Raw genomic sequence first — 144,179 nt, 5'->3', positions numbered from 1 at the left:
TAACTTCTGATTTTTTAAATGAAAGCATAAGTAGAATTTCTATTTGACAGTAGTAATTACATTGGATTTGGAAATAATGCAAAATGAGAGGACAAATAAAACTAAGAGAAAACTAATAAAGGTTAGTATAAAGCAAACCAAAACAAAAAAAGAACAAATATGGTTCCACCTAAAATCTGAACAGATTAAGAAAAAAATACCGAACAGACTAAGAAACAGAAATACAAAATCAAAATAATGGTCTGATTTTAGAATTTACGGTTTAGAAAAGGAATCCCTCTCCCCACATGCCCCTTTCTCTTTCTCTCTCTCTTTTACACATACTCTGTCTCTCTCACTATTCCCTCCTCAAGTTGGGACACACTAGGTTCATTATGTCTCCCTTATGGGAGACACTGAGATTTGGAAATTTAATCCTTTAAAGATTTTGCCATACTAGAGATTCAAATAGGATCATTCAGTTGATTATACTGAGTTCCTAGTATGCTAACTTTTATAATGGCCTTTATTTCCATGCAGATGAATGAAAAATGCTGTGCATTCTGTGTGTGAGGGGCCAGGAGGATTCTGAAGATGTTATTAAAAAAAAAAAACAACAACTGATATTTATTTGGCACCTATTATGAGCTAAACACTATGTTAGTCATTTTGTATGTGAGGCAGTTCACTGAATCAGAAATTAAGGCCTGAAGATGACCTTTATCAAGGAGAGCATCTAGGCATCATCCCCCACCTTCAGGTTTAATATATCATCTCTGTACTAGACTCATTCCCTAAAATATGGTCACAGTCTATGAATTGCTTATCAGCTGGTTGTTTTCTCAGTATAGTAGACAGAGGAATATAATACTGCTGGGCATGGTTATTGATATTAGGGAAGTATGAAATGTAGGAGGAGGAGGAGGAGATCGGAATAGGGAATGAATATATTTATTTAATGAAGCAACAAGAAAATCTTCATGGGAAAGGCTGTGTTTGAAATTGGTTTCTAAGAAATGAAACAATTTTGACAGGTAGGAATAGGGCTGGGAACATTCCAGAAGAAAGGAAGAACTCAGACAGAATCACCTGTGCAAAAAGGAAATCAGACAGTTTTATGGGAATCTTTAAGTAGAAAGCCAAGAAGTTCTAAAATGTTAGATGAGATTGCAAAAGGAGAGCTCAATTAGGAGGCAGTAATAACAGACTAAATCCATGTGGGTCTGGGCAATCAATTGGATGGGGAGAGTGTAAGGGAAAGTAAAGACTACAGTGAGTCAGCAAATAGTTGATTTTATTGCTATTATTATTACCAATAGGAAAAGGAAACCAGAACTAGTAAAAATCTTCCTGTGTGAACCTATTTACATTGCTTTTCTTCTTGAACCCTTTCTTCTTGATACTTATCCTAAGCAGAAAATTAACAACAGCAACCGGCTCTCCATGCCAGATGTGGACACACCAAATGGGATCAATCCTTGGACTGGAAACCTGGGTTCCCACGCTGTGGCCACAGTACTAAGGGAGAGTGGATGCCAGCAGTGCATTATCACATTTCCAAGTTAGTCAAGAGATCAATTTTTCCCAAGACATTACACTCTCTTCATTGGGATAATTTATGTATCTATTCAGTTAGCCCAAATATTATTTTCTCTTTTAATTTATGGGTATTTTTTCAAACAAATACTAAGTTGTTAAGACTTAAATATTTATTGGGGCTCCTGGGTGGCTCAGTCAGTTAAGCAACCGACTTCAGCTCATGTCACGATCTCATGGTTCATGAGTTCGAGCCCCACGTCGGGGTCTGTGCAGCCTGGAGCCTGCTTCAGATTCTGTGTCTCCCTCTCTCTCCGCTCCTCCCCTGCTCACACTCCATCTGTCTCTCAAAAAATAAATAAACATTAAAAAAATTTTTTAAAAATTAAAAAAAGACTTAAACATTTATTAAGTTATTTGGACCTAACTACTTAATAAACAGAACAGTTAGATAATTTATTTACCTTTAATTTTTAATTTTTTGACCCCTGAGTGATGTGAGAAAAATTACTGATACATTAAGGTGCTATAAACTTAAATTTTGGAAAATATGCATGTATACCTGTCTCTCTAGGACTGGGCAGTATTTAATGCCATTAGATAGGATAAAATTTCTTTAACCCCCAGTCTCAAGAATCTTTTTCACCATCCCATTCCAGCTACCCAATTCCACCATTGTATTTTACACCTTGTTGTCAGGAATAACCGTACCATTCCAGTGTCCTGTTTTAATCCATTCTTTGACCCCGCTGGGAGTTCTATTACTGAGTAGCTTTTACATTACTCATTCCTTTCCTCATGTACTCTCTTCCCTGATCATCTAGATCAGAACACATGCTCCATTACACTAAATATTCCCTTAAATATATCTTCAACTCCTTTCCCTTCCCTTTTCCTGTCATACTTACTTTACAATATCTCTATATTGATTAAACACAACTCTCCAGATACCTCACCTCTGCACTCAAGCATCAGAGTGTAGTTGGAGAAAAAGACAACCACGCTGCCTAGTCAATGTTAAATTCTCAAATACATCAGCAACGCCTCATGGCCAGCCGAGCAAATTCACCTTATTTTCTGAGATGACCCGTTTATACCTCCTTGTCTTCCAAACTCTAACAACGCTCCCCCAAATTTTATTCCTTACTTCCCTGAAAAACTAGAATCTATCAGAATAGACTTCTTTTCCCTCCCCAAATCTCTTTCTATGCTTGCATCCTTATCTCCTCTCTTTTTCTTCTTGTTTCATGATTAAACTAGCACCATTCTAACCTACAGTTTCTGTAGTTGCCTATTAGATATATTACTTCTTTAAGGGCTTCTCTTTGCATCTTACTAGTTTTTCTCTTGTAGATCTCTTCTGTAAATATAAAATCATGCTATAAAGTCTTTCCCCTTAAAAATATAGGAAAGCATTCACCTTAGATCAAGCAGTCATCCCATTTGCTCCCTCTTACAGCAAAACAAAAACTGTCTCTACCCACTGACTGTCTCTTCCTCATCTCTCATTGTCTCTTTGATCCACTCTAATTAGGCTTTTGTTTTCACTATTCTGCCAAAATAACTCTTATAAAGGATACTTCCATTTTTCCAGGCTCAGTGGTCTCTTTTCAGTTTTTATATTATCAAATTTCTCAGTAGCATTTGGCATTGATGATCATTCCTTCTATTTTGCAGTTTCTCACTGGCTTCTGGGGTAATACTGTCTGAGTTTTTATCCTATTTCTTTCATTATTGTCTGTTTCATCCACTTCCAGTGAATCCGTATATGGAGGGTTTTGTCTTAATCAACTATATACCGAGCACCTATAACAGAACCTGGCACATGGTACCATGGGCCCCAGAATAGAGATAAAAGTTTCAGATGGAAAATTTAAGGCAGACAGTGAAGGCTGTGACTTTGAACCAGACCTTAAATAATAGGTAGCATTTCATCAAATCTTTTATTTTGAAGGGTTGGAGAAAAAAGCATTAGCAAAGATACACATTTAGAAATCATGGGACAAACCCTGGAAATAATGACGTGCTTTTGTGTCACACTACAGCATGGAGGTTAGAGGGTTCAACATATTAATTTTAGGGCCAAACACACAGTGGATAACAGACATCTACACTAAGTCCAGAGGAGAGTGTACATTCAGAGCTTAGGGGTAGTTCTTGGCATATGGGGGATATTAAGGTACATGAATGGATTTTTACTAGAATATAGTATATTGATTAATTAATGCTTTTGCAGGCCATATTTGTGAATTGCAATTTTTTTTCATGTCAATCATCAATTATTAACTTTTAGCTTAGAATCCATTTTTCCTTGCCTTGCTTTGTGATACATGAGCTGAACTCTATAATACATTCATCACCTTGCACAATGCTAGGCCTTGTCAGTAGAGGGCGCTGGAGGGACATCTCTTCCAATTTCAGCACCTTGCCTTTTCTCTTGCTCCTAGGGCATAGTGGCCAGCTGGTGGCTTCCTAGGTCATTTCTCCAGGATCCTAGTGGGTGGTTCCTGAGTGAATCTGCAGGTATCTCACTGGGGAGCTTCCTAGCAAGTCCTGTGGGTACCCCAGTGGGTGCCTTCCATGAAAATCTTGGCACCTCAGTGAGTGGTTGGTTTTTTGCTTGCCAGTCCCAGCCTGCAGGCACTCAACAAACCAGTCATCCGGTGGGCCACAGCCATACCCTCCAAGGAAATCTGAATCTCAGCCCTCGTGGAGCCCCGTTGTGAGTGGTTTCTTCCCTGGGTACTCTCCTTTAGCCCCATTGGTAGTGGCTGCTCCTGTGTCTACTTTTACTGTATTCTTTAGTATTCTCTTATGTTTTACTAGTAAAATATTCATTCCCTGCATACTCGTTAATAATTCCTGATATTCAAGTTTCCCTGATCAAATTACCACTGTGGTTTCTGTGATTGGATTATTACTAGTAACTTATTATTCCACATAAAATGGATATCACTCAAGATGTAGCAATGGGTGCATTCAGAGTGTGCCTACTAAATGGTCATTTATTTTCCTTTCCAACTGCCAGCAATAGGTCATCATGTGGTAGACTCTACATCCAAACTCAAATAACCCAATTTACCCAAGTATATGTTGAAACAAAACAAAATAAAACAAAACATCATAAAATGTCTCCGGTCAAATGAGTATGAGAAGTGTATGAAAATGATGTTTTCTTTTCTTGGCAACACATACTAATTAAACAAATATTTGAATGAGAATAAAATGAACTTGAGATTTAATTGTGATATGTTGAAATTGTATTTCCGAGAGAGATAAGTCATCAAATGGAGAAACCAAAACAAATAAAATATGTTTTGTCAAACTTCTGTGTCTATACTAGTAGAGAGAAAGAAAATACTGAGCCAGCATTGGTTAGTTCTTGAGGGAAATTATTACTGCATTTTCTAGAGACATAAACCAGAGATACTCTATGGTATAGACTAGGGAGTAACAAATTATGGCTGCAGGTTGACCTCCTGCTTTTGTAAATAAAATTACATTGGAATACAGCCATGGCCATTTATTTACACATTGTCTATGGTTGCTTTTACTCTTTTATGCAGACTAGAGTAGTTCTGACACCAACTGAATGGTCCCAGAAAGCCTCAAATGTTTACTGTCTGTTTAGGAAAGTTTCCTGACTTTGCAAGACATGAGATTTCTGTCATTGGGGCGTAAAAGCAGCTAAACAAATGGATTTGGCTGTGTTCCAATAAAACTTTATTTATAAAAACAGCCTAGAGGAGGTCACATTTGGCTCGTGGGCTTTAGTTTGATGACGCTGCTCTAGAGCATAGTGATAAATATTATCTGAATAAATGAAAAAAAAAAGAATTTTAAAAGATTCTAAGACTGCCTCCACATTCTGTTCTTTTTCAGTATGTGTGGTGTCTGTTTGATGGCCATGTGACAACTGAAGACTGGCTCTGATGGATGACTTAAGTAACCTCTGGAGGGTACCCACACTGTGACCATAAACCACTATGCCCGTGTGGAAAACACTGCAGTCCTGGGGCAAAAGACAAACTTCATGCTTGATAAAAAACAACTAAAAGGTAAGGTTTCTCTCTGGTGTGCTGCAGTCTTCAGTCTTCTGTTTTTCATTCCCACTGGCAGCTCAAAGCTGTCCTCAATCCATCATATGCCTCTTGAGTGTGTGCTCTGGGTTCACTGTCATGATGAAAAACTACTTCATGAATTTAGTGTAGGAACTCAGGATTGAGTCTGAGCTGTTTACATAGCTTCTGGGGAAAATGACACCCAAATGTGGGGGAAACAATCCAAGAGGCATTTCAAGTATGTGTTTTAAAATAGAAATATTGACAATGGTACCTATTTTTTTTCCCAAAGGAGTTTGTTAGTTCTACAAATCCAGATAGGCACATTTCGCTGGCCAATTTGGGCTTACCTAATGTGATGATGCTACCTCTGTTACGTCACTCAGATCTACCTCAGCACCTCTATCCTACTGCCACTCTCATAATTCAGGTTTTCATTCCTCTCCTCTGAACTGCTACCTCTAACACTTCATGTTTCTAATTTGTTTTACCTTTTCTAGACAGATTAATCTTCCTGAAACACAAATCTGATCATGTTGCTGTTTCCCTCAGATATTCCAATTGATTCCCCTTTGTCTGGAGAATAAAGTCTAATCTTAGCCATTTGACAGTCTTCAGGTCCATTTATCTCTACCACTCCTGCTTACACCCACCTACCTCCTTTCATGGAGGATTGCCAGATTAGTATATAGGATATCCAGTTAATTTGAATTTCAGAAAAGCAATGAGTCATTTTTTGGTATGAATGTATCATATATATATGTATATGTATATGTATATGTATATCATATATATATGTATATATATATATATATATATATATATAATATATACATGTATATGGAAAACATTCGTACTATAAAAATGACTCATTGTTTATCTGAAATTTAAATGTAACTGAGACTGAGTGTCCTATATTTTTATTTGCTAAATCTGGCAACCCTACTTTCATGCCCACTACATTTGCCAGATTCAAATAATCTTTGTTCTCTAGATGCCCCTATGGTTTTTAGCATTTCGGATTTTGCCAGAATTACCTTCTCTGTACCTAGATACCATATAAAAATTTATATAATGTTCCCTCTCCTTAGCCAACATGATGTAGAAGAAAAGATATAGATGAGATAGTACGAGGTATACTTGGATTATCATTATAGCTCCTACTTGGCCATCTCTGTGACCTTTGGAAAAACTGCTTAGCTTTTACAGACTTTAGTTTCCTTACCTACACAATAAGGGTAATAACCAACTTCAAGTGATTACTTTAAGGTTAAGTATGAAATTTTATAAAATCTTTCTAAAAATATATAATTCATACAAGAGGTTCACTAACTGGCAACACTTCACTAACTTTCTCCTTATATCAGTGCTTCTTAAACTTGAGGAACCTCAAGGCCCCCAAAATATATCTGGATCCCAATGTAAGAAATGTTTGATTAAATAGTTCAAAGTTTAAGTGGTTACTTAAGGTGATCATTTTATTTTATTTTTATTTTATTTTTATTCACCTCATAAATAAATAGACACTAATCAGACTTAACCAATGAAAGTCTGTGGCAAAACATGGTTTACTAGGTATTTATCTAGGTAATCCAGAATAGATTATATTTTTAGACTCCCAACAAAATACAAAGGCGGTATTTTAAAACTGTCATAAAGAACTTCCATGGAATCACTGGAACACTGAGATGGTCTCATTAGAGAAACACGGCATTCTATCTTATTTGTCTGTATGCTTTACTCTACTAGACAGATTGTCTTTGTGCAGCATACATGTTTGAGTCTTTATTTCTTCACCATGGAGCCTTCTGCAGAGCAAAAACTTCTATTTGTTGACTGAAGAGCTAACTGATTGAATAGATATTGATCTCTCAAATTCAGAAGTATAGGCTTTAAATTTTTTTAAATATTTATTTTTGAGAAAGAGAGAGAGAGAGAGAGAGAGCGAGCATGAGTGGAGGAAGGGCAGAGAGACATAGAGACAGAGAGGGAGACACAGAATCCAAAGCAGGCTCCAGGCTCTGAGCTGTGAACACAGAGCCCGATGCGAGACTCGAACTCATGAACCATGAGATCATGACCTGAGCCAGAGTTGGACATTTAACTGACTGAGCCACCCAGGTGCCCGAGAAGTATAGGCTTTAAATGTTTGGCTTATGTATATGTTTTGCCCATTTGTCAATTGTATCCAAGTTTATTTTTGTTTATTTTTTTGTGTGGGGGGGGAGAGGGTGCAAGTGAATGAGGGGCAGAGAGAGAGAGGGATTGAGAGAGAAGCAAAGCTCATCCAGGGCTTGTGTTTTACCCAAAGCAGGGCTTGAGCTCACCCAGTGTGGGACTTGACCTCATAAACTGTGAAATCATGACCTGAGCTGAAGTCAGATTCCAAGGCCCCTTTTTTGAGACAATTGTATCTTGATACAACTGCATCACTTCTGCCAGGTAGAAATGGGTTATATAATTTGGGCCATGGTTTATTGGGCATCTGACTTGGCTGGCATATGCTGAGTCAACCAGATTTTTTTCTCACAGGATGTGAGAACTGTTGGCAGTTTCTGGTAGGTGCTTAAAGTTAAAGTTGCTGTCTGGCTTTCATGAAGTATCTTAATTCTGCTGGGAGAAGCAGAGAAAACTATTCTGCAGAGGGTGATAGTAATGTGGCATCCACTGAGTCAGTGCTTGGAGAAATTGTAAAGTAACCTTGTGACCTGCTTTTCCACTTCCTGTTTTGGTATGTGGTGGGAATGAAGTGGTCATAATTATGATTTTTGTTTAAGGAAGTTTAAGACTATTTTTTGTTACTCACAACCAAATGATCTCTAATTACAGCACCCTGTTCAAAATGGGTATTCGAGTATACCTGCCAGGATTGTTTCATGGAGTAGTGAGGATCACTTGTGGGCAGTGTAGATACTGCTGCAACAAAACAGAAGAAACTAAAGGAGAGCAAGGAAAAATGGACCACTGATTGGCTAAGTGGCCACAAAAAAAAAAAAAAAACTGGGGAAAAATAGTCCCTTCTAATTTCTACTAAGTCCTAGTAGATGATCTGTACCCTCTCCTTCATTTCCCACGAAATGTTCAGAAAACATACCATTCACTATACTTTGGATATGTATGTCTTCTTATACCGAACATGTAGGATGAATAAGTTGGATGGCAAGATTGATACCTGGATTGACTGATTGCAGCAATGGGGTCCAGACTTGCTTCTCAGATGTGCTGGGTGATGGCTTCAGCCTTCATTTCACTGAGAAGAGTATTCGTAAAACAGGCATAATAGAAAGAGCCTTGGACAAAGAATTGAAAGATATGGGATAACAGCCAAGATCCCTCACTTCTTTGTTATGTCTCGGGTTGTATTACTGAGAGAGTAATCCTGGAAAATGTTAGATGAGTTTTACAAAGTTCAAATGTTATCAAGAGAATGAAAGCACTTTATAAACCATAAAGAGCTACAAAGGTTAAATGTGGTTTTAGGTTCACAGTTTAGGTTATGAACTTCTTTTGTTTCTTTCCCAGTGCTTAGCACAGCAACAGTAACGTAGGAGGTGCTCATAAGATGGGTGTTGCAGAAATGAATCTAGGCTTCAGGGTCACATATGCATTTTATATGCATATAAATTAATCTCAGAGCATTCATTGACAAAGAGGATGTAAACTGTCCTATCTAGTGTGGGACAAAGGACAGGAAATAGCAACAGAATTGATTTATGTTAGAGTTACAAGGAAGCATTCAAATGATACCCAACAGTGAGAATAGTAGCAGAGGAAGTTGAATATCCCTTCCCTAGAGAGTCTAAAGAGATTGGATTCTGTTCTCCTTGGAACAATTTAAGTCTAATCTTGATGAACTTGAAGATCTCTCAGCATCTCCTCTATCCCTTTAATCTTAGGATTAAAATGAACCTGAAATCTTCTTTACTGCTGGGACAGAAATTAATGTCTTCTGTATGGGCTTAGATAACACAGATTCAGTAGGAAAAGTCCCACAAATGCACTGCAGCATTTATGTAGCTTGGTTGGTTTCTCCATTGGCTACTTTAAGCATATTTATTATAAGCATTTTTGATGTATAATTCTAAAAGGCCTAAAATAGTTGGTGGGCTTTTTTACCACCAGTGAATCACCCTGAGGGTATATATACCTTTGGGCCTCTGATGTAAGTAATAAAGGGAAAGTGTGACTTAGTGCTCTTGTGACTAATTTCATGTCAGTTGCTTTTATTTATGCAACAACATGAATGAATCACTCCATGTATTTCAGTGGCTTTACATAAATGTGTAAGCAATACATTCCAGTTTCTCACCGTGGCAGCTTTTAAAATGATGGCAACATATAGACTAGAAGACATAACGTCTATATATGTTCCTTTGCAGTCTTCCTGGACTGATGACCTTCACTCTTAGAAGTGCCTTTAGATTGGGACAAGACAGACCCACCATTGGAGGCCCTGAACTTTAGAGGTCCCTGTGTGTCACACAAACACACAGAGAATATATTCATTTAAGAACATGTGATAATTTCTGTTGCTTGGGATTCAGGACTCAGCACAGGCACAGTGCAGTCTGAAAAACTATGAACATTCATTCTCATGGCATAATACTGTTCAGGTCTCGGAGAAGTACCTCTCCATATCTTGCCCTATATTTTCAAAACAAAAGGTAGCCATATCCAAATGCCATCAAATGCCATAAAAGTGTGTGAGTCATGCTTCTGCCAGTGTCATCACAGATGGACTGTGCTTTTGGAAATCAGAATTTGAGGGCAAAAGGTACACAGATAAAAGGAAAGGCAAACGATTTTGTATCTATCTGGATTTAGTGAGGAAAACAGAGCCACTTTAGGTATTATGGGGAAGAAAATATCAATCAAAGGAATTCGAGTTTACATGATTGTGGCAAGAGTGGAGAGAGTGAGTGCTGGGAAGTCTACAGCAGGAATAGTCACTAATGACCTCAGCCTGAAGCACTAAAGTGTGTGATTCTTAAAAGTGTGTGATTGCAGCCAGGAAACTGCTGCAACCTCGGCATCTTTGGGAAAGCTCCTACCAACTGTCAGACAATCACAAAAATGTGGGTGCATCTGGGATGTCTGGGAAGTCCTGAATATCCCTCATCCAGCCATCAATCTGGTTATCACGAAGTCCCAAAAATATCATGAATTGGGTTTCTATGAACTTCTAAGAGATCTCAAGAATTTCTTCTCTAGTCTGCCTGCAAAATATCACGAGAGTTTCCCTCATTGGCCAGCTCTAACCCAAAGCCATCAAAATAGGAGATCTTCAAAAATACAGTTCCTGGCTAATCTTCTGCATTGCAAAGGAGGGGATAGTGCTGTACTAAGTTAACAAAAAGCAATTGAAAAAAATTGACCCCTTTACTAACTCAGCACTTCTCCCTGTATTTAATTTCTTTTTTTTGAAGTTTATTTGTTTTGAGAGAAAGAGAGAGAGAGAGAGAGAGCGAGCATGTGCATGGGAGTGAGGGAGGGGCAGAGATAGAATCCCAAGCAGGCTCTGCCCTGTCAGGGCAGAGTCCAGTGCAAGGCCCCATGATATCATTACCTGAGCTGAAAACCAAGATTCGAAAAGTCAACCGACTGAGCCACCCAAGCAGCCCCTTCATTTAATTTCTGAGTGATGACAAATAAAATGTCTCATTTCTAACTAGTCTAATACAACTAACCTTGATTCAAGTGCAGACACATTCATTCTCCCGGAAGGGAAAGTACAAAGGCTCCTATGCCATTTTATCCACTTCTGATATTCTATGACTTGAATATTGAAATGTAGAGTCAACCCATAGGAGCATATTTTATGTTTAACAATGGAGGATGGAAAAGAAGGTTAATTTATGCAAATGTATATATATATCAAAGAATAAAGAAAATATAGACAGTTACTAGCCCTTTTTCTACAACTTGTTGCATGGCCGTTCTTGATACTCACAACTTCTGACTTCCATTACTGATAGTCCCTTTTGCCCTAAGCAAGTTTATCATAGTTTCCTGCCTACTGGGGACTCAGAACTGATGAAGTGATAAATTGTTCCCTTAGCAGTGGATATAGCCACATTAGCCGTGGTGAATGCAAATTCTTATGTTTGAGACTCTACATAATGTCCGTAACTCCAGCCATGATACTACTCACAAAATGGAACGTTTCATACATCTGATTTTTGAAGTCTCCTCTGCTGTTTGTGCTGCTGTGGTTACATGAGACACAATACCCCTCAAACTCTGTGACCTTCTTGAAAGATCTGTCCACATACCTTTTCTCCGAAGCAGATTTTCAATTTTTGAATCTGGCTCTTTTCAAATCCCTGACCACTCACTCAGCTAAATTGTTGGTGTCTGCACACATAAAAGTGTGGACTTATATTTCCATTTCCTAGGCAATCTTGTCTTCCAGACAAACCAAATAACAACTCAAAATTCTATCTACAGGGAAGATATCCATGAAACAACGACCCTTCAAAGGCCACTACTGCCTTCCATTTTTGGGTGGTTTTAGATTATCTTTTGGGACCATTTGTGAACCGTGCCCAACTGTTTTCTCTTGGTAAACTGGTAATAGGGGAGTCTCCATGAGGCCACATGTAAGGTGAGGGAGAAGAGGCAATGAAACAGAAGTAGGCACCCTGAGAGACATGCTCATGCAGCTTATGTGTGCCTTCAGGACCATCTGGAGCCCAGTTTCTCATATGCCACTAACACTTGGTGATGGACTGCTTCCACCCTCATCAGTGTTTATGGTTTCGTGATTCAGATACCACTGCATGTGATGAACAGGTTGGGTTCCATAGTAACTCTGTGGCTCATATCAGTTATTCAGGGCCCCAAGTACAAAGAAGCTGTGTTTCAGAGGAGAATGGTTCTGCCTTCTGCAGAAGAGGGCATGAGTTACTCTAGAATCCCAAGGGTCTGCATGATGATTCATCAATAGTGCCATGCCAAGGACTCCATGCACCATATCCATCACAGATACCTCATGTACCGTGGGAACAGCTTCATTATAAGGCACAAGAAGCAGAGAGGCTTGCATGGGTGTGGACCCATGGCAGGGCCTGCTCTCTGGACTCCACTAAAAAGTAGAAATCGTGTAAGTTACTTGGTAAATATGTCCAAGCAACTTTCATGCCCAAATCTGACATATGTTGTCTTCAAAATTCAAGGAATCCTTGGGGTGCATGCGTGGCTCAGTTGCTTAAGTGTCTGACTCTTGATTTTGGCTCAGGTCATGATCTCATGGTTTATGAATTTGAGCCCCGTGTCAGGCTCTGAGCTGACAGAGTGGAGTCTGCTTGGGATTCTGTCTCTCCATCTCTCTCTCTCTCTCTCTCTGCCTCTCCCCAACTCTTTTGCATGTGCTCTCTCTCTCTCTCTCTCTCAATAAAATAAACTAACTAACTAACTAAATAAATAAATAAATAAATAAACTAAAAAGAAAAAAAGAAGAAACAAGAGGCCTAGTAGGCATGGTGTTTCTTTCTTAGTGGTAGTACATTCCAGATATACCAGCTTGTCCCTCACCTCAGATCTGATATGTTGACATGCATTGGAACTCTAGAAACCTTACTCAAGTTACAGAACTCTGAGTTACTGAGGGGTTTATTTCTTATGCTTTGTCATACATGTGTCTTACCAATGTATCTAGGGTAGGGATTGGAAACAGTTTTTCTGTGAAGGGCCAGATATTAAATATTTTAGGCTTAGCAGATCATATAACATATATAACATTCTTTGTCACAATAGCACTACTACTATTCCTCCTTCTTCTTCTCCTCTTCTTCCCCCTCCTTCTTTTCCTTCTCCTTCTAACAATTCTTTAAAATATAAACAATCGTTCTTGGCTCATGAGCCATGTAAAAACAGGCTCCCAATAGTTTGTTGATCCCTGCTTTGGGCAATATTTCTCCAACTTTTTTTTTTCTTTTAAAATTTCCACTCCATTTCAAGACTGCTACTTTTGTAAAATACAGCAAAAAATGAATAGCTAAAAAATAAAATTATAAACACATAGGGCATACAAGTTTAAATTTTTTAATATTAGGTTCAACAAATTATGCTATCAAATTTCTATATAATTTCTAAATACTTCGTTTAAATTTTTAATTATTTATTTTTGAGAGTCAGAGAGAGACAGAACATGAGTGGGGGAGGGGTAGAGATAGAGGGAGCTGATAACTCTGAGCTGTCAGCACAGAGCCTGATGCAGGGCTTGAACCCATGGACTGTGAGATCATGACCTGAGCCAAAGTCGGATGCTTAATCAACTGAGCCACCCAGGCGCCCCTCTAAATTTTTATATCTCACTGTAAATTTTTATAATTAACCTATTGCATATTAGCGACAAATTGGTCTGCAGACTACACTTTGAGTTATACTGATCTAGGGTATTTGTTATTCCTTGCTCACCAGGTTGGTCTGCATTCAATTTAGTGAATTTACGTCATAATCTGTGAAATGGCCGGATGGTCAACTTCCATACAGCCTAGATTGAAACTGTAGACTGGAAAGTTAATGTATTCCTGAATGAAGGCAGAGGAAGTTTGTTGCAATTCCTTCATTTCTTAAAGGAATAGAGAGAGAAAAAATTGTACCAAATCACTAACTTCACATCAGGTATTAGGGGTTGTGCTGATTTGCTGGAACAGTAGCTGCTATTGGAGTCACTCCTTGATTAATTTATGATAATCCATTGTAATTCTCTAAGATTCATCTGGTTTCTGCATAGTCCAGAGAGGTGAGTTGATGTGGAGTTTGATAGGCATAACCTCGCCACCATTTTTCGTGTCCTTGACAGTGGCATTAATCTCTGTAGTTCTCCAGAATGCAGTATTTTGTTTGTTTGTTTTACCAATCCATGTCAAAGGCTACCCGTGTCTTATTTTCCTGTGCCAATGATGTTTTTGTAAAATACAATTATCTTGCTTTTGGACAGGGACAGATCTCTGCTTATCTCTGGGAAATCTGAAGTCTGGTATTGACACTTAGGCAAGATAAGGATGAGATAGGCTAGGTAGTGATTTTTTAATGTGCTGTTAAAAGTGCAAAATTTCCTTGGTAGAGGCCAGGGCCAGTTTTTTAATGTTCTTTAGGGACATGCAGGTTGGATGACTTATGGCTGGTTTAACCAGTTACATAACCTGGGTTTGTCTCTAGGATAAATAGGGCGTAGAAGACCCCTCTGGAAATTTTTGCCAGAGCTCTCCTGAACTGAGAATTCTCATACATATCCAGACGTATGGTGGCTCATAGTCCAGAAATGAGGCTCATCCTGGGTGGTTCAGAAAGGAACCTGAGTGGCTGAGCCTGCAAGTCTGTTGGCCCCCAATGCTTCCTGTGTTTGCTTCTTTTTTTTTTCTCTGCCATATGCTTTGCCTTAAATATACTTTAGATGAGTGTACTCTTAAGAGTCTCTTCAATTCTCCAAAGTTACATAACCTTTGTGGCATCATTGCTGTTTTTAGATTTAATCAATCAGAGAACCAATTCAGACCCTTATTCTTAGAACATTTTCATTTTCCCATACCAACATCATTCCAATCTTGATTCAAATAGGAGGGGAATGAAGGGGTTTAATATAAGAGCTAGGGCTTTATAAATGTAGACAGACTTATGGGAATAATGGTGAGGGAGGCTGTAGCCAAAAGGTCACAATTATGTGGGTGTTATTAGAATTGCTGTCATTTTCAGCATTTGTTGAGAAAATTCCCACCTATAGGGAAAAAATAGCTATTTGTATAATTTTGACTAAAAATGCTGATTACTAAGTCTTAAATATTCAGACATGTGATGTGTGGGATTTTATTTACAGTCTTGCTTAATTGTATTGACTCAATAGACCACATAGAGTATCTTTATTATAGTATATTTGCATTTAACAAAATAGTTTCTTGATAAACCTGGAGAAGATTTTAAAGTTTATTTAGCCACATGATTAAAATAGGCATAAATAATATGTAATAACAATGGTTGTGTGGGATTCTCTGGGAATGAGAGTTTGTCTTTATCAAGACAAAGTTTTAGGTGATTTTGGACTCTTCCTTTTTACCCCTACCATTCAAAGATGTTTTGCTTTTATCTTATATTTCTTGGTACGATTTTGTTTTAAAATTGCTTTCTTAAATTAAAAAAAAAATTCAAAATCCACTGACGTAACCCAAATCCTTATTTTATATTTGGGGAAATTAGGGTCTATAGAAATACATGAACTTGCTTAAGGCCACATAGTGAAATAGTGCAAAACTAGGAGTCAAACCCAAGTTCCTAGCCCCTGACTATGTTCTTTTCAGTCTTTTTACAAGCAGATAGCAGAGATCATTGGACTCTTGAAGTTCTTTGCAGAGAAACAGAAAAGGCTGTGATGGCTTGTTTTACTTAAATTCAAATAGAATTTCATGTTAGTCAAATAATCTATATTATATTCTAGTATATATGAATAGAAGCTAATACCAAATACATACTGTCTCCTTCTCTGTCTCTGTCTCTCACATGCACATACATGCACAAAAATAATTTGAAATTAAAAAAAATTATTTTTTTCCTCACAATTGCCTCCCTCAAGTTGGAAGAATACTATTTTAGTGGCAGGGTACCTAAGTGTAACTGGAGAAATACCAAATTCATAGACACAGATGCAGAATTTGAGAACCTGGTGACAGTCCCTGTTGTCTTCCTCCCATATTTTTTAAGGCTCTGCCTCAAAGAGTTATAATTAATATTTTATATATTTAAAATCACATGTGTTTTATACAATCAAAAAATAATTATTTTATTTTCTCTCAGAAATCTTCAAAAATGGAGTTTTGACATCTGGTGAGAGATTTTAAAATACATTCTAAAAATGTCTTCTTCAACAGCCCATCTCAGAGTTTGGCCTTCAGTTGAAAAGTTTAAAGATTCAGAGGACAGTGTTCAAGTGACCAGAAAACTGGGGATTTTTTTTTTTTTTTAAATCTGGTGTACTACAAGTCTGACATTCTTTCTGATGAATTAGTACTTCCTCCTAATCTAAAAAGAAGATTAAAGCTTCATGAATAGTTCAATTATATGTTGTGGGGTTGAGTATCATAAACATTAATAGAGAGTTACCAGAAGCATCAAGATAAAAATGAACCCTTAGGTAGGTTGCATCAGGTGCTCTTAGAACAAATTCTTCCTGGAATTTAACCTTGTAAGGGAGACTTTTCTAGCTCTTGCACTTAGAGTTAGGGTGTTACATGACAAGTCATTCCAGGAGAGAGATAGCCTACCATGTTCTTTGAGAGTTTGAGTGTATCTCCTCATCCTGCATCTACAATTTCTGAAAGTTACTTATTAAGTATTTTTCCATTGAAGTTAAATACAACTTTAACATATGATAAGGCTGTAACTGAATGGTGTTTTGACCTCCTGGGGTATGGTGACCAAGTAGTCAGCCCCCAAATACTGAAGAAACTATTCTGTGTTCCAGGCATCCAGGTGGTGACCCCAGGGGTGGAGATGTGCGGGGGTATGACTTTAGAGACCCTGGGGCTTTCAGAATGTGGGATACAGTGGGTAAAGGAATACTCAGGATCAGAGATGCCTGGAAGTAGCCAGATTAGGAATTATTAACTGAGCAGAATCAAGCAGGTGGTGAAGGAAGATTTCCAAGTGGCCAGCCACTAAGAAAGGAACTTTTCCAGGCAGAACAAAACAAGGCATTAAGAGAGATTGCAAAAAGTCATTCTTAGAAGGATCCTGGGAAGTCTTTAATTCAGTGCCTGGGATACTCTGAAGGGTAGTTAAAAAGAACTTCTTAGACCTGAGTTGAGATCAAAAGAATTTTATTTTCTTAGGCACCAAGGACACTGAGGAAACTAATTCTGGTCTCAATATTGAAGGGAATTAAATGTGGAAAATGAGAATGAAAAATAGTGCTAGATGTTGACCTACTGGAAGATGATGTGCAAAGAACCCTCAATATTTGAATTGATTCCTTAACACCAGAGAACATTTGGCCTAGAAAGTCAGTGTCTCTCACCTAATTGTTTGAAAATTCTATGCTGAGTAAGTAGATCATGATGCATAGCTTCACCATGGCTGTTAACACTCCTTCCCACTTTCATGTCTCCATCTCTTCCCCAAGCAGGTTTTCATATAGCTGGCTTCTCTGAATATAAAGGGATCATAAAAAGTGAATTTCCTCATAGAGTTGCTAGATTAGGCAAGGAAAAATACAGGAGCCCAGTTAAATTTGAATTGCATATAAACTATCCATTTTTTAAGTATAGGTATTTCCCAGGCAACATTAGGAAGATACTTATACTAAAAAAGTATGCATTATATATCTGAAATTTAAATGTAACCAGGTGTCCCATGTTTTATTTGACAACTTACTTCTTCAGCTTCTTTCTCAGCTAATGCTTTCTCTATATCGTCACCCATTAGCTCCTTTTTTGTCATTTCTCAGAAGATGTTACACTTTCTTTCTAGGACTGATCCATTGATATGCACTCTTGATTCCATTCATTTCTATTTTTTCTAGAAGCTTACTCTATCAGTATTTCCTCCATTTTGCACTTTAATTTTTCTCCTCTTTTATAATGTCCCGTTTTCTCCCTTTCCTACCCTCTCCGTTTGCTCCTTTCCCTCTATGAATAATACATCTCTATCCTAACACAATTTTTTCTTAACTGCTAAGCTGCTCAAAAGAATGATCTATACCAACTACTTTTTCTTCTTCACAGTACCATGTTTCGCATTATAATTTTGTAGTAATGTGTCTGATTCTCTAAGTAGTAATAATCCTAACTGTGGAGAAACGATTGTCTAGGGAGGCCAGTGTATTATGTAGAAGTTTATTTCTTAAAATTGCAGTTTGAGGCGAGGCCAGATGATAGTCAAGGAAGAAGTAAAGTTGAGAAGCAAAAACAAACACTGAAACAAATAAAAATAAGTTTTAATAAAAATTGTTACTATTTAATGAAATCTTTGGTCCAGATACTCTAATTTATATTTATAGTTTATTTAATCCTTACAAGAAGGGGTGCCTGGGTGGCTCAGCTGGTTAAGCATCTTGTTCCTAGCTCAGATCTTGATCTCAGGGTCATGAGTTCAAGTCCCACACTGGACTCTATGCTGGGCGTGAAGCCTACTTAAACAAACAAACAAACAAAAATTCCTCACAAAAACTATATATAATTTTATCTTACTCAAGATCACCCAGAGACTAAATGGTGGAGCAGGCAATTGAACATAAGGATTTTGACTCTAAAGTCTATGGGATGTGGCCATGAGTAATCATCATGTAAACAAATTAGATAAAATAAATGCTTACCCAATTGCTTATGCCAATTTCAGTTAGTTCTTGAACTGTATATTCTATCATTAGCATGATTACTGTTTGCTCTGGTTATTAATTGGGTGCAACATAAGTGCTTAATTTTTTTAATGACATGATTGCTTGATTGCTTGGGGGAAAGGCAGTTTGGATCAATGAAGACTAAAATTTGCATGTTACAGTAATTCCCTCTTATCTACAGTTTCACTTTCCATAGTTTCAGTTACCCATGGTTAACTATGGTTGGGAAACAGATGTTACTTCTTCTGACAAATTGTCAGAAGGTTAATAGTAACCTAACACTGTCACACTGCCTATGCCATTCACTTCTCTTGACCTCATCACATAGGCATTTTCTCATCTCACATCATCACAAGAAGAAGGGTGAATGCAGTATAGTAAGATATTTTGAGAGCAAGAGACCCCCCTCACATAAATTTTATTCTAGGATATGGCTGTAATTATTCTATTTTATTATTAGGTATTATTCTTAAACTTTTACTGTACCTCATTGATAAATTAGCTTACCATGGTATGTAATTATAGGAAAAAGCATAGTATATATAAGGCTTGGTACTGTCCATGACTTTAGGCATCCACTGGGAGTCTTGGAATGTATCTCCCATGGATAAGGGGGAACTACTGTATTCATTTTCTGGATGACATTTTTAAATTAAAATTTAATGTTTATTTTATTTTTGAGAGAGAGAGAATGAACAGGAGAGAGGCAGAGAGAGAGGGAGACACAGAATCCAAAGCAGGCTCCAGGCTCTGAACTGTCAACACAGAGCCCAACATGGGGCTTGAAATCATGAAGCCTGAGATCATGACCTGAACAGAAGTTAGATGCTTAACTGACTGAGCCACCCAGGCGCCCCTTCTGGATGACATTTTTAATTGCCTGACTGAAATAACAACTTGGACTACTGCAAACATTCCTGAGTCTTCTTTAAGTAACCAAGATTCTGGTATACCCAGCAATTTAATGTATCATATCTGTGTTTAAGATTGTATTTAGACATTAAGTAATGGAAACATGCAACTGGAAGACGTGGACCTGAGCATTCTTCTTGGTGACTGGCCATAGAATGGATTTTCTATATTTTTAGTATTTTCATCTTCAAATTTAGTGTGATTGATTTCCCAGTCTCTTCCACATCCAGTTCAACAAATATGTATTAAACACTTATTACATGCATAGCTATTTGGATTTGCAGTTGATAAAATAATAACAAAATCTCTGGCTTTACGGAAGTGGTTGGGAAAATGAAACCCCCAGATATACACAGGATGATGAAAACCAGTGCTGAGAGCCTGAACCAGGATGGCCAGAGTGATGCTGGAAGAGAAGGCTCCCAGGTGGGGGACATCATTAGAAATCGGTGACTAATTGAATATGGTTGTCAAGAGAGGGCTATATTGTATGAACACGTAAAGAACCTTTGAAAAGAAAAAAAAAAGAGAAGGTGAAGAATGAAGAATAAAATAACATCAGCAACATCAAGAAAAAAGTTCGGGGTTACCTGGGTAGCTCAGTCAGTTAAGCCACAGACTTTGGCTCAGGTCATGGTCTCATAGCTCATGGGTTCGAGTCCCCTTGTTGGGTACTGTGGTGACAGCTCAGAGCCTGGAGCCTGCTTTGGATTCTGTGTCTCCCTTTCCCTCTCTGCCCCTCCCCCAACTCGCACTCTGTCTTTCTCTCTTTCAAAAATAAATAAACATTAAAAAAAGAACTAAAAAAAAAGAAGTTCAGACAGGCAATTATCGACTAAATTCAAACTTTTATTTCTATTAATGTTTTCAATGTTAAAAGTCTCTTTTCAAAAATAAAATTTAAAATTGAATTGAGCCTCTGTAATCCTCTTCCCTTTCCAGGTTTGTCTTCTCATGTTCTAATTCTTGCTAATCATTTTCACATCAGTTTGACTGCATAAGAGAAGAATGTTCAAAACTGACATAGCAACTTTTGAGTTGGGAAGCATATTTTTATTATATTTTAAAATGCAGTGAGAAGTGAATATTTTGCCCTTACTTAAACTCATACACAATTTTTGGGAAAAAATAAAGAAGTTTTATTTACATGCAAGGGGCCAGGTTTTTAAAAGTCAGGGGCCCATGAAAAGGGACAATACATGATATTTTGAGCTCAGATTATTAAATGGCAGTCCCAACTCCAGTTTATAAAATGTTTTGTTCAGGTATGACAGAAACCAATAGGTTTTGATAAACAAAAAATTACAGGTCCCCTTATTTTACGTGGTTTCAAAATCTCTTTCCAGTTCAGCAAATATGTATTAAACACTTGCTATGTGCATAGCCTAATTGGCCTATGGCAGATAAAATAATAGCAAATAATCTCACCATTTTTGAGATTCCCCTTTCATCTGCTTGCAAAAGCATATGTTCTTTTGGATATTTTCTTGTTCATAGATGGTATTAGGAAAGCCCTTCACCCACAGCCCATCTTGGAAAACAGTCTCTTTAATTGAGAAATGCAAAGCTTTTCCAGGCAGGCTGTGGAAATATTGTGCAAAATTAGATTTTTTTCCCCCTTTAAGTCCCTTCTTTTGGTCAGCCATTCATTTGAGGTGAAGATTTGACTAAATAAGTTTGCTTTGTGATTTTCCCATTCAGTATTGTTAATTTGGTTTCATAATGAGTTTGAGGCATGTGATTTTCCCACTTTTAGCTCTAGTGCATAAGCATGGATATTGGACACGAGCAAGCCTTGTATTTAGCATTGTTATTCTCTAACTGGCTCCACTTCCCACTCAGTGAAATAACTGGTAAACCAAAGGCAGGGATCTTAGGTGATGCTAGGTTGTCCTGTGGTTACCTGATCAGTGATATGTTCACTTTTCTAGAGAGAGAGTGGTCAGACTAGCAGGGATATTAGGATGATCTTTCTCTCCATGTACATCATGGGTTCCTCCTTGAGAGACCAGAAGTATTTCTAGCACTGTGATTTTTTTTTTCATTCACAGCTTTACTGAGATATAGTTCATGCATCAGTCATACAGTTTACCTATTTAAAGGGTATAACTTGATAATTTTTAGTACATTCACCAAATAGTTGAACTATCACCACGATTTTAGGACACTTTCATCATCACTAAAAGAAGGCTTATACCCCTTAGTCATCACCTCCTAAATCCTCCATCCACTCCAGTTTTAGGCAACCACTAATTTATTTTATTTCTCAATAAATTTTTATATTCCTGGATTTCACATAAATGGACTCCTGTAGTATGTTGTCTTTTGTAATTGGCTTTTTTTTTTCATTTAGCATGTTTTCAAGATTCATCCATGTTGTAACATGTGTCAGTATTTCATTGCTTTTTGTGGCCAAATAACATTCCATTGTATGGACATATCACCTTTTATTTATCCATTTATTAATTGATAGACATTTGCATTATTTTCACCTTTTGGCTATTATGAATAATGCTGCTTGCTGTTCATTACAAGTTTTTGTATGGATGTATGTTTTCATTTCTCTTGAATATATATCTAGGACTGGAAATCCTGGCTTAAATGGTACCTCTGTGGTAGATACTGTAACTGTCTACTCTTATGGATCATATTCTTCTTGAGGCTTTTTAGTTAGCTTCCAGTGCAATCCCTAATGGGTAGAAACTCATTGGGAAGAGACTTTATCTTGTATTAGGCCTATTTCCTTGAAGTTTAACAACAATAAGAGTAATTAAAATTAGTAAAATCATACCTCAAAGCTATATAAACATATGCCGATGTGTTTTCTAATAGGTCCAATCACTAGGTTAAAAATCATGGAAGGCGTTTATTGGGCTTTCTTTTGGAAAGCAAGCTTACATTCATTGTGCTGAGAATCTGTAATTACACTAATAATTATATTTCCCAACTCAGGAAAACAGGAAATATGTAAGAGCATAGCATAGGTCAGAGAATTAAATTTGGTTTCATGCATGTCATAGATTCTGGTTTTGGTGGGTATTAGGAAAGTTTGTGGAATGGGTTTATTGGTCTTTATCTGCATTTTTATTGTTTCTGTTTAGAATATACAGCATATATCTATTGAACTGTTTGTTTATAGGCTAGAGAGAACTTATCTATCTATGGCTTCTTAAGAGGATGATACTGTAAAGGTACAGAAATTATAACCTAGCTTTATAGTGCAATTATAGTCTAGCTTTACTGAAAGACGGTTTACTCTGGGGGACCAACTGAAGTAAAGTGGAAGGGTTTTATGTGAAAATAATGAAACTTGTATTTAATAGAGGTGTCAAGGTTTACCTTAAACTTTATACTAAGCTTATTTTGGGTGGCTAACATCATTACTGAAAAAGCTATTTGTGAATGTGTACCCTGGAGGAACCTATCTTGGGGTCCCATGTGGGACATGTGGTTAGCCTTTTTAATCTTCTTTGAGCCATCACCGGGCTTTCTCTTTTCTGATGCCCAAATTCTTTCTGGTTTCTTTCACAAGTTTCTTGTTAAGTATTAAAATTTATAGAGCAAGGAGGACTGATTTTGAAAAGGAAATTTGTTGTTTCCAACGATCTTGGCCATCTTCATTCAATTGTTTGATTTGTAATGCTGTGAGATTTTTTTCCCTTTTCCTTTGTTCTTCTTTAAGAGTCTTGATAGTGCTTAGCTATTTGTGGTAATTTTTCCAGATGAGCCACTTGCCAATCTCAAATCTCCCAGTAATTTTCTTATTTCTGTTTCTTTTTTTTTTTTTTTTTAATTTTTTTTTTCAACGTTTATTTATTTTTGGGACAGAGAGAGACAGAGCATGAACGGGGGAGGGGCAGAGAGAGAGGGAGACACAGAATCGGAAACAGGCTCCAGGCTCCGAGCCATCAGCCCAGAGCCCGACGCGGGGCTCGAACTCACGGACCGCGAGATCGTGACCTGGCTGAAGTCGGACGCTTAACCGACTGCGCCACCCAGGCGCCCCCTTATTTCTGTTTCTAATACGTATGTGTACCAGAATATTATATAAAGGTATCAGCAAGACTTTTTTTTTAAAAGTCATTGATTCAAGAACCTTTTACCTATAGTTTTGGATACTTATCCAGTCTTAATAAGGATGACATTATGAATGGCCTACAATAATTTTCTTTTGAAGCTAATTATTTGTTATATACCCATCCTCTGGTATGATGTTCATTAGGTTTCTATCTACTTTGGTTAGTCTTTTTTCTCTCTCTCTGATATTCTTAACCAAGAATTCATTAAACTGATGGAAATTTGGCAGTCTAGGGTATAGAAATATAACATTATTCTAAATTTCTGTGTATTTTTTGCCTGTATTCTATAAATTTGTGACAGTATTTAACTATGTTGTGAACCTTAGCATGGAGTTGAAGAGGTGAGCAAGTTTTTACTGGGTATTGAAGAGAAAGCTCTTTTTTGCTAAGGGTGGGCTCAGCTATTAGAAAGGATATGAGATTTTGTGAGAGTGGAAAAGGAACAATGGGTGAAGTGTCCCTTGAAACTGCTATGGGTAAGGAAGCTGTGAAATAATTTCAAGTTTTCTTCATAAGAGCCTTTATCCTCAGTAAATGTCAAAGGAAGGAGAAGGAACGCATGTTTGGTTTTTTCCTACATTTTCATTGTTACATTGAACAGGGCATCTTGTGAAAAGAAAAAAAAAAGCTACATGATACTCATGTTGATATAGAGAGGATTCAGTGTAGCAATCAAAGAAAGCAGCCCATTAGGCTATTGAGATTTTTGTCTTGAGTTCAAATTCTCCCCATAAGTGAAGGATTATGTTAAAGGCACAATTACTAACTATGGGTCACAGAAAATTTGGATGGTCTTAAATGAAGGAATGACACTTAGTCAAATACATACTTGTGATTATAATGAGAGTATATTAAATGCTGGACACTCTACCCCAAAATATGGCACCTTAGCATATTGAATATTTTAAGATGAAGGAATTTGAGAAACAGCATATGCGGCAGGAAGGCCTTTGAATGGCCTCCCCTGGAAAGCAGGTCCTAAAACCCTCATATGAGAGGTGCCTTTTATATCCCTAGAAGAAAGGAGCATCTTTGTCTCTGAAGACGAAGGGACATAGAGAGGAGTCTGAATAAATGTGTCTTGCTAAGTTTCTTGCAGTTTGCCATGATTAACTCATACCCTTTGTCTTATCATTATCTTTTCATTACTTTCCACCCTTCATCAAACCTAGTGTGAAATCATTCAAATTTAACTGTTTCTTCTGGTCCTCATTTCCTTATGAATGCTCCGTTGTCACATAAAACTTACATTAAATAAGCTTGTATGTTTTTCTCTTGTTAATCTGTCTTTTATTATAGGTGTCCCAGCTAAGAACTTAAAAGGGTAGAAGAAAAAAGATTTTGTCTTTCCCTACATAAAGAAGCAGAGGTTTTAAGATAAGATGGGGGGGGAGTGTATCTTATAATTAATTATTTCTACAAACACACAAAAACAAAGATATCTGTCAACACAAGAGATTTGGAGATTTTTTCATCAGCAAAATATAGTAGTATCTGTGGACATAGGACATAGGACAACTTTCCTTCTCAACCATATTGTTAAGACTGTAGCCCCTGTGACCTGGTTGTTAGAAAGCCTGAGTCAGAGGTTTCCTGGATTCCTATCATCCAAATCAGACACATGACCAGAGCAAAGATAGGTACCACCTCTCAACACTTGTTTCTGGTGGAGAGAACCACATAGCCAAGAGATAAAATAATCCAGAAAATCAGAAAGCCATGAGCTAGAAACAATCTAGTCGCACCCTCAGGGATAGATGTGCTATAGCAATGAGGCAAGACTAACCAATGGAGACACTGACAGCAGCTTGGGTGTAAGGGATGGTTGTCACTTTTCAAGAATGCAGGTTAATCAACTCCAGTGGTTTAGGTCTTAGAAGGACTTCTAGAAAACTGCTAAAATATTTTAGAAAAAAATCTGGGGTTGGGGAGAGAATTTTTATTTGTATGCAAGTGATCTAAACTTTAAAAAGGGGCCCGTAACATAGAATAAACAGTGTTCAGAGCTTACTTTACTACACAGCAGTCCCATTTCTGATTGGATAACTTGGCACAGTTCTGACAGAAACCATGAGTTCCTATCTACAATATCAAATACCACAATCTTTCTTGTTTTCTCAGGCAACAGTGCTTTGGGGAAAGGTTTCTTCCATCCATGGCTACTTCTTTGTGTGGATTCCTTTGTAACTCATGGCTGTTACTCAGAAGTTTCTGCTATTCATGGCCTTTCTTGAAAAGTAAATCTTTGTTATTTTAGAAATGTAAATCTTTTCCTGAGTGAAAAAAGCATTTGGCTTGATTTGTGAAGTTTACTAGACTGAGTGCAAAATCTCTTTTGCCTTCTTCAGTATTCCTTTTATATTTTTCCCATCATTTCTCTTCCCTTGAGACTGAGAAATGTAGAATAGAATGTATTGACATGGGTTACAATTTTGTCCTGAGCGAGACATTTTTATAAGAAGCAGTACCTGGAAAACCAAGGATTATAGATAAATATTTGTTATATGCTTAACATTTATAATATATTAAGATGGGGAATGTAGAATAAACACTGGACTGGGATTTAGAACATCCAGGATCTGGTCTTGGGTCTTCATTTATGAGTTTAAACTTGAACAAAACTCTTTTTGCTAAGTCACAGGTTGTTCATCTGTAAGTAGGATAATGTACTCTTTTTTCCAACTCCAACAGATGGTTGTGAGATTCAAACACCTTGAAAACTAAATATAATAGAATATGAGTTATTATCACTCAATTAAAAATAAAAAAGGACACTGCCAAGATAATGCATTTGTAGTGTTAATTAAAGTATATAGTGATACAGGTTATAAAATAGAGACCTAAATGTAGAGTAAATATATATACATAGATAGATAGATAATTAGTAACAAAAATTCATATCAAATCAGTAGGAAGATAAATTTTGTCACACAATTAGCAAATATTTTAAATTTATTATTTCTAGGGTGTCAGTAAACCTCAGGCCCTCACACAATGCTGGTAGAAGTGTAAATTTATAAACATTTCTGAATGGCAATTTGTAAGAAATAAAAGTCTTGAACATGTGTGGGCACTTTTGCAGAGTAATTAAGTTTCTGGGAATTTTAACTATGAGAAAATAAGAAACATGCAAGATGACTGTGTAAGTATATTAACTTTAATATTAGAAGTAATTGCAAATGGATAAGAGAACCATTTATGTAATCAATAATAAATTAAAATGCATCATGTATTCAGTGGATATCATCTACTCTCATTCTTTTTCATTTTATTTATTTATTTATGTTTGACAGAGCAAGTGCAAATGGGGGAGGGGCAGAGGAAGAGGGAGAGAGAGAATCTTCAGTAGGCTCCATGTTTAATGTGGAGCCCTATGTGGGGCTCAAGAAATCAAGAATCGGACAGACGCTTAGCCAACTGAGCCACCCAGGTGCCCATCACCTACTCTCATTCTTGTTGTAGTCATTGATAAGCTCCCTTGTCACCAACTCTCATTCTTTGTGGTCTTACTTCGTGATTCTCAGTTATTCTCCTGAATATATTTCCTTTATATATTTTTTAACTCATGTACATTTAGATGATCATTCTGACCCTGGATTCTCAATTCCTTGATGTCTCCTCCAGTGATCTTTTCTGCTATAGTACTGCAACACTTAAGCAACATGTTGTCACAGTCAACTCCTACCAATAGTAGTTTTCAAATTAGAGTGCTTGTGCTTTGAAACACAAAAGATTTTCTTAAGGAATTCTTGGGTAATTTAAGGAAATCACTTTCCAAATTCCCAGGATTCAGAAGTCCCCTTTCCTGAAATAGATAAGCTTGAGAATGAGCTGGTGGTGAGCGTCATGTCAGTTATCCTTTTCTGTTTCCATTTCCTCAATTGCCCTTCTCCTGTTTTACTACCTGTGTTAATCTCTTATTGGTGCTAGAACAAATTACTACAAATGTGGAGATTTAAAGCACCAGAAATTTGTCATCTTATAGTTCTGGAGGTCAGAATTCTGAAAATGGGTCTTAGGAGGCCAAAATAAGGTATTAATGGAGCCGAGTTCCTTCTGGAGCCTCTATGGAAGAAGCTGTTTCTTTGCCTTTGTCATTTTGTGTGGGCTGGCCACTTTCCTTGGCTCCTAGCCTCTTCCTTCAACTTCAGTGCCAGCAACATAACATCTTCCATTGCTTCCTTTGATCTGAAACTCTTGCCTCCCTTTTAAAAGGATACCTGTGATGGGGCGCCTGGGTGGCTCAGTCAGTTGGGTCCCTGACTTCAGCTCAGGTCCTGATCTCACATCTCGTGGGTTCGAGCCCCATGTTGGGCTCTGTGCTGACAGTTCAGAGCCTGGAGCCTGCTTTGGATTCTGTGTCTCCCTCTCTCTCTGCCTCTACCCCACTCTCTCTCTCTCTCTTTCTCTCTCTCTTAAAAATAAATAAACATTAAAAAAATAAAAACAAGTATTTTTAAAAATTGCTATAGGAAGAATGCTTCATATGTTACATTATTAAAATGATATAACAGTTTTACTTTAAACTTTTAATATTTACAACATGATGAAAATTACATTCTTTGCATGTATTTGAACTTCCAATGAGAAAACTTCATCACCACTATACTTTTTCTAAAAATTTGTACAGTTACTTTTAACTTTGAAGTTTATTCCCTCAAGTAGTTGGACTCCAACAATATATTCACATCGTCAGGTCCCATAATCCATTGTTCGTACAAGTCTTTCATTACTGTTAGGCTTGCTTGTACTTTCCTTCCTTCCCTATATATTTCTTGTACATGCCCTCAGTATTTTGCCCCATTCTCAATTCATCGCACTTCCTGAAAAAGCTTCAACTTTGAGGCTATGGATAAAAATCATATTTCTAACTATACTGAGCCTGCATTTCCCAATTAAATGTAGCTTAAAAAAAAGAAAGGAAATACTGACTGGTCTTACTTTATATTCAGTAGTTATATTCAATGAATATGGACTAAATATTTCTAAAGGGGCAGAGGTAATCAGACTGGATTAATAAAAGTCAAGACTTAATTACATGTTGTCTGCTGAGACAGCCACTTTCAATATAAAAACATAGGTTACAAGAAAAAGGATAGAAAACAATATTCCATACAAACGCTAATCATAATAAAGTTGGAGTGGCTGTATTATTAGCAAAGAAGTATGAATAATGTTATCAAGAATAAAGGGGGTATTGCATAATAATGATAGTTAATAATACATCACAACCATATGTTTATGTCCTCAATAACTGAACATAAAAATTTATGAAGGAAAAACTGATAGATCTAAAAGGAGAATCAGGCAATTTCAGAATTACAGTTGAAGATTGCAAAACTTTTTTCTCCATAATTAATATTGTAATCAAACAGAAAATCAATAAAAGCTGTAAGACTTGCACAACACTATCATCTGACTTGAACTAATTGCATTTATTAAAGACTCCATCCCCAAATACAGAATACTATTTTTTTCTATTTTTTAAAAAACACTTGAAATATTTACTAAGATAAACTATATTTCTTTCCATAAAACAACTCTCAATAAACTTAAAAGTACTGAAATAACACAGAGCATATTCTCTTAGCATAGTAAAATTAAAATAAATGTCATTAACAGAAGAATATCTGGAAAATACAAAAATATTTAATAATTGAACCACACAGTTTTAAACAGCAAGTACACCAAAGAATTGAAATTGGAAGTAATGAAAAAGAAAACACAACATCCGAAAGTCTTTGGAAAGCACCAAAAGCAGCTTAGATGGAAGTCTATAGTTACAAATGCTTTTATGAAAAAATCAGAAGGGTCCAAAATCAATTATCTAACTTTGCAACTTAAGAGGCTAGAAAAAAGAAGAACAAGTTAGATTCAAATAAGTGAAAGAGGGGTGCCTGGATGGCTCAGTCCGTTAGGTGTCTGACTTCAGCTCAGATCATGGGTTCAAACCCCATGTCTGGCTCGCTGACAGCTCAGAACCTGCAGCCTGCTTTGGATTCTGTGTCTCCCTCTCTCTCTGCCCTTCCCCCACTCATGCTCCATCTCTCTCTCTCTCTCTCACAAAAATAAATAAACATTAAAAAATAAGTAAAAGAAAGGAAAAAATGAAGATAAGTATGAAAATCTGTCAAAAGTGATGGGAGAAATCAATAAAACCTACACCTGGTTTTTTGAAAATATCAATAAAATTTATTAACATCTAGTTACATTGAACAAGAAAAAAACAGAAGTCCTATAACGCAATGTCAGGCATAAAAGACACAGCTATAGAGCCTACATACATTAAAAGAATAATAAAGAATATTATTAAACATTTTATTCAGTACATTAAAAAACAGATAAAAATAGCCAAATACTTTGAAAATAACAAGGAACAAAATTGACTCAAGAATAAATTGAATGACTATATATTAGAAAATACCTCCAAGGCCAAATGGCTTCACAGGTAATTGGTATCAAACACTTAAGGCAGAAATTATACAAATTCTTTCAGAAAATTAATGAGGAGAGCAAGCTTCCTAACTCATCTTATGAGACCAATATTACCTTATTGCTAAACCAGAAGATGTAAAGACATTACAGAAAAAGAAAATGACATAGCCATATCCTTCGTGGACATTAATGTAGTAGTCCTTAATAAAATATTAACTAAATCCAGTGATATGTAAAAAAAAAGGAAAATATACCATAACCAAGTGGGATTTATCCAAAGAATGCAGGATAGCAATATTCAAAAATCAATCAAGATTTCAGTCTCAGCCAAGTTGAAGTTGATTATAGTCTATCTCTGTCACTGACACTTTAAAAACTCTGGAGGGAAGACACACACACACACACACACACACACACACACACACACTCACAGTCACATACACACCCCTACATGAAGACTATGGGGTAAATAGCATCAGGCTGATTAGGAAGGGAGCAAAATTAATGACCATTAAATAAGTAGGGCTCAAGTGCATGATAGTGCGGGTGGCTAAAACTGCAAGTGATTACTGTCTTTCTGGACAATAAGGAAATACTATAAACTGTATGTCCACAAACTTGACAACAGATTAAAGGGTCAGCAAACTATGGTCTCTGGCTCAATTTAGCCAGTCTGTTTTTGTAAATAAAGTTTTGTTGGAAAACAGCCACATTTGTTGGTTTATTTATTGTCTGGCTGTTTTCATGCAGTAACATCAAAGTTGAGTAGTTATGATAGAGCCTGTATGCTTACAAGCCTAAAATACCTACTATATGGCCCTTTACAGGAAAGGTTAGTTCACCTTTGACTTTTTTTTTCAGGGTCAGTTTTCAGATAAAATGTTTTGGAGTCATCCTTGACGTCTCTCTCTCTCTCATGCTCTGTATCTAATCTATTGGCAAATGTATTGGCTGTACCTTAAAAATATATCCAGGGCCTGATTGTTTCTCACTATCCCCATAGCTATCCTTCTGATGGAGGCCACCATTCACTTTTAACTGCATTATTCCTATAGATTACTCCATGTTTTATGTTTGTTTGTTCTCTCAACTGTCACTCTGCGCTGTACTAAACATAGACAGGAAAAGCAGGTTTGTTCAAAATGGAAATCTATTGTGTGGGGGTGGCGGCACCTGGGTGGCTCAGTGGGTTACATGTCCAACTCTTGATTTTGGGTCAGGTCATGATCTCAAGGTTTTGAGATTGAGCACCTCACATTGGGTACCATCCTGGGCGTGGAGCTCGCTTAAGACTCTCTTTCCCTCTCCCTCTGTCCCTCTCCTGCTAATGCAGGCTCTAAAGAAACAAACAAACAAACAAACAAATTATAAATAAAATTTAAATCTACTTATGTTACTTTTCTGCTTAAAAGCTTTCTTTGGGGGCGCCTGGGTGGCGCAGTCGGTTACGCGTCCGACTTCAGCCAGGTCACGATCTCGCGGTCCGTGAGTTCGAGCCCCGCGTCGGGCTCTGGGCTGATGGCTCAGAGCCTGGAGCCTGTTTCCGATTCTGTGTCTCCCTCTCTCTCTGCCCCTCCCCCGTTCATGCTCTGTCTCTCTCTGTCCCAAAAATAAATAAAAAACGTTGAAAAAAAATAAATAAAAGCTTTCTTTGACTTCCTATTTTGCTCCGAGTAAAAGCTAAAGTCCTTCCAAAGACCAAAAGACTCAACACGGTCTGCCCACCTACTTAGCATCTCTACCTCCAACATCTGACATCTTTCATTTTCTACTCTCACTCACTTCCTGACCCTCTCCATGGCTCACTTCATTTCAATGCCCCGTTGACTTCCCAGCAGTTCCTTGAACCTGCTAGCCACTCTCCTGCTCAGGGCTGCAGCACATGCTGCTCATGCCTTTCCAAATGTCACATGATCAGTGATGTCCTACTTGAGCCCCCTAAATAACAGTGTCATTCCCCCCCCTCCCCCCACCAAATCCTACTCTCTACCTATCCTCTTTACTTTGGTCTATATTCTTATTAGTACTTTTCACATTCTGACAATAAATATTTGTTGATGGGTTTATGAAAATACACAGAATATTAAAAATATTATGTCAGAAAAACTCTCAAGCTATGTAAATTAAAAATTACATATTATAATACCATTCCCCTAAATATTCTCAATTTTTTAAATAAATTTTATGTATATATGTCTGCATATACAGAAAAGGATGAATGTGTATTCACCAAGGTCTTTTACTGTGAGGAAGAATGTGAGTGGTTTTAATTTTCTTCAACTCTCTATAGTTACTGTTTATTATAAATTTTTTTAATGTTTATTTTTGAGAGAGAGAGAGACAGAGACAGAGCATGAGTGGGGGAGGGGCAAAGAGAGAGGGAGACATAGACTCCAAAGCAGGCTCCGGACTCTGAGCTATCAGCACAGACCCTGACACGGGGCTTATACTTACGAACCCATGAGATCATGATCTGAGCCGAAGTCAGACACTTAAACCACTGAGCCAGCCCGGTGCCCCTAATGTTTATTATAAATAGACCAAAAATATTACTAAAATACAGGGAATAAATTTCCCTGAAAAAGTTGTATAACTGTATAAGGACTTCAACTTAGTCCCTCTTTGATACATTTGTTTCTTTTTTTTAATGTTTACTTATTTTTGAGAGATAGTGAAAAAGAACAAAAATGGGAGGGGTATAAAGAGAGGGAGACAGAGGATCTAAAGCAGGCTCCATGCTGACAGCAGAGAGCCTGATGTGGGGCTTGAACTCATGATGTGAAGCTTGAGCCCACAAACCATGAGATCATGACCTGAGCTGAAGTCAGACATTTAACCAAGTGACCCACCCAGGCACCCCTCTCTATGATACGTTTGTAACACGGGGACATTACAGTGCCCAGAGTTCAGGGACTTGAAATCGTAGGCTCGTGGCCAGAGAAGCCGTTCTAGAACATCTACTGACGAGTATGAACCCAGGCTGAGTTGCCATATTGTGTGCGATTGTCCCCTCTTCTTTAGCATATCACTAGATCTCTCATAATTCAAACCTCTTTAAAAGATGTAATTTTAATAATTTAAGGCTTTTTAAATCTCGAAATTCACTCACTCCACATTAACTTGCCTTTTGACAAGATTACAAACTTAACTGTTTAAGTAAATGGGTAGGCTATTTGTATGTCTAAACTTTGGATATATTATTCATGCCTCAAATCTGCTTCTTCCTGTTTTCACCAGGGCTTAAAAAAAGAACAAAACCCCCAAACAAAAACAAACCAAAGAAACAAACAAAAACCCCCCAAAGCCTTAACATTAGGTAAACTGTTTTCACTTCTAAATACAGCTATGCAAAAAATTCACCAACTTCGGTTAAAGTAGGAGTTACTCACTAATTATACTGCCAACTTCAGGTTGATAGATACTAGATAAAAGTGGGATAGGGTATCAACCCATGGATCAGAACCTTGTTTTATTTTGCTTTGGCTTCTGAAAAATCAGTGAATGCTATATTTAGGAATGTTCAGAACTGGAATATCATTTGAGTTTTGAATAGTGACAATTTTTTAAACTAAGTTTACTTCAAAGAAATATACTTTTTAAAAAGAATTTAAGTCTTTTTAAAAAAAGTTTGCTCATTTTTGAGAGAGAGAGAGAGAGAGAGAGAGAGTGAAAGAGAATGGGGGGGGGCAGAGAGAGAGATGGAGAGAGAGAATCCCAAGCAGGCTCCACGCTGTCAGTGCAGAGTCCAATGTAGGGCTCAAACTCACAAACCATGAGATCATGACCTGAGCCAAAATCAAGAGTTGAATGCTTAACTGACTGAGCCACCCAGGTGCCCCAGAAATATACCTTTGAGAAGAGATAACATTGACATAATTTTAGACCTCTCTAAACACTAAAATGTTTATTAGATTTCACTGTTCAGTGTTAAACCTGTTTCCTTCCTGGTTGAGGTGTTCATACTCCTCTCTCATTTGGTTCTCTCATAATATAGTATGAAAAATACATCACTCACTCATGTTTGGGTCAGTACAAATGGGTGTCTGTTACTACAGTATCTGCCACAGCATTTGAGATGTTTCTGGTGTTCCAGAAAGTACAATTTCCATAATTTTGGGAAAGACTCTTTCTTGCTCGAATTTATCCAGACGCATACTTCTCTTTGAAAGTTTGCTGGCCATTTCCTCTAACAAACTGATATCTGCTGTGCAATCCTTACTGTGTATCCTCATGGAATCTTATAAAATTAACTCTCATTGACCTGTCTACAGTTCTGAGGTCTTTTCCCAGAAAACACTCATATCCTTTTGCCACAAGTCTTTCTTCCTCCATTTGATTTTTGGGTCTGTGGTTGAGGGGAAGCTCCTAACTAAAAGTATAAAATTAGTTAATTGTTAGAAGTAATGAAAATAAATAGATTGGATTCCTGGCCCATTGTTTACCTGAAACCTAATGAAGCTTTCAAAAGCCTGCAGGAAATAGGGGATGAGTTCTTGGCCAACACACCTTGGAAGGGAGAAGTCACTTCCATTGGCAGTTGGAGCAGATGGCATCTTAAGCATGACAGATTTCCCACTACTCCAAGTAGAATCAATATCCAGTAGCATGAAGTAAATTAGCTGGCAGTGGGTAAGAGGTATGCCTATTAGTTTGATTTAGGTTTGGGTCAATTTGCATAGTTTTGCCATGATACTTTGTTTCAGTTCATTGCTTTTAACCAGATCCAACAGCAATCACCTCAAGGATTCTGTGATGACTGGCTCACCAAAATAAACCTGAAACTAGGAAGATTTAAGAAGAAAGAGCAAAAGATCTGAAGGAGCCAAAACTATATCTCCATGCTGGCTTTCTTCCTCTGTGGATATTCAGCTAAGGCAATTTCCCTGGCAGCCCTCTCCTGAGAAAAAGTCATAAAGTAGGAGCAGGAGGATGGAGAAGTATATGGAGAAGAAGTATATGGAGAAGATACCAATAGTTTTTGAGTTTGCTTTATGTGTGGTGTTTTCTACCTGGAATTCTTTTAATTTTTATGACAGATCACACGGGTAGCTAGTGACAATCTGACCTCAGATCCATGCTTGGCTGAGTCCAAAAGCCATGCCTTTTCAAACTTTCAGGTACATTATGCTGATGGTTGGTCTTCCATTAGCATTTAGCTCTTTTCTTCAACTCAGCATCCTGTCTCAGTCTATTCTGCAAGACTTTGCTCCCCAGGAAACTATGTGCTTGGCCTCGGTTGCACTGACTAAATAAAAGGGCCAGTCGTGTTTTAATTAGGAAACTGTAACTTAATGTGAAGAAATGAATTCCAAATGGTGAATTGTTTTACATACTAATGCAAGAACTATTCACCAAATATGTGCCAAATATACTGTCCTGAGTACTGGAGAAACAATAGTGAGCAAAAAAAAAAAAAAAAAAAAAAAATGGCATGGCCCTTGGTTTCATGGAGCATAGAACTTGAGGAGGAAATAGGCATTAATCAAATAGTCACATAATTACATGTGAAAATCCAATTGTTGAAAGTGATCTGAAAGAGAACTAAAGGATACTATATAATATTGAAGTCTGGTCACAGGTTGGGTTCACAGAGTAGAGGACATTTATTTATTTCATTTTATTTTTTTAAAAAATTTTATTGTTTATTTTTGAGAGAGAGAGAGAGAGAGAGAGAGAGAGAGAGAGAAAGAAAGAGAAAGAGCGATTGGGGGAGGGGCAGAGAGAGGGAGACCCAATCCGAAGCAGGCTCCAGGCTCTGAGCTGTCAGCACAGAGCCTGATGCAAGGCTCGAACTCATGAACCGCAAGATCATGACCTGACCCAAAGTCAGACGCTTAACTGACTGAGCCACCCAGGTGCCCCGAGGACATTTATTAAAGAGTATTCTTGAGGGCAACACCTGTGGAAGGAAAGAGAGCAGGAGAGATCAGATTGGATTGTGATGTAGGCTCATTGAAGACTTCAGCTGACATTAGGAGAGCCCCAAAGGTAGGAGAACACCTCGGGGTTGCCTAAAGTTGGGATGAGGGGCCAGGTCTTTATAGTTCATCTCAGTCAGACACTGGAGTTTTGTTGCTTTGGAAGGGAGGTGTTTTGAGAGCAGAGTAGAATGTGTGAAAATGGATACTTTTACTTACAATTTAGCTTATTGGGGAAAGGGGGATAGAATGGTTAGCTAGAGGACAATGAGGGATGCATGGAGCATTCTGTCTTCAGCAGAAGAAGCTCAGGCATGGTCCTGTTGAGATGGAGAAGCTTGGCGGGATGGGTGCTTCTAGGGAGGAGGTTTTTCCAGAGGCACAGATGTCTCCCCATGAAAATAATCTAGTGTAAGCCCTGCCTTGTTTCTTGGTTTGGGTTTAAGTATGATACACGTAGACTTAACACTTTCAACTCTTTACTTAAAGGTGTTTTTCAACATATTTGCGAGAAAGCCTACCTCAGCAAGTAGAATAATGAAGGTCAAACATAGAAGCCTGGGTCACATGCTGGGCATGAGCTAAAGGGGGGACATGAATTTGGCACAGGATATTAGGAACGATCATTTTAGGATCTGGAATGGTATCTCACACTAACACAAAGGATGTGACTATTGATTGATCCAGAGCTAGAATTTGTGCCTTTATTCTAAGTTTTGGAAATTTGCATGGTATAATTAGAACTAGCAGGTATGGTTGTTCCCAAGAAGAGAGGATTCAAAACATAGTAGCTACTGGGGATGGCAATAGAGAACTACATTCAATGTTAAGCTCTGTGGTTCAGCTTATCAATTATCTGCTTATACCTGGAATTGAAAGGTGAGAAAATATGAATTTTGAGCTTTTTGTGATGATAATATTCTAAATATGTTACTGTGCCATTTCATCACAAGGGATTTTGCAGTGTCCACTTTCAATCTGGGTGGCTAATTCTGTTGTCCTCACAAAAACACATTCATAGAGGAAGACCTGTGATATGCTGTTCATTCATTCCGCAAATTTTTTTAAACATATACTGTGGGATTGGCACTTTGCTAGTAGCAGAGTAGAAACTGGTCAGACAAAAGGATTCAGAACAGTCTTGCAGGCGAAGACAGACAATGGTACATGACAGAAATAACTAAATGATTGCATATTTTTATAAATGCTTTAAAGGGAATGAGAAACCATGGAAGAGAATCACAGAACAAGAGTGATGTGGTAGGTGAGGGAACTCACTTTAGACAGAGTGATTGGAAAGATCTTTCCAAGGAGTTGACACTTTGGCTAAGACCTCAGGTTAAGAGAGAGAAGCTAGAAGAAAGAAGAAAGAGCATTACAGGCAAAGGGAACAGCATGCATGAAGATCCTAAGGCAAGACAGGGTTTGGTGGGTACAAGAGCCTGAAAGATGCCCAGAAAGATTAGAAAGGTTGCAGAGGAAACATGTCATATCACCAGTATCCATAGGTAGCCACGTGGAAAGAAGCATGAATTTTATTTTCAGTGTAATGGGAAGCCGTCAAAGAGTTTAAGAGGAGACTCAGGACCTGATCCACACTTAAGAATTATCTCCTGGCTGACTTATGGGGAAGAATTTTGGTGAGGGAAAGAGTGGAAACAGTAGTTTATAGAAGAAATAATGAAAGTATGGTGGGAAGACAAATTCATGGATTAAGTCACATTTTTGAGGAAAATGATTAAAATATTAATGAATTGAATAGGAGATGTTATGGAGAGAAGTAAATCTTGGATGACTCTCAGATTTCTGGATTGAGCATCTGGATGGTTGCTGATACCATTTACCCAGAAGAAGAAATTGGAAGAGAGTGGGGCCACTGAGGATTCAGTTTTGACCATGTTGTGTTTGAGATATCTATAAGCTATTGAAGTGGCTATTTCAGGAAGGTAATGGGATATGTGTATGTTTAAAGATGAGAGCAGTGATCTGTGTATGAAGGGTAAATTTTGGAGTTGATGACACATAAATTATATACAGTCCTAGTAAAGGATGAAATCATTTAGGGAAGAAAATAATCAGGTGTAAAAGCACACCTTTCACAGAGTCCTGAGGAAGTCCAAAATTAAGATTTCAGGTGGATGATAGAATATCTTGGTACTAGAGTCAGAATTCCCCTGGTATAGTGACATAATATCTGGTTACATTTTCACAATGACACTTAGGAATAAATAATAAGAACACTTTTCATTTATAAAGCAATTGCTATGGCAGTCACTCTTCCAAGGGTTCCACCTACAGTCACATATATAATTCTCACAACAATCTTACGTGGCAGGCACTACCATAGTCACCCCATTTTATTGTTGAGGAACCCAAGGTCCTGAGAAGGTAACTAACTTGCCCAAGGTTACACATGGAGGCAAGATTCAAACCCAAGCAATCTGGCTGTAGAGCCTGTACAAAGCTGTGATGCTATTTTACCCCTTAAAATGCACTTTGCATTTAGGATGGTGTACTGTCTCAAGTGGTAAAGGTTATGGATTCAGGCTACATTCAAGGGTGCTCATGATTTGCCCATAAGTCTATCGCAGAGCTGATTGCACTGAAGGATGAGATCTGATCCGCCATAGGGGGAAAGAGAGGCAGAATGCACATGAGGTCTCACAGCAATATCTGTTCATCTTGTAATTTTCCAACCAGTACCCTGAGTTCCAGCCCTAGTGATGGAGAGGGAGAGGCCAGCTTCTCCATGCTGTCTCCAAGACAGCAGGAATACAAGGCAGTGTGGCTGGGAGAACCCCTATAGCTAGTGTCACACAGAGGAGGGTGTCTACTCATTTCTGCTGGGTCCACAGTGTGGCTCCCCCTGGTCTGCAAGGCTCAGGCACAGTGTCTGTTGCAGAGAAGAAGGCTCTCTGCTTTTGGATGCTTTGTGAGTTTAGTGGTAGCAGATCATGGAGACACTTGGATTGGTGATGGCAGCATGTTTTGTAACTGCTCCATGGGCTCTGTGTCAACCTTATATCATTCAGAGGAAAACTTCAGCATGGGTTTTCAGGTTTGGCAGACGATGTGGGGTAATGGAACAAGGTAGAGGGAAAGTAACATGAACCATGTATGTCAGTTATTAAGTTTTTTTTTTTTTTCCAGTTCCAAGTTCACCCTTTTATACTCGTCTTGTGGTGCTGGACAAGGACTCTGAAACCATGTCGGCCCCTGGATGGTTCCATGGTAGGCTCTGCCAGTAAGTCACTATGGGGAGACTGCAGAGCTGATGGAGAATGTAGACATGCTTCTTTGTGTTTGCTTCCCTCAAACTCTCTGTCTGCTGGCTGTTCTCAGAGGGGCTGCCTTAGCCTCACTTTTCACCCTGGCAACAACCGCACCTGCCTACAGCAGCAGCTGAATCCAGTTCAAAATTCGCCAGCCTTTGAAGAATAAGGCTTCTTTGCCCCACTGAGCCCCCTCTTTAGAGGGGTCTTGGTCTCAGTCTCACAGGCCCTCCTCCAAGCTCAGATACACCCAGCAATGCTCAGTCCTTCCTGAGATGTCTGAGATTCAGCTTCCCAGGATTCCTTGTAAGTTGTAATGCTCTAGTCTCTCCCTTTTGTTCCCTGGCTGTTGGGATGACAGCTGTCTCTTGCAGGCATTACACCTGTTGTACTATAGAAATGTCCTCTTATCCTTTCAGTTACCTAGTTAATAGCTATTTATCTAGCTATCACATCTTTATACTAAATTCTCCCACTCAGATAACTCACATGGTTTTTGTTTCTTGCTGGCACCCTGGTGGATAAGCCATGTGTGTTTATAAACCCCTGGGCGGGGAGGATACTTCCAGAATGCTTGTGTATGGAATTTTAGGAATACCGTTATTATAACCCCAGGCTTGACTTCAGGTTTGATATGTCTGGCACACCTGTTCTGATTTTTGCCTCCTGAAATCAAGCTCCGTATTCTGAGCAAACCCACTGGAGGAATTTCCCACCTGAAAATATGGACAATTAAACTCACTTAACAGAGGGGTTTAAAGTACACACTGGATTCTCTGTGTGCTGCTTTGTAATTCTTAGGTGACAGGTAAGATTTGCTTACACAACAGTAGACTGAAAGGCAGGTGACCTCTGTTCCGGACTTGGTACTTTTAGCTTGACATATGACCCTTAACGGGTTATATCATCATTTTACATCTGAGATTTTTTTTTCACTGATGTGAAAATTTTAAGGAGAAGACTTTGATGGTTTCATACAGGTCAAATATTGTATGATTTCTTTCTCATTTCTTGCTGAAAATATTTAAGAAGTGTGGAGACCATTGTTGATGGAAGTCTATGAGACTGTATTAGTTTTCTATTGCTGTGTAACAACCCACTATAGAAACAATACCCATATATGATTTCACAGATTCTCTGGGTCAGGAGTCCAGGCATGGTTATCTGTATCCTCTGGTCAGGTCAGGGTCTCACCAGGCTGCCATCTAGGTCTCTTTTGACAGTCGGAGTCCTTTTCCATGCTCATTGGTTGTAGGCAGAATTCAATTCCCTGTAATTCTAGGACTGAGGTCCCCTCTTTCTTGCTGGCTGTCAGCTAGGGGGTCATTCTCAGATCCTTGAAATCACTCGCCATTCCCTGCCCTTGGCCCTCTCCACAACATGGTAGTTTGCTTCTCTGGGGCTGGCAGGAGAATCTCTCTCACTTCCAATCTCATCCTCTAGGATGGATCCAGTCTGTTTCATGGGTTCACCTACCCAGGATAATCTCTCTTTTGATAACTCATTGTTAACTTATTTAGGACCTACATTACATCTATAGAATCCCTTCACCTTTGTCATATAATGTAACCTAATCATGAGAATGAAATTGGCTCTATTCACAGACTTGTATTCAATAGGAGGAGAGGAGATAGGCTGTGGACAAGGAGTGAGAATCTCGGGGGCTACCTTGGAATTCTGTCTGCTACAGAGACCAGGCACCTACCAAGCTGGGATGGCTTCAGCCTCCTCATGTATTTGTGATTGTCATGGTTAATTTGAATGTCACTCATTTGAATATGTAGATTGGAAGCCACTGCAATCCAAGTGACCTCCTTTTCACCTTCCCCCAAAGTAGACCACAGCTGCTCTGGAACTGATCTGCAAGACCACACACTGTGCAGTTGCTTTGGCAACCAACACATATTCTGTCCCATTTGAGCGCTAGTTGAAATGGTTTCTGCAATGGCATCGCTACGCAGAGTTGGAACTAAAATGTCACAGCGTGCTAAAACCCCAGATGTGGCAGACACTCAAATCCAGTGATTACCTGAAGAGCCAGTGTGAGCCTTTGTGCCATACGTAAGTTTACAATATAGACTCGTTTTCATTTGTTGTTCAAAGGGATGCATGCCTTCTAACACCACTATTGGTTTGCTAGCCAGTATATTATATACTGTATATAGAAGGTATGCAGATACAAGCAGATATTTGTTAAACAAAATCAAAGTTTCCTTTTAAGAATGGTTATTTATTATGTATCTGACCGGTGCATACAAAATTTGAATTTCCATGACCCCTGTTCCCCCAAACTACTTTGAACAGTCTACTAAAAGTACAAAAACGTCAAATTTCTTTTTGTCCAGCTAATTATATTTCTGACTGAAGTGACCCCTGCACCTTTAGAAATCCTGCTCATTTGCCAAGGAGCAGGAACTGTAATTATTCACTGAATTGCTCACAAGAATGAACAACTTACTTCTAGCATTTTTTGCATTCACATGTTTAAAAAAAATCACCCAGTAGCTACACAGTGAATTGCTGAGGGTATTTGGTCCTCATGATGCAGATGAGCAATCCCATGCACAGAAAAGATACCAGAAAAGCATTGTTATCTGCTCAGGTGACAAATACTGCCCGCTGCTCTTGTCAATTCAGTTCCACAAATATCAGCTCCTTCGGGTGTTGGTCAGTGTTCCTGACAAAAAGGTTTCTAGTGCCCAGAATGTTGGGAAATGTAGCACACTTTGTCTTCCCCTTCACAGCCACAGTTTCCATTAGCAGGTGAAAAACTCATGAAGGGGTTTAACCCAGCATTTCCCAAACTTATTTGACCACAAACACTCCCTTTTCCCCTCAGCGACTCAGTAGATCACCTAACAGGGTCTCAAGAAAGTAATCATCCTGGAATGCATTTGGAGGTGTACTGTCTAGATTAGCAAGACTTTTGATGACAGGGGTTGTGTTCATTTCCTTTGGGCCATTCTTCTAATTGGGGTGGGTAAATTGGGGAATACACGTTGACCAAGCACACGTGATGTGTAAGACACTGCACAGTGACTCCTTTTTTCTTTTAAGTTAGATTAAACAAAATGTTTATTTATTTTGAGAGAGAGAGAGAGCAGAGAAGGGGCATAGAGAGAGGGAGAGAGAGAATCCCAGGCAGGCTGTGCACTCTCAGTGCAGAGCCCGATGTGGGGCTTGAATTCATGAACTGAATCATGACCTGAGCCGAAACCAAGAGCTGGATGCTTAACCAACTGAGCCATTCAGGAGCCCCACACAGTAACTCTTTTTAACCTTTAATTACCCCTATATGACAGGTAATCTGACTTCCATGTTGCTGATGCAGATACTGGAGTTCAAAGAAGGGAAATAATGTCCGTAGACCCCCAACTGACCTATGAAACCCAAGCCCTAGGACCTTTGCACTCTCCTGTGCTGAAGCCTGAAAAACAAAACTGCTGATGACAGCATTTTGTACTTTTTACTTGAAAAGTACAAGTTTCATGGAAGGGTTCTGGAGAGGCCCTTGGAGGAAAATTAAAGAGCCTATTCATGTCTCCAAGTAAGGTTTTGAATATTGTATGTTGGGCAGAGAGGCAGCAGTATTTTTATAGTTGGGGACACTGACGCTGGGGGTGAAGAGTGGGAGCTGAACCAGATGTCAGGCCCCAGTACCCTCAGCCTTTTGGGAGGTGATGACCACCCTTACTTCCTGAAAAGAAATGGGTCCTGGGTTTTGCTAGTGCTCTGACTACATCACTTAGATTCTGGCTGAATATGTGCCTTCTTGTGAGATTTTGATAGAAATTGCACTGCTTTGAATTTTCTCTTAAAAGTAAGTACTCAAGCAGTCTTTACCACACGCACCGGCAATAGTTGATAAATTCTTTAAAGATTTTATTTTCCTGAAATGTCCTCTACGTAGAACAATTTACAGGAATAAGTTTCTAAGGAAAAAAGAAACCTTATAGCTAGCTTACTGAGGACTCCAGCGTATAACGGTATTCTATGTTTTGAGGACTGTCTTCTCAGTACTATATTTTAGACCCTTTTTGGAAAAATTGCTCTTGTGCTATAACCTGCTATAGCGATTTTGAATAATAGTGTTAATAAAAGGTGGCTTGTTGAGATTCAGGGTTTTATTCATTTCAGTTAGTAGAGAGAGCAATATTAATATGTCTTAAAATTGCACAATAAGAAAACCAGGGTGTGTTTATGTTTTCCATGGGTGTGATGTATTGGGTCATTCCACATCTCAAGTGTTGCTCAGTTTTGACTGTCATGGAAGGCATTTAATCAAGATGGACTTGAAAATAGCACACTGTGGTATTAACCAAATGCACTGACCATGGAAAGTGATAAAGAGTACTTTAGCTGAGTTATTTGTAACCAAAAATGCTCAGATACAAGTCCGTCGCATTCTTGCTTCATGCAAGTGTCTCAGCCACCTTGTCACTGACTTTGCACCTTAGCTCTGCCCTAATCCGCCCTGCTGTAGCCAGCTCTGTAAACAACCAAGCACAGAAGGAGAGCCCCTCAGAAGACACTTCACTGCCTTCTGGCTGTTCTTCCTATCAAGCAGCAATATGTACTATTTTAGCATATTTATATGTGTGCGTATAGTGTATTCATATATGTGAAGGCTCTGCTTCTTTCTATTATTTGTGGCTTCTGAGATCAATCAGTCACCTAGGTGACAGGCTATGTTTTTCTCCCATGTTATGAGCTGTGTATCTGTGTGTGTGACTCAGTGAGGTGGTTCTCATTCGCAGTTGCTCATTAAAATCCCCCAGAAATTAAAAAAGACAACAAACCTGGGTATTAACAGAACAATTAAATCAGAATGTCTGGAGGTGGGGTGAGGATCCAATTACTCACTGTTTATTCTAAAACTTTCCATTATGGAACATCTTTAACATATATACAAAGTGGGAAAATAATATAATGTACCCACAGGATAATGTAGCTACCCCCCAGCTTCTACCAATTCATTGTTCAATTTGTTCATCTATACCCCAGTCGTTCCTACTTTCACTGCCTCCTTCTCTTGGATTTTTTAGACATGAGTCCTGGATATCATATCATTTCATTTGTACATATTTTTGTATATGTATATGTGTGACTAAAAGATAACTCATTAAAAGAATCAATATCATCAGGACCCTAAAATCTTAATAACTTAATTAATTCCTTTATATAATCAAGATACCCTGTTAGTGTTTACACCTCCTCAGTTGTTCCCAATTTTTCATTGTTTAATGGCTCAAATTAGGATTCAAGTGAGGGGAATTCATGAGATTTGTTAATGTGTCTCTTAATGTCTCTTTCAATCTATAGATTACCTCCATCTCTTTTCCTTTCTTGCAATTTAAAAAAGGGAGTGGGTCAGGGGTGCCTGAGTGCCTAGTTGGTTAAGCATCCGATCTTAGTTGTGGCTCAGGTTGTGATCACACAGTTTGTGAGTTCGAGTGCCATGTCAGGCTCCACACTGACAGTGTGGAGCCTGCTTGAATTCTCTCTCACCCTCTTTCTGCCTCTCCCCCATTCATGCTCTCTCTCTCTCTCTCTCTCTCAAAAATAAATAAATCAACTTAAAAAAAAAGGGGGACTGGGTCATTTGTATTATGGAGTTTTCTAAGGGTTACCAGTGACTGAATTTCTGTGACATCATTAAACAGATTTCCTTTATTTCCTATAAATTGGTAGGTAGAGCTATAAGCTTGATAGGATTTAGATGGGATCACTTTGGAAAGGCTATTTAATAAATTTTTTGAGCACAGACATCATTAGGGAAAACATTTCTGATTGTTTCTCTTTTTGTGATATTAGCATCCTCTGATAAACTCGTTTTTTTTATTAAGGTTTACAAGATGGTGATATTTGAGTTCAGTGATTCTTTACCTACTGGCTGGAGTACTTCTATAAGAGAAACTTTCCCTTATCAATTCTTTGATTACCCCAAGAAATAGTTTATATAGCAAAGAAAAAAAATGCTTGGTTCTTTCCCTTCATTTATCAGGTTTCAAATAATGACATGGTTCCCATTTGTTCTAATGAAGAGTTTTTTAAATGGCATTATTATGAAAGCATGAATTAAGAAATATTTGATTTACTTTAATATCTTACAATTATTTTCCTTATTTATGCTTAAATTGCCTCAACAATGGCCAGAGAAGCCTCTTAATTTTGGATTCTGAGACCCTCAGACATAGTCCTAGTAGCCTCTGATAGCATTCTTACTTTCTGGTATGAAAGCTCATCTTGAACATTCCTGGAAACAGCCATTTCTCCAAGGAGTCCTAGGTTTTTACGGAGAAATCTATTTAGAGACACAAATCTGATTGCTAGGCATGCTCATTGTTACAACATTGCTCATTTTCTAGGCCTTTCCAGTAGACAGAGCTGAGAAATATGTATATATTTTAAAATTCAGGAATGCAGTGTTTTTCTTTAATTTCCTCACTTTAACATCTGAATCTTCTTTCTTCCATGCCAAAAATCTAGTTCCTCATTAACATAAGAGCTCATTTAATATCTCATATGGCACATTGCATTTTCCAAATGCAAATGGCCACAGAAATATTTCCAATCCCACGTGTGCTCCCACTTCTCATCAGAAGGAATCTGTTTTCTTTCCATTGAAACTGTAAGCTTCAATGAACAGAATGCGACAGAAATGACCCTGCATGACTTCTGGTGGGTAGGTCATAAAAGGTGATGGAACTTCTGTTGGGCTTTCTCTCAGGATGCTCACCCTGGGAACCAGCCACTGTTGTAATCAAAGGTTCCAGAGAGAGATCACCTGTAGGTGTTCTGACCAACAGCCCCAGATATGGTCTCAGCAGACAGCATCAACCACCAGACCTGTGAGTGAGGGAGCCTTTAGATGATCCCACTTTCCCAGCTGAAAAAGATTGGAGCAGAGAAGTTGTTTCCATCATAAGCTGCCCAAATACTCAGTTCAGAAGCAAAGTAAATGTCATTTTATTGGTATGAAATTACTCATGCCTTGTTGCTTTTAAGTATGGCCCTTTCTCTTATCTTTTTAATTTAATAGTTTTGTTAAAATATAATTGACATATAAAAAACAATTTAAAGTGTACAATTCAGTAAGTTTTGACATATGCATACACTATGAACCCATCAGTACAATCAAGAGAATAAACCTGTCAACCTAAGCCTTTCCTCCTGCTCCTTTGTGATCTGTGTAATCTGTACCTGCTGACACTCCTGCCCCCAACCCCTCTCTGTCTCCAGGCAACCACTCATTGGCTTCCTGTTATTATACATTAGCAGAATTTTCTAGAATTTTATACTAATTGAGTACATTCTGTACTTTTTTTTTTTCCTGGCTTCTTTCCATCAGTATTTTTATTTTAAGATTCCTTCATGTTCTAGTGTCTACCAATAGTTCATTCCTTCTCATTTCTCTCTCTGGCTACTTTCTATTTGTTCCTTACTACCAGAAATTATGAAGTTTCCTAGTAATTTCTTCCCTCTCTCCTCCGTCTCTTCCAGGATCTATTTGAAATATTATTTTACTTCTAGGTTTTACCTAAAAGCAATCAGTGTGCTCACTCTCCTTTTCATATATGTCCCTGTTTTGGTCCCCCCATTTTATTATAATCAGAGACTGTAACCATCACCGTATAATTTTCTGCCATGATCATCACCTCATCTCAGATGAGTATATTCTACATTCTACAGATGAGTATATAATGTTTACCACCATATCTTACATCAGTATTTCTCTAGTCCCTTTGGTTATCTGAAGCTTTCTTTAGTAGAGAAACAGTTTTCTCTGTGTTCTTGAGGGTTGTTGTAGCTGTTTGCTTCTTTGTTTTGGCAGGTTAATTAATAACCGTTGTGCCCTTGGGGCGCCTGGGTGGCTCAGTCGGTTAAGTGTCCAATTTTGGCTCAGGTCATGATCCCGCGGTTTGTGGGTTCCAGCCCCGCCTGGGGCTCTGTGCTGACAGTTCAGAGTCTGTCAGCTTCGGATTCTGTGTCTCCCCCTCTCTCTCTCTGTTCCTCCCCCACTCGCTCTGTCTCTTTCTCAAAAATAAATAAACACTAAAGAAAATTAAAAAATAAAATAATAGTTGTGCCCTTTTCACTTGGAGTTATGTTTGCCTGGACAGTTAGCACACCATGGTTCCACATTTTCTTTTCCAAAAGTATCCTACATGTGTTGCTTCATTTTCTGCTGACGTGAAATCAGAATGTCTGATGACCACCTGATTTAAAAATTTCTTTTTCCTAACAAGTGACTTTGGAGAAGAGAGGAGGCATGCTTCATACCTACCTGACTCTATCTTTTTTTTATTTTTGTTTTTTCTGAAATACAATTATTTTACAAGAATATGTTACAGCTGTGCTATCTTTTTCTCAAGAATATATTAAATCTTTGTATGTTTTTTTATTGTAAAACTTTCCTCGTTTCCACTTTCTGTTTCTTTTAAGGCATTATCCATCATGTTCATTTGCTTTTGAGGGATTTCGAGTTGAGTCTTCATTTCTAAAGTGATTTTTTCTTCTGGTTATGTTCTTTCCTGAGTCTTGTCCCCTATCCTTTCATAAAAGCTTCCATTTTCTAATAACCTCATTTCTGTGGGTTTCTAATTCTGTTTATGCTGTGCTTTCATAGCTTCTATAATTTCTTATAAATATTTTCAGTTTTCTTTTTCTGAAAGGTAGAGTTTTGTGGACATATATTTCTGAAGAGCCTTAATTGTATTCTGCTATATATATTATATATGTATTAACAAAGTTATTATAATACATATGTGTTTATACTGCTCATGTTACAGAAGTAAGTTTCCCCATGTTTTAGGGAGGATTATCCAGGATAGCTTTTCTAGATTCAGGGCTTTAGAACTACCGTTAGTGTTATTATCATGAAATGATAAAAAAAAAAAAAAAGTATAGTCATTTCTGAAATCCAACTCCTCTGTACCTTTCCCCCACTTCTTTTATCTGGATTTTCTTTCTCCTTTGGTCTGTTGTACCTGTGCTGCTCAATTGGTATTTTCCTCAAGGTGTTTTTTTTTTGTTTTGTTTTGTTTTGTTTTGTTTTGTTTTTAATTACAAATGCTGATTATTTTCAAGAGAGAGTGAGAGTGCACATGCACAAGCAGGGTAGGGGCAGAAAGGGAGGATGGGGAGGACAGAGGATCCAAAGCAGGCCCTGTGCTGACAGCAGAGAGCCTGATGAAGGGTTCCAGAGGCTCTGAACTGGGAGATCATATACCGTGAGCCTAAGTTGGACCTTAACCAAAGAGCCACCCAGGTGCCCCCGGGGTGTGGTTTTATCTTGCATGGGAGCTTCCCTTTCTTCCTTTGGAAAATTCATAGTGCCCACCCCCCACATTAACACCCTGCCAGGAAAAGCCCTCCTAAGTTCTGCAGCTGTTCTCACACTGGCATCACACTTTTCGGTGAGTGTTTTTACACCGGGGGTGGGGGGCTCTCTGGTTCTCGGAGCCTTTGGAAGCTTCTGTGCTTTCTGTCTGTTTCTCCCAGGCAGAAGTGGATAATGTGTGTGTATTTACTGATGCTGGTTTTCCCCACTTTCTTGCTCATGTTTTTGGGTTTGTGTACACTCCTATTTTTGTTGTAGCCATGGGTGTTAAAATTTGTTCTGTCAGATTTGGTTAGAGGGAACAGGGGTTCTGAGATGTTTAAGAATCAAGGATTCCCCTTCCACTGTCTCCAAATCCTTGATACTTTATTTTTCCCCCACAAATCTCCCTGGTGATAATACAACACCACCAGAGTTGACAAGTCAGAAGCTTTGAATCCTTTCTCTATTTTGGGCAGTGTTCCTCTTTAAATTCACTTAAATTATTTGAACTTTTATTTTCTTATTGATTAAATGATCACAATAGTACTTGTACTATCTTCCTCATAGAGTTGATATGTTATACAAGGGTCATATATGTGAAAAAATCTTTGAAAATGTGAATTTGATATAATCTGTATCCCAGTAGTTTATTTTTTTTAAGTGTATTTATTTATTTTGAGAGAGACAGAGACAGGTCAAGTGGGAGAGGGGCAGAGAGAGAGAATCCCAAGCAGGCTCCACTCTGTCAGCACAGAGCCTGACACGGAGCTGGAACCCAGGAACTGTGAGATCATGACCTGGGCTGAAACCAAGAGTCAGATGCTTAACTGACTGAGCCACCCAGGCGCCCCTCCCAGTAGTTTATTCTTAAATGAACACCAACCACCCAATAACCATGCCTCTGTTCCACATACAACGTGCTGTAAGACATTGCAGAGGTGAGGGCAGTACTTAGGTTTCCTGCTAAAGAAATCTGAGCTCTTGCATTATTTTGAGACACTGTTCTGTCTTGGTTCAGAATGGTGGTTCTGAAGGTCTGCCCTGTCTTTGGGGGCCAGGAGAGAGAGCTGGAGGTCAAGTTTGCTGAGTCTGGGTTTAAGCAGCACAGGTATTCTCGATTTCTGTTTTACATTTGTTCTCCTATGTATTACTGTGTATGTAAAAGTGTTCCTCGACAACAATGATATATTGGCTTAGAAATGTCCCGGATTTGGCAATCCCTAATTTAGGTACACAATAAGCACCAAAATTTATTTCCCCATCAGTTAGTTATTTTCATCTCTGTGCACTTTCAAACACAGTACATGGTAGCTCATCTCTAAGCTACCCTTCACAATATACAGAACCCACCATGGACTCACACTGTGTGCTAATACTCACCTGAGCACATTATGTTATCTTCCCTGGTAGCTGAGAGTAATGTGCTAGAGAGAGAAGGAACGTTTTTTTGTCTTGCCAACTCCTGGTACTTTGATAATTCCAAGCAAATTTTGGAAATAGTTATAATTTAATTTTCTATCAGTCTTTCTGCCCTCCACTCCATTACTCTCATGCCCCCCTCCTTCTGGCCTCCACTGATTTCAGGCTCAGCCTTTGTACCATTTCAGCTGAGGGGCAGAAGAAAGGTTTGGTTCTCTAAAGTGATTTCCTGACCTCCCTTGGCTGAAAACTATGGGCTCCTTCCACAAAGCAGCTGATCTTTGTCGGCCATTAGATTACTATAATTAAGCCAATTCACATCAGCAAATGACTGATGACCTATAACCATTCCATGGCTATTAATATTTTTAAAGGAGGACGCTTGATTGCTAATTGGGGAATTTTACACACTGTGGCTAACAAAAAGGGGGAGGGACAAAGCAAAACATCGGGCTATATTGGGAAGGATTTTGCACAGATGAGCTAAGTAGTGGGTTCCTGGTTAGGGCCACTACAAAGCATGCAAGCTGTGTTCTTTGTATTTGCAGAAAGTGCCACTAGATGGAAGGTGCCCCTGGAGCTGAGTCACTCAGTGGCCATGACTAGGGTAAATCCATGACACATTTTCTTGCTTTTTTTCATGTTATACCTCACAGATTTCTCCAAAGCATTACATTTTGCAATGTCTTCTCAAACAATAGAGTAGGTCCCTTGTAAATGGAGGTTGTTTTAAAAGTCAGATATTTTAAATTGGGGGCTGCCTCTAGACATGCTGGGACTCCTCAGCAGGTCTGTAGCAGAGGCTGCCAGCTGCTCACCCCAATATCCATTCTCTCCTTCCTCCCTAATTAACAGAACCCAGATATGTTGGGAGTGGCAGTATGTCTAGCTAGAAGCTTCTTTTTCCCATCATTCTTTGTTAATAATAGATTGCAGGCATGTGTCTAAGATCTGGCCACCAACATGTAAGCAAAAGTGTTGCATGAATTTTCCAGAAATACACTTTAAGAGAGAAGAGATGCCTCTTTGTCCTTTTCTTCTGCCTACTGGCTGGGAACTGAGAGCTGATCGCTGGAGATAAAGAAATCATTAAGATAACGCAGAAAGAGGGGCACCTGGGTGGCTCAGTCGGTTAAGTGTCTGACTTCAGCTCAGGTCATGATCTCTCGGTTTGTGGGTTTGAAGCTTGCATCAGGCTCTGTCAGCACAGAGCCTGGAGCCTGCTTTGATTCTGTGTCTCCCTCTCTCCCTACCCCTCTCCCACTCACACTCTGTCTTTCTCTCTCTCTCTCAAAAATAAATAAACATTAAAAAATTAAAAAAAAAAGATGAGGCAGAAATATAAAAGCCAGGGTTTTTGATGGCAGTGTGAAGCCAAAATACCAACTCTGGTCTGCCCATATGTGGACAACCTTTACTTGAGAGAGAAATAAACTTGTGTCTTGGGTAATCCTCTATTTTCTAAGTCTCTGTTACTTACAGCCAAACCTATTCCTATTACAAGCTCCCAAGTCACAATTTAATTACAATCAGGGCACTGTCCCCATGTCATTTATAGTTAAACAAAATGATTTAAATTTTGCTTTGAAATATATACAAATTTCTACTTAAGAATATTCTTCCAAGAAATTAATTTTTAAAAGTTATCACACCTTAGAAATACTTTCTAGTTCAAATCTAAATTACAGCACGAACTACCTAAGAGGTGCTTGGTGCATTGCTTCTCAGTCTTCAATGTGGGTATGAACCACCCACATTGTGTTGGAGATTGTGTTGGAGAATAAAATCTAGATTCTGACTCAGAAGGTCTGAGGTGGAGCCTGAGATTCTACATTTTTAACAAGCTCCAAGTGATGCTGATGCTACTAATCTAATCAGCACTTTAGATCGTCAGCATCAAGTCACCTAGGGTGTCCTTAAATATTTTAGCTTCATGGCTTCTCACCTCCCTTTCTTTCTCTGCCCACTTTCCCCTCTTGAGAGTTTCTGGAGGTGGGGATCAGAAAACGATTCATCATAAGTCATGTTTTCTGGGTAATTTTTTTCTTTTCATCCTTTCCCTGAAGAAATATCCTTTCTAAAAATCTTCTTGGATTGTAGTTTAAAGATAGATTTTGATCATGAGTTCCCTTTGATTTACTTGACCTCTTTATGTATGATGCATTCTAGTTCTTTTTTCACCTCTTTTTTCTCATCATTATTTCATTGATTGAAGCTTCTTGTATTGTTTTCCCACTAGTTTCTTTCCTCTATTTGGAAGTATATGCTCCATATCATTTTTTAAGTGATTACCTTGATGTTTTAGCATGCATATTTATAAAAGTCTAAAGTTAATCAGTATTTTTATTTTCCTCCAGAATAATAAAAGAATCTTATAATTTTTTAAACCGTGGTATTTATATGCAATTGTTATTCACTGTTTTGTTTTTCCTCTGATAGTTTTCCATGGATAATTATTGTTACAATTGTTGGGGTTGAATCAGTAGCCACTTATTTAGTAAATCATACCTGTGTAATGATGCTTTCATAGTAACCCAAAAGAATGGGGTTTGAATACTTCCTGGATTGGTAAACAAGTGTTGGTGATGAGAGGGTAACAAGCCCAGAGAGAGCATGGGGGCTCCACATACCTTTCTCCATACCCTGCCTTGTGAATCTCTTCTATTTTGATGTTCCTGAGTTGTGTTCTTTTATCATAAACCAGTAACCTAGTAAGTAAATTATTTTCCTGAGCTCTGTGAGCCATCTTAGCAAATGATCAAATCCAGGATGGGGTGATAGGAATCATCAATCTATAGCCTGTCAGCTAGAAGTACAGGTGATAATGTGTTTTGATTGGTGTCTGGAGTTGAGGGAGCAGTCTTGTGGGACTGACCCCTTAACCTGTGGGATCTGACACTATCTCTAGATAGGTAGTGTCAGAGTTGAGTTAAATTGTGAGACAGTCAGCTAGTATCTGGAGAATCAGAGAATTACTTGGTGTGGGAAAACTACATACATTTGATGACCAGAAGTGAAGTATGTGTGTTGTGAATTAAAAAACCCAGGAGGAGTTTTCCTTTATAATCTCCAATTTAAATCTCAATCAGGATTGCGATTTTAAAGATGTAGTCAGGTAATGATGTGTTCAAATTATTCATTGTTTAGAATGTGAACATAAGTATATTTTAGATTTTGGGGCACCTGAGTGGCTCAGTCGGTTAAGAATCTGACTCTTAGTTTTGGCTCAGGTCATGATCTCACGGTATGTGAGTTTGAGCCCCACATCAGGCTCCATACTGATAGCTCAGAGCCTGCTTGGGATTCTCTTTCTCTCTTCCTCTCTCTGCCCCTCCCCCACTCACTCTCTCTGTCTCTCTTTCAAAAATAAATAAATAAAACTTAAAAAAAATTTTAAAAAGTATATTTTAGATTTTAAAACTCAGAAGTCTGTGGGAAAATGGAGGTTTATATACATATGATCACTAATATTCATTATCATGTGTGAGTGAATAGATATTTAACAACTTTGTCCAGGTGAATCTTGGGATTTTCTTCATTAAATCCTAAATTCCAATTTCCATGGGAAGAAAGGGCATGAGATTAGATTGTATTGGATATGTATATGTATGTACGTAACTATCACCTCCTTGATAGTTAGTAGATGTTCAATAAATTTTGGATAAATGGACGAATGAATTGACAGTGTTAATAAGTCATAGTCAAAGAAAGGAATATGATATGTTGGAGACTTTGTGTATGTGTATGTGTTTTTGTGTATGCATGTGTAGTAAGTGGGGTAGGAGAGTCCTTGCCTTTCCTCTAGTTTTAAGGAACTGATAGTCAAATAGGGACTGATAGATTTTATTGATGGATTCACTTGGTCAAAAATTCCCATTGTCTGGGCTGTCAGACAAAGCAAACTTGATATTAGGTCACCTCCTAAGGCTCTGACTTGCCTCACACTATCTAAATCACTGAAAGAAACTATAGTGAGAGTCCCGCATTACTCATTTTCTTCATGGATTTGGAATGTTGGGAGAGACAATTAACAGCAATAATAGAAGTTAACATTTATCCAGCACTTATGATATGATAGGTATTCTTTAAGGGTTTTACTTGTATCAGCTCCTCCCATAGTAATCTTTCAAGATATGTGAACTTCCTAGCTTGATTTCACAGCTGGCACAAAGAGGTTAAGAAACTTGCCCCAGGTCACACAACTGGTAGGTTGTAGAACCTAGATTCAAACCTGGGCAGCACTCTTACTGCCTACCAGATGCTTACTACCTGCATCTTAACTCATGAGAATAAAGACTGAAGAGTTTGAACCACATTGAGCAGTAGCTTTCTTCACTCTAGGGTAATGGTTCTCACCTGGAGGCAATTTTGCCCCTCAGGGAACATTTAGCAATATCAGAGACATTTTTGATTGTCAAGACTTGGAATAGAGTATCTATTGAGTAGAGGAAAGAGATGCTGCTAAACACCGAACAATGCGTAAGAATAAGCCTTCACAATTATTATCCAGTCTAAAGTTAGAGGAATCCTGTTCTAGGTTAGTAACTCTCTGCCTTGGCTGAAGATTAGAATGATTTGGGAAGGAACCTTACAATTATATCAAGACCTCGGAGAGTAGGATATTGTTTTAAGCTCCCTACATGATTCCAATGTACAACCAAGGTAGAGATCTGCTTTCCTAGGGAATTTTTGCCCTCACAAATTCCAATTGGTCCTCATCTCCATTGATGATATAAGTGGTTAGAGAGAGAGGCAGGAGTTTTATTATAGCACTTCATATTTGTGGGAACTTTTGCACCTTCTCTAAGGAAACATAAAAAAAGAGAAGGAATCTGAAAAAAAAAATTGAACATTCTCTGTAGAGGTTGCTCTAAAATCCTATCATTTATTTTGTATTGAAATCTTGATTATCCTCCCCTAGCCAAACCTCTTCAAGACTAAGCCCTTGATCTTGATGTCAGTTTGTAAGACTAACACTTTGATGGAGGTGAGAGACTCATGTATGAATAGTGATGGAGGAGCCATGGAGCTAGAAGGTAAGAAAGCTGAGAATGATATTTCGGGTGTCTGTCATCTTGTGAAGGTGTGGCTTTAAGTAGAGAACTTGAAAGAGGACTCTTCATAGGGATTTTGGCAATGGTGACCTCATTGTTTGGGGTATATACTTTGAGAAGAGTCAATGTCCAGATGTGAGCTCTTGAGTGATGGCCATGATGATTCTGCCTACTGCATAGTCATGAGGATCTAGGAAGCGGAGAAAACCAAACCTCTGATGTAAACTTTAGAAATCAAGTAAGATTGCCTAAGCCAGGTTATATAGACATTTAGATGTTCTTTGTTTTTAATATTTTTTAAACCCTTAAACATTTAATAAAATCAGCTTTAATGTTCTAAGTTTGACCTAGCTGTGCTAAGGAATCCTAAGGGGGAATACTTCTGTGTTTATTAAAGGATGAGCAACACTTTTGAAGAATTGTGTTGTGTTGGTATCAGTGCCTCATATAATAGTTTCCAATGAAACCATGAATTCTTGAGTTAGGACTACATCTTCTAAACTTTTCTTTGCATCTAGAGGCTTCCTGTTTAAAGACTATGATATGCAAAGTGTGCTTTATTTATTTACTTTTTAATTTAATTTAATTTATTCCAGAAGAAATGCAACTCTTTGATTTTAGCTTGTAAGACCCGTATTGGACTCCTTAGCCCCAGAAATGTAAGATCATAAATATGTTGTATTAAGCTACCAAAGTTATGGTAATTTGTTATAGCAATCTTAGGAAACTCAAATAATCGTGTCACTCTTTCTGGTACAATGGGTCCATTCCTTTCTGACCCTTGCTTGTTCATAGCAATCTCTGCTGTTATTATCAACAAAATATATAAGCACAGGAAGTATGACTATGAAAATAAAGTAAGAACAAATGTGTGAGCATGGCATATAGTCCCATCAAACAGTTTCCAGACTAAATTGTGAGAAATGATCTGCTAGAAGATATTTGTCAAATCTGTAATAGTTAATCACATGAAAGTACTCTAAAGATGTACAGAACATTTTGCATAATGTATTATACAGAATTATATATTTAATTTAATACATTTAAAAGGATGCAATTTCATGTAAATATGACTAAAAATTCTGGCTTGTGTATGGAGGAATAAAATATTTTAAGGCCTGAGTATCCAATTAAATATGCAATTTTCAGGTCCCAAGTTTATAATGCCTGGGTACAGCTTTAATTTTGTTTTTATTTGAATATAGTTGACACACAATTTTACATTAATTTCAGGTGTGCAACTAATGATTCAGCCAGTTTACACATAATGCTATGTTCATTACAAATGTAGCTTCCATGAACAGCCTTCATTTAAAATTCTATATCTACTCAACTTCTTGTAGATGTAGATTTTCTCTATTTTTTCATATGCAGGCAAATGGCATTTACTTCTGATTACTTTGGAGAAGAAAAGACTTTTGGTTGTTCCATTTTTTGGATTTATATTTCAGTGTCAGAAATGACATTTGGGGATTTGGAATTCACAGTATCAGCCACAATATTTTCTGGGTAAAATTAAAAGTGATTTTCTCTGACAGGGATAGAGAATACATGGAATATGTAGGTGAGAGAAAGAAGGTGAGTGTGAGCAGGTGTTGGTAAAGGAAAAGCAGTGGGGAAAATAGACTACCATAGCTGATAAGTGATCCCATAGTATAACACTTCTGGGGACAGTCTCAGGGGTGAAAGGATAGTCAAGGTAGAGATAAGCAATATTAATGATATTTCTGGTTTTGTTCTTTCTGTATATATTTTAAAGTTATGTATCAAGGTGACTGTATTGTCTTCAATCTCACAGTTTTAACTAGAAAATAGAGAAGGCTGAAATATGTTAAATTAATAATGAATTTAAATATATAATTCATCATTGAATGATTTTAGGACTCATAATTCTTTTAATTATCCATGGCTGATAATTCTCTAACTTTTAGTGGTTCTTAAATCTTAGTGTGTACAAAAGCATTACTCAGGAAGTTTGTTTAACCAACTCTGATTGGGGATCTTGAGGTGAGGGCCCAGAATCCTAATTTTAATAAGTACCTCAGGTACTTATTTTGTAGTGACTGATCCACAAACCACACCTGAACCAGCACCAGGCTCCTAGCCTCCACCCCATGCTCATTCACCTGAGGGCAGCCTTCTGAAGTTGATGTGTAAAGCTTACTTACTCATCGCACAGAGTGGGGTCCCCACACCAGCATCATGGACATCACCAGGGAGCTTGTTAGATATGTAGACACTCAGTCCCATCTCAGACTCACTGAGTCAGAATCTGCATTTGAATATCCTGGGGTTGGGGGATGGTAATGGGATGATTCACGAGCACATTAGTTGGAGAAGCACTGTCTTCCTGGAAATTGTCAGTCTCCCTAACAGTGGTTTTTAATCAATGGAGTGCCTCCAAATCTTCTAAGGAACTCTGAAAAATTACCCTGATTCCACCTTAAACCCACTGACCTTTCAACAATACAAGGGCAGAAAATATCTTAAAAAAAGATCTAAAGGTGACTCTGCCTCACACAACTGGTTAAAAACAATTGCTCTATAGGACTTGCCTGGCAATTTAGAACCTTTGGGATAACAAAAATCAAACCAGATTACTCTCAAATATCAGATTTGCTTTGTGGGGTGACAGCCTAAAATTCAGAGTAGACATTTTTATTACCTCGTACAGTCTTTGTTCTTTTTAGCTTCCTTGTCCTAGTTGTCACTCTGGGAGAACTCAAAGAAGTCAGCTAGTTTTCATCTCTGTCTTGTGTCCTCAGGGGACAGCTGATTTATTCCCAAGTTCTCCTGCCTTTTTAATTTTTTTTTTTAAGGCTGTACTAGTGTAGGTCAGCCTATTCATAATTCACTCTGAGACTGGAGAAAGGACTCTGAGGTCCTCATTTTCCTTAGGAATTGAGCAGTAGTTTGTTAAAACTCCAGAGCTGTCAGCCCTTTCTGTAACTGTGGTCCCCATAAATATGAGGAAATAATAAAACTTTATTAAAGGACAATCCAGGCGTGAATCTTTATTCCATTTAATGGGTCTTGTATTAAAGTAACTTTTAAGCTATTCCTATGTAGTTTTTAACTCAGTCATCTGTGGTGTAGACAGTTTACTGAAGGTATTTTGTTTATAACTGAAAAGGGCTATAAATTAAGGCCCTAGTTCATATTGTCCTTAATAGGACAATAGATCCTTTGTAGGTGAGATCTGAACCAACTGAGGATAATCAAACTTTTGCTTGGTGGTCTGTGGCTATATTGTCACTTGCTACTTTTCCTGAATCCAGGAAGAGATAAAGGAAGCCAGACCAGTTGCCTGAGGAAGTTCTTCTGGTGGTGGATTTCTTTAGGAATTTTTCTACCTTGCTTTGTGTTCAGTCTAGACACCAGTCTAGAAGCAGAAAACCTTCCTTCCGGCATGTCAGTCAGCATAAGAATATAGTGTTATACGGGAAGAGCTATGGGGCAAGGTTTTTCTTCCACTGCTTGAATTCAGCACCTTGGAGAAGGCCCATCTCCTTTCTGTGGGTACAATGCTGCCACAGACTCCTTGCCCAAGCCCTTTACCTGGTCTGCATTTTGAAATGGGACATGCTTAAGTGAAATTGCTGCTTTCCATGATAGAGTATATTTGGGCCAAGGGAGCTATGCCTATACTACCCTGTTCTGCCTCATCACTTTCTCTCTCCAAAGCCCGGGCTCACAGTTGAGAGGACATTTATGTACTCTGAGCAGTGTTAGAAGTATAATACTCCGGTAGATGGTCCTCACCAGAGGAGAAGGCCTAATCTGAGAAATGAGAGAATAATACCCATTGTGTCATCTTGCCGCTGAGGGAAGACATATCTTTGAAATAAGAATTACCATTGTCAGCAGGCAGTGCTTTACTTTAAGGACTTTATAATGATGATAAAAATTGTGGTTGGCAAATTAGTAAACATTTATTGCACTTTTAATGTTACACAGTAAATGAAAGAATATATAAATAGTGAGAGGGTAGGTTCTCATCTGCTACATTAAGTTGATTGCATGTTAGAAGTTAGCACAAAAAGGAATTCTCACCCAAGCTGAAATGAGTTGAAGGAAGGAAGAGCCAGCAGGATGAGGATCCTGACTTTATAGCCAAGGCTAGGGATGGAGGCTTGTCCTCTATGGAGCTTCACAATGCTCTTTTCACCGGGGTAATCCTCATATACTTTTTAGTCAAATTGGAAGATCACTAGTGATTTTTGTCCTCAGAAAGAAGCACCTTGATTTTCTGAAGCAGTGATTCAGCAAATTATATTTGGCAATCTTCTAGTTTTAGTCACTTGGACTATGATTGCATCATATTATAGTAATTTTATCAAGGAGTGAACTGACCTGGTACAACACTTTGTGGCAACTCATTGCCGACTTACTCCTTACATGGCCGCTTTGTGAACAAAAGAAAAGCATAAGAATGGAAGGAGAATTTTGTCATTTTCTAATTTAACATTAGATATATTTTTGGGCTTATGGAGTGTACAGCAGATGTAGAGAAATAAATCATGGATCTCTCTTCATGGTCCGCCAGGCCCATAACTGAGCTTAGAGGAGGTGTGCCTTCTCTTTTACCTCATGGTTTCTTTGCACCTATCTTGGAAAACTCCTTACCCATTGTTCTTTGGACCATGACAGCCAACAAATAGCCCATTTTAATTATTCTACTTTCTCACAAGTTCCTTAAAGTATAAATAAGAACTTTGCTATTATTCCTATTTCTGTCTTTGACTCTTTTAAAAAAACTTTTTTGAATGTTTATTTATTTTTGAGAGAGAAAGAGCATGAGCAGAGGAGGGATAGGGAGAGAGGGATACACAGAATCGGAAGCAGGCTCCAGGCTCTGAGCTGTCAGCACAGAGCCCGACGCGGGGCTAGAACTCATGAGCCATGAGATCATGACCTGAGCCAAAGTCAGATGCTCAACTGACTGAGTCACCCAGGCGCCCCTCTGTCTCTGATTCTTAACCTCTCTTGAGGGACATAGACATTTTGTGGTTGTGTCGCCCAGAATGAGTTGAAATGCCCGGGAGGAAAGGTGGCTCTAGTAGAAAGCAAGAGGTTTAAGAAACAAATATTTGATTAATTCTCAATCCCACACTTCATAGCTGGGAAAAATTCAGATCATAATCAAAGGGGGCATGTCTTCCTATTCACCATGGCATCCCTAGTACAGAGCGAGTGTCTGCCATATGACTCTCTGCAAAGATTAATGGACCAATTCCTAATTGGAAGATCACCTGAGATACTGGAAGTGAAAGGACACAGAGGATGAACTCAATGAATACTATTTGCCTTCCTCTGCTCTGCTGAGGTGTGGGCAGGAGAAACCATCACCTTCTATAAACACATGTCAGACATGCAGTACCTGTGTTCAGAATTATCAGGGGTTAATTCATTTGACAGCTGGGGCTCCAAGGAGACAAATTCCAGTAGGAGTTGTGGAAGAGATAGCAAAACCAGGTTTTCTTTCCTTTTATGTTCTCTTCATATGATACCTTTTCGATTCCTTATCTAACCTTGGTTTATAATGACATTTTCTGGTGGGTAGAGAATTCTAGTCAACTCTACAGCTACAAAAAATATGTGAAAAAGGAAGGCAGGTATACAGATGATTAGTTTGACTCTTTTTGCTTACTACATTTTTATCATTTTTGTGCTGACAGTGTTTCAATCTTTGCAAATTGAGAATGTAAAATGCTTAGCATTTTGACTGGCTAAATCCACAGTAGCAGTTACTAGCTGTTCTGCTATAACTAAGCAATTAGTGAAAACTTATTCAGTGCATAGGATGGTGCTAATTAGTGCCTGGAATATACAAATAAAAATGGGCATTACTGATGCAATAAGCAATAATTGCTAAAGGGTGCTGTTAATCTGCATTTCTCCACTCTGAGGACAAAATCTTGTCTGCTATGGTCTCCCTATCAAAAAACAGAATTTATTTAATTAGAACTTTAGGGAGGCAGAAAAACAATTAGTTTGGAGTGACCAAATGCAGTAGTTGTGAGTAAATGAAAATAGTACATAATGAACTTAAGCTATCATTTATGTGCAGTACTGCTGATGTATCGGGACTTGATATAAACTTACAATTTCTCCTATTAGCTTGGTGAGGACTTTTAGTCCTCTGTATCCTCTCCAATTATTGCAGAGAGGATGGACATTAGATCTGATTCCATGGACATATGGCCGTACTGCCCGTGGTCTTATGCCCAAGCCATTCTGGGTTGAACTCTTATTTCAAAGGCCTTGTTTTTCTTTTCTGCTTACGCATGGGCTCAAGGTTTAATTTGCTTAATGTTACTCTTTTGCTTTCATTAACCTCTATAAAATGCTTATTGTTAATTTTTTATGTAACCTAAATGGGCTATTCTTGGTTCTTTTGCATGGGGCTGTATAGTCCATTACCATGGTTTTAGTTACTTCCCAATCTTGCAAATCTCCCTCCAGAGCTTCAAACCCATATGTTCAAATTCCTTCTGGCATGTCCCATACATAGATCACTCAAACTCACATGACTAAAACTGATTATTTTCTACTCCCTGGCTCCCAAATTGTTCAAATTCAGACTTGGTTACTTACTGGTGTGGGGCTTGGGGAGTCCACTCCGCTTTTATGTGTCTCAGTTTCCTCATCTAAAAAAAGGGATAAAGATAACAACTATCTCATAGAGTTGATGAGGATGAATGAGTTAATATGTGTGACTTTACATTGTAAAAACTATATATATGTTAGTTATTATTTTTGAAAGTTTATTCCCTTGAAGTTCTCTAACTTTGCAAATGACACCACATTCACCCAGTGGCTCAAGCTAGAAACCTCAGTATCATTCTCAATTCGTCCCCCTGAACCTCCAGTCACCTCCCATGAATACTATTTCCTACACATCTGAATTTCACCTCTTTTCTCCCAGTGCCACTGCACAATCCTGTATTACTGCAGTAACCTCCTAGATAGAGCTTCACTGTCTGCAATACATACTTCATCTCTACTCTTTACACTAAATACAGAACTATATTTTAAAAATGCAAATCAAATTGAAAATTGTCCATGCTTAAAACATTTCCGTTCTCATGTTTACTTCTCCACTGTCTCTGACAAGGTCCACAGAAGTCTGAATAATCTGGCCTCTGCTTTCTTCTGTGACCTTATCCCCTACTGCATGCTTCCTTTTCTGTCACTTCTGGGTCTTGGCTGAAACTATTTCTTATGCCTGGTCTGAGGACTCTTCTTGCCCAGCTGCTCCTGCCCCTACCCCAGTTAGGGTACCTCCTTCTCATATTTCAGGTTTCAGTTTAGATATCACTTCTTCCAGGCAGGCTTTCTTTATTAGCTGCCTATGGATTATACATTGCTTTGATTGCTTAGTATCCCTATTCCCTTGTAGGAAAATCAACTCCAGTGGCCTAAATTGATCCATTCCCACAGCGCGGGTGGCTTTGTGACACTTAAAAATCTAAGACCATTGTTCTCTGGTCAGAGAAATGTAAGGAAAATGGCCTAGTCCATATATCAGTCTAATTTCAGATTGTCACTAGCATGTGCAGTCCTGACCCAAGTGAATTACCAAGTATCAATTATTATAATTTCTCTTTCATTAGACTTTGTTCTCTTTGAATGTAAAGATTTTGTCTGTCTTGTCTATCATTATATCTTTTGTGCCTTAGCATGAAACAGTCATTCAAAAAAATATTTGTTGAATTGATTCATATATCTTAGGGTGTGAAATAACATGAAGAAATGATTTTATCCAGTATCCTGATAAAGTATGATACTCTCCTCATGTTTGACAAATGGGTCACCTGAGGTCTAGAAATTTGGACACGCCCTCTAGGTTACATAGAATAAACTAGAAAGAAAGTCTTCTGTTTCCTAACATTATTTTCTTTCTACCATTCCTAGTTACCACCCAGTTGCGTTTGTACATTTTTAATATGCTAATTTGCCCACAGAGAGACTGATAAACCTTGCTGTCTTATCCTTTGTTTATTAAATCTCAGGGTTAAAGTTGAATTAGACTGGACCAAAAGTGTCAGTTTAGGGAGTTGGGGCTTTATTTCCTAAGTTGATTTTCATACTCTGTGGAGCTCCTGTCAAAGGTCGCACTGCTAAGGACTTCCCACTCCTATTTCAGAGAGGTTCCTTGTTCATTCATGTTCCTTGGCTTTATGGAAAGCCTTCTTTTAAAGAGAGAAATGCATGAATAAAATATTTGAAAGCCATTGCTCCAGGGAGTACAGCAACAATTTCATTTACTACTTAAACTCAGCTTTTGTTGAACTCTTAAGGTAAAATCTGCTGCCTTTTTGTCTCTAAACAGCTTTTCTTAATAGCTTGCAGGGTGAGAGGTTAATGTTGTATCCATATGTTTAAATAGCTAAATGTTATCAGTTACAAAAGAAAATAATATATTAGAACCTGAAAGAATTTGGTGAGCCACATTAAGAAAAACAGAATATGCTTTAAGTTTTGTCTTTCATTGCCTTTTTGAGAAAATATGCAGTTGTGGGGAATTTGGAAAATGCCTATTACATACACATTCTTATATTCTCTGGATTCGTTTAGTGATATATGCAGCTGTTGAGTTAAAAGAAAATGGCTAGAAAAACTGCTGACGCTTGACCAGTAATTGTGGATTAAAGTTAATGGGAATTTGCCTGGGGACGAGTGTTGATAGTCCTAATGATTTCTGAATAGCATTGCAAAGGCTTTTGAAGAATCTTTTAAATCTCTCAATCTCTCTATTCTGTTACTTGTAAAATAAGGGGCTTTACATAGATGAGGACAGCACACATTTTATAGATTTGTATGGTACTTTACAGTTTACTAAGTGCTTTTATATTTTTCTTAGAAAAATGTAAGGCTTCTCATAGCTCCATAATTCTACTACTTTATGTTTTATTGATTCTTTTGAATATTCTTTGAGATTTTTAAAATTGGAAACTGATATATTGAGTAGTTTTAGTTTAGCAATGATACGACCTTCCAACTCTGTGCTTTTCTGGAGGTTATGTGGGTTATGAGCATGTACTTTGTTAAGGAACAACCTACTGATGAGTAAATAGTGTAAAAAGATGCATTTCAAACAATTTTCTTTTTCTAATACCTTGTGAACAAAGTGATAAGTAGCTGAATATACAATTGTGGCACAAATTTCCATATATCTTTTTTTATTTTCTGTAAAGAATTCTATAAGACTGGGAAAATAATGCAGTCCATGTGGGAATTGGTTTTCAGATTATCATTATCATGGGCGATCCAAAGATGGTTGAATTATTAAGTTTAAATTACTAAAACAAAGAACAAAATAATGTCCATTGTTAGAAGACACTCTAAATACTTCTACTAACTCAAATATTTTCTCATTTCTCTGACATCGGTTTGAGATTATTACCATTTGAGTCCCCAAAGTAGTGGAAACCGTTTAATATAGATTATTTAAAATTTTTTTAATGTTTATTCATTTTTGAGAGAGAGAGAGAGAGCTCGCGCACAAGTGGGGGAGGGGCAGAGAGAGAGGGAGACACAGAATCTGAAGCAGCCTCCAGGCTCCAAGCTGTCAACACAGAGCCTGACACAGGGCTCGAACCCACAAACCACGAGATCATGACCTGAGCCAAAGTCGGATGTTCAACCGACTGAGCCACCCAGGTGCCCTAATGTAGGTTATTTTTAAATTAAAGAGAATAACTTTGGAGAAATTTTGTTGGTTTTCTTGTTTGTTGTTTTCCATTTGAGTATAGGAGTGATTCTTATCATTTCTTGCATAGATTTGTATGTAGGAAATAAGACTGTCAAAGAAGAAATAGTGGTGATTAATGCTAATACAGTTCCCTCCTCTAGACATCAGACATGCTCCTGTTCATACTTTCATGCCTTTTCAGAACAGCACCTAGAGGAAGAAAACAAATGGAATGACATTTATATGTAGCAGTTACTCTCTATATGGGAGTAAAATGACCCAAATGAAGACTCCATATCTAGGTAGTCATTTTCTTCTCTATGTGGAGCTTGGATGATCTTATATAGTTTTAAGTGCAGGAATTGTACCACTTCTATTTCTACCAACAAATTTAAATGAGGAAAAGATCTGGGACTTCTCTTTTGAAATTCAAATTTGTTAAAGCTTATCTTGTGGACTGGAGTGGCTTTTACCAGTCCATCTTGAAGAAAAATAATCCCAAGAATCTGCTTTGAGAGGAGCAGGATTCTCAGTTAGCGTTGACTCTTGCATGGAGGACTAGAGGCTGAAGACACTATGTGGCTCATATGCTAAATTTTGCCCCTGGGATGTATCTGTATGAGGACATGGGACTCACTTAATTAATACAGAAATTAAACTTTCAAATTCAACTACACATACATGACAGAAACTAGAAAGTCAAAATCAGAATTTAATTTTTATGGACCTTTCTAGATTCACTATCGCTAAATTTCAAAGAGCATGTACCACGGTGTGCAATGGAAGACTTTATCTTTTGTATTCCTTTTTGAATTTGGCTCACACATGCCTCTGATAGTGTGAGCATCTCTCCACATGGAAGGAGAGCTAGTATTTAAAGGTTTGTACATTGACTATATGAGATTTTCAGCTTGTACTCTGATATTAAGTTCTAGATCCCATATATTGTGGAATTTTGGTGTAATAATTGGAGTTCAGGCTAAGTTTGAAGTCGACACCCCCTGACTAAGCAGAACACTGACAAGATGTAATATCTCTGCCAACTGGAGGATCTACTTTGGCCTGGGAAAATTGGAAGAGACCTTGTAATGGAAGCGAGGACACCAAGAAGTATAACAAAAGATATCTGGATGAGGTGAGTTGGTCACTCTGTTAGGTTGGGATACTCTCATTTCAGAAAGAAGTGATACGGAGGCTTTGGTGTCAGCAATAGCATGAACATAGACTAGCTGGGTTTCTTTTTTTTTTTTTTTTTTAATTTTTTTTTAACATTTATTTATTTTTTGAGAGACAGAGCATGAGCAGGGGAGGGGCAGAGAGAGAGAGACACACACACAGATATCTGAAGCCATCTCCAGGCTTTGAGCTGTCAGCACAGAGCCCAACGTGGGGCTTGAACTCACAAACTGCGAGATCATGACCTGAGCCGGAGTCAGATGCTTAACGGACTGAACTACCCAGGTGCCCCTCTAGCTGGGTTTCTGCTTCATCTCTACAGGAAGCTGGTCATTTTTGCCCCAGTGAGCTCTGGAGGTGAAATCAAGAACTCTTACCACTCTAGGATGGTGGTGCTTTGAGAACCCAAGTGATACTGCTTTGTGACTCTCTTTCCAGCATTCATTCCTTTTATTCTCTCTTTTAATTAAAATGCAAGGAGCTGGTCTCTACCTTGGTAACTGTACTGTGCAAATAAAGAATATATAGATATAGATATATATTAAAATCATTCACATTTATAAAATTATGCTCTGAAGACAGCAGCTAAAAGGGAAAGCTTGTTGTCCTATTTCAGAATGCTGGTGAAAGAAGCACAGAATACCCAGTTAAGATAAATATTTTAGTTCTATTAATTAGTTTTTCCTATAAAATGAGAAAAGCTCATAGGTGAAATATAGTAGTCATATCAGTAAATATTTACAAAGTTTCTGCTCAGCCACATTGGACAAAGGATCCCAAATATCCTTTGTCCTATAATTCTTAAATTTTGTATAGTTTTACCAAATGAGAAAAATGGCCCAATTTTATCATTTCTTCTTCTATAGCTTCTAGAAATGACCATTTTGCTGGAATGTGTTTCTAGAAATCAATAATGCTGTGAAACCTGTTTTCCCATAAACAATATTAGAGTTCAAAATCATATTTCTTATTCAGGTTTCAGTAATATATAAACCTATAAATTAAACCCAAAACATAAAATCAGGGATAGCTAACCATCACTATAAATATTCAATAATTGACTTTCATTTTTAGAAAAAGAAATAGATTATTATATTACATACAAGAGCTAGCAATATATTTTCATTTCATAGGTCTGTAATTGTCAAAAAATGGCAATTTCCTATGGTTTAACCTATTGTATATAATTTACATGAAGCTCACAAAGCAGAATTTTGGTAGGTTATAAATTTGGCCACAACCAGTATATTAGCTCAAACATGGGTTTGAAATGTATTTAATAATAACCTTGCCTGCCTGATTTGGGAATGTACTTTTTAGGATAATTTGGATAGAAGTCCTGGGAAATGTGTATGTATTTCTTTTTTCACCCTTAATTTTTTTCCTGTAATAAGTAGAGCATCAAAAATCATCCCATTAGCCTCAGGTTTGTGCCCAAAGTATGAGGGAAACAATTGATATTGTGGATGAAGTTTTGATGATTCTTTTATTTACAATAATATATTTGAAAGTAAGGGTTAGTAAAAAGAACAATTAAATAAGTACATAAAGCTATGGCAATATAAATATTTATTAAAGCACTATTTAGTATAGTGAAAAAGTAGGAAAAACATAAATGCCTGAAAGAAAGGATTAGCTAAATACATTACAGTACAAAGGAAAATTTTATAGACATTGAAAATAATGTTGTAGGGGCACCTGGGTGGCTCAGTTAGTTAAGCGTCCAACTTCGGCTCAGGTTATGATCTTGCGGTTTATGAGTTCCAGTCCAGTGTTGGGCTCTGTGAGAGCTGTCTCACTCTCTCTGCCCTCCCCTGCTCACACTCTCTCGGTCTCTCTCTCAGAAGTAAACATTAAAAAAAAAATAATAATAATATAAAGGAAATCCTTTAAAAATGATGTTGTAGAAGAGTATTAACATCAGAAAAATTATCATTATATATTGTTAAATGAAACATGTAGGTTACAAAATGATGCAGTATAAAAATACATACTGATACACACATGGGTAGAATAGAAAGGCTGTTCAACAGTAGAAATGCTAGTAGTGTTTTTTTCTTTCTGATTGTGTTGTTTTAGTTTTCTTTTGCCAGTCTAAATTTTTAAGTTTAAAAACTGTGAAAGAATATGTTTATCATTGTGATAAGATAAGAACAAGAAAATGCAGGACTTCCTCCCATTACTTCTCCCTCAAAGAATTTTTTTGAATTATTTTAAATTATACTATTGTGAACAACTTGTACATATATATATATATCTTTACATTCTCAACAATGTAATTTTCAGTGGGATAAATTGAACAACAGTTGAGTTGTTATAGTAAAGAGTATTTAAAATATAAATTTTGTAGATATAAACAAAAAGATTGCATCCAGTAAAGTATAGGGGAAATGATATGAAAAAGATTTTCAATAGAAGCATAAATACACATGTTCAATATGTATATGAAAGTCAAGGCAAGTTAAAATAACATGATTTTCTATTTACCAGATTTGTTAATATTAATGAATGTGATATGTCAAGTTTTGATAAGGCCACAGAGAAACAGGTGCTCTCATGTGTAGGTGAAGGGAATATTAAATGGTATTGTGTGTTATTTACGAAGCAGAAACATGGTCAAGCCCAAAGTCATTGGAAAATATACTCTAACATTTAGTCAGAGGTATTACAAAGTTGTACAGCAAGGGCCTGGCATGTGTACTTTTATTTCAGACTTGTCCATTTTAATATAATAGCTTGAGTAGTAGGATGGTATTTGTGATGTTGTAAAAGAATGATTTGCTTTAAAAATAATTCCCTAGTGGTTTTCCAAATACACATTTTAGGACCATACTGTTTACCTTACTGAGGTGGATAAAATGGTTTCTCATGTGAAATGTTTATTTGTTAATGGGCAATATGAGGGCCATATCAACCCATGTATGCTCCTGTGTATTTTACCAGTCACCTCCTCATCTATTCTTCCCTGTTTAATGCTCAGAATGACTCTGAGCAGTATTATTTTGGGTACACTGAATAATTAAATGACTTGAATACAATTCAATAGTTGGTATCTTTAGCAATGCAGAGAATACCATGAATTAACTTCTGCATGTGACTTTTTAAAATTATCTTTCCCAAGGTCACAGACTTAGAACATGGCAAAACCAGTCTTGGAACACCCTTGAGCTGTCTCCTTCTAACTCTGCCAATGCACATCTTCTGTACTCAGTGGCCAACAAATGGACTAATTTTTCCAAAAGCCTGTTCTATAACCACATTAAAAAGAAATTAGCCTAAAGGTGTAATCAGGTTAAGTACTGACCTTATGACTGAAGAGGCTTGTTCAGATGGTCAGACCCACATGGCTCAGGGAGTTCAGGCACCAGGCACATTTTCTGTGAGAGTAGCGATGAATAAATGTTTACCCCAAATCTGGCCCAGGCCATTACCTGACTGCTTCATTGCCTTTGATATTATCTTGCAGTATTTTCATCTTTAATTTTTTAATTTAGGAGAAATAAATATTTAGAAGCTTTCATTGTTATCTCACACAGGGGCAAAATGGTTGTGTCATACAGCTTTCTTTATTACCTTTGGCCTTCTAGCCAGGACTATAGATCGGGCAAAGTTCATCCATTGGTGGATCAAGTGCCTGGATTTGTGAAGTGGTATAGGTCATAATAGATCAGTGAGGTGACTGTTTATTTTTGAATTATCTTAGAAGGCCATGAATTTGGATAAGTTTAACTCAAGCTTACAGCTGAGAAGTTTCCATTTGCTAAGCATTTTGGGATTTCATTTGTAAGAATGAAATTTAGACTGAGATATAAAGAAAAGAAAAATTATCTTTTCTATATCATCTCTCACAAGCTGCATGTAAGCAGTCCTTGTTGTTTCAATTCTCCTTTCCAGAAGAAGCTTAACCTTGCCTTCCTCCTTTAACAAAGAACATTACAATATAAATTATAATACAGACTGTAATGGCAGAGGCAGTTCTAGCAACTGCTGCACCTTTGAAACAAAATAAAATACGGAAGCTATTCTTCCATAAATACTGAGTTCAAGCTGATGGTTGCCAGAGGGAAGGGGGCTGGGGGCTGGGTAAAATGGGTGAAAGGGAGTGGGAGATACAGACGTTCAGTTATGGAGTGAATAAGTCACGGAGATAAAAGGCACAGCATAGGGGATATAGTCCATGACATTGTAGCTACCCTTGTGGTAAGCATAGCGTAACATACAGCATTTAATCCCTGTTGTACACCTGAGACTGATGTCACATGGGTGTCAACTATACTTTTAAAAAGAGCTTTTCTTAATTCTTTGTTTTATTGTTGGACAAAGGTAGGGATAAAAATTATTCTAATGTTATTAATGAAAGAAAACTGTTAGGGAAAAGAGACTCTAAAAGTGAAGGTGAAGGAGCTTTTTTTGGTACCTAAAATTCTCCTGAAGTAAAAGAAAAAAATAAGGTTTCACTTAGGGTAGGAAAATAACATTTTTTTAATATATAACTATTTCAAGTTTTTATGAGCTGGAAAAAGTAAACTCATTGTTACATCGATGTACTCATGTTGGTCAAAAATGTCTAAAATGATCAAGGCCCAAAATATGCCTACCTCTCAATAATCTCCTATTTAAAGAGGGGTAGCATGAATCTTCAGGAAATCACTAATTTCCATCTTTGAACTTGAACAACAATGGGAAAAGACAGGCTTACAAAAGAATCTTATCCCTAATAGCAAAGGAAATGTCTAATTAAGAGATCACTCCCATTATTGGAGACCCTCAGAAATGCATTTTGCTCTTAAATACTCACTTTTCTTCACAAATGGTTTTAAAAGCCCTATATAAGATGTATGAAGTCATCCTTAGAAATGACTGTATGCTCAGGAAAATTAGAAGCACGCAGCAGTCATAATAGATCAGGGAAGCTTCATGAAAAGAACAAAAGCAGCTCAGCAGGAAGTAGACACTTGAAAACAGCAATTTAGAGTTTACAGGCATAGGTTGAGGCTTTTAAAAGGTACTTCCACAGTAGGTGTGCTGTTAATCCTTTATTAGGCCATGGAAATGCATTGCACTGAAGAAGCAATTTCCCCAGTTAAGCAAACATAATTTTTTTTTCCTCACCAAGTCAGTTAAATACACCATTTTTCCTATGTAAATATTTGGGAGCAACTGACTTGGTCTTTTTTTAAGGACTTTTAATAGCACTGTCTTCCTACCTCCTGGGCCAAATACAGCTAAATCAACTTAGCACAAGAGTATAAAGGAAAATGAAGAAGAAAGGTCTTGGGCAGTAGCATGAAGAGGAGCAAGAAAAGAGAAAGAGAAAAAATGGTGGGGTGGAGGTGTTGCTGGATCTGGAGAGTGTCTTGGAGGAGCATCTTTCAAGAGAATAGGTGGCCATGAGGACAGAGAGAAGAGACTAGGTGAGGTTCTGAGCTGGCTGTCTGAGGAGAAGCCACTCAGTAGAGAGTACTCATGCCAGGCCCTATCCCCTGGGTGGCTTCTAAGATCAGTTCAGAAGTCTAGGAATGAATGGAAATGTGTTTAGAGGATTCCCTTCTTGGTCACAACATTCAGCTTTGACTGGTCTTCCTGAACCTCTCTCTTCCAAACATTCTTTCTCTGACTATCCCCCAGGGACCTCCACCCCCAAATCCAGTATCACTCTGCTTATTTGACCCTCTGGAATTTCTCTGAAATTATAGGCAATGCTGGAAGCATGGTAAATACTTGAGATGGGGGTGCCTAGAAAACTGTGTGCCCCTCTGTGCAGTTTCTCCCTGTCCCCATTTTTCTTGGTAGTTGGAACATTCTCTTCTTCCTACTTTGCCCAGCCTCTTAATGGCCTTTCCTACATTTTTCCTTGTCAATACCCAACCCAGTTTTTTGAAATCCCATTCAAATTCTTCTTTCTTTCTTTCTTTCTTTCTTTCTTTCTTTCTTTCTTTCTTTCTTTCTTTTTCTTTCTTTCTTTCTCTCTCTCTTTCTGTTTCTTTCTTTCTTTCTTTCTTTCTTTCTTTCTTTCTTTCTTTCTTTCCTTCCTTCCTTCCTTCCTTCCTTCCTTCCTTCCTTCCTTCCTTCCTTCCTTCTCTCGAATTAATAGCTTGCTACCCTGTGTTCCTGTAACAATTGGTACTTTTACTTTGGATCTTAATGCTTTATGTCCTGAATTAGATTTAGTTGTACAGATCTTGTCTCTCCCACGGGACCACAGACTTCTTCAGTGCAAGGCCTTGGTTTATCACCATAGACTTCACAATATCTAGCAAAATGCCACAATAGTTTATATTCATATACTTGTATATACTAATAAATAACTTAAAATATGATGCCCTCCCAAGGAGTATTTGCATTTTAATGGAGATTTTTAAAAAGATATAATGTCATCTTAACCTAAAGCACTAAGTTCCAGTGAAACTTCTAGAAGGCAGAAGATACATTTTGGTAGGATGCTTTCCAAATCCTACCACATAGGCTCCTTTTTGAAATAATCCTGTCTGTAAGGGCTCATGACATATTTTGAACACCAACCTTATCTTGCAAGAATTCTTTTGATTTATTCAGTATACCTACTCAAAACCATAAGGCTTTGTCAGTGATCAGGCTCCATGAATGACTGATAAGCCACATTCTGGTTCCAAGTCAAACCACAGAATGAATTCCTCTGGATACTTTCTTACAGTGCTAATGTGTGGTTCAATTTGTTTGTAGTAAAAACAAACTAACATCAACAAAACATTCTTTCAGTGATAGTAACAGTGATTAGAACAACAACTTTGTAAACCTGGCTCTACCCCAGCTACTTGTAAGACTTAGGCCTTGGTTTCTTTTCATTTATTTATGTATTAATATTTATTGCATTCCTACTAAGTGCCAGGCATTCGGTTAGGGCTTTGAGATGTAATAGTAAATGGGAAGGCATGGCTCCTCTAGAACTATTCTGGAGAAAAGTGAACTTAGATGGGTGGATATAAAAAATTGTACAAATTATATAAATATTTTAATCTTAGAAAAACAGTGATCTTCATCATATGAGGACTAATTTTAATACCAGAGTCCTATTCATCCCTCCTTATCTTGCTCAAGCTTATCTTACAAATCTGTAAATTTATGCATTATATATATTTTTAGGAAAAATCTGACATTTATTGAGCATTTTTATGTTTTAGGTCTCATAGTAGGCTATAGGGTGGTCCACCAAAAGATATGTCTCTGTTCTAAAAGTTGTGAACGTGACCTTATTTCAAAATAAGGTGATTGCAGATGTAATAAAGTTAAAGATAGCAAGATGAGAGCATCCTGGATTATTCAGGTGGGCCCTATATCCAATCACAAATGCCCTCAGAAGAGACCAGCCTGGAAGATATAGAGTAGAAGGTCATGTTTACAAGGAGGCAGAATTTGGAGTGATGTAGTCACAAGCCAAGGAACACCTGAAGCTGCCAGAAGGAAGCTACAGAAAGAAGCTAGAAGATCAAGAGCCTGTAGTGGGGTCAGGGGGAGGAGAGGCGCAGCTCTGCTGATACCTCAATTATGGACTTTCTGTCTCCAGAACTGTGAGACAATAGATTTCTAGTTTATTTCTATCCAGTTGTGACTGCCCTAGCATTTAATATGAGTCCCTTCATAGATATTTGAGTATACTAATTTTCTTTTTCTTTCTTTCTTTCTTTTTTAATTTTAGCGAGAGAGTGTGTGTGAGATGGAGAGAGGGGCAGATTGAGAAAGAGAGAGAGAGAGAATCTTCAGCAGGCTCCATGCTCAGTGAGGGATCCCAATGCAGGGCTCGATCCATGACCCTGGGATCATGACCTGAGCCAAAATCAAGAGTTGGACCGTCAACAAATTGAGCCACCCAGGTGCCCCTTGAATATACTATTATATTTAATTCTGCCTTGACACCTTCTGAATGAAATTAGGTCTAAAAATGAGAAGCAACAAAAGCTCAGAGAAGTTAAGGGGTCGCTTATGTTCTCATGTATAGTAAATGCTCAAGGCATAATTTGAACTCATTTCTATCTGGCTCCAAAGCCTAAATACCCTCTCTGCTATTCTAGATACATTAATGTTAGGGCATCAGGAATGAATAATAGACTCAAGAGAACTACCGTGTTCATAATGTGAAGCATTCTTCATCAGTCCCAATTATGGAACCTATCAGAATATTCTGGATACCAAACATTTAGGTAAAGACAGGTCTCAGAGTGTGTTCCTTGCACTGTTTCTCTATTTTACATATTCAATTTTATCTTGAAGTTTCTTTTTTTTAAGTACAAATTATATTTTCTTCATTGATTTTTAATATTTTTCAGGCACGATTCCCATTCCTCCTTCCATTTCCCATCAAGCTCACAGGAATACAAATGTCCTATCCTCTGCAGAGAACTGTAATATACACTTCGATCCTGCTGCTAATGTGTGATAATTATATATTTTCCTTGAATGTTACAATGGCATTTTCTTCTTGGTGACTACAGTCTAATATATCATCTTGTTTCAAAGCTTTTTGTTTCTTTTTTGAGCTGGTTGCTTAGAAGCATAATGTATTAGGTAATGTTTCCTCCCAGGAACAGAAAATTCTTCTCGGTTTTACAAATTATAAATAAAAGGAATTGTACTTTAAATAAACACTTACATATGGAATTAGGATCTCCCAGAAACTAATTTTCACCATTGGTGAAAAGGCATTTATAGGAACATTTAATGAGAACGGAATGAAATTGTATTTAAAGTAGCTGGTTGTCATTGATCTCTGATCTTGCCTACAAAAAATTTTATCCCACTAGGGAATCACTTGTATATCTGAAATTATGTGGCTTTACCTTAATTTATCCAAGGTTTAAAGTAATTCTATTAGCTTGACACTTATTGACAGTGCCCCTTGCTGATTGTATCCAAGAAGTGGTTGGATTTCTCTCAACTTTTCTTTGATTCATAAAGCTGCTTACCATAGCACTGGGAATCTTTATTGAAGAAGTAACTTTTGATTAAGTTAAATGGAGAGAAAGGGAATTTCTAACTTACTTATATTGCTTACAGAAGCATAATTAAGTTGTGGGATAAGAGATTTCAGTGACTTCTTAAAAAAATTAAGAAGAGTAAGCTTGGAGAGGGCATATTCACAATGCAAAAAGCATTTTTAAAGTTAGGAAGAAAAACGGGGCACCTGGGTGGCTCAGTTGGTTAAGCATCCAACTTCGGCTCAGGTCATGATCTCATGGTTTTTGAGTTCGAGCCCCGCATCAGGCTCTGTGCTGACAGCTTGCTCAGAGCCTGGAGCCTGCTCTGGATTCTGTCTCCCTTTCTCTCTGCCCCTGCCCCGCTCATGCTCTGTCTCTCTCAAAAATAAATTAACATGAAAAAAAAAGATAGAAAGAAAAACAATTACCAAACCATGGTATGATTTGTGATTTGTTTTTCCAAGATTAGGGATGAATTTACTAAAGAGTTCTTTAGTTTTGAAGGTTCTACTTATAGCCAACAATTCAAATGAGTTAAAACACCACTGACTTTGAGAGACAGGGAGGGATCCTGAGCATTTTGACCAAATCCCACTGAATGTCATAGATATCAGCCTGGAGTTATAGATAGTGGAAGTGGGCTCCATACCTCACTGGCACAGTGGTCAAACCAATCTGGGTAGACATAAAGAGGTTTTGTTTTAAATTGTAAGCAATGTTTTTTCCTTCCTCTTTGGAGAGTTTTTGAGGGGACCCCATTGCTCTAACTAATATGTGTTGTTTTGATTTTCCTGCTGTGTTTACATTAGAATTGAAGGCAATTCATGGATTAGGCAGTTAAAGGCAGATAATGTATAGGTGTCAGTTAGAGAACTTTACCTTTATACCTTGGCTAGGTGATTGCATGCATACCTAGGTGATTTTTGGATTACTTGGCATATGTACCATTTTCTTGTGATTATTTTTTTTTTCATTAAATGCCAAGTATAGGCCAACACATTTTAAAGAGTGAGTGTTTCCTCATTTTCTAAGACCTGCCTAAACCACACTGGCTGGTCTCTTCTCTGGCTTACCTCATCTATAAAGTACTAGTGTTGGTGGTGTTGATGGAGGGGCAAGTCATTGCACTTCGGTATTTGTTTTAGACTCCTTGGAAAGTGCTTCATGCAAAGGGATGGAAAGAGAAAAGGGTGTAATTGCAAGAAGGAAATGACTCTTCTAGTGATTATCCTTTTGGTCGCTAATCACTTGGCAATCTATAAGCCTACCTAGGATCCTGGATTCTGACTCTTGTTAGATTTATAAAAATCCCCTTGAAAGCTAAATGCCACTTTCTTTTTTTTTTTATTTTTAAAAAAAAAATTTTTTTTTTTTTAACGTTTATTTATTTTTGAGAATGAGAGAGACAGAGCATGAACAGGGGAGGGTCAGAGAGAGGGAGACACAGAATCCGAAACAGGCTCCGGGCTCTGAGCTGTCAGCACAGGGGCCCGATGCGGGGCTCGAACTCACGGACCGCGAGATCGTGACCTGAGCCGAAGTCGGCGCTCAACCGACTGAGCCACCCAGGCGCCCCTAAATGCCACTTTCATGACATGTACCAAAGGTATCAAAGTGGGAGCAATTAGTGTCTGTAGGCAATATTTTGTCATTAAAATTGTTTAGATTTCTGGATACGTGGTGATCATAAAAAGCAAACGAGCTGATTTTATCATTGTATTTTAATTCCCTAAAGACAATGTACTCAACCATTGGTATGCTACTAGTGACAAGTTATAAAAATATATGTAAGGAAAGAGATGTATCATATTAGATCTTTTAAAATGGCACATTTATTCAAAGTTGGAGACCTGAGCACATTATATCTATGACATTTTTCAGTGTACAGTGATTATAATTGCATATATAAGTTTTAGGGGTTACTTGAATAAACATTGAGATTCCTAGGACCAATCCATAGACCATATTTGGCACCAATCTAATGAAAATGATATAGGAAAGGAATCACATCTTGCTAATAGAGCAGAGTTAGACATTTCTAAAGGAAACATTCATGGACGCAACCAGGAGTCATTTTCTCCAGGTGATAGCTCACATACAAGGAGATAAGATTCACATTGGTTAAAGTTCCAGAGCCTTCTGTACTTAGAAGTTTCATTTTCCTCAAAAGCCAAAATATCTTGTATTATCTCCAAGGGCTGGCTTCCAGGGTCAGTTAGAGAGCCATGTATGCACAGAAGAGTCACTATACTCAAGGGAGCCCAAATCGTGTGTCTTCATGGGGTGTCTGCATCTGGAATGATCATTTCTTTGTAGTTCCTCCTAGTCCAGATGAGATCTACCAATCAGGGACCATTTCTGCTCTAATCAATATTGACTGGTAACAGAGTTTATAGCCTACCCTTATCTGGCTCCTAGGGAAACAAAGCTAGAAAGCTAAACAAGGTCAAATTCTTATGGAGCAGGGGAAGGGATTTTGTTAAATGATTGCCTATGACACTGGGTCATAGAGGGTCAAATTTAATCTCTCATAAGTCAATGATCATGCCTTATTAAAACAATAATTTATTTTCTCAATTGAATCATTGCGTTTTTGTTAGACCCAGCTTAGAGATAATAGGCAAAAAGATACATTTTCTTTATTCATGTGTTATCTTTATTTTCTTATCCTCTAACCTTATTTTTTGGTTACGACATGACTGATTTTCCTCTCAGAGCTTCCCCCAAATATTTTACAGACACTGAAATAATATTTTTACTTTAGTGAGTAAAATATATGCTTCTCAGAATGTGTCAGAATGACTCTTTGGAGGTTGTTTTCTTCCTCTCCTATTACCATCATGAGAATTCAGCCATGATGATAAAAATATAATCTTAGTCCTTAGTGCTGTGCCCTAGAATTAATGTGCAAATGTCCAAAGCTGTAGGCATATGGGCCTGGCCTAAGAGTGCTTGATGTTTGCATATGTATTTTCTAAAATGACAGTGCTTCTTATGAATATTGTTATGGCAAACATTTTATTTCAGTCTGTTAAGGAAGCTAAGAGATTGTGAAATATTTTCATTGATTTTCCTTCCTACTAGAAGAAGTAGAAATTCTTGCATTACTTTCATTTATAAGTGAGTATAAACTTGGGATTCGTGGACTTGAGAACAGCATGTAAGCACAGTATGATAATCGTCTCAGGAAAGCCAGCACTTAGCAAACACCTGTTACTGAAGCTCTGTGCCCAGTTTGACACCATAATTCTAAAGATTTAAGAAATTTAGACATGAGGTGTACTAAGAAGATTAAAGTATTATGGTAGGAAAAGAGAGAAGAATAGGGATTATTTAGTCTGACACAGAGAAAAGGTAAAAAGGTAACCAACCTAACGGGCATATATCCAAGCACTTTTACTTTTATAATTTACTAAAATATATAATGAAGTGTGCCATGTTCTCTATCTAGGGAATGACTATCTTATGCGCTGTTTATTGTATCAAAAGGGGGCATTTCCTTTTTCCTTTCTTTTTTCTTCAAATTTTTATTTAAATTCTAGTTAGTTAACATACTGTGCAATATTGGTTTCAGGAGTCGAATTCGGTGGTTCATCACTTATGTACAACACCCAGAACTCATCATAACAAATGCTCTCCTTAAACCCTATTGCCCATCTAGCCCATCCCCCCACTCACCTCCCTCCCTCCACCCTCCTTTTGTTCTCTATCATTAAGAATCTCTTATGGTTTCCCTCTCCTTCTCTCTCTCTCTCTCTTCACCTAGGGTGCATTTCTTCGAAATGTGGTAAGTAGCTATAAAATTTCTTCATTTTGCTTACTGAATATTGTTCTCTTTTAGGATGAACTGTGTATATGTATGCTTGTATTAAAAAATGACATTTAACAGACAAATTCAAATCAGAATGGAAATGTTTTCTTCCTCAAATGGTGTATCTCTACAACTAATGATTAAAGGATGATATAAAATAGCATGTTATTTATTATGAAGACATGTGATAAACTGGTTAAAATGTATGGCATCAAGAAGCATCTTAGGAAGGTCTGTTCTCTGGCAAGGAGTAAATGAGGGCTTAGTAGGAGGATCTTTCTCTTCTATACAGAATTATTTCCTTTCCCGTAGGTAAAATTTAATGGGCAAGTATATAAAGATATATGCTTACTAGATACTTACTATCCAAAGAACTATCATATGCATCATAAAATAAATTGTATTGCTGAGATCTGTAATGGATGTCTCCCCACCAAGAATTTGATGTTATACATTGTATTTTTAAGGAATGATAATGTTGTGGCCATTACTCATGTAGAAAGCACTCCAGCTGTACAGGATGCTAACAGTTTGCTAAAATGCTTTCATTTATCTGATGTTTTAAAATTAATTCCTTCTTCCTTGGCCATTTGATTTTTGCACATTTTTTAAAGAATTGCTTAATCATGTTATTTAATAATTCAACTAACATTTATTGCCTCCCTATTATGTGTGAGATGTTTTTAACACTGGGTACCTTGGGGGATGGGCGGAGAATGACTATTATGCACCCACTCCTGGGGATTTTTCATCTACTTTAACTAGTATGCATACATATATATGTGTGTTTGTCACTTAGATTAAGGGGAGATAGAAAAGATAAATAAGGGAAATTCAATGAGATAAACCTCAAAGCAGTGGAAATTTCTTTGGTTAAAACATGGAGAAAATATTTCAACAAGTAGACAATATTATTGAATAAATTCTCTGATGATATAATTATGGTGAGATGAAAAAACATTGTCTACGACACAAAAATTAAATGGGTTGATTTTTTCATGATTTAAAATACCCAAACAATTGGGTTCCTAGTGCATTCTGGCAGATGGAAGGAATTTACTAAAGTGACACATGATTTTTTTCTAACTTTGAATTTTTCAGTATTTCTTTAAAAAAAATTGTTAACGTTTATTTGTTATTGAGAGACAGAGAGAGACAAAGTGTGAGCAGGGGGCAGGCAGAGACAGAAGGAAACACAGAATCTGAAGCAGGTTCCAGGCTCTGAGCTGGCAGCACAGAGCCCGATGCGGGGCTCGAACTCACAAAGTGTGAGATCATGACCTGAGCCGAAGTCACTTAACTGACTGAGCCACTCAGGGGCCCCTGAACTTTTTAGTATTTTTAATCTTTGTTTCAAGTGTACAGTACAATGATTCAACACTTCCATACAACACCCTGTGCTCATCACAACAAACGAACTCCTTAATCTCCATCACCTATTTAACCCATTCTCCTACCCACTCCCCTCTGATAACCCTCCCCTCTGATAACCATCAGTTTGTTTTCTATAGTTGAGTCTGTTGCTTGGTTTGCATCTCTCTCTCTTTTTTGTCCCTTTCATATGAGTGAAATCATATGGCATTTGTCTTTCTCTGACTTATTTCACTTAGAATAATACTCTCTAGCTCCATCTATGTCGATGCAAATGGCAAGATTTCATTCTTTCATTTTTGTGGTGACTACTATTCCATTTCATCTATCTATCTATCTAGCTAGCTAGCTATTACATAATATATTTATATGTAATATATAATGTAATATATATGGAATTATATATATAATGAAATATAATGGAATATTATATATATATCAATCATATTTTAATCCATTTATCAGTCAGTGGACACGGGCTATTTTCATAATTTGGCTACTGTAGATAATCATGCACATAAATGTGCATATATTCCTTTGAATTAGTATGTTTTGTAGATGTGTTATCTCATGTTATCACTTGTTTACCTGTGTACAATTTAGCATCCCAAATAAGAAGAGTAATTTATCAGTAATGTTTACTGTTTCTCAAGTGCCTTAGAGGATTTCAATAAATATTTGCTGCAAGAATGGGGGCACCTGGGTGGCTCAGTTGGTTAAGCATCTGATTTAGGTTCAAGTCATGATCTCATGGTTTGAGAGTTGGAGCCCCGCATCGAGCTGTGTGCTAACAGCTTAGAGCCTGGAGCCTGCTTCGAATTCTACGTCTCCCTCTCTGTCTGCTCCTCCCCCACTCATGCTCATGCTTTGTCTCTCTCTCTTTCAAAAATAAATAAACATAAAAAATATTTTAAAAATATTTGCTGCAAGAATAAATATGAATGAATAAATAAATCTATAACAAAAACATTGAAATTATGTGAAGATTGTTTTAGGTCATGTGCTAAGTAAATTACATATTTAGAAAGTAGAGCAAGCTTATGTTGATGTTCTTTCAACTGACAAGTCTTAATTTATGAACTGCTTTGTGAAGAACAAAAACAAAAGGAAAATATGATTTTAATTGATCTGAAGCTTAAAAGAAACGAATGGGTACTTAAATGTGAATACAGTCTTGAGTAGCATGAATTAAAATAGTCTGTTGTGTGTAAGGGAGGTAATAGCTCATTATGTTTTGTATTAATCAGAAGTTTTCTTAAGAATGGTGTTTTTTATTCTTATTTTATGAGAGAGAGAGAGAGAGAGAGAGAGAGAGAGAGAGAACAAGCAGGGGAGAGGAGCAGAGGGAGAGGGAGAATCTTCAGCAGTCTCCATGCTCAGCACAGAGCCCAACATAGGGCTTGATCCCACGACACTGGATCATGACTTGAGCTGAAATCAAGAGTCAGATGCTCAACAGTCTGAACTACCCAGGCATCCCAAGAATGGTATTTAAATTAGGTCATTTTTACTAAGCTGTGTTCAGAATATCACTGTAAAAGTGAGGAGAAACCTAGAAATCGTCTAATTTTGGAGATGTCTGAGAGGCTGGAACTGAAGAATTAGAATACAGAATTCAAGGCAGTCACTGCTGCTGAAAAATGACAAAGGAATCCTGGAAAATGGAGAGTCAGAAAGGAGGAGCTTCATGTGTAAACTCTCTGCAAGATCTCTGGATGACCCCTGAAATATTCATTCAATGGACATATTCCAAATAGGTCAGCTAAGGACAAAAGATCTGAACTAGATTTGAGATGTTAACCAAGAGACAGAGTTTGCAGTTTGAGTTTAACCAAGGAAACTACCTCGGCTTACTACTTTGTAGTAGCCAAGGAAACTGGAAAAGCAAAACACAAACCAAAAATGCAACACTCTGCAGGGAATAACAGAATCTGGAGTTTCCATGACATGCCAACCTGAAACTAATAAACCAACTCTGAAATGACCCAGATGTTTTTCATGGCATGTTAGTGTTCTGGATCTACTCCTTACTTGTATGTCGTTTCAATATACAGTATTCCTTAGTAGTCTTGTCTTCCTTGCCTCAAAATGTAGGCTGTAGCTATAGACTGAATTTTTGAATTCTTGAATTCAAAAATTTTTGAATAATTTTTGAATTATTGAATTTTCTGCATTTGTAGCTCTAAAGTTTTTACTTAGGAAGGCTTCTACATTGCTTTCCTTCATGCACTTTTAAAGATTCCAACTGAACTTGCTAAATGGATGGTTCTAAAAATAGGAACCTCAAGCTTATTTTCTTTCTCAAGCTCCAGTTTTGAAGATGTAAATATTTCTTCTATATCTCCATTTGATTTATTCATTTTAAATAAAAGGAATTTCTGGTCCAGATAAATGGAATCCTATCATAAGTCCTATAGCCATCTTTGCTCTGCCTCTCTTTAAATTTTTCTGAAATATCTTGGGCATATTCTATTATTGGGTCTTTTGTTTCCTTCTGGTTTAACTGCCACTACCATAACTTTAAACTTTATAAATTCACGTATGAATTACTCTAATGGATCATACCAGGCTTTTGGCATCCTACATATTGTTACTAAGTTATGATTACAATGTCCTCCTATGTTTTCTTTTGCCCAAATTGTCACCCTTCTTATTACTCCTTTATAATCAGAGTGACATTTTTCAAGTACAAATCTGGTCAAATATTTTTCCATATAAAATGAAATTACTTGATTGTCTATCACATAAAGTTCAAATTCCTTTCCATGGCATTCAAGACCTCCTATTCATTGTCATTATTTAAGATACTGCTTCTTCTCACTAGAGAACTTATGCCTCAGCTTTGTGGAAAGAACTTCTATTACCTAACTGTGTCATGCTTATTCATACTTCCATGCTTTTATATGTCTTCTCCTTTCTGGGAATGCAGTATATATCACTTTTCACTTTGACAGACTCCTACATGTATTAAGGTTCTATTCAAGAATATCCTCCTCTGAGACGTCTTCCATGACATTCCCCAGTCTCCTATCTAGAGAGACATGTGAAAAAACACTTCTCAGTTGTGCAAAATACTATTTGCCAGAATTGACTTCTCTTCATTGAAACTCTGTCTTCCCTTGGCTCTCCTGATTTTCTTTTGATTTTTTTTTTTGTGTGTGTGTGTTTGTGTGTGTGTCTTCTTGACCTCTTTTGATGTCCATTTCTGAATGAGTCACTATATTGTCTTTAGAGCATGCTATTTACTTTCAAAAAACTTTACTCAACTTTAATTACACAATTATATCTATGTATTTGCTGTCTATCACACCCCCACTCCAGCTAGATTATAAGCACCATGGTGTCAACCCATGGTGTTTTTCCCCCATCTCCAGCACAATGAGAGATATGTTTAAGGCATTCAGTTATTGGTTGTTGAGAAAATAAATGAATGAATGCACAAAATGTTTTAACTTAAATATCTCTTTTACCAGATTATGAAGTTCTTGAGGAATATATGGTGTTTTATTTTTCTCTATATGCCTAGTTTTTATTATGCTGATACCTAGCATGTATAAAACTTATTGCTACATAAAATTAAAATTATGAGATTAGAGTATGTGTGTGAAGAGGAAAGGAAAGAGTAATCTGATTGGGAAATGGTGGAGATGAAGATTAGGCAAAGAATCCACAACTACTTAAAAGAAATTTTATATTATCTTTATTTCTAAGATGAGAGAGAGGAATAAGGATTCAGGCATACTGATTAAGGTAAATTAACATTTTTACTCATCATGAGTATGGCAAATCTCTGTTTTAATATAAAATGTTTTACATATTTCACTCATAAAAAGATAGAATTAATTATGCTCAAAATTACATGGCGCTGTGTGCCTCATACCTATAATTAACAAATACAGATAGAAATGTAACTTGTGAGTTGGGGAATGCTGAGGATAGAGAAGTGGTGGTAGTATACTTAGGTTTTATTTGGTAAGACTGTTTCATTCCTGGGAATGTGACTAAGTGACACTTGTGATTTCTTTCTTGTAGGTTTGCTTTTTTAAAAGTTGTTAGAGGCACTTGAGTGGCTAAGTTGGTTGAGCATCTGACTCTTTATTTTAGCTCAGGTCATGATCTCATGGCTGTGGAATCAAGCATGACATTGGGCTCTGTGCTGAGCCCGGAGCCTGCTTGGGAATCTCTTTGTCTCTCCCTTTCCCCTGCTCTCTTTCTCACCCTCTCTCTTTCTCTCTCTCTAAAATAAAATTTTTTTACATTATTAAAATATATTAAAGCTATCACAAAATTTAAAAAAAAACCTTACCTATAAAATAGCAAATTTAAAATCAGAAGCCAGGTTATCAGTGAACAAAGGAGTATAAAAGTATAATTGAATTATTCAAAAACAGAATATTCTTTTTTTCTTTGCCTTAAACAATGTTTTGGGTCTCCATACATGGATGAATTTCAAATCAATAAAAATATTTTTTTTCTATTCACTCTGAATCTTAAGATTTTTATAGGAAGCCAGATAGAAATGTTTAGCCCTGTGGCTCAAAAGAACATGTTGTCCATGAAAGCTGACTCAGCATCCCCTTAGGTATGACCTGCAGTGATTCCTCAGTGCTTAGCCCCTGTCTTGGGACAACAGTGTTTCTATTCTGAGTCAGCTGTAGATAATGATCTCATTTACTTTGGCCCTCTGTCCTTAATGTTTGTGATCAGGACATTTATCATCACCAGATACAAGGATCAGATCCGTCACCCATTGTTATGGACTGAATGTTTGTGTCCCTTCCAAATTCATATGTTGAAATCCTAACCTGCAATGTGATGATATTAGGAGGTGAGGACTTTGGGAGGTAATTAGGTCATGATGGTAGAGCCCTCGTGAATGAGATTAGTGCCCTTATAAGAGAGCTTTCTTGCTCCCTCATTGCCCTCTGCCATGTGAAAACAGAACCAGAAATACTTATCTGCAAATCAAGAAGCAGGCTCTCACCAGACACCGGATCTGGTTCACCTTGATCTTGGGCTTCCCACTCTTCAGAACTGTAAGAAATAAATGTTTAAGCCACTCAGTCTGTACTAATTTGTTATTATAGCGGTCCAAACTGGCGACTAAGACACCAAGTTATCCATTATTGTCTCTTCTGTTCTGAATTTTACACTGAATTTTCTCTGTGTCGTTTTCTATGTTCTCAATCGTAAGGAGTTTGGGTTTTTTTCTCTGCCTCACAGTACAAATTTGGCAAGCTCCTAATACCTCACACCTTTGCATTAAGGGCACTGAAGCACTGGGGGATCTTGGATTGTCTTTTTATTATGCAAGTTAGTATCATCCCAAGCATGAGGACAAGCCTGACACAGTTGCCTTATCTATGGGGTTAGTATGAGTATCATCTTGGAGATCATTGATAGGCTGGCAGGTAAGGAGAGCTCCTGTGGAGAGCATGCCTACTTTGAGAGTCAGAAGAAATTTTGAAGACTGAAGCTTTGTTTCTGGGAGTACAGAGCTTCACAGTCTACTTCAGTCTTAAAGAGTCAGAGTTGGCTCAAAAATAAATCTGTTTCTCCTGATGGGAAAGGGACACTCTTAAGTCAGTGACTCACCTTTATACCAGGGAAAAGTGATATGTTCTAAGTCCAATTTAACTCTTGTTATGGTTTATATTCCCTTTGGTTGTGTCCTGTAGGTAAAATGCTTTGCAAGGTCAGGCAAGCACTATAGTAAGTGAGGCAGGGAGGTCCGGAGTGGGTATCAACAAATATAATAGGACATGCATGACTGAAATGGGATGCCCACTGATTAGCCAGTGTCATTTTCTGGTGTTTTGTTACTGCTTTTTTTTTCTTGTTATTTAAGCTTATTTTTCCTTTTTGTTTTTAAGTTTATTTATTTTGAGAGAGAGAGAGAGAGAGACAGAGAGCACGAGTGAGCAAGGGGGAGGAGCAGAGAGAGAGAGAGAAAGAGAATCCCAAGCAGGTTCTATGCTGTCAGCACAGAGCCCAACACTGGGCTCAGTCTCGCGAACTGTGGATTCATGACCTGAGCCGAACCAGGCTGAGCCACTCATGCTCCCCTAGGCTTATTTTCCAAGGAAAGCTATACATCTGAACTTTTATGTGAAATTCTCTGATTTTTAAATGTTCTGAACTATGTCATGTTAAAAAAATTGTAGTGTCAGGGATCAATCCAACAAGAGGATATAATAATTATAAATATCTATGCACCCAACATTGGAGCAACTAAATACATAAGGCACATATTAATGGACATAAAGGGTGAAATTGGTGGTTGCAATAATAATAGGGAACTTTGACACCCCACTTACATTAATGGGTAGATCATCCAGGCAGAATATCAATAAGGCAACAGTGTCTTTGAATGACCCATTAGACCAAATGGACATAACTTTTATATACAAAACATTCCATTCAAGAACAACAGAATACACATTCTTTTCAAGTGCACATGGAACAATCTCCTGAATTGATCACATGTTAGGCCACAAAACAAGTCTCAATAAATTTGAGATTGAAATCATATTATGCATTGTTTCCCGACTATAATGGTATGAAACGAGAAATCAGTCACAGAGAAAACCTGGAAAAGAAACAAATACATGGAGGCTGAACAGCATGCTGCTAAGTAACCAAGGGGTTAATGATGAAATCACAGTAGAAATAAAAAACACCTGGAGACAAATGAAAATGAAAACACAGTGGTCCAAAATAGTTAGAACATAGTGAAAGCAATTCTTAGAGGGAAGTATATGGTGATATGGGCCTACCTCAAGAAATAAGATAAAACTCAAATAAAAAATCTAACTTTATAAAAAAATCTAACTTTATAAAGGAACTAGGAAAAGAACAAAGACAAGGTGAGTAGACAGAAGGAAATATTAAAGATCAGAACAGAAATAAATGACAATAGAGACTAAAAAACAATAGAAAAGATTAGTGAAGCCAAGAGCTGGTTCTTTTAAAAGGTAAACAAAATTGATAAACCATTATCCAGATGCATCAAGAAAAAAGACAAAGGACAAAAATAAAATCAGAAATGAAAGAGGAGAAGTAACGACTAATACCACAAAGGATTATATATGGATACTATGAAAAATTGTATGCCAACAACTGGATAACCTAGAAGAAATGGATTCATTCCTAGAAATGTACAATGTTCTAAAAGTGAATTAAGAAAATATAGAAAGCCTGAAGAGACCAATTACTTGTAATAAAATTGAACTTGTAGTCAAAAAACTACCAAAAAAAATTCCAAGACCAGATGCCTTCACAGATGAATTCTACCAAACATTTAAAGAACAGTTAATACCTATTCTACTCAAACTATTCCTAGTATAGAATGAGAAAGAAGGCTTCCAAATGAATTCTATGAGGTCAGTATTACTATCATACCAAAACCAGAAAAAGACACCACACACATACACACAAAACTACCAGCCAATATTTCTGATTAATATAGATACGAAAATCCTCAACAAAATATAAGCAAACCACATTCAACAGTATATTAAAAGTATCATTCACCACATTCAAGTAGGATTTATTTTGAGGATGTAAGGATGGTTCAATATTTGCTAATCAATCTATATGATACATCGTATCAAGAGAACAATGGGTGAAAATCATATGATCATCTCAATAGCTACAGAAAAAGCATTTGATAAAATTCAACATCAATTTATGACAAAAACTCTCAATAAGTGGGTTTAGAGGGAACATACAACAACATAATAAAAGCCCACATAAGAAAAAGCCCACATAAGAAAAGCCCACACTTCACATCGTACTCAATGGTAAAAAACTGAGAGGTTTATCTATAAAATCAGGAAAAAGTCAAGGATGTCTGCTCTCACCACTTTTATTCAACATAGGACTGGAAATCCTAGCCACGGCAATCAGACTAGAAAAAGAAATAAAAGGTATCTGTATTGGTAAGGAAGAAGTTAAACTGTCTCTATTTGCAGATGACATGATACTGCATATAGAAAACCCTAAAGACTTCTCCCCAAACCTGCTAGAACTGATAAGTGAATTCAGTAAGGCTGCAGGGTAAAAAAATCAATACCCATAAAACAGGAGCATTTCCATACACTAATGGTGAAGTAGCAAAAAGAGAAATTAAGAGAACAATTCCATTTACTGTTGTACCAAAAAGAATAAAATACCTAGGAATAAACTTAAACAGTAGGTTAAAATCTGTACTCTGAAAACTATGAAGCATTAATGAAAGAAATTGAAGACCACATGAACAAATGGAAAGATAATCCATGCTCATGGACTGAATGAACCAATATTGTTAAAATTTACATACTACCCAAAGTGATCTACAAATTCAGTGCAATCCTTATCAAAATACCAGCTGCATTTTTCATAAAGCTAGAACAGATCATACCAAAATTTGTATAGAAACACAAAAAACCCCTGAATAGCCAAAGCAATCTTGAGAAAGAAGAACAAAATATCACAATTCTGCATTTTAAGACATACTACAAAGCTGTAGTAATCAAAACAGTATAGTACTGGTACAAAATAAGCACATAGATCATTAGAATATAATAGAGAACCCAGAAACAAACCCATGCTTCTGTGGTCAATTAATCTATTTCAAAGGAAGCAAGAGTATAAATAGAGAAAAGACAGTCTTTTCAATTAATGTTGCTGGGAAAACTGGACAACTACATGCAAAAGAATGAAACTGATCCACTTTCTTACACCATACACAAAAATAAACTCAAAATGTATTAAAGACCTAAATGTGAGGCCTGAAACCATAAAAATCCTAGAAGAGAATGCAGGTAGTAATTTCTTTGATATTGGCCGTAGCAACATTTTTCTAGTTTTATTTCTTCAGGCAAGGGAAACAAAATCAAAAATAAAATATTAGGACTACACAAAAACAAAAGCTTTTGTACAGCAAAGGAAATCATCAAAAAAGAAAAAGAAGGGAGAAGATATTTGCAAATTATATATCTGATAAGGGTTAATATCCAAAATATATAAAGAACTTGTATAACTAAACACCAAAAAACCCCGAAAGAATCCAATTTATAAATGGGCAGAGGACCCGAAGAGACACATTTCCAAAGAAGACATACAGACAGCCAACAAACACATGGAAAGATGCTCAGCGTCACTCGCCATCAGGGAAATGCAAATCAAAACCCCAGTGAGATATCACCTTATACCTCTCAGAATAACTAGAATCAAAAAGACAAGAAATAGTAAGTGTTGGCATGGATGTGGAGAAAAAGGAACCCTCAGGTGCTTTTAGTGCAAATGCAAATAGGTACGTACACTGTAGAAAACAATATGGAGGCCCCTCAAAAAGTGAAAAATAGAATGACCCTATGATCCAGTAATTGCATTTCTGGGTATTTACCCAAAGAATATGAAAACACTAATTTGAAGGGATATATGCCCTCCTATGTTTAGTGCAATACTATTTACGATAGCCAATGGATAAGGAAGATGTGGTGCACATGTTGACGCGAACGCATGCATGCCAGTGCGCACGCGCGCTCACACACACACACACACACACACACACACACACACTGACTATTACACAGCCATAAAAAAGGATTCAATCATGCCATTTGTAACATGGATAGGCCTGGGGGTATTATGCTAAATGAAATAAGTCAGACTAAGTACCATGTGATTTCATTCATATGTGGAATCTAAAAAAACAAAGCAAAGGAATAAAACAAGTAGAATCAATCCTGTAAATACAGAGGACAAACTGATGGTTGCCAGGGGGCAAGGTAGTAGGAGGATATAAGTGGGAGATACAGGCTTTCAGTTATGGAATGCATAAGTCTTGGGAATAAATGTACAGCATAGGTAATATAGTCCATGATATTTTAATAGTGTTGTATGGTGGCAGATGGTGCTACAATTGTGGTAAGTATATCATAATATATAGAGATGTGAATTGCTATGTTATACACCTGAAACTAACGTTAACACTACATCAACTATACTCAAAACAATTTTCAAAAACTTAAAAAAAAATTGCGAGGTCAAATAAAGCTTGCAGGAAGGACAGATCTGCTTATCAGGTTACCATCTGTTCTCTAGGGGAAACAGGGAGGATGTGGAATTGAGTGATCTTCAGGTTTGAGGATAATACTGCTTTTCATCCATTATTGAACATCTCAGTCTTTGTCCCATGCACTCCAAAGCTAGGCTGCTATTTTAGCCTCAGAGAACTTGCTATGCCCTTTGGAAGGATCGTATTCTTTGGAATCTGGTATCTTATTGACAAGAACACAGCAGCAAATCAGAATGATAGACTCCTTTCACAGGGCATATGTCATTGCTCTGATCTTAAGATAATTATTTGTGAATCATGGTTGGGACCTTAGTAATATGGCCTAGCAAGGAGGCTGTGGATGTTAGGAAACTAAAATTGTTATTGTCTAGCCCTTTACAGAAAAAGTTTGCCAGGGTCTTGTCAAGTCAGTCAAACTGAGAAAGCTTAGATGGATTGGTGGCTGACTTGGTGGATTATGACTGGCTTGGCAATAAGGGGCTATGGCTTGGTTACTTGTGAATATGACCTAAATGGTGACTATGAATTGATGACAGGTGACTGACCTGGTGACTGACCTGACTACTGGTGACTGTGGCTTGGTTATAGGGCACTGTCAACTGGAAACTATAGTTTGGTGACTGGTGAATATGACTTGGTGACTGGTGACTGTAGCTTGGATACCCAAAGGCTCACCTCAGAAACATTAGGAGTAATGGGCTTTGGGCAGCAAGATTAATTTCTCACCCCTCCCTACTGTTAAAATTGTGCCTTACTTGCTGAGGCTTTGGGTAAAGATTGTAAAGGCCTCAGCCAGGTCTGTTTTTAGTTGTACACTAATGGGAAATGTAGGGATTGGTTTTTAGTCACTTACACAGAGAAATATTTTTAAAGGAAATGGAATGTAATGTTTTATAAAATGGCCTCTGTGTGGAAAAAGCGCAATAGTTCTCAACTTTTTTCTTCCCTTCCCAAATTGTAGTTAATGCACCACTTCATGCCCATTGAGACTGTGACTGAATCTCTTATTTTCTTTGAATCTTGTAATTCCTTTCTTATGATCCTTTTCTTTTTAAGAGCAGACGTTCACTTACCTTAGGATTGTGTTTCATAAGGTATTAATCTTCTATAAAGGCTTATTAAAAGTTTTTAAATTGGGTTTCTAATGACATTAATCAAGCACATTATAGCAAGAAAATGTAATTCTCCCTAGATTTAGTAAATTTTCATTGTATCAATCATAAAATCCCTATGTTCTCCTCTGTACATGGGCAGAATGAGGAAGTGGAACAGATTGTTACATGTGGAAAGGAGAGAAAGTGCAACTTTTTGGGAATAATGGTGTTACAGATGCCAAACTTCTTATATGTGAAGGTCAGATAAGTTATTTTTTACAAGGGTATTGGGTATAATGCCTAAAGAATTTGGAAGAGTGAATCGTTATTTTGAACATATGTCATGGTCCCTGGAAGACGGTTCTTCTGGTCTTTGAATCCCCGTACCCATCAATACCAAACCACATTTTCAGTTTAAGAAAGGGTTGCTGATGGGAGGTACTTTCTGCCACAAGAAGTTAAGTCTCTGTAATACTGAAATCTGTACATTTTCCAGGGTACATATTTCTATTCAGATGGAGTAAAACTTAGCTGTTCTAGTATGAACACTTATTCAGGGTCTTTTGTTTGTCTCTAACTCATCAGATCCACTTTTACCCCATTTTTAAATCCTTTTGATCTTTGTTTTACACACAACTTTCATACTTATATGCTTTCTGAGCTGGATAAACCATATTACCTCTCTGGACCTCAAGTTCTCATCTAATGAAGGGGTGAGAGCTAATGTGCTTTCCAGTCTGATAGTCTCTGATGGAAAGACACACAGACTGTATTTATGAAAAAATCATTACTAGAGAAATTGAATTGTTTTCCTAAAGATAGCTTCGGGCTGCATGCAGTCTTGCCGCATCCATACCCCCTCCTTTCTAGGACCCAACACTTGTTGAGTACATAAATGGGATAGCTAATTGACAGCCAAGCTAACATACTTATGTGAGCTATACCATCTTGGTTTTATGTATTCCCTTAATGATAATTAAATCTGTTGAACACTAAACAATACCCATTAAAGTTCTAACACTTCTCCCAAAGTTTCTAACATCCTCCAGTAAAAGGAATAATTTAGTGCCTGGGAAGAAGGGAGGTCTGTGACAGTGGCTTCATCTACAGATATAATTCAACTGAGAGAAGAAGGAAGACTGAGAATCTCTTTATTCATGCTGTGCCCCTATCCACTTTCAGTGAGTGGGGTCTAGCCATTGTTCAATAAGAACTTAAAAAAATAGTTAAAATTGCTGTTTAAAAATTGGGCACAGAGAAATGAGAAAAATTCAGACAAACTATTTGGTGTATATACTTACCTCTAATGAGTGAGGATTCTTCCTTGTAAGTTGTCTGTTCCTAGAAGATGCAAAGCAAACTACTAATGTGCAAGTCAAAGGTAATGTGACACTACCCCAACTCTTCCATTAGAATATAAAATTAAGCATTAAAAGGTTAACTTTTTAAAGTTTATTTATTTATTCTGAGAGAGAGTGGGTGGGGGAGGGGGGAGAGAGAGAGAGAGAGAGAGAGAGAGAGAGAGAGAGAATCCCAAGCAGGCTGTGTGCTGGCAGTGCAGGGCTCAGATTCGAACCGTAAGATCATGACCTGAGCCAAAACCAAGAAGCCATGCATGCACCCCTAAAAGGTTAGCTTTTAATTAAAAGAATGTTAAATGGATTTGAAGAACAATAATTAATATTCAATTATATAACTGAATAATAGACTACATATTCTTATGGAAGTTTTATCTGGGGTTATAGAAAGAAGCTATTATTTCAATCAATGTGTGGGTTTTCACAATGAACCCCTGAAATTATGGTGCCTCCACTTGTGAGAACGTCTTAATGGATAATACTGAAAAGGAATGCTTGAGCTTTATTGCCAGAGATTTCTCCAAAGTCTGAGCTCATCTATTATCTATTATAGATGGGAAGAAATTGTGTGCTGTGTTTTTTCTCTCTCTTATTCACGACGTCTGATATTTGGAATGTGAAGAACAAGTAACTCTTGGTTCCATCTTTGTTGTGTCCCACTGAGCCATTACCACCAGTATTAAAGCTAAATAATGCCGACATGAGCTGGTCTTAAAAGCACCAAGGAGAAATTTATTATTATCTTCTTAGCTGTTTGCTGAGAGCTGCTAGTATAGTAAATGCAAGGCCATATATTTGTCTAAAAATCTTAAAGGCTATATATTAAAAGCTGTAGCATGTTTACATCTTGTGTAATGTCAAATTATCATCATCTTGATAGTCTGTAACTTAAAATATTTTCCTATTTGTGACTTCCTTACTTTTCAAAGCAAGTAAATAATGATCTAATATTAATCTAATATGAAATAGCTGTGGTGTGTGCATATGTGTAAGTGAGTAGGGTGTAGCTTGAGGTGGACACTGGTCAGTATTTTAGAATCAAACATAATCAGAAACACCCCTATGTCATTCTCCACAGTACCCCTCTGGATAGGTTTTAAAGTCTTAGATTTATAGGTGAGACCATGAAACTACCAGATTCATATGTGGTAAATCGTGAATTGGAATCTGGTTTTGTGTTGTCTGACTCCAAACCTCTGTTTCTTAAGGTTTTTGGTCACTGTTCTGTCTATGCATGGTTTTTTCTCAAACAAAAGTATGACTTTCATGTATTATATTTAGCTAAGCTAAAACTGGCAGGCTTATATAAAGACTGTGTCTGATCTCATCTTACATTTTTCTTGTTTGTATAAAAACAAGAAATGTTGTTTTCTCTATTGCCTACTGTTTTCGTGGTATCTACTTACTTACAGTAAAAGTAAATAATATTTTCAATGGTCAATCCATTTACATGAGTTGCTCTAAAAATGTCATACTATACTGCCTATTCTTAAGATTCATTGAATCCAGTTAGTTGGTAAAAGTTATGGACGTGTTTATGTGTATGTATATGTGTGTGTTTACAGAGTTTTCAGATCAAAGAGTAACTGCCATGCAGTTTTCAGAATATATTTTATTATATTAAAAAAGAAAAAGGACTAAAATAAGTAATATTTCAAAAGCTAAATTGTTAAAACGTATCACAATATACTAGAAAATAACCAGAACTTGGTTTAAAGTGATAATGTGGCATTCTTACACAATGAAGCAGTTTATGGAAACTTAGGCATAGAATCAGGGCATATAAAGACAAATTCTGATGTAAAAGAACCAAGAAAAGGAGCTATCAAAGCTTTCAACATATGAAGATCAGCTACAATAAGGAAAACATACAATTAGCATAATTTTCAGCAGCCATTAAACTCTATTAGTCTAATGATGTCAAAATCTATGGAGAGTCCAACCAGAAACTGGAACCTCACAGACTGCACAGCGTGGGAGCCAGCATGGACCCCTGGAATGACATGAATGAATGACTTCAGATTTTTGAACTTCTTGAAAGAGAGTTAGAACATTGGAGTTTGAATACAGAGCTCATTGTGTGTTCATGCCAAGCTCAGAGCTGTAAACAGAAGCTCTAGACGTGACCCCTGAGCCTTTGTTTCTTCTGTCTGCTTTGTATATGCCCCTTCTCCCAGATCCAAAGATAATCTGAGCTCTTGTCACACCATAGCTAGCCTTGAGGGATGTATTGAGATTCCAAATGAAACTTTCACAGCTGTGAAGTAAGTCTTCAGTGTTCCAGGACCTGCTTCCTGCTACGCTGTGTGCCATCATGGTGGCCTTCAGCACTGATCTCCTCCACTTTCTGGGGTCTTTCACATTCTTTCCTATATATAAAAAGGGCTTGCTTCTCTTTTGAGTCCCCAAAGATTCTGCCTTGGACTTCAGACACTTCTGTACTGACAAGGCATAGGTTTTCTAGACTTCTCCAGATGTTTTGGTATCTTTCCTTAACTCTTTCTGTGATTTGTTCACCTAATAAATTCCATGTAAGCTCTCAATGAGCTCAATGTAAGAAATATTTATATTCTTGTTTTCTCTTCACTTTCCCACTCCCTCAAAATAATCATTTGAGCAGGTGTTATATTTCATACTTTAAAGGCTATGAATTTTAGGTTTTTTCATCTTTGCCCTCTGTGCTCACAGGACTTGCATCTAGATTTATCACTGCTTAGAAGGGCCACCAAATAATTGAGCAGCACATTTCACTGATGTTCTAATAGGCAAAACATTGGAATCCACCATAAATAATCTAGAATAGAAAGCATATCATCTTAGTCTAATGCAATAAAGTATGTCAGTAAATTTGGAGAAATCACAGTATAATGTCTATAATGGTATTTGGAGGCATTCATCAAGGACAGGAAAACTTAAACTTTAGGACTTCTCCATTATCTGTTTTCTTGCTTTATATTTCTTGATACATTGATTTTTGTGGCTTAAAATGCTGTAATTATTCATCATGCAGGCTTTGCCCACCGTTAAGGACTGTATGTTTGACTAACATTTTCTAGTAATGGCGAAAGTATGATTCCATTAGGAGATTATCAGACTAATTTTTTTTTTTGAAAGAGAGAGAAAGAGAGAAAATGTGTGCACACAGTGGGGTGGGGGGGGAGGGACAAAGAGAGAGGGAGAGAGATGATCTTAAGCAGAGTCCACACCCAGCATGGAGCCCAATGCAGGGCTTGGCCTCACAACCGTGAGATCATGACCTGAGCTGAAATCGAGTCAGACACCTAGCCAACTGAACTACCCAGGTGCTCCTCAGATCATTTTTTAAATTCAGGCTTATAATGCAGAAAGCATGGATTTATATTCATCTGATTCAATCAACTTAATCAATGTGTATTGACATTTTGTCATACTTTTGATCTACCTTTCACAGACAAAGCTACTCAGTTTTTAGCATCCCATGTGGCATATTTGGGCTTCTAACCTAGGGATACCAGTGGTGTTCTCTCTTCTGAGATCAGAGATGGGTACCATGGAAGAAGGAAAATGAAAAAGAAAGAAATTTACTTTAAAGAAGTTGTGAGATAGGCGACATCTGTCTTTGTGAATTATATTTCTATTTCAGGACTCCTTAATTCTTTGTACTACAGCTCTGAGGTCATTTCCTCTCTTCCTGCAGACCTGTCTGGGATCAGTGCCACAGGCATATGGGACCATCTGGGGTAGACGCTTGGATTCTGATCTATCCAGAAAAAACTGACCTACCCCTGTTATTTCCTGTCCTTTGTTAGTCTTGCTTGTGCTTGTTTAATGAACTAAGAAAACCAGTCTCTCAAAGTGACTCCATAGTGTTCCTTGGGATTCTATTAAATATTATGTGATAAATTGGGGCCATAACCAAACACATTTGGGAATTGTTTGGTTAAACAAAGTTTCTGTAGTGTAGCACTTCTCAGAGACTTTAGTAAGCAATGAATCCCCAAGCAATGCATCAAATGTTCACTATTCCTCAAAGTTATTACACTATGGAAACTTATTTTATGGGATTGCCTTTTAGAATCAGTGTACCTGAAAATAAATTTGGGGAGGTGATAAAAGAAGGTATAAAATATTGATAATGTGTAAATATATTATAAATATCCAAGGACAGTTAAATTTTCATGGACATGCCTTTTCTCTTTACCAATTACTGGAACAAAATTTTAGTCATTTTTTTTCCCTAAAAAAGTTTTCACGTCTTTGTGAACTGACACAGACACAGGAATGGCATTTTCATGGGTAAGGAATTGGTTTTGGAATCAGAAGATCAAGTTTCTGATCCCAGATCTGGTCCTAACTAGCTTATGACCTTAGGTAGGATATCTTACCTTGCTGGGCCCTACTTTCCTCAGGTATAAAATAGAGAATATGGACCAAAAGAGCTTTTTGGTTCTAGTATAGACATGCTCTGATTTTGAAGAAATCTATTAATGTTAGATAAATTTTTTAGTGTTTCTTTATTTTGAGAGAGCGAGCAAGCAAGCAGGGGAGGTGAAGAGAAAGGGAGAGACAGAGAATCCCAAGCAGGCTCCATGCTGTCAGTGCAGAGCCCAACGTGGGTCTTGAACTCACGAACCATGAGATTGTGACCTGAGCCAAAACCAAGAGTCAGATGCTTAACCAACTAAGCCACCAAGGTGCCTCAGTGTTGAACATGAATCGTTTTCTTTTTCATACGTTAGAAAATAAGAGAATATGGAAGAATAGATAATTAGGACTTAAAATATCTCTCTATAAGAAAATAGAATATAAATATATATATTTACAAGTGTGTCTATGCTCAAACACATATACATATAAACTATAAAGAATGATAAAATAAACACCCTAGTGCCTGCTATCCAGCTGAAAAGCAGAAATTAAAAAAATATCTTTTAAGCTCTCGCTACACCTTCACTTTTGCATGTTCTTTAATTCTCCCACTGAAACATTGTGTTGAATTTTGCGTCTATCATTCTCTTGATTTTTGTTTTAGTTTTACTATATATTATGTATATCTAGGCATGTTTATTGTTTTTGAGAGAGAGACAGAGAGACAGAGAGACAGAATGAGTAGGGGATGGGGAGAGAGAGAAGAGACACAGAATCTGAAGCAGGTTCCAGCTCTGAGCTGTCAGCACACAGTCTGATGCAGGGCTGGAACTCGTGAGCCATGGGATCATGACCTGAGCTGAAGTCGGACGCTTAACTGGTTAAAACTGAGCCACCCTGGCGCCCCCAGGCAATATATTTTTAAATTTTGTACATATTTGGCCTTTATAGAAATAGTATTAAATTATAGGTATTTTTCTGTGTTTTTTTTCAATTAAATTGGTTTCTAAGTCTCATACATATTGATGAGAGTAGCTTTAATTTATTTATTGCATAGTATCCCAGGATATGAGTACATCACAGTTAGGTTGTTATTTTGTATATTCTTGGATCAGACATTTAGCTCTGTAATATTTAGTCTTTCTTATTTTCTAATATAAGAAATAAAAACTTATAAATGTTCCTCAAAATATGGTACTGTTAGGACCATCTAATAATTTATTGAGATATTTTTATCATTATTCAGTTGAGAGTATTAAACTATCCAGTATTACTTCTTTGAACCATGAGGTTTTTGTAAATGTAACTTATAAAGTATATGTTTCTTTATCTTTTTAATATTGATTTTAACTTTATTGGATTATGGTGAAAGAAGGTATTTTGTATGATATTAATTTTTTCTCAATTTTTCAGAATTGTTTTTATGATTGGATATAGCATAAGTCCAAAGAAAATAAGCAAAACACTTCTCTTTAAAAAAAAAGCATAAAATTCAATAAAACAGAAAAAATAAACACTGGAAGGATAAAAAATATCAAATGTTAGTCCCTAGAAAAGGCTAATGAAATGGACAAATTTCTGGTAGGCACAATTAAGAAAAAAGAGATATAGCACAAATAAATAGTAATAATAAATTGGTGTCATGGCTACAGGAGCAAGCAGAAATTTAAATTATAATATGAAATACCATGAATAACTTTATACTAAAAAGTTAGAAATTGGCAAATTCTTAGGAAAAAGGTAAATGTAGGAAAACTGGCTCAAAAAGCAATAGAATTCTTGTTTCCCTTCCCTTATGTACATCTGTTTTGTCTCTTAAAGTCCTCATATGAGTGAAGTTATATGATTTTTGTCTTTCTCTGACTGACTAATTTCACTTAGCATAATACCCTCCAGTTCCATCCACTTAGTTGCAAATGGCAAGATTTCGTTCTTTTTGATTGCTGAGTAATACTCCATTGAATATATATACCACATCTTCTTTATCCATTCATCCATCGATGGACATTTGGGCTCTTTCCATACTTTGGCTATTGTTGATAGTGCTGCTATAAACATGGGGGTGCATTTGTCCCTTCGAAACAGCACATCTGTATCCCGTGGATAAATGCCTAGTAGTGCAATTGCTGAGTCGTAGGGTAGTTCTATTTTTAGTTTTGTGAGGAACCTCCATACTGTTTTCCAGAGTGGCTGCACCAGCTTGCATTCCCATCAACAATACAAAAGAGATCCTCTTTCTCCGCATCCTTGCCAACATCTGTTGTTGCCTGAGTTGTTAATGTTAGCCATTCTGACAGGTGTAAGGTGGTATCTCATTATGGTTTTGATTTGTATTTCCCTGATGAATCTACTCCTGAAATCATTGTTGCACTATATGCTAATTTGGATGTAAATTAAAAAAAAATAAAAAATAAAACAAGTTAAAAAAAGCAATAGAATTCATGGATAGTTCTATAATAGGAAATTTAACATTGGCTTAAATTATACTCAAAAAAGGAAATCATACCCACATGTCTTGTTTTGTTTTGTTTTGTTGTTTTCTTCAGGAAAGTTTTTCCAATTTTTAGAGGACTATATAATCCTAATATCATACAAACTCACTTAGAGAATAGAGGTATTATAGGCCAAATTGTGGCCCAGTCCGAAGATTGGTTAGTGATTTCAGTTTGGTGGAAAATGAAGATCTTGGACCCCCACACCACTTAACACATCAGAAGCAATTACATAAGTGTACCTGAAACTGGACAGCTTTATTTTGACAATTTGCCATCCATTTCTCCTAGTGGAGCTCAGACCTCAGAAAGGCACATGTCTGGTTATCAACTCAGAACTGCTGGGTGCCTGGCCTTTTGTGTTATTCTAGGCCAAGGAGCCACTTAATCTGTACCTTAACCTTCATTATAATGTCATACAGACAACTCTGTGCTGTTAATCCCCATAGCTTGCTCCTAGCTTCCAGGTTTTGAGTATACCTCTTTATAGTTTACAAGGATCCTGTATCCTGTGATTTAGGGATTTTCCAAAACCCAGTCTTCCCCACCCTTGCTTCTTGAAGTTTTTTGTTGGTTCACTTCAAGCTCAGCAATAATTTAGATTTATTATTTGTTGCAGTTCCTTTAGCATCTGGATATCTAACCAAAGGACATTCAGAATAACCTGTGTGCCATAGAGCAAACAGAAGTGCTTCTCCGTATTGAATTCTGTATATGAAGCTCATTAATAATTTTGAAGGGTGAAGTGTTGAAATTCCATAGAAGTACCCTGATCCAAAATGAAGTCTTCAGGGACTGCACTTTTTAAAAATTGAAGTATAGTTGACACACAATGTTACATTAATTTTGGGTGTACAACACAGTGATATGTTGACTATATATGTGATGCTATGCTTACCACAGGGCAGCTACCATCTGTCACCACACAACGCTATTACAATTTCATTGACTGTATTCCCTATGCTGTACCTTTCATCCCTGTGACTTATTCATTCCTTAACTGGAAGCCTGTACTTCCCATTCCTCTTCACCCACTTGACCCAACTCCCCTACCCACATCTGGCAACTACCAGTTTGTTTTCTGTATTTATGGGTCTTTTTCTGCTTTTTTGTTTGTTTGCTCTAAGGTTCTACATATAAGTGAAATAATATTGTATTTGTCTCTCTCTGACTTATTTCACTTAGAATAATACCCTCTAGGACCATCCACATTGTCACAAATGACAAGATATCATTCTTTTTTATGGCTGAGTAATAGTCCACTGTGTATATATACCACATCTTCTTTATTCATTCATCTATCAGTGGACACTTGGACTGTTTCCGTACTTTAGTTGTTGTAAGTAATGCTGCGATAAACATAGGAGTGGTTTTTTTCAAAGTAGTGTTTCCATTTTCTTCAGGTGGTGCCCAGTAGTAGAATTACTAGATCCTATGACATTTCTATTTTTAAGTTTTTGAGGAGTCTCCATAATGTTTTTCCACAGTGGCTATATCTATTTACATTCCCACCAATAGTGTGTGAAGGTTCCTTTTTCTCCACCTCCCTGCCAACATTTGTTATTTATTGTCTTTCTGATACTAGCCATTCTGATAGGTTTTTTTTTTAAATATGAAATTTATTGTCAAATTGGTTTCCATACAACACCCAGTCCTCATTCCAACAGGTGCCCTCCTCAATGCCCATCACCTACCCACCCCTCCCTCCCACCCCCCATCAACCCTCAGTTTGTTCTCAGTTTTTAAGAGTCTCTTGTGTTTTGGCTCCCTCCCTCTCTAACTTTTTTTTTTCTTCCTTCCCCTTACCCATGGTCTTCTGTTAAGTTTCTCAGGATCCACATAAGAGTGAAAACATATGGTATCTGTCTTTCTCTCTATGACTTAATTCACTTAGCATAACACTCTCCAGTTCCATCCACGTTGCTACAAAAGGCCATACTGATAGGTTTAAGGTGATATCTCATTGTGATTTTCATTTATATTTCCCTGATGGTAGATAATGAGCCTCTGTCCACGTATCTGTTGGCCATATCTGTGCCTTCTTTGGAAAAAAATGTCTATTAGATCCTTTGCCCATTTTTAATTGGATTATTTTAATTTTTTTGGTGGTAATTTATATAAGTTCTTTATATGTTTTGTACATTAACTTCTTATTGGATATGTCATTGCAAGTATCTTCTATTCATTAGATTGCCTTTTTGTTTTGTTGATGATTTCCTTTTTATTTTGGTGTAGTCCCAAGAGTTTATTTTTGCTTTTGCTTCCCTTGCCTCAAGAGGCATATCTAGAAAAATGTTGCTAAGGCCAATGTCAAAGAAATTACTGCCTCTGTTTTCATCTAGGAGTTTTATGGCTTCACATCTCATATTTAGGTCTTTAATTCATTTTGAGTTTACTTTTGTGTATGATGTAAGAAAGTGGCCCAGTTTCATTATTTTCTGTGTAACTGTCAGGGACTCCATTCTCAATATTTCCCACCTGTCACTTTCTTCTCTGATGTCTGACAACATGTTGTCAGACATCAGAAATTATTAATTTTTTGCATAATTCTTGATATTCCATTTGGTTTGTCTTAGCTTTTAATTCCAATAAAGGGAAAAAAAGTCATATTTTAAATAGTTTATATATGCTTTAGTATTTGTAAGGTGCTGGGCTGGTGTGAAGGTTCAGTAAGTAAATGTTAATTGATTAGTTTTATCATTGATTGAGGCACTGTTTATTCAACAAAAAGTAATAGGTTAGGTCAATTTAGTCAATTTACCTAAATTATTAAAATTGGTTATTTGGCTTAATTTTTTGGGGGGGGGCAACTTTCTTCATTAGTTAATTAAAAAAAAAAAAGCATGACTCCTAGGGCTTCTATAGACATAACCCAAAAGACTTCATCTAACACTTTGAGATCATCCCGATGAAGCTGTTTTCATTGATTACTGCCTTTTAGGGGATTGCCCAGGAGCATTTGAAGAGGGCTGTGTTTCCTTTTATGAAACTGGAAGACTAAAAGCCTGGGGAACAGAGAGGCTTTAGCAAACTTCTGCCAGCCAAACTTGGATTTTCAGAAATACACTAGCTGCAGTGATTGATTTTTTTTCCACCTAAGTAGCTACAAGGTGATACAATATTAGGCAAGGACATAAGCCATATTCAGGAAGCCACTACATCCTCTGGTAGTCTGTCAGTCAAAGATACATCAAATCTAGACTGAGATGAACATCTTTCATGCAGGAGTGTTGTCTAATTTTCTTTATGGATGTGAGACTGGATCTGTTACTGGTGCTTAACTTCCAGCAACACCGCTGTCCTTCCACGTTTTACCTCAGATGCAAGACTATTTTCAAGTGCAAGAATCTAGAAAGCAGTTGATTACCAGGTGTTGATGGTAGTATCATTAAAACTCAGTTCCTTCAGGCTGGGCATCTGAAGGCAGTGAATAACAAAATATCTCAGTTCCTGGGCAGGGAAAGCAGCAAATCGTAGTGACTGATAGTAGTGTTTCTTGTATGTAAAGACATCCTAGGTTGTTAACTTTGGTTCATGGTTTTCCAGAGGACCTTTTTCATCATTTAATGCACACTCAAAATATATCAGGAACGTTGGCATGTGCTAGGGATACCAAGATGAGTAAGAGAGTGTTTTGTTGAATACGTATTTGTTACTGAATTAAAATACTTGAAATACAAAGAGTGCTAAAATAGTATGTACAATGTGCCAGGGGATAGCAAAGAAGAATGTATTAAATTAGCCAGGGTAGCCATTCAACTCTGGAACTCCATATATGTGAATTTAGTTACCAGAAGGATCCTAATGTCTGGCCCAATTCAAGGCTTCTGCTACTTGTACATTTTAATATTTTTCTTATCTAATTCCTTTGTTCCTTATCTAATTACCCTTTGTTGTAATTACTTATTTAATGGCCTGTCTTCCTAGAGATTTGAGAAGAACCATCCAATAGAAATCCAGTGCAAGACACAAATGCAAGCCACTTATGTAATTTTAATGTTAACAGAAGGGAAAAGAGGGTACCTGGGTGGCTCAGTTGGTTAAGTGCCAACTTTGACTCAGGTCATGACCTCATGGCTCATGAGTTCAAGCCCTGCGTCGGGCTTTCTACTGTCAGGACAGAGCCCACTTCAGATCATCTGTCTCCCCCTGTCTCTGCCCCTCCTCCACCTGTGCTCGCTCACTTCCTCTCAGAAATAAATAAATAATAAAAAAATTTAAAAAAAGAAGCAAAAAGAAACAGGTCAAATTAATTCTAATATTTTATTTAGTTAACAAAACATATTTAAAATATTATAATTTTAGTATGTAATAATTTTTTTAATGAGGTATTTTATATTTACATTGTGGCCAAGTCTTCACAATGTGGTTGTATTTTCACTTACAGCACATCTCCATTTGGACAAGTCACATTTCAAGTGCCCAGCAGTCACATGTCGCTAGTGGCTACCATGTTGGATAGCACAGCTTTGGAAGAACTCTCCATGTAGACAGAGAAGGATTATATATTTCTTACTTACTTCTTTGTCCTAATTGAGTAGCACAGTGTTTGGGGTTCAGTAAATATTTGATGAATAAAATAATTTTCTTAAAAAAAGAGTCAGATGTCCAAGAATGATTGGTCTAAGCAGTGGAGATGAGCCTATCTTCCTTAAGTTGAAACAGCACTGTTCATTAGTAGCACAACTAAGTTTTGAAAAGTGTTTTAGGAAAATTACAGCAACCTACTGAATCTCATTAGTGAATAGATTTAAAAAGGAAGCCTTGAATATGAAGTAGTCCATTGTGTCTCTACAAAGGACTAGTGTGTACTGATGAGAAGGAAATGGTGGTATGTGGTAGTGTTGTAATTGCATTTAGAGAGTGTCCCTCATGATCGAGTTGCAACTACTTCTTAGATATTCTGTGACTGATGATCTAGAGTGTGATTTATTTGGGCCCTTTGACTTTTCTACTCTCTTCTTTTGCTATTTTATCATTAATCTGTGTAATTACTTATTATGAACCTAGGAGATGAAATGGATTACAGACCAGGGAAGTGAAAACTAGGTCAGTAGAATTTAATTACTGAGAAACCTTTATTGAAAAGTATTTAATACAAACAAACTGAAGGTATAATAATTACTAAGCATCATTGGAAGACACAATTCAGAAGAGAATCCTTTTTGAGCACAAAAAAATACCAATTATATTCCACATAACTTTAAGAAAAAGCAAAATAGTGCAGATAAAACCACCCGCATTATCTACATTGTCATCATCTGAGCAAGCCAGTTTAATTTATGTGACTAATCTGACAATACTTTTCAAGTTTGTCTGACAATATGTAATTATTAGAGAATTGAATTCATTATGAAAGCAAATACTAAGAAATGCTGTAGGTCACTAATCATCTACTAAGAATGTGAGGTTTTTAAAAACTACCACTGAAGGTCCAGTTCCTTTGTTTCATGAACAAATCACTGGTTTGTCAGTCAGCTTTCCAGGTGGAAGTCTCCAGAGTGTGAGATATTGTGACAAAGAGGAAGGATGTGTGTTACAAATTATCACATTTCCCTGGAAGAAACTGTTAGGTGAAAGTCTATTGATGAGTTTAAGCAGGTAAAAAATACTAAGTACTTATTTTATGTTTTGTTATCATATTAAATATTGTCACAGTTTCAGAAGAAGCAAAAAGCATGGCTACAACCTTTTAAAAGCTGGTAGTAATAATTAAAGTAGGATTAGACACTAAATTATGAGGTGCTGTGTCTTTATGGAAAGAGTTCTGGGTAAGGGGACATTGGTGAGGTTGGAAAAGATGAGACTTCAAGAGAAGAATGGAGTTTGGATTTCAGTTTGAAAGCTGGAAAGGTAAGAAGAAAGAGAACAGGAAAGCCTGAGTGACACAGTTGATTGAGTGCCTGACTTATGATTTTGGCTCAGGTCATAATTGAGTCCCATGTTGGACTCAGCCCTGAGCATGGAGCCTGCTTGAGACTCATATTCTCTCTCTCTCTCTCTCTCTCTCTCTTTCTCTCTCTCTCTCTCTCTCCCTCCCTCCCTCCCTTCCTCCCCTCTCCCTCTGTTCCTCTCCCCTGCTTGTGTTCTCTCTCTCTCTCTCTGCCTCCTTCCTTTCCTTCCCTCTCCCTCTGTTCCTCTCCCCTGCTTCTGTTCTCTCTCTCTCCCTCTCTATCACTCTCCCTCTCTCTCCCTCCCTCCCTTTCTCCCCTTTCCCTCTGTTTCTCTCCCCTGCTTGTGGAGGAACAAGACAGAAGAAGTGAACAAAGGCCTCTTACAGAAGAGATGTAACTGGAGTTCTTGTAGTGGTCAAAAGCAAGCTACCAAGTAACAAATCTTAGAGATTTAAGGTTCCTAATTTTTTGAATTGATTAAAGTGTCTCTTAGAAGAAGAGGCAGAAGGTACAAGTCAGTTTTACCTTCTCAGACCCAGGGGTTTATGCAAATTGAGAAATATTTTTAAGATACGAATGCTGGGATACAGCAAAACATGGAGGGCATGGGGAATAAAGAGAAGAAAGAATAAAAAGTGACTAAAAATTCACCTTTTAGTATGATTGAAAGAAAATATGATGTTGGAAAAGGTCATGTGTTTAAGGTTGAAAGATACATTTGTTTTGAGACATCACATTTGTCAAGACAGGTTGAGCTTATACTACATAATAAATGGACCCCCAGATCTCAGCGTTTTTGTGCAACAAAAAAATGAATTCTGGCAAGAATTATTCAGTTTTGTTCTCAGTGCCTCTCCACAGCAGCTGACCTCCATGTGGTGATTCAATGATCCAGGCTACTTTGATCTGGTGGCTCTGTATTTGCAAGGCAAAGTCACCTCTGGATCACAGTAGTACACAGATTGGAAAATTGTGCAGGGTTTATTTTCCACCAACTCAGTACAGAAATGACATGCATCATTTTTGCTCTCATATCCATTAGCCAGAACTATCATATTTCCCCTAGTAACTAAAAGGGGTGTGACAAATAGAGATCTAATAGATCCAGAAAACAAAAAACAACCAGATAATGGTGTGTAATCCACCAAAAGTTCAACAATAGAATATTCAGAGTGAAAATGTTCACAATATAGTGTAGGACTGAAGTTCAATATAAGGCTGAAAATAAACATCTTAGTGCCATTGTCATGGATGTCGGCGTTGCTCTGTTAGAGAAGTTAGCCTTTAGGAGCAATGGTATTAGAAGTATTGAAGTGGCTAATTCTGCACAGCTACAGTGAGGAGGTCTTGGATTCGAACTCAGGCCTAGTCTGAAACCAAAGCCCCAATCTTAATCATTATATTACACTCTTTTCTTTACATGTAGCACAACTGAATTAACAATTTAGACTGAACTTTCCAGTTGTAAAATGGTTATCAACAAATTATTTAAGTGAATAGGAGAATAAGTTTAAATATAAATTTGTCTACTTTGTGAAGGCTTATAGATAAATTAAATCATATCTTGATTACATAAGATATGGCACTTTTGTCACCTGTATCCTAGGTTGTAAGGTAAATGGACCCATGCTCAGATGTTCTTTCCTGGTGACCTTTGTGAAGTTTCATCATAGAATATTATACACTTACAAAGGAGGCCAAAGACTGGATAGGCAGATTTCAGATGGAATTTCTGGTCCTGGCACATACCATCTAGGATCACTGTGTCCCATCAGCTAATGTAAGAAGAATCATCATTGACCTTCAAGGAAATCTGGGTTTGGACCAATGCTTGAGCAAGGTGCCAACAGATGTTCCTTTTAGCTACCTTCCCCAACACTTTTATTGCTAATATTCAGGGAGAATGGGATAATATCATTCAGGGGTGGGTATATGAGGCTCTCTTGTCAATGTATTTTTTAAATGTGTATTTACTTTTGTGTGTGTGTGTGTGTGTGTGTGAGAGAGAGAGAGAGAGAGAGAGAGAGAACAGGTACGTGAGCTGGGGAGAGACAGAGAGGGAGAGTGAGAATCCCAAGCAGGCTCTGCACTATCAGTGCACAGCCCAACATGGGGCTCAAACTCACGAACTGTGAGATCATGACCTGAGCCAAAATCAAGAGTTGGAGGCTCAACCAACTGAGCTATCCAGGAGCCCCTATTATCAGTATTAAGACCATTATCATTGTTGTTCATGGAGAGTCTATCCCTATTTTATCATTCAAGTGCTTCAACTTACCAACTAACTAAGACTATCTCCAGAAACAACAATCTTATCAGATGATCTTTGTCAATTGCAACACACGTAAAATGGCCCTATTTGTTGAATCTACGAATCCATAATAATGACAAGGAAGGTCTCATGTGTGAAAAACAATAGTGACCAGGGACAAGAACTGCACTGAAAAGGTTTGGAAAGAATCTGTAGAAACTATTCCTCTGGGATGGGGTCTAAAATTTTTCATTTCTGATAATTTCCTGGTAATGCCAATGCTCTTGATCTGGGCACCAGTTTGAGAACCACTGTTGTTCTGAGACCAACTGAAACAGAAACTCTGGGGATAGCACCCAGTAATCTGTGTTTTGTTAAACCATTAAGGTAACCAATGTATATAAAGTTGGAGAATCATTGATTTAGTAACATTGAACAAACTGTGCATCTGGACAAATTTACCTTTACTCAGCAAATGGGCAACATTTAAAAGAAGAGATTCAAATTTCATTGGTGTGCCATTTAATGAGGATTTAAATGTGAGGGAGAATTTATAGGAACCAAGGAGACAAAGTTTAACAGGACACCATCCTTTATGCCAGGAGCTAACAATCCAGTAATGGAGAAAGACATGTAAGCAAATAAATGCCAGGATGATATCATGTCATCTAGAATTGAAGTACAGAGGATGTCTTTAATGTCATGGCTTGAAGAGGGCCACCCCCCTCCTCAAAAAGTTCAGAAAGGAGCCTTCAGGCATAGTATTTAAGCATTACCTCCTCTCTGAATCCTGATCAGGGTCTTGAAACTTATTTTTCCAGGTGGTAAGGGGTGAGAAGGAAAGACATTTTAGGCAGAAAGAAGTACATTGCCATGAAACATCTCAGGAATGTAACCTATTAGTGTGAAACATTTAAGGAATGTTAACTATTTGGGTAGGAAACTTTTAGAGGATATTAGGTAGTTAGCTATGAAAAATTTCAGGAATACTAACTAGTTTGGTTGACAGGAGTAAAAGGTTCTCATTAAGGAAAACCTGGAACCGAGCTAATGAACTATTGGCACACGTTTTGCTGTTGGCTAAATGTTGAAATACTTCTGTCTGACTAGTAAATTGCCATTGCTTCAAATCTTGTGTGTGATCCTTTGGGTGACAAACTGGCTTCTCTACCTCTTTCTCTTAAATCTTACCTAAATCTAACAACCATCAGGTAATTGCTCAACACTGCTGGAGGCCTCCAAGTCCGTGCTCAGGGGTAACTGCTGTTTGTTTCTGATTGGTTGATGGCTAGGGCTTGCTGGTTTTTATATCACCCATGCCCTGAAGTAACTGGAGTCAAAACGTAGGGATGTCCAGATCATGAAGGCCTTCTATGCCAAAGTAAGACATTGAAACTTTATAATACAGATATTTGCAGATGGGATAAAGGGGCCTACAATGTTTTCAGATAATTGCCTGTCATGACAGAGGGCAAAATATATTCAGGAAGAATCCAGAATGTTCTAATTTTTTATTTCCCATGAGATCCTCATCTTTGCCAGCAGGATAAACACCCAGCCATCTGTTACTCAGTCAGTTGGAAATTTCTAAAGCCATGAAATTCCTCACATCTACATGTAGTTAAAAACTAATGTTTGAAACAAATAAGAGGTTCTTAAAAGCAATAACCTGTTCACTTTTGTAGGCTTTCTAGCACCTATTCCTGAGTCTCTAAGTAATCAAGGTTCAATACATATTTGTTGAATCCTGTTGATACATAAGAAGGATATAAGGAATTCTGCATCATTACAGAACAAATTATAGTGATAGTATTTGAATGTCAAATACTTATTGTGGGGAGAGAATTTGATTTTTTGAAAAATAGAAATCCTGGTGAACTATACATTTAATAATGTAGTAAACATTAATATTAGATATTCTAGATTGTCGAAATTCTGATTGTACTAGGTTTCATAATTTTTAAGAGAGAGAGAACATAAATATTAAACATCTGTAGAGTGGTGATCACAACTCATTGGTTGTGTTCACCTCATCCCCATTATGTGTCAGGAACATACATTATTAACAGATGGGCTATATTAACAGATGGGCTGATAAAATAAGGAAGTAGTATAAGCAGTGGGCATGGAAATCAGTGATATTCTCCTTTCAAATATACATGGATATTTTATTTAAGGCATGATTTAAGGAGGAAGAGGTTTGAGCCTACAATTTAAAGAAATATGCTTGTTTGATGATGGAGAAAGATATAGACAAAAGGGAATGTTTCTGTTTCTCAGAATTATTTCTTTGAATGTCAGAGAACTAGATTTATCATGTAATTTCAATATTTCTGCCTGAGGATAATCTCTAGCCAATCTGTCCTAATGGATTTTTTTTTTTGAAATACAGCAGTATTTTATGAATATCCTTGTGCCTACTTGCTACTTTTTTCTGAATATTATCTTCAGTTATTTTTTTAAAAGACTTGGCCCCTTAGAGTCCAGGTTACAGCAAATTTGGCCACATGAATGAGCTGGAGAGTAGTAATTCATACAATTACTCCCCATTCCCCAGGGTCAGGTGAGTTAGGGCAATGTATTCTCAAGTATTTTATCAGAGGCCAAAGTGATAAAGTCAGTTCGTGAAGAGAGTTACATGTTATTTCCTCAAGAGGACCATGAAGAGTTCTAGAAGGTTTATGGAGACTACTGTCACAATCAAATCAAAGAAGTGAACTTTCCCTTCCAAATAAGGCTAAAAGGAAATAGTTTAATGACCATTAAAAAAATACCTTCCAATAGGCAGTTATCCCTACGGTTTTGGGGGGAAAGTCCTTGGATGGTGGAATCAATCTAGCAAGTACTTTGGAGAGACTTTGAGACTCTAGGGAACATCCTGTTACCCCACATATTCTTAACCTCCTTCCCTGAGTGGAATGTACTTGTGCATCTAATTCAACTTTCTTCTGGAAGAGCAATAGTGGGTAGATTGATGGCTTGCAAATGGAGTTTTCTTCACATATGGACTAATCCTCAGCTCTGCAGTTTTAGGAATATATTTTACCTTTTCCTTGGGGTTGCAGTTTGTGGGGACACAGAGCCAAATGTCAGAGACTAATTTTTCAACAAGAAGGTCAATTGTTTATGCTCAGAAATAGAATTCTCACTAGAGAGCTTTTCATAAAGTACCCACTCAAACAGACTGGAAAATCCAATTACTGTTAAGCAGAACAAGATGTCTCATTCAATTGACCAACATGTTCTCTTCCACTAGGAGAATCCAGATGCCAGTAAGTTAAGACTAGAGAGAAAAGCAATGAGAAGCAAACCAAATTTTAAGGGATCAGTTATGATAGCAAAATGTACTCTTTTTTGGCAGGGGTCTATGACCTGGTAAACCAACCAGAAAATACATATTAGTCAAGTATCCTTTACCCTGGTTAGTGCTGGAATAACACAGGCAACATTTTTTTTTACCATTCAGCTTGTTTTCCAATGGTCCAAGTCTTTCTTCATTACATGATATCACATTGCAGTTTCCAAAATGGTATACTTTCATTCAATCTCTGTATTTTAGACTTTCATGTTAGTATTTCTTGACCTCTACTTCAGGTTTCCAGTACATGGCATTTTGATGTACAGATATATTTGATGATCCATTGATATTTTTAATGAGTATATCAAATGCCACCATGCCTGTAGCTCAAAAAATGTAACAGCGAGGAAAGTTACAAGAGAACATTTTGAAAGTTCATATAGGAAGGTATTCTATATAGTTAAACAGATCTCAAATTAAATTCTACTTCTAGCACCAGCTAGTCATGTGACCCTGGGCAAATTACTTAGCCACTGTAAACTTTAGTATACTCATCCTTAATATATAAATATTGAAAATTATTTTAGGGTTTTATGAGGATAGAAAATATTATGTACCTAGAACATATCTGATACATAGTAAAAATTCCATAAAAGATAGCTCTAATATTAGCATTATGATGATGATGATGATGATGGTGATTTTACTGTGGCTTTCTTTTTTGACAACCTCGTGACTTAGTACACAGGGAGGTGGGCAAAAGGTTTAACCTGTATTTGTCACTAACATGGGAAATCAAAGATATAGTCAAGTTCAGGAAAAAAACACAAAACAAACCCTTTAAGCCAGTGGGTAAAATTCAGGGAAACCAAACATTTAATACTCAAATATTTTTCTTTAGATATATGACAAAAGATCAGCATAAATTTCCAAAGTGGACAAGGAATAAAATATATATGTCTGGTAGCTAGATTCACAGTGAAGAAATGTGGCCCAAAGGTATAAAATTGCACTTTATTTTTTGCATAGTATGGGTCAGTTGCTCTGCTAGGCATTTTCTCATACATCTGCATCTTTAACGTGTGCAATAGGTATTTCTATCCCCATTTTAAAGATGGGAGAACTGAAGGTGGTTTGAACCGAGGAATATAACAGAAAGTAGGGACAAAATGGCTTGTTGTCAGGTACCAGGAAGAATCCCATACTGGGTGAAAGATTGATCTGTAAGAACCTAAATCCAGGAAAGCAGCCTATGCAGCAGTGTTCAGAGATCAGTGTTGACAAATTCTCTGGGAAGCCTTCCCTAGTTCCTAGACCAGATGAAGTCTTCTACTGGTCGCTGCCACAACACTCCAGGTCATCTGCTCTTAAATTCAGCATGCTTTATTAGAATTATTTGAAGTAATAAACTTATTCTCAGTGCATATTTTCATGCACTAGATTCGACCTTCTGCACCTAGTATGTATGACCGCATTTTGTACATAGATGTTAACAGATGGATAGTGACAAAACTATGGCAGATTGTTCTTTTCTACTGGTCTTCACTCCCTTCCTGGAAGCAGGCCTTAGATGGAGAAAAAGGAATGATTTAATTAGCACAAGAAAGAGAATTTTCATCCTGTAAGAGGCCGCTAATATTAGCAAGAGAATGGCTAACTTGTCTTGTAATTGTTTCCCTCTCAAGGAACCCAGAGAGTTAATCAGCTGTGGTCTCCAACCAGATCTGAGAGTAAGTAAATGTACTGGTTCAGGTAATCCAAGTAGTTGTTATTGTGGGGGTGGGGGGTTAAGGGGGGTGGGGGGTGGGAAATCTCAGTGGCTTAAAAAGTAGAAACTGATTTTTTCTCATTTTAAGATGCAGTGGTGATGGGTGGAGAGGGCTCTGCTCCATGTGGTCATTGAGGAATCCAGGCTGACAAGTGCTCTTCGAAATGAAGTCTGCCTGTGAGCCCAGGAGGAAAGGGAAAAAGTCTCCTGAACCACAAACTAGCTTTGCCACATTTACCTAAGTAGAAAGGCGCTCAAATGTCTAATGCAATTTTGTGGGGTTCTCTGAAGACTGTACTCCACAATTTGGCCTTTATTTTCTTTAAATAACTTTGTCCTGGTGGATTATGTTTTGTATTAACACAGCTGCAAATGCAGGAACTTGGTTTTCCAGTGTATAAATTGATGCTAGTGATTAATTCATCAGCTGTTCAATGAAAACATGCATATTGCTTCTATTGTATGTAAACACTAGAGGGGATAAGATAAAGATGTGTGCTGCAGACAGTAAGTTGTGTAGAAGGGCAGAAAAAGAATTTCTGGATGACTCATAGCTACATTTTATTGTGAGATCATCAGTGTGATCTCTGCAGAGGACACAGAGGGAAGGGACAGGATCGAGTGAGTTTATATATCTTCTTTTCTCTCAAAACTTTTAAAGAAAGTTGCATTGCTTTTCTAAAAATATGTATTTTTTTATTTTGAAACAATCACAAATTTCCAACACAGTATATGTACAATATAAGTATCATTTATTTATTTATTTATTTATTTATTTATTTATTTATTTTCTGAACCAATTGAGAGTGAGCCGATGGCTCTTTCCCCAAACACTTCTGAGTATTTTGGGGTGCATTTAGTGTCTGAGGCATTTAGTGGATGATTTGTTTTATAGCCATTATGACTGCAATATTATCTAAAGCTTAGACCTATTCAGATTTCATCAATTATTCCCATAATGTCCTTTAGAGTACAACGAGTCAGATCAGAATCATATGTCACATGTGATTGCTGTGTCTTTTTATTCTCTTGACATGTAAAACAATCTTTCTTTGACTTTAATGACCTTGATACTTTTGAAGTTAAGCAGGTTTTTTTTAGTAAAATGCTTTCTAGTTTAGGTTTTTCATTAGAACTAGATTCAGGTTACACATCTTTGACAAGAATACCATGGACATGTATCTGTGTTGTTGTTGTTGTTTTCATAACATGCTATTAAATGGTGCACAGTTTAATTTGCTCAAAATTAATAATGTAACTTTAAAAAATAATTTATTTATTTTTGTGGAAGTATAGTTGACATACAATTATATATTAGTGTCAGGAGTATAGCATATTCATTCAACAAGTTTATATGTTAGTGTTAAGCACACCACAAGTGTAGCGACCGTCTGTCACCATACAGTGCTATTACAATACCATCAATTATACTCCCTATGCTGTATATTTCATTCCTGTGACTTACTCCTTCCGTAACTGGAAGCCTATACCTCCCACTCCCCTTCATCCAATTTGCCAGTCCCCCAACCCCACCCACTGACAATCATGACTTTATTCTCTGTATTTATGGATCTGTTTCTGTTTTTTTGTTTGTTTTGGTTTTTTAGATTCCACATATCAGTGAAATCATACAGTATTTGTTTTTCTCTGCCTGACTTACTTCACTTAGTATAATATATTCTATGTCAATGCATGTTGTTACAAATGGCAAGATCTCATTTTTTTTAATGGCTAGGTAGTATTCCACTGTACATATATACCACATTTTTTTTATCCTTTCATTTATGGATAGACATTTGGGCTGCTTCCATAATTTGGCTATTGTCAATAATGTTGCAGTAAACATAGGGGTGCATAAATCTTTTTGAAGTAGTGTTTTTGTTTTCCTGGATAAATACCCAGTGGTGAAATTACTGGATCAGAGATAGTATTTCTATTTTTAATATTTTGAGGAACCTCCATACTGTTTTCCACAGTGGCTGTACCAATTTACATTCCCACCAAAAGTGCATGAGGATTGCTTTTTTTCTATATTCTCTCCAATACTTGTTATTTCTTATCTTTTTATTCTAGCTATTCTGACATGTGTTAGGTGATACCTCATCTTGGTGCTTGGTAAGGGATGTTAAGCATCATTCCATTTGTCTGTTGGCCTCTGAATTTCTTTTTTTGGAAAGATGTTTATGCAGATCCCCTTGCCCATTTTTTAGTCAGTTTCTGTTTGCATATTTGTTTGCTTTTTTGGTGTTGAGATGTATAAGTTCTTTATGTATATTTTGGATATAAACCCTTTCTTGAATATATCATTTGTGAATGTCTTCTCCCATTCAGTAGATTATCTTTTGTTTTCTTGATGGTTTCCTTTGCTGTACAAGAGCTTTTTATTTTGGTATATCCCAATAGTTTATTTTTGCTTTTGTATCATTTGCTTGAGGAACCATATCTTGAAAAATGTTGCCATGGCTGAGTAATATAAACTTTGATCACTTGATTCTGGAGGTGTCTGCCAAGCTTTTCCATGTACCCTGTCCCCTTTGTGGATAATAAGTATATTGTGGGGAGGTACTTCAAACCTAGTTAAATATACTGTTCCTCATTAAACTTTGAATCTAGTCATTTAGTATTTCTTTCTATCTATATGGACACATTAAAAAACATTTATTTTATTCAATGAGTTATTATCCATTGTTGTCATTATTTTAATGTTTAATTTCTCCATGAGTTGACCTGGCAGAGCCCCTTTGGTCTGATTTCTCTGTCTTTTTGACATGTCCCTAACTTCTTTGAGCCCTTTCTTCCTGGCGCAATAATATGTTCTAGGCATATATGTACCCTTCCCCAAACCAGAAATCAGCTATTTCTTCAAGAAACCCTAGTTTCTTTTATTGGACAATGGTATTGAGAAGCCAAGGTTTGAGCGCTAAATGTGTTCGCCATTATTGGGGAGCCAATGCCCCCAGGCCATCGCAGTGGACACGACTGAAGAATATGTGACACATTGACATTAATATTTCTTTTTCTGTCTATATTAAAAACCGTAAGTTCATAAGCTACTTCTAATTCCAATTCAACAGCACATGGTTTATTTTTCCTTTTTCCACATTTGTCACTTCCTTTTCTGACAGTGAGAAACCTAGATCCATTACCTTTAATATATTTACTAATTTTATTTATTCACTTGCATGCTAACCAATCCACTATCTCTGCCTACTCTCTCCTCATGTGTTTCCCTCCTCACCCCTCTTGTGCATAGTAGTCCACCCCCCAAGGTCATATTACTCTCCATTACAGACATCCTCCTCATCCCTCTTGGGCTTTCTATGCTAAGATGCACCCTGACATGGATTACTCCTGCCCCTGCTTGTTGTCTAATACCTTGCACCAGTCCACCCTCCAAGCATGGATTCCCTTTTTACCATGTGTTCTGATTCCTCAACCATGCTGCTCCTGTTCCCGCTTGGGTTCTGACAACCTGCACCAGGCTGGCTCCCCCAGCTCTCATGAATACCCAGCTCATCTACTCTGAATCTGACTCCCCCATACTGGGTTGCCCTCACCTCTGGAGATTGCCTTTCTCATTCTACTTAAACTCCGGTATCACATGCCAGGTCACCTCTCTGTAGGAATGCTACTTTTACTTCTCTGAGGTGTCTCTATCTGTTGCTACTCTTCTCACTTTGTGGGCTGACCCCTTGCATGGGCACTAGCTTTACCTTGTTTTGAGTTCTGACACCTTACATCTAACAACAGTCCACTACCTGGGCATAGCCACCTTCCTCTCCACTCAGGATTTCTGACATATTGTTTTTTTAATCCCCACAGCTTCCCCAGCCCCATCCCTACTGGTGTGGACAACTACCTTTTCCCGCCCTCATCTAATGGCTTTAAGAGTGATTTTTTTTTTTTTTTTTAATGAGAAGAGAAGTCAAGAATGGTCCTACTGCTTTTGTGAATGAAGATCTTTAGGGGATGTTGAGTTATTTCACTTATTTAGTCAATTTATTCATCAAATACATATAAGTTTCTATTTTTTGTCAGGCATTGGTGTAAGTGCTGGAGTTATAGTAGTATACAAAATAGGCAATGTCTCTGATCCTATAGGTTTAGATTCTCATGGAGTTGGAAAGATGCCCTAACCCAAGATACTAATTTGATATTGGCCTATTGTATTAGGACACTGGGATATTAGTCTTGTATACAAAATACCAGTACATCCTGGGCTGGATACAATGAAGGAAATTAAGGTGAGAATTTTTATGTAGTGATTTAAGTAGGCTCAAAGGGAAAGGTAACCTATAAGAGAAAAGCCCAAAAGGGATGTTTTAAGAATAAAATATCCTGGAGACTTAGAAGGTCAAATACATTATAGAGAACTCAGAGGGACTCAACTTCTAGTACTTGGAGAAATACTGTGTTTGGCGTGATCTTTGAGGAATAGCTGAGGATTAGAGAAGTAATGGACGTTGCTGTGGTGCAAGATGTAGACTTCACTGGTCTTACCCAAGAAGATGCCGTAATTGGGCTAAAATCTACTTTTTTCTGGTAGTAATATTATAATTAGGTAGTATCCAGCCATTCTTGCAATGATCATATAGTCATATAGATTTATTTGTCACTCTGAAGATGTATAGTGTGTAGTAGGGCTTTATGCTAAGGAAAGTGTAAATTTGTTTTTATGAAGTAATTAAATAATGACTGTGGGGAAACACTTGATTCTCTTTTTCCTTTAAGTTTGTCAGAAAACTGCCAAATTTAACTGAACAAATGCTTTCAGGACAAGTCAGCAGATACTAATACTGATTCCTCTAGAAACTTAAAAACTTTTTTTTTTTTATCTCAAGATGTAGTTATGTGAAAATAAGCCAACTACAAAATACCAAAGGCATGCTTGAACTCACAGTTGGACCCACTACACAACAAACAGACATATTTTCCTTTCTCAGTAATTTCATATTTTTCAAATTTATATTTTCACGTCAAAACTCATTTGAACCACATGGGTTATGATAAAGAGTAGTTATAATAAAACAGCCACATTTTAAATGCTTACATTTGCTTCTATCGGTAACTAAAATCTTTAAAAATATATTGAGAACTTATACTTCTTGTATGATTGCCAAATCTCCTACCAGATTGTCCCTCACATAGGTATCAACTATTTTGCCTATTTCTTTTTTCATTCTTTTTCCTTTGTTCTTTTGGGTGCTCAGCATTTTCTCTTCATAGTGTGAATTTCACTGTTCTTTTTTTTTTTTTTAATGAAGCTCTAACTGACCATCTGTCTTTTCAGTATAGAGAGATGAAATTGGAAGATTGGCCATCATTAATTTTCTCCTTCAACCACCCTAGAGTAAAACAAAAGTATTAAATTGTAAGACTGTTCTGTATTGATCATAGGTAGTTATCCTACCTGTGAAATATGCATGGCTAGCCTCCTAAATTTCTGCTTTTTTTATTTCACCAGGCCATGATAATAGCTCTCTTCAATGGAGATACACATGTAGATGTTTTATGTCAGACTATTAGATTTCATAGGGCACATATATGTGGATTTAGGCTTCAGGAAATGATTCAACAGTGTTACCTTGTTAATGATTATTAAAATATTACTTTTTATTGCAAGTAAGAGAAACCCAACTCAAACCAGCTCAAGCATACAAAGGGAATTTATTAAAAGTCTTCTAGCAACTCCAGTTTAGATGTCAAACCAGGTGATAGAGTGGTTCAAATAATGTCACCATATACAACCTTGCACTCACCATCTCTTTATTCTGATTCCTTCTCAATTTATTCAATTCTGGACAGGTGTTCTCTTTATGGTGGAAAGATGACTGCCAGAAGCTCCAGACTTACACTTAACCTTTTGTATTCTTTAGGTGCTTCTCAGTGATCTGATTAGACAGCATTTGGCCACATTCTATTACAAAAACATTCATTATATCCAGGGTAAGGAATATGCTATTGGCCAGACTTATTTCATAGGTCCACCTAAAGTGGACACATCTAGTGTGCTGAAAAGATCCCTTCAGATTTACTCTACAGGTCCTTTGAGCTCCTCCTTGATCTGTCTTTGCTGCTGTTTCCTTGGATCTGCAATCTTCAGAGGATTGCCCTGGGCTACCCTGGCCCATGGAGAGAGAAACATCATGGGGAAGCCAGATGTCTGGGAATCTATACCAGTCCCAAAGTAGCCCATAGCCACTGACTAGATTGGTATGGTATATAAAAGCTCAGCTCTTTGCCAAGAGGCAAAACAAACTGTAATTTGCAATTTATGCTCCAGATCTCTCTCTGGCATTGGATTAAAGCTGGAACTTTACCTGAAATCATATACTTGTCTGACTTACTCCTCTTTCCTATATGCTTCATTCACTTTCTTATGGATTTATCTGGGAGGCACTTCCTTAATGAGTCATTTGCATTCAAATCCATTGCTCTGGATGGGCTTCTCAAAGAACCTGTTCTAAGAAAATATCTGTGAGTGCAGCAGTCCAGACAAACATGGGATCAGGGAGGGAAAAGGAGAGTTCTCAAGGAAAATCAACATGCAATTATCAGATGGGAGATAGACAAGGGTAGATTAAAACAATAGGATTCTAGGAAGGGTAACTTCAAAATTAATTCAAGTTTATTTCTTTTATTGCTTCTTCTTGTTTTTAAGGAGAAACTATTTCCTTTAAAGTGTGTAGTAACAATTCTCACTGGTTCACCCTCTATATTAATATTGTAAATACAGTTCTGTCTTCCCTCTTTGTTTTGATGTTTTGACTTTGGTTGGTTTATTTGAAGGTACACTTGAGGTATTAAGGGTCTTTCCTACTGAGATCTGTGTAATATAGCTTGCATAAACTATGTCTGAGCTTGGTCTGCCCATCCCTAATCTTTTTCCATCATAACCTGAGACAGCTCCTGCATTTTTGTGTTTTCTATAGATTATATGCCTCAAGAGGATAAATGAATAGTTTTGATTCATTCCCTTTGTCAACTTAATTTCACTCCCAACCTTCTCATTATTAGCATGATGGGATATTATATTTCTCATGTTTAAGTAATGTTTGTCTTTCTTTCAGTGTCTATCTGGTTTTAAAGAAAATACCATAGTTTGCCTTATAAAAATGTGCTTTAAGAACAATGTGTACCTGCTTTCCCTCAGTCAATGTATAGTTTCTCTTAAATTCATTAAGTGGCCAACTATATGACCAGCCATTTTTGTATATGCATATGTTCTATGCAATTCTGAACAGGCTTTGGGGCATCATTAAAACAAATAAACAAACAAAACGAATTTATGTTTAGAAATGTCAGTGGTTTAAACCCCATATCTACTTTTAAAATACTATTCTTCACACATTTTTTACCACTGTTAGCATTACTTTACCTCTTCTACCTGAGTTATTTTAGCTTTTTACAAACTGCATTGATAACAGTAATCAAAATCCATTTAGAGGGGCTTCAACAACCCAGTTTTAAGTGCCACTTTTCCCCTAAAACTAGCCTGATTCTACTTTGTGCTACTTTGCTCTTTACTAAAAGGTTTTATTTATCATAATGTATACCTACATATGGCTCATCTTCATATACCCATCTCTTGGCACATTTATAGATATATAGAGTGTACTTAATGTTGTTTGAATCATACTTCATAAATTACATTTCGTGTACAATATGCTTTTGGTGCTTCAAGTTTTAATTTTAAAATAATTGTTTATATGAGTTGTGGGCCTGCACCTTTGGGAACATCTTTAAGGTTTATAAAGCAGCTTATACTTTTTACCCTTACATAATCCTTACCACACACTGTAAAGCAGGTATAATTTCCACTGTACAAATTAAGAGGTTGAAATTCTTAGGAAAAGTTAAACAACTGGCCTAAGGCCATACATCTAAGTAGTGAAGCTTGGATCAAACCCAGACCTTCTGACTTGATACCACAATTCTCTCTTTATTCTTGAATTGGCATCCTGGCATTAGTATACAATCTTATCCTTTAGAAAAAGGATGACTTACTTTCCTCCTGTGATAGGTCTAAGAAATGTTTATTTTTTAATTCTTTCTTTTTAATTAGGAGATAGCATATTCACTAATCTTTTTCTCTTAAACCCACTACTGACCTCCTTTTCCCCCCCTTATCTGTAACACAATCTATATAGATTCCTTTCCTTTGTTTTTTCCTTTTCTTTAATTCTGTTCCAATTCCCTTTGTTTCTTTCCATTTATGTTCTCACTTATGAAAATGGAAGCCTCTTTTTTTGTTTTTGAAAGCCCAAGACTTCTCTTTCTCCTTGGAGAATTAGAAAAATCTTTTAAAAGTATCTATTTTCTGATGTGTTTTTAAGCTTAAAAAATATATAAGGTGTATATTTTTGACAGAACTATCATATATTTATTACAGAAAGTTGGGGAATGATGCTTTCTTTTTATTACTGAATTGCCAGTGCTAATGTGATAATTTGGCACAAATAAACATTTATTAATACACAAATGCACACATATACTCATAGGCCATACACAGAAGAATGAGTGGGTGTGGGGAAATAGATTCTACCTACATAAATGGGTTAGAAAAAAGCTTAGGGGTGGAAAGCTGCCACCACAGGGTGAAAGCACCCAGGTTAGCTAGAGAGATATTGTAATGGGATCATGAGTAAAATTACTTTCCATCTGACATCAGTCTACATTGATCACAAACTCCTTGACCAAAAACTCCTCGTTGATCACTTACCCCCACACCCTTTGCTTCCTAAACCCACAAATTAATGATTACTGATTGTTTTCTCTACAGGCACTATGTATGTAAGATCTTATTTACTTTGCATTCACCATGCAGGTAATATCTTGTGAGCTCAATAAATGTGGAGATGAAACCCCTGTTTGGGGCTCTTGTGTCCTCCTGGACATTAGCCTCTTTCGTATTCAATTCTGTGTCCACTCTCCTACTGGACAAGAGAGAACTCCAGATTCATAGGCTGTGACAGAGTGGCATATAACAAAGCTAGGACCAAAGAATGGAAGAACTATTTTAAGAAGTTTAAAATACAAAATAATATCAAAAACAGTATAAAACTTTAAAGGTATTTTTGCAATAAGTAAGAACAGTCTAGACCTACTGTGTAGAGAAATGATACAATGTTTACAACTGACTCTGAGAAAGGTCAGTTATTCAATTTCAACTTCTGTTCTTCTGATTTCTTTCCCAAAGATACTTGCCATAATGGCTTTGAGGAGTTATAAGCCGAAGGCAAAAGAAGCTTTGTATTCAACTTTTCAATTGTGCATAGGTTATCACAGGTATTAAACAATATGTCACATTCCTGACTAATTTATTTTCAAATATCTACTGCCTAGACAATGCCTAGCCTGGTGCCTGCCCTCATGCAGTGGCTCTCTGATGTGAACATACTGAATAATGTCATCACTGTCAGCCATCTTTGAGGAATCATGAAAAGTGCCAGAACTAAAGCAGGGAAAATGTGTCTTCTCAAAACTACAAAATAATGAGTTTACTGAAGATACCTAGCAGCTTGCTAGGATGGATTGAGAGTCTTCAGGGAATGAAGCACTGAGTCTGACCTAGAAGGGGACCTCAGGCAAGTAACAAGATAAAAGTATAGAGTCATTGAAATGAGCCCATATTAAAGGAGGATTTTCTATAAAGCCATTGTTTTTCATATCTTTTCATAAATACATATTTACATATATACATTTCTCTTTCTTTCTTTCTTTCTTTCTTTCTTTCTTTCTTTCTTTTTTTCTTTCTTTGCAATACAATAAATTCTTCAAATGAACTCTTAGTGGAAGACTAACCTATAAACTGCTGTAGGGAAGGGGTTAGAGCTTCATATTACTGTCTTATTTCTTGCTCCTTCCTTCTATGGTGACCCCAAAGGGACTTCCTAAAAGCCCCCAAAATAGTCATTCTGAGATTGAAGTATAAATGGCTTTCAAATGAGGTGTTTAGTTAAAAATGAATAATCTTTGGGGTGCCTGGGTGGCTCAGTTGGTTGAGCATCAGACTTCAGCTCAGGTGAGGATCTCATGGTTCCTGAGTTCGAGTCACATATTGAGCTCACTGCTGTCAGATCTTCTGTCCCCTTCTCTTTCTGCCCCTCCCCCACTCATGCTTTCTCTCTCTCTCTCTTAAAAATAAATAAACATTTAAAAAATGAAGAATAATCTTATGTCTCACCATCAGAGATTCTCATTACAAACAAAACAAAACAGAACACAAGTATCTCAGGTGATGCCTATTTAAATACTGTCAGGGCTCCACATGTTTTGAAACCAGTAGTATGAAGATAAATTGCCTTTTGTGTTTGCAGCCTGACAGGAAGCTTAAGAATCTGGGTGGATGGAATTATAAAAGGCACTAAGTGTGAAGCAATTATAGGTTAATATGGAGGGAGGCTTTAGTGGTGCCATTAGGGGTCATGACTGGTTAGATCTTTTTACTCATTGCTCTTTCAGACTTGACATCATGGGGCATATTCATGATCATGGCGCCCCTGAGAATTTAAGACTAAATAAAGCAAAACAGAAAACACCTTTATTTTTTATCTTCTTTAGGGAGCTCAACCTTTTCTTGTCCCCAGGACAATTCAGACAACTCAAAAGGCAGCTAATTCTTCCCAAACAATGAGTTTTTACCTTATCCCCTTCACTTCCCAGGGGTCATTGCCAATTTAGCCCTTGTACACTAACCTTTTCATCATCCACATGTGTTAACAGTTTCCTAGATACTTGTGTTCAATTATTTATGGGCACTTTATTCTTGCTGTAATAACTCCACTCAGTGGGCACTACGGAATCTTTTCGCTTCCTCTCTATTTTGTGCACATACATTTACAAGTAGAATTTTCTCATCACTCGCCCCTTTGCCATCTTTCTTCTAGTTTCCTATATGGACCATGACTGTCAATCATGTACCCCAACCTTAAGGGTAATGTGGTTGGCTCAAATCTGACTGGGAGTCTGATTTTACCTACTGTGACTGAGCTGGTCAGATATATTCCTCAGATGCAAATTTTGGTCTCATGCACTTCTCTGTATTGCAGGGAGGCTGACACCTGTAGGTTACATATCACAGCCTCCATGTCAACTGGCTTCCAACTCTGTTCACCCAAAATAAGCTTTGGTGGCAATATTGAACATCAGCGAGAAAGAACTCCTCTTCCCATTTTAGTTCCAGGGGCATCGCACACTAGGCTGGGACCTTCAGCGACTCCAGATCCCTCCTGATAGGTCTGTCATATTCTAGTTTCTGCTGCTCCTGGGGTTTAGTAACAATAAACCACTTTCTCCCTTTGTCTCTCCAGCTCTATGGTGGAGTGGCTTTTTGCTGTTGCTAATCTTGGGATTACTTGGACTTTTCAGCTCCTCCATCACCCATGTAACCAGTTCCCTGAATTAAATTCCCTCTGATATAAATACTTGGAATGGTTTCTGTGTTTCTTACTAAAACCTCAAAGTTATACCTCACTACTCTCATGTTTCTTCCCTTCCCTCTTTCCCTTCCCCTTCATCTCCTCCTCTTCTTCTTTCTCCTCTTTTCCTAGCTCCTCCTCCTTACTTTTGCAGTGAAGGAGCTTCTCAATTTAAGAGACAAAACTTAAAATCTATTTCAGGTTACCAGTGCACCCAAGTGTGAAGCCTCCTCCTATCCTATCCCACTCTTGGGATTAAACTTCCCTGTTAGAGGAAATTGTTAATTGACTGAAAGGATTTTTTTGATGGTTATAATTATCGTCCGTGACCACTTAAAAATAAGATGCAGAAGACTGATTACAAAGTATTGAATCAGAATCATATGATGATTATGTAGATGGAATAAGAAAGATGGGAAGCCCATATGCTGCTTTATTCATGAGAATCTTGTGTCATTTAGGAGCAGAAGGCAACATGCTGTGAAGCATAAAGTGATAAGAATTGGTGAGATTAGACAGCAGAGATATGGTTTCCAAGGGAATAAGAATTCCTTTGTCTAGAGAAAATCAGATACTTCTCTGAGAACAGGACTTCCTGGAGGGATTCTCAAAAGAGTGTGAGTGTCCTGTAATGGAGACTCCTAATTTCCAGGCTGTGATTTATCCTAGATCTGTGAGCCATACTGACTAGTAGATAGGGCTCCTTGGTAAACTGCCATCTTTACCCATTAATAGAAATATCTTTATTTTGGTAACAGTACAAGGTAGTTAAGGATCATATGGCCTGATCCTTCATTCCTAAAGAATGACCTCCCATTCTTATACAGACACACTAACCTACAAACACACATACACACACATGGGGAACCACACACCAGTAAATCATTTTCATCTGTATAGTTAAGAAAATGGTAACTTCCTCCAGATCAGGATCAATGTCAAGGATCTCTACATCTAGATTTCTACATTTTCGTGATAATCTGAGTTATTGAGTGGAAGGAGAAAGAGCTAGATTGTTATCAGATAGATCAAAGGGGCTTTATGTAAGTAGTACATCTTTACAAGAGAGACTATTGTTAGGCACTTTCTGGATTTGTATTCTGGTTCCTATGTGACCTTACACTAATCATTCAATTTCTTTGAGTTTTGGCTTACTTACTCTTATAAAGAGAATAACTTACTCAATTTATAGAATTCTTTTGAGGGTTGAAAAGCACACATTACCTGGCAAGTTGTGAACCCTCAAGATATTTGTTGACGTGGTAGTTTCTATGTTATATGTACAACTCCCAGGATGTGGTCTTGTGTTCAATAACACCAATTTCAATATTGTATATATTCTACATCTATACTGTTCTACAAAGATTCTTGGAGTTTCAGAATGAAGAGCTAAAGAAAACCCTAAAAATACTTACTTTTTGAGGAAGGTATAAAATTTATTGAACATACTTGTTTGACCAAGGGCAGGTAGGTAAAAAACTAAAGGTTTTCAATAACTGTGGGAGTCTTATTACTGAACTTTGCTATCACCCTTTAGTTCTCTTCAATAAACTATTGATTTCCTGTAAATCAGGAAAAATAGATAGATAGATAAGTCTATCTATTTCCTGTACAACCAGGAAAAATACCAATTTTCTTGGTCAATATTAATCTATCAGTCTTATCTACTGTCAACCCTTTAGTTCTTTGGTTCTTTCCTGATATTTTCTCTACTCACTCACTTCCAGGGGACCTATTTTCTTCCTTCATCGTGTCAATGGCTTTTGCCCTCACTTTTGTTAGAATCGTTCTGTTCCTTTTTTGGATACAAATGTATTAGTACACTTATTTTGAAACCTAAGGTCCACACATTAAAAATTCAGCAACTAATTCTAGGAAAATGGCATCCTGTCCATATTTATTTTACCCTTCTCCTTCCAATGCTGGGCATCTGTCTCTTATGGATCACATAGCTGCTGGGGCAACACACTCTTGGATGCACACAATGCATAGGGTACTATGGGAATCTAGCTAGTGAGAGCTGCTGGGGATCAGGACAGGGATTAAATATTAACACCTAATAGCTCGGGGACAATGATTAGAGCTCAGAAAGTCCCTGTGAGAACTTGGCTGAATGATATGTGGGGACTCAGTGAAAAACAGAAGTGTAGGAACTCTTGTTAGAAAATTGTTAAGAATTTTAGATGGTGATAGCAGAATATTAAACCAAGCATAAGCCTCCCCTGACCCCTTTTTTTTTGTGTGCATGAGACCTTTCTGGGTTCAGAGCTCTGTGTAATCACACAGATCACCCACCCATACAGCTGCTCCTGGTAGAGGGGAGGTTTTAAGGAAAGGAAGATGTAAACATCAAAGTTGTGTGATTATGTTAGACTGTCTGGCCCAAGAAATCAAGAAGCTGAACTGATGGGCTGAGGCCTCCTAACCTTGAAGTGGAGGGAGCATGAGAAGACTGAGGAGCAGTGAGGCTTAAGATGGTATCAGGGACTGGCAGCCTGCGTGGTACTGTACCACCAGCCTACTGGGTTTGGTTTCCTCATCTTATTTGACATTGACCTAGAGGTTATAACAGAGAAAAGGAAAAAAACAAAAATAAAGGAAGAGAAGACTGGTATAACCATTGAAAAAAAGTAAAACTCTTTTCTTGATAATAGTGCTGTATACCAGAAAACATAAGATATTTTCCCCAAATCTAAGATAACTGATAAGTTAATTTGGTAAAGTGGTTGGGCACAATATAAACATACAAAACCATACTTTCCCTATAGTGTTGTGATTCATTCAGGGAAATGGAACTACCAAGAGCATTATGTGAGAGGAAATTTATTATAGGAACTAAACATTAATTTAGTGTGGGAAGAGTTTGGAAAATAAAAGTCCCAAAGGAAGACTCAAAAGAGCAGAGAAAAATAACTAACTAGCCAAGGTACAGGGAGTAACTCGCTTGCACACCTACAATATAGGTGTGCCTGGTCTCCCTCGTTGGAATCATGAAGGCAGCTGGTGTAGAAATTCATAGGGGCGTCTGGGTGGCTCAGTCGGTTGAGCGTCTGACTTCGGCTCAGGTTATGATCTCACGGTCCGTGAGTTCGAGCCCCGCGTCGGGCTCTGTGCTGACAGCTCAGAGCCTGGAGCCTGTTTCAGATTCTGTGTCTCCCTCTCTCTGTGCCCCTCCCCTGTTCATGCTCTGTGTCTCTCTGTCTCAAAAATAAGTAAATGTTAAAAAAAATAAAAAAGAAAGAAATTCATAGAAGATTGCATAATGCCAGTGGATGATTGTTGGCTCTTCATGGTCACTAACTCTGTGAGTTCATAGTGAAGTGCTGGTGTCAGGTCACTGTCTTTCAGTAGGACCAGTGACCAGGAGGGAGAACTGGGGAAAAGCCAGTGCAAACTGGAAACTGCTTGTGTCTCTATTTACAGCCTAATGACTACTGCTTCATTTCTGCCTCCAAATTTTCATGCAACTTCACACTTGGCCAACTCCAGCCTGTAACTACACAAGGAAGATAGTTTGGGGAAACATAGTGCCCAGAAGAGCCAAGTCTAAAATAGAGCAATTGAGCTTAATACCTCAAAAAGGAAATGAGTAAGTATTCTACTCTTAATACCAAAATATCAACACATTGTTTAGTTTTTTTTTTTAATTATGTTTATTTTTGAGAGACAGAGACAGAGTGCAAGTAGGGGAGGGGCAGAGAGAGAGAGGAAGACAGAGAATCTGAAGTAGGTTCCAGGCTTTAAGCTGTCAGCACAGAGCCCCACGCGAGGCTTGAACCCATGAACTGTGAGATCATGACCTTAGCCGAAGTTTGATGCTTAACTGACTGAGCCACTCAGGTGCCCAACATATTATTTAGTAATAGATTTAACCATAATGGCATAAGACCTGTATGAGGGGAATTATAAAATCTAAGGATATTAAATAAGATTTGGTCTTGTCTTATAGATTTAATAGTATAAAAATATAAATTCTCCCAAACTTAATATATATATTTAATACATAAACAGTTGGCATCTCAATAGTTTTTTGTTTAATAAAATTATCTTTAAGTTTATCTATAAGAGTAAATCTTCAAGGATACCCTAGGGAAGGATAGTGAGAAGTGACTTGCCTTAGAGATTTAGAAAATATTACTAAATAGAAAGCTTCTGCTCATAAATCATTATGGTATAACTATAAGAATAGATAAAGTAGAAAACAGGGAAGGTTGAGAGAATCCAAAAGTATATCCTGATATAGATGAGGATTTAATATATGACAATGGCAATATTTTTAGTATAGAAGAAAATAATGGATTATTTAATACCTGTCAATCTAAAGCAATGTATAATTTGATAAAGCACAGCTAGCTGTGCATAAAAAAAGTAAAAATGGCCTCTTTCTTGCTTCATCTAAAATAATCTCCAGTTGGTTTAGATATTTAAATGTAAAAAATAAAATAAAAATCTTGTGAGAAAAATTTAGAAGACTATGTGAATACTCTAGAGACAAACAGAGGCTCTAATTCTAACACTCAGAACCTATAAAAGAAAAATGAAAAACAATTGAGTATATATAATTAAAAAATTATTATGACAAAGATAGCTTAAATGAAATGAATAAACCAACATTATATTTGGGGGAACAACTTGTAAAACAGAGGAAAAAGCTAGTAACTGCCATACAAAGGACTAAAAAATTGATAATAAGGATGTAAGTGATAGAAAAGTAGCAGTCAATATGGAGAAAATATAACAGTGAAAATCTGCATGGTCAACAACACATAAAAAATGCACAAAAACAGTAGTCAGGAAAAGATTAATAGATTTCACTTTTTACTCTTTGGATTGGCACATATTAAAATGAACATAAGGGGCGCCTGGGTGGCGCAGTCGGTTAAGCGTCCGACTTCAGCCAGGTCACAATCTCGCGGTCCGTGAGTTCGAGCCCCGCGTCGGGCTCTGGGCTGATGGCTCAGAGCCTGGAGCCTGTTTCCGATTCTGTGTCTCCCTCTCTCTCTGCCCCTCCCCCATTCATGCTCTGTCTCTCTCTGTCCCAAAAATAAATAAACGTTGAAAAAAAAATTAAAAAAAAAATAAAATAAAATAAAATGAACATAAAATCTCTTCCCCCCCCCCTGGGGTGGGAAAAGTGGCATGCTTATAAAAGAAATATGAAAACAGTCTCCCACCATCTGTAAAAAAGCATGTGTAACCGAGTATACCCAGTAATATCTTTCCTGATAATCTATTCTATATAAAGAAAACTTTAGTTCCATAAGGATTAGCTACAAGGTTGTTTACATCAACATTGTTCAGAATGGGTGAAAAATCCATAAGTGAGTTTTAAGCTTCCAAACCACTAAAAAGAATGAATGAGAACAATGAATGGGAACTTGCAAAAGATTTCTGTGAAATGGCATGGAAAAAGCAATAGCTAAAATATCGTGTACCATTTCAGTTTTGTAATATATTGCTAAAGCCTGTATATGGTTACATGTATATATTCATTTGTACATCGATATGTTTTATAGATAGATAGATGATAGATAGATAGATGATAGATAGAATATGGATATATTCTATCTAATGGATAGAATATCTATATATATCTATATCTATATCTATATATCTATATCATCTATACATGTGTGTGTGTGTGTGTGTGTGTGTGTGTATACACACACACACACATCTACATATGCATAGAGAAATTATATGAAAGGATACATTTTAGGTGTTAGTTTGGGTTGCCTAGTGGGGAGGAGGCAGGAGAGCAGTTATGTGGGTGGGGTGGGGAATTGGGAGTGAAGCAAAAAAAGTAAAGTACAAATTAAAAATGAATTAAAAGAAATGCATATGATCATATTTATTCATGTATGTAAAATCAGGATTATATGACTTTGTATATAAAAAAGTTTCAAGCAGGGTTTGAGCCAAACCCTTGGCTAGTGTTAAGTGGATAAATTTCTTCCAGAAATTAACCTTTTTTTTTTTTAATCCCCAAACTTCTCTAATACCAAGAGTTTACCATGTTGTCATGTTGGGAACTCTTAAAGTGAAGATGGAAATGAACTCTAGGGGATTTACAGTTTGGGTGTATTTTCCACTGAATTTTTTAAAAGAAGGTGAATCATATCCTGTTTCTTCTTGAGAAATGTATACAATCAGTGTTTGCAGGGCACTGATAAACAAGGCTTAGGACCCAGGAGAATGCAAAGAATGAATGTGAAATTGGAAACACAAAGGGACCCAGAGCTTCAGAGAGAAGGTCACAAGTTTCCTTAGAACAGATTGCATTTGAGACACTGCTTTCCACACTTATAATTGGGCTTTAGAGGAAACGGCTGAAGGAGTGGTAGAGGGTGGCGATAAGGACCCCCTGTGTTTGGGAGACAGACATTCATGAAATCACTGAGGAAATTTTGCACATGAAGTTCAGAATCTTGGGGAAATCATAATTTTAGAGAGAAGGAAGAGTAAGTGCAACTAGAGGGAATGATGAAGGTCAATGCAGAGAAGGAGAAGAAGCTAAAGAAAAATACCAGTGGAAGCAAAAAATACTCTTCCTTGTGGAGAGGCTACCTAACCATGCCAGTGCAATGGAATGGATAGAATGCCCAGGCAGAGAGCAGACTGCTATATTTGGCAACTAAGGAAGGTAACCCCAGTCTTGAGCAGCAAACATTGGGAGCTAATGTAGACACTTGTTGGGGTTCTCTCTTCTTTAGAAGCAGAGAGGAGTTCAAGATGACGTGGGATTTGGGAATGGAGACAATTTAAATCCACTTCAAGATATGTTGTGAATCCTTTGAAACATCATTATTATTACCTTAAGAAAATAGTAGTAAAATTTACCTGTGCCACTAAAATGTAAAACAGCTGCTCAGAGCTCAAGAGTGGAAATGGGTTCAAGGTGAACATGGTGACTCTATCCGGCTTCTCTGTTGAGAGCCACTCACATCGTCTTCAACACACCTCTCCGTCCAGCTGCAGCTGCAGTGATCTGTTCCATGCTGGCTTCACCCAGCTGCATGCATCAACCATGTCAGTTTTGCCCAGTGCATGCCTTTGGCTGCCTGTCCTATAGCTTCTGTTTCACAAGGATGTATGACATTCACAGGAACCCACTTGGCACTCACATATGTGGAATACTGAAGTGTGTGAGTGAGTATATTCGTGTTGGTAGGGGATCCTTTGACCAATGAATAAAGACCAGTGGATAAATGCCTCCCTTTCTTTGTCTCAGACACATATACGAAGATGTATTTCATTGACTTCTCGTTTGATCTTTTCAAGTAGAGCACCATTTTTTCCCACTAAATTATTACATGTAATCCTTTGTCTCTGGCTCGGCTCTATCTTCTGGAGCAACTCAAGTTAAGACAGCTTCTGTTTAAAAAAACAGAAAATGTCGGAGTTGTGTGGTCCAAAAGGAATAGGGAATGGAATGATTTTTTTTTCACTAGAAAGTATGAGTGTGTTCCTTTATTTCTTGCTTTCTAAAATGAGTTTAGGTCTTCAGTTATTTTAAAAATGCCTCTGAAATGTTGATTTCCTTAGGTGAACAGCAGTAGAAGAACCAAGTGTTCTGTGATGGATCTTCAATTAATTGCAGAATATACAATGGAGGGTAAAAGAATTCAGCTACTTTGAGTAAAATGCTCTTATAATTAAAAATCTGTTAGGAAGAACAGTCCTAATTTTCATTTATGTGCCTTGAAAATTTGCCAGGAATTTAAAAGTCTTCCATCATTACACATAGCTCTGGACTTTAACAGTCCCTTAGCTCCCTGGTTAATTTTATGTCCTAAGCCAAAATTATTTCTTTAGGCTTTCTTTTCTTTTTTATGTCAACTAATTTTGGAGATGGCTATTCTGATTATGCTTATTTGATTATGTGATCTTCTGAAAGCAACTTCTGAATAGAAAGTTCTTTTCGAGACTGATCTGGGAGCTTTCCAGTTTTATGCCCATCTCTCTTGATCTCAAGGTTGTCCAAACAATTATGTGGCATTAATGGACATCAGAAGCAAGAACAGGACTTGAGCTTCCTCTGTCTATTGGATTCAGTTAGGAGAGATCACCCAATTACTCCCTGTATTTGCTCAGAGGTTATCTGCTAGGAATAACAGTTTCTTCAAGGGCAGCATCCTACACTTTTGAGGCTTCTTTATATTTCTTGCATTTCATTCTAGGTTTCATTTATTTGAACTTTAAACAGAAGAAGAAACTTTTTAGCAAATTTGTACCAGGGTACACATTTGAATGTCAAATGCTTTATTCTTGCAGTTGAATTATACCTCTCATTTTGAGCCTGTGAGATTGAACAGAAATCTGGCAGAAATAAACTCTATGTATGTAGGTTTGGTCCCAGTCATTCACTCTTGGCACCATTAAAATGGACATTGGGAAAATTATAGCACTGTGACAAAGTGTAAGCCCATGCATGTTAATGTCAAATTGTCTGTGGCCAAATCCTGACTCCTGCACTTATTACCTAATTAGACTGACAAAGGTTACTTAATTTCTCTAAACTTCTATGCCCACATCTGTAAGCACAGGTAATAACTACAACTATCTCATCAAATTGCTAGGCCCAGAGGAAGCACTCTGTGATAACTATTATTATTCATTATACTTGCTAATGTCAGTTACAATAAATGCCCATAATATCTGTGGTTTTCTTTATGATGAATATGAATTGTTTTTTAGATTTTTAGAAGGTAAGGAAGTAAGGAAGAGCCAAAGAAGCTTGGGATTGACTTTAAGATCAGTGCCTTTAGGAGAAGAAACACTATATATTGGTAAGCTTAAAAGCCTGGGTTCAAATCACAGCTGTGTCATTTATTGGCTCTTATTGGCACTTGAATGAGCTACTTAACTTCTCTGTGTCTGTTTCCTCATTCAGAAGTGAAAGATAATTATTGTTTCAACCTCATATAGTTGTTATGAGAGTTTAACTCTTTGTTCTTAAGTAGTGCATGGCAGGGCTGGTTTGGTTGATGGAACTGTGCGACTGCGTAAGTCACCGTGCTGAGAACAAACTCATGTTTGGTTTAATGTTCTGCTTTTGCTGTCTTAAAATTCTCTTTTTAAAACTTAAAAAAAAATTTAAACATTTATTTATTTTTGAGAGAGAGAGAGAGAGAGCGGGGCGGAGGGTAGGGGCAGAGAGAGGGAGACAGGATCTGAAGCAGGCTCCATGCTTTGAGTGCAGAGCCTGATGTGGGGCTCAAACCTACAACCTTGATATCATGACCGGAGCTGAAATCAAGAGTTGGTCCTTAACTGACTGAGCCACCTAGGCACAACCTCTGTCTTAAATTCCTTAATTTCTTATTATTCCTAATAATTTTTTTTTAAATTTTTTTAACATTTATTTATTTTTGAGACAGAGAGAGACAGAGCATGAGCAGGGGAGGAGCAGAGAGAGAGGGAGACACAGAATCTGAAACAGGCTCCAGGCTCTGAGCTGTCAGCACAGAGCCCGACCGGGGCTCGAACTCACGGACCGTGAGATCATGACCTGAGCCGAAGTCGGACGCTTAACCGACCAAGCCACCCAGGCGCCCCATTATTCCTAATAATTTTAAGAATGCATGTGCATAGGCAGGATATGTGTAATAGGCAGGACTACTCTGTTCTGTACTGTGACCTTCACACATAACATTTGCGATGCCCTGTGAGCATAGAATTCTAGTGGGCCCAGTGTGTGGGGATGCAGTGAGACTCAAAGCAAGTACAAGGTAGTGTCTAACGTATATGACTGGACAAGAGAGGGTGCTGACAGCCCCAAGAGACCACAGTTTCTGTTGAAATCAAGACTTTGTTCAAAGACAGAAAGAAGGCAATGGCATTCAAAGAAACTTAGTGACCCAAAACCCTATGATATTCTTTCTTACTCATGTTACTTCCTCGTATTAGGTAACCACTGATGCTAAAAATGACATAGAAGGAAAGGGAAATAACTCGTAGTTCTTTTTCCTGTTAGTATGTCCTTATTCATTACTAAGCTGAGGGTACAGAGTGTTGGCAGAATATGCATGTATCAAGATGTGATATAAAAACAGTTGAATTATTTTTTGTGCAGTGTTTCCTGTGTCCTAGCAAGAAGGAAATACATATGCACAGTGACCTGTGTAATGTGAAATGTGAACTGTGTAATTTTGATTATTGTGTCTATGAGATGAGAAGCTCTTATGTATTTATTTAAAGCTGGCATTGCACAATATTAAGACAGACAATAAAATTCAGGCTACATTTTTTTAAAATTAATTTTCTTTACTTGGCGTGACATTAACAAGTGAAAAACACCATGACAAGTGAGGAGAGGCACCATGAAAGAAAAGAAAATGCTTTATATTTTAATATATTTTACAGTACTTTTTTCCTTGATTTTTGAACAAAGGTTTCTACATTTTAATTCTGCACAGATCCTTATAAATTATGTAGTTGGGGCTGTTGCCTGGGGTGTCATAAGTACTATATATTTATATCTATATGTGTGTATTATATCTATATACATCTCACAAAAGATTTAGTGTTGGTTCTAGACTTTTGTACTGAAATGTTGTATTCTTAAATGGAAAATCCAAAATTTCTATCCATGAAGAAAATTACTTAAACAGGGAAAGATGGTGTACTCAGTATCTGAGCCTATTCAATGAGTTTTACATTCTTCATGGGGTTGATACAGCCATTACTCCTCGAATGGAAGTTTTTCTATTCTGTGGCTGGTCCCAAGTATCCAGATTAGTCAAGGTCCATAGGACACAATTTGTTTCTTTCTCCATCTCTTGGGCACTTTTTAGTGATCCTTAAAAGAACCTTACAGCTTTCTAAACACTTTCAAATACATTATTTCACCTAAACCCCACAACCTTTTTGAATTAGGCAGTGGAGAAGTTAAAAAATAATGTGTTTGGTTACCAACAGCCCCTGGAGGGGCATCACCTGCTGAGCTCATCAAAACCCAAAGTCTGACCCCTCAGTCTTACAGATTCAGAAAACAGACAGTGTCAGTTTCTCAAAGCTTTATTGGACTTAGGCATGCTGATTCACATCAACTAAATCCACAGGAGAATAAGGTATAGAATACAGAATGCCGATGCTGTAATTTGTAGAGAGAAATGTAACTTTCCAGCACACCAGAACATTCTCTCCCTGTAGAAAATCATCCTGGGAGGCGAGATTATCAGAAGGTAGCTTGTGAGCATGGAATCAGAACAAGGAGAGTTGGCTGGATAACTCATATGTTTAACGGTATCAGACTCCAATGGTCTGATAGATCTGTCTTGACAATAAGGAGAATTGGGCACGTTTGCATCATTTTATCTTCCTAGGACATTTTGTTCCCCAGTCAGTGCTAGAGGCGTACTGATAATTCATGCCTTCCTTTCTGTCATGCTCCTTGCTGACTGATTCGTTTTCTGATGGACTCATTCTTTCTTGAGATATGTGATTTTTTATCAATATAGTAACAGCCAGATCTTTTCCTTTCTTGCTTCCAGCATAGGGAATACTTTTTCTTCCTTAAGGCACTTTTCATATAAAAGGGATTGCATATAACTGGTGCCAGTCTTAAGGTTTAACTCTTAGATTTTAGGATTGTATTGTTCTCACCCCTGCCTTCAGACAATACTGTCTTCATTTTTACAAAACTGAAAACAGTCTCAGGGAATTTTAATAATGGTCTGTGGAAGGAATCCACTTATTTACTTCTCTTCAGGGCTTGTTTGTCTGGATACAAGTATAATCTTCTTCCTGTTATATTATACTATACTACATCTGCCTTCTTGAAATTTAAACACTTTTTCTTAATGTTTATTTATTTTGAGAGAGAGAGAGAGAGAGAGTGAGAGTGAGTGGGTGAGGGACAGGAGAGAGAGAGGAAGAGAGAGAGGGAATCCCAAGCAGGCTCTGCAGCTGTCAGTGTAGAGTCCGATGGGGGGCTCCAACTCATGAACCATGAGATCATGACCTGTGCCAAAACCGAGTTGGAAGCTTAACCGACTGAGCCACCCAGGTGCCCCCAAATTTGAACACTTTATAATTTTAAGGCAACGTCAAATCAATTTCCTACCAAACTCCTTCACTTAACCTACAGGATAGTACAACTCTGCCTCTTGGCTTTCTTTCTGACTTCCTTTCCTCTTTTTCTTCCACCCACTCCCCTTCAGCCACATTCACATGTTCTGGCCTCAGGGATTTTACATGTGCTTTTCCCTCTGCCTGGAATGCTCTTCCTTCAGGTATGTCCTTTGTCTGCTCCTTCACTTCATTCAGAATTGCACTCAAATTCAAGTCCCTATCAAATGACACCATTATCACCACCTGTGCCAGTTTCACACTTTACTTTTCCCAAGGATGCTAAACACTAAATCATGCTATCACACTTAAGTGTTATGTAGCTATTTTTTATTTAACTCGTCTGACTTCCCTACTGGAATATAAGGTTCAAAGGAGCTTTCTTTGTTTTATTCACTATGAAACCCCAGACTTTTGAATAATCTCTACCACTTTGAACTATTATGGAATGAAAAAGTGCATGTGGGGGCACTTAGCATCAATCCTGGTCTCTACCAAGTGGGTGATAAATGTTACTTTGTTGTCTCACATCCATGAACTCATTGGTTCATTCACTGAGCATCTTTCTTTTGAGTGGTTACTCTGTGCACAGAGTAAGGATTCATCAAATATATGTTGAGTGAGGAGATGGAAAAATGAGTAATGAACTGCTATGGATGTTGAAAGGAGGAAAAAGTCACTTCCAATTGTCAGATATCAGGAGAGGATTCATGGAGAAGGTAGCATTTAAACCAGGTCTTAAAGGATAAGTTTGATTTATTTCTGTGAGCATGGTGATGAAAGGCACTCAATACACATTTACCATATGTTCCATAGCACTCTATACTCTGCAGGTTTTTTTGTTTTTTAAGTTTATTTATTTACTTTGAGAGAGACAGATAGCGAGCGTGAGCAGGGGAGAGACAGAGACAGGGGGAGAGAGAGAATCCCAAACAGGCTCCACACTCTCAGCATGGAATCTGCTGCGGGGCTCCATCCCACAAACCATGAGATTATGACCTGAGCAGAAATCAAGAGTTGGATGCTCAACCAGCTGAGTCACTCAGGTGTCCCTCTACTCTAGAGTTTTAACATCTTAGAACGTAAGCTCCGTGAAAACAGAGTCTATCTAGTTCATCCTGATATACATAGTATAGTATCTTGATATATCTAGTGTATCTTGAGATATATATATACATATATAATATGTATAGTTAATATTTGGGTTGCCTATGAGATTTAAATATCATTTGTCAATTTAAAAGTCAATTTTTTTCTATAGGGGAAAGTTGGAGTGATTAATATATACAGTTTAGAATGAAACTAAAATTATGAAGTTTTATTATTGAATGTTGTTTGTACACTTAATTCATATTCTTTTTTCTTCAAATTAGAGTATCAAAAAAAATCATTGGTCAAAAAGGCTCAGAAAGTTTGAATAGTTTCCCTTAATGATATGACAAGAACTTATTTGTCTTGTGAGGTTTTCAGTAGTTAAGTTCTGAACCATTGTAGTACCTGAGAATAATTAATAATCATATATATTTATGACAGGCAATTCTCTCTTGGGAATACCTCATATGGTATGTTCCTCCACAATGGACACTGACATTTCTTATATCTCCATTAACCATAGGTAAAACACAGCATATAAGCATTTGTTTAATGGCCAAGCCACTCAGCTAGTATATGACTGTAGAGAAACTCATAGTCAGATATTATGAGTCTAAATATGATTCTTATTTGGTCTCAGCACAGCAACCATAGCAAGGAAAGAAGGGTCTAGTTTTTCCTTGGGAGTTTTTTTCCCCCCCCCTTTTTTTTTCCTTTTTTAACCCTGCCTGGGCATGGCGTTATCAAAGGACAAATTTACAACCCCTTACCTTGGGGATGAGTAACTGTGATGGCCATTTCAGCACAGCTGCAAGGAGAGACTTGCCAATTCCAAACACTTCTTTACCAATTTACCTGTCAGAGCATGAAGTGCAATGGATGCCTGACTATTTTTCAGGTAATAATTCCCTTTTACATTCTGCACTTTCAAAACAACATATGGCAATACTTGGTTTTACAACCATTTACAGCTAGCATGAAATGTTTATTAATCATGCCTAATAAATTACAATTTTCCAAACCTAGTTGGGTCAGAAACCTTGGTATGGTACACAGCTCAACCAGCGCTGTTGTATTAGATAGAAAGGTGTAGCAATAGAGGGATTGGATATCACAACATTCTATTTTCTTTCTTTCAAGCTAGTGCTACTTATCAAAATATTATAAAACACATGAGATTTTACTGGGCTTTTTAAAGATTGTAATTCCTTGAAGTTCCAACCTGAAGTAGGTTATCTTTTGTAGGGTAATGGTGTGCACACAGTTCATTTGAGTTTTGGATAGAGTGCTGAAAGTAAGGGGAGGTCAGTAAATTAGGGAAATTCTGTATGAACTTTAAAAATCAGTAAAAGGGGGCACAAAAGAGGGCCAGTGTTGGGTTAGATGATACCATCAGAGCCTGAGAAACAAAGAAAAGGGTGTCAGGTGTTCTCAATGGCCAGTCTTGACTATTTTGTATGGCAACCCTTTGAATATACACAGTTTTGCCTTTTGGATGTTTCCTCTTAGTTTTGATATTTACAGATTAAGGAAGATGAAAGGTACCATGAAACCATATTACCCTACACCTGCTTCTAGTTCATCTAGTTATTCAACAAACATTTTTTATGCATTTATTCATACCATGTACTGTAGATGTGGTTTGGGGGAAATGAAACAGTCATGATTTTTCAATGAACTTTCTATATATGAGTCCTGAACTGGTAACTCTCTATGGTGGTAATTTTATGTGTCAAACTGGCTAGGCCACAATACCCAAATATTTGGCCAAACACTGGTCTGAATTTTCCTGTGAAGGTTTTAAAGATGAGATTAACATTTAAATTAGTGGACTTTGAGTAAAGCTGTTTACCCTCTGGAATGTGGGTGGGCCTTATCCTGTGAGCTGAAGGCCTTAATAGGGAACAGTTGACCTTCCAGAAGAGGAAGGAATTCTGACAGCAAGCTGCCTTTGATCTTGAACTGCAAATCTTCATTGGGTTTCCAGCTTGCTGGCTTAGTCTTCAGATTTTGGACTTGCCAGCCTCCACAATCATGTAAGCCCTTTCCTTAAAAGAAATTGCTCTATGTATGTATACACACACACACACACACACACACACACACACGTACATGTATTTAAATATACGTATAGATAAATATATATATATACATCCTGTTGGTCTGTTTCTCTGGAGATCCTTAATTTACTCTCTATGGGATAGGTTGTAAATATCACTAACAAAGTGATAGCTTGTTTTAATCACTTTTAGACAACTTTAATCTTGATTTTAGATAATGCTTTACAAAGTTATTACAATTTATGATTTTCAAAGGAATTTCACATGAATTTTCCTGTTTGCAGTTTATAAAAGTTTTGACAAAAAGATTAGGACAGAATACAATTAACCCCACTTTACTGATTTGAAAAGTACTGTCCGGAGAGTTTATTACTGATTAAAAATCAGCTGTGAAGTGATAACACTTACTTTATTTATTTTTTTAAGTTTATTTATTTATTTTGAGAGAGAGAGAGAAAGACAGAGTGTAAGGAAGGGGCATAGAAAGGGAGAGAGAATCCCAAGCAGTCTCTATGCTCTCAGCACAGAAGTCAAGAGTCAGACATTTAACCAACTGAGACACCCAGGTGCCCCAATAACACTTGCTTTAGTACTCAGATTTCCTTTTTCGCAGTGTAGTAATCTTTTCATGACAGGTTGCTGCATCTTTGAGTATATGAGAATGTTAAGTCATGGCAGAAGCAATGTATATATTAAGCAGTGTTATATCAGAATAATGCATACTGGAAAAAATGTATAGACTTTGGAAGAAAAAAAAACATTAAAAACTACAAATTATATAGGTGAATGTCAGTCCAAGCTCAGAGAACAGTCTACTTCTATTGCCCCCAATGGGACAGCCCTGGATACTTTCTTGTATTGGTTTGGGCAGGAGTGGATGGTTTTTGTTTTTGTTTTTTTTCCCCTGCACTTGAGCTTTATGCTCTCTGTTAGAAACAGAGAATAAAACATAGCACTATTTTAAAATCTTGGAAATCAGGAAAAATAAGCATTACTTTGTTAGATATATTTAGAATACCAGGCCCTTTTATTGGCCACATAGCTCAGCCAGGTGTTGATCTTTAACATCAGAGACTAGCACTTTGGGTACACTTCTTTTAAGGCAGCCGTCCTTGAAAAAGTCACAGACTTAATCTTGGCTTGGTGAAAATTTGACACGAGAAAATAAAATAAGAAAGGCAGAAATCATTTAAACACCATAGATTGTTTTATCAGAAGCTAATTTCCACTAAAGTTGCTTCCAGTTCCTATTGCCTTCTCTTGTGGTGCTTTTTAAAAACGCCTTCCACTACAACCCTAAACTTGGCTTTGACTATAGGTGGAATACTAGGGATTTAATGTGTGTTTGGAAGTCTGCCTCTTACCTGTTCAGTAATAGCATTGATTAGTGTATAGAAGCAAAAATGTATGTGGAATATTAGGCTCACCACTGGAGGTTTTAAAACACTCATTGTCAGGGCGCCTTGGTGGCTCAGTTGGTTAAGTGTCCGACTCCTGATTTCAGCTTAGGCCATAAACTCACGGTTTGTGGGTTCGAGCCCTGCGTCTGGCTTGGTGCTGACAACTCAAAGCCTGCTTGAGATTCTCTCTCTTTCTCTCTCTCTCTCTCAAAAATAAACTTAAAGAAAATTATTGTCAGTTATGTCTCAATTTTTAAAACTGAAAAAAATCCAACTTATTTTGGATTGATTGATTGACAAATTGAGGGATTATAAAGTAGCTAACATTTGGCATTGACAAAGGAAGTGAGTTGATTCATACTGTGCTGGTGGTTAGCAGCTGTCAATAACTGGACCTGTTTCATCTCTGCTTCACCACATCCTGGCCTGGAGAGGATGCTGGGCACAGAGAAGGTGTTCACTAAGTGATTGCTGCACGTGTAAATGGATATTAATGTCCGTGCGCCTCCTGGAGCACACCCTTCATTTCACACACAGGATAAACTGGGTAGTAGGAACATTGAAAGTTAGCCTTAGTAAGTCAAAATGGCTCCTGCTTGACGTCCCAGAAGCAGTGGCAGCACCTGAAATACCTTCCTGTGGGAATGTCTTTCATCTGCAAAACTGACGGGAATTCTTGGGTTAGGGACTGTTCAAATTCCATGGTTGTTTGTTAGCAGCCTTCTAGTCCATCTATAAATAAAATTTTCCAAATGCATTAGCATAATTAGACCTCTTTTTATGGCCCAGGGAAAGTAGGCCATTTCTCTCCCTTTGTGATGCTGATCAGCCTCCCACTCAGCTATTGCAGCTGTATTGTGAGGGTACCTCAAAATGGATTCTATTTGAACACAACCTGTCACAGGCCATTGTGGCAGGGTTACTAGGTGACAAGTGAATTCCCCTGTGCAGGAGGACAGTTGCTGTAGTGAGAAGCATGTGGCACAGGGAGTCAGGAGACCTAGATTCTACTCCACGAAACTGCCTGGGGTTTGCAGTGTGGCTTGTTTCTCCAACCTTAATTTCCTTTTCTATAATTGAAGAGGTTGCTTGAAGTACTCTTAAGAGTTACCTCCAACTAAATGGCCTCATGGTCTGTTAAAGGATTTCCTAGACGAGTGTTAACTGCAGGTTAAGGAGGTCTTGAAATCGAGTTTAGAGATTTACATTTTGGAGCCAACCAAACCTTATAGGCACTGTCTCCACTACGTACACTTGTACGTTTTGGTATTTTGCAAACTCATCTGTAATATTGGCAAAATAATAGTTCCTTCCTCGTAATGTTATTATAAGGATTAAATTATAGGTTACATTTGAAATGGTTAGCAAATAGCCAGGATCAGGGTAACAGTGAATTGCTATTGCTTATTAGGAGAGAGGGAAATAAAAAGAGAAGAGAGAAATTATTATCAAACATTCAAAATCAATTGACACTTTGACCTTCGGTGAGAAGTGAAATGCGATGAAAAAGAATTGGGTCAAGCCTTTTATTGCAGGTGAGTATCATTGGCCTCCCTACAAAGTGTGAATGTGGAAATGTCACTTTTCTATTTCTAAGTGTACAGAATCTTTGGAGGTGATGTTTCGTTGGCTCAAGGAACACATTCTTTGCTTGGGGGTGCCAGGGAAGGCTTGAATATGTAAACACTTCTTTAAACTTAAAAAGCTCATAAATCCACATAATTATTTTATTTTATTTTTTTAAAAAAATTAATGTTTATTTATTTTTGAGAGAGACTTAGAGATGGAGCACAAGGTGGGGGGGGGGGGGGCAGAGAGAAATAGAGACACAGAATCCGAAGCAGGTTCCAGACTCCCAGCTGTCAGCACAGAGCCTGACACGGGGCTTGAACTCCCAAACTGAGAGATCATGACCTGAGCCAAAGTCGGATGCCTTAACCAACTGAGTCACCGAGGCACCTCTCCACATAATTATTTTAGAGGGAGAATTATCTACATGTGTGTGTAAATGTGTGTGTTTGTCAGTTATTATTTTAAACACTTTTTCCCCCCCAGAGGTTGCATATTCTCAAGTTTGAAAAAGCAAGAGAAATGAAATAATATTTTTTTCTCCCCTGACCTCATTCCCCCCCTTTTTTTTACAATTTTGTTAAACTTCTCTCATAACATTTAGCTATTTTTATTAGCTTCTTGTGTATTTTATCATGGTTTCTTTATCCCTACTTAACTCTTCCCTTTTGTTTTCATAAAAGATAGCATATTCTGTGCCTTTCAGTACCTTGCTTTTTGACTTAATTTTGTATCCTGTCTTTCCATAAAAGTGGAGCAGATTGTATTTTCCAAAATTGGCATAGTGAGAGCTTCCCATCCTGCCTATTCTTTTTCCGATATGACTTTGACATTCCTCCTATCAAGACAGGAGTAAATCTGAATGGGCTTGTGACCATGAAGGAAATGACACTGTGTGACAAAGCTAGGACAAAGAAAGCAATACAGCCTCCTCCTGGCTTTCTTTTTAGGATGCTCCTCTTGAAAGCCCGCCACCATGCTGTAAGGAGCTTAAGAAATCACATGGAGAGGCCATGGGTAGGTATTATAGCTTTAGCTACAGCTGAGTTCCAAAGCTGGCCGTAGGCACCATTGTTAAAAGTGAGCAGACCCACCCAGTAGTTCAGCCTCCAGCAGTGGAGTCAGCTCCTAGCCTTCACGCCTTCCCAGTTGAAGGCCATCATACCTGGTGGAAAAGAGATAAGGTGTTCCTACTGTGCCCTTTCTGAGTTATTGACTCAGATAATCCGTGAGCATAATAAAATGGTTGTTGTTTTACACCACAGAATTTGGTATGGTTTGTTATGTGGCGGTAGTAACTAGAACAGAGCTTCTGCATCTTTTTTTTTTCTTTTGCAGCTTTATAGTATTCTATTATAGAGCTATACCATATTTGACTATGTCCCAGTAGACAGTGACTTGAGTAGATACAATTTTTGGCTTTCCCTCTAATAAATAACTTTGTAAATATATCATTTTAAAAATGATGCAAGTGTATTTATGGATAAATTTCCTGAAGTGGAATTTCTGGAGCGAGGGTAAATGAATTTGTAAGTTTGATTGACATTTTGAATTGGCTTCTATAGGGGCTGTATCACTTTATATCCTACCTGAAGTGTCTAAAAGGGTTTGTCTCAATACAGTCTTGCTGTTGAGAAAACTTTCAGTTTTTCTGCTATTCTAATAAGTAAAAACT

The sequence above is a fragment of the Lynx rufus genome, unplaced genomic scaffold (genome assembly GCF_022079265.1).
Source record: "Lynx rufus isolate CCGP_SWC_20201006 ecotype Redwood Valley unplaced genomic scaffold, mLynRuf1.p SCAF_8, whole genome shotgun sequence".
NCBI lineage: Eukaryota > Metazoa > Chordata > Mammalia > Carnivora > Felidae > Lynx > Lynx rufus.
Note: the sequence above shows the minus strand (reverse complement) of the source record.